General features: G+C 36.0%; 4 protein-coding genes across 4 annotated transcripts in view; 3 read left to right on the top strand and 1 right to left on the bottom strand.

Moving 5' to 3' along the window:
• The first annotated feature begins 8,318 nt into the window (after positions 1 to 8,318).
• prl2 (prolactin 2) lies at positions 8,319 to 11,006 on the top strand. Its single transcript, XM_088646605.1, has 5 exons — positions 8,319 to 8,422; positions 8,539 to 8,711; positions 9,261 to 9,368; positions 9,506 to 9,685; positions 10,516 to 11,006. The coding sequence occupies exons 1-5, from the start codon at positions 8,401 to 8,403 to the stop codon at positions 10,711 to 10,713; spliced, it is 681 nt and encodes a 226-aa protein (XP_088502731.1). The 5' UTR covers positions 8,319 to 8,400; the 3' UTR covers positions 10,714 to 11,006.
• Positions 11,007 to 12,735: 1,729 nt separating this feature from the next.
• Positions 12,736 to 23,319, bottom strand: dbx2 (developing brain homeobox 2). Its single transcript, XM_088644787.1, has 4 exons — positions 22,830 to 23,319; positions 18,922 to 19,017; positions 15,966 to 16,153; positions 12,736 to 14,693 (listed from the first exon to the last, which is right to left on the bottom strand). Exons 1-4 carry the CDS (start codon positions 23,137 to 23,139, stop codon positions 14,400 to 14,402), a joined length of 888 nt encoding a protein of 295 aa, XP_088500913.1. The 5' UTR covers positions 23,140 to 23,319; the 3' UTR covers positions 12,736 to 14,399.
• A 21,819-nt stretch (positions 23,320 to 45,138) lies between these two features.
• ano6 (anoctamin 6) lies at positions 45,139 to 97,034 on the top strand. The gene is made up of 20 exons (XM_088644786.1): positions 45,139 to 45,438; positions 63,431 to 63,501; positions 68,681 to 68,809; positions 71,712 to 71,777; positions 72,792 to 73,070; positions 74,004 to 74,117; positions 75,825 to 75,940; positions 76,181 to 76,315; positions 76,596 to 76,701; positions 77,138 to 77,198; positions 78,016 to 78,161; positions 80,074 to 80,151; positions 80,990 to 81,215; positions 82,014 to 82,183; positions 82,570 to 82,667; positions 86,068 to 86,198; positions 87,094 to 87,299; positions 87,996 to 88,213; positions 89,163 to 89,268; positions 92,422 to 97,034. The coding sequence occupies exons 1-20, from the start codon at positions 45,342 to 45,344 to the stop codon at positions 92,635 to 92,637; spliced, it is 2,769 nt and encodes a 922-aa protein (XP_088500912.1). The 5' UTR covers positions 45,139 to 45,341; the 3' UTR covers positions 92,638 to 97,034.
• Positions 97,035 to 108,756: 11,722 nt separating this feature from the next.
• The window catches only part of arid2 (AT-rich interaction domain 2), a 77,673-nt gene continuing 64,533 nt past the window's right edge, over positions 108,757 to 121,896 (top strand). The window contains exons 1-3 of the mRNA XM_088644785.1: positions 108,757 to 109,302; positions 109,427 to 109,520; positions 110,332 to 110,429. Coding sequence (XP_088500911.1) covers positions 109,211 to 109,302; positions 109,427 to 109,520; positions 110,332 to 110,429 — 284 coding nt within the window. The 5' untranslated portion in view covers positions 108,757 to 109,210. The remainder of the gene's footprint in view (positions 109,303 to 109,426; positions 109,521 to 110,331; positions 110,430 to 121,896) is intronic.

Raw genomic sequence — 121,896 nt, 5'->3', positions numbered from 1 at the left:
TTTAATAAGCCAGTTTATTGGCTTTAGCTACATAGTTGTGCATCATATTCCATTGCCACACAACACTCTGCCTGTAAAAAGTGTGAAAATTGCCTTATATTCTCAGTTGTTGAGAAAGAAAAGGCTTGGTAGTACAAGTTACAGTAGATATGTGCACAATAATAGCAAGTTAAAAAGAATATGTGTATCTTTTTGCACAGAAGATAAATATTTTGGAAGTATGGAAGACCTCAACAGAATATTAAGTCCTTGATGAATATGCAGCTGTATTATTTTACCTGTAAATTTATATGGCTATCTGAGAGCTTGGTAGCAGGCACTAGCAGTAGGTGTCACAGAGTGAAATGAATGGGTGTAAACCCACCAGGTGTCAAGGGCTGTATTAATGTAAAGTTGCAATAATAGGCCAGTTTCTCCCTAGTGTTGATGTAGTTTTGTGCCATGTTCTCTGAGTTTCCTACCCATGATCGAAAGTGTTCATAGCCCAGGCGTCAGGCAATTAAAAACAATGCAGAAATGACATGTGGGCTGGCAAATAGGTTTGACTCAGCCTGTGGTAGAGAGGGATGCCCAATGAACAGGGTGCAAATGAACTATGGACCATCTCATGACATTGTTGCTATTTCCTTCTTGCACGTTCTGAGCGATTAGCTCTGCCCAGACCCATTTCAAGGATACTTCCACACCACCACTGGGGAACAAGTCATGAACTCTTGCTAGGAGGGCTTCAAAAATCCCCAGTCAGCAGTGAAGACTTTCAGAAGAAGGAAGCATAGGAGAGCATATGAGGACACCATCATCTTTTTTTCCACACCCTTTAACCAATGTTGGACTCAAAGACAAACAGGGTAGAGGAGGGAACACCAGGGATACATCCTTCAGGATAAGGAGGAATAAGGAGGATGCCTGGAATTTCAAAGTTTTTTCACTGTGGGATAAGGAGGCTTGCCAGGTTACCAACTGGGGCTGGTTCCAGAGAACGGCAATCCCAGACTGTTCTTGTGAGACATTTGGTACTGGTAACTTGGATTTAGGATTGGACTGCTCTATGAATAAGTCATGTCATGTGTTTTTTTGTATTGGGTGAGTATTTATAGGAATACTGTATTATGGGGATACCTATATATTAAGTAAAAACTGATTACTGTAGATAAATGATATGTTATATATAACAAGTAATAGGTTTATTCTATGTTGAAAAGAGGAGAAAGCACACGGCCAAAACGTTGTGTTTTCTTTCTTTTCTTTTCAGCATGGAATAAACCTATTACTTGTTCCTTTGCAGCCCACGCATGCTGACACAGCTACCCACCTGGACTATTATATATGGCAACTCTCTTGTCTGGTCTATGGATGCACTTGTGGATCTGAGAGGTGATAAGAACCTGTGGTAGGAGAAAAGGGGTCCTAGCACCCTCTATAATTGATATGCGACATACTGTAGCTGTGAACAATGCAAAAGTAGCTCCTGAATTTAGGCATCATGCAAACCGTGACATCACCTTTTTGATGATATCCTAAAAAGTTCTATGTGCAATGATAACATTAAGGTTTCTGTTATATTCAATTATCATTAGCTGCAAAATATTATAAAGTTGTAAGACAATGATACAAGAAAGTTCTATGAACAGAAATTTAAAACCCAGGCAAATAATTCCATACACTTCTAGTAATTTCAGTTATTGGGAACTTTAAAGGACCAACAAAAGGGCTTAATAAGTTAAGAAAACAACTTAAAACGCAATTTACCATGTTTCTGATTTAATAGTCACAGAACAGAAATTTTAGTTTATCTCACAAAATAGATTCCAATGGTAAATGGCACATGATGCATAAAAGACTTAATAAAATTAATGAACTCCATGTGTCATTCATCTAAAGTTGTCTCAGGCAATACACTAACTCATTATGTGGTCATTCTTTTCATTTCATATTTTCAGTAACCCAGTTCAATAATGTGGTCATCATGCTCACATGTTTGAATTACAAATTTCTTCCAACAAGTACATAAGGCATTATGTCTTTTAACCTGTATTTACTGTACCTGGTTACATAATAAGTCTTTGCAATGTTGAGCTTCAAATAACATCTGCTTTACGCCCTCTGTAACTATTGTTGTTCTGCATTTACATCAGATACTATACCATATTTCAGGCTTCACTAAAAACTTAGCCCTCCACTCACAAGGCACATGTGATCACTCCAAGACAATTTATACATTAAAATGTTCAACAGGTTTAGAATTACTTTATCCTTTGGTGTGACTGAGATCTTAAAATTTGTGATACTAATAATGTGATCACTATAAAGACAATCAATTAACAAATGTTATCTTGTGATAGAAATGTTTTGTTTCTTATGCTGATTCACCTTATTGGGCCACAGTTTTAATAACCCTAATAATGCCTAAATATTAGATTAAAAAAAAAATTAACATTTGTTCTAAATGTTTTAAATGCTGTTTAGCTTTTTTCCATGACTTTCTTGTTTATTATCAAATGGAGTGAATAAAAAATAGGTTAAGAATACGTCTCAAGGTGGTACAATGCGCATGGAAATACTGTATCAGTCAAGCTGACGGAATCAGTGGATGGTTTTGAATGATTTCAGCTAGTCCCTCTGAGATTTAAACAGTTTCACTTTGGAGACTATATCTTGCACTTCATGACTCAGTTGCCCTGTTTCTCTCTCCTACCTAACGGCTCTTTGTTCATCAGAATTCTTCAGATTTGGTGTTTGTAGACCAATGACTCATGGGGCATTTGTTGTGTTGCCTCAGAATGGGGGTGGAAGTTATTCATCAGATTGCAAGAAGGATCCAGAGTCCTGTAGGATCTAACCTGCAGTTTTGTGACTGATGGTTCCCTGTGTCTCTATAGAAGAAAATGTAATACTAGTATAGAATAGTTCTGTATATGTTCTGAACTGTACTTCACAAGCAGCAAGATACAAGGGTCTCAACAAATGGTTAGCTGCATGTGTGACTGTCGTGGTTTCGCAGGGGGGGGGTTCATCCCACAACACCTGGGCGCGAACCCAGGTCTCTGGCGTAATGCAACAGGGAACCAGCCGAATGATCGAATGAGCTCAAGGGGAGACCTACCTCAGCCCAGGCGGCTAAAGGTCCCTGCTATGTGCAGAGAGAGCGATGACGTTACCGTGCCCAAACTAACTCTGCTTCTCCTCCCCTGCTGACTTCACCTCGGCGAAGGACACTCCCATCCGGGTCACAGCACCAATTTGACCATCACAGTTCTGCACGGACTCCTGCCCTCACCGCTCCACCCCCTGGTTCGTCCCGCAACACCTGGGGCGCGAACCTGGGTCTCCGGCATAACACAACAGGGAACCAGCGGCATGAGCTAAAGGAGACCTCCCTCAGGATGCTGAGGTCCCTGCTACGTGCAGGGAGGGCTATAAGGTCACCATGCCAAACCAACCAACTAGCTACTGGCTCCGCTACACCTGGAAAGATGATGCAAAATCCACTGCACATTTGGCTTCACTTACTTGATCCTGAGAGCAACACTAGTTAAGAATGCAATATCCGGTCTATTTCTTCATAATGTATGAAATTAATCAACCTTTGGTTCCCAAAGTGCTATTTGTTAACTGGTGCCTTTTTTTAAAGCTTTAGAGATTTCTTAAATACATACAGTACAATTGCTCAGCCACTTACTGTGTGTATTAGACATGCTGTATGGACTCCCATTCTAGTGGAATTTGTGAAGTCATTTAGATAATTTACCCTATCCAAAAAGAGATGTTTAATGACTGTCATTCAGTACCATAGTTTTTTACAGAAACCTTTCTTATTACATGGAACACCTTACAACCCTTCTCAATTATTCCTTTGTTTCATTTTTAAATATTTAGCATCAAAATAACTGAACTCTAAGCAGAGGCGTGACAAGGCAAAACCATTTCTTGGGCTGACATGTTGAAAATAACTCTCTTGACAGAGCAAATAGCAACCTGACAGAACCCCATAACACTGATACAGGGTTCTTCAAGACAAAAGCTTAAAATGCATGCACCTTTGGTTGATCAGGTTGGTTGAAATATAGGGAATGAAGCCTTCCAAGAACCACTGACCTAGGGTTTGATGAATTCCACACTGGACTGCAGAAAATCACTGCTCCGTCTGGTCCATAGCTGAGGAGAGGGCGCTTGGATTGGCGACGGCTGTGTTCGGCACTCAATGGGGGAATTGTGAGCATCAGTGGTTGGGAGCGTTTCTGTGTGGGCAGCAGGAAGGGAAAAAGTGGAAAAGAGAACATCAGAAGCAGTCTAGGGCTGAAGGTATGGTGCTTTGGATGCCTTGTGAAAAATCAAGCAGAAAGGGAAGAAAGAAGGAAGTAGAGCAAGTGTGGACTGCATAAAGAAAGAGAGAAGGGAGGGCAGGAAGTGAATCTATCGGAAGGAGGTTTGTCATGAGGTGGCAAAGATGTTATTGGGTGAGGGCTATAGTACACTTCATTTATTAATATGTAGAGTTTGATGTATCTGATGTACTGTATATGGAGAAGGTAAATGGTAATTGGGTGAATTGGGGGGCTGTTCGCCTCCCAATGGACAGAGACAGAATAACACTATTAGAACAGTCAGTTCACAGACTGTAATAACAGGTAATAACCTGTTGTTGGCCACAGTCACAAGACCAAATAAACAGAAAAAAACAACAACCGCAGGACTCCAACTCCTCTCAGCTATTTACAGTAAGACCGCTTCAGGCACCTCACCCTTGGAGTCCACCTTGTCAAATTCCCCACTTATCTTTATCTTGGGATTTTTGTCTCATATCCTCACCAGTGCAGGTATCCTGCCCAAAGCAATTGCAATCATGCACAAAAAAAGGAAACTCATGCATGCCGTATGAGTTGTAGACCCAATAAAGGCACCAGTTTTCACTAGAGGTTATAGCCCTTTCCCCCATATTCAAGTCACCAAATTGTTACGATATCATGTAATTTATATTGCACCTATGATGTGTAAGACATTTAGCAGCTATTCTTGGAATTATATTAGGGTCCTCAAACTTCTGAAAAGGGCCTGCCAAGAGTTAACATTTCTATTCCTGGATCTGTGTGGCATTACTTTCATTTTGATTAATTAAAAGCATATATATTAAAATCTAACAATATATAAAAATACAAAAATGAAGATACAGATCTTACTGCTAAGTGTGATCCTTGCCTTTGCTCCCCTTGCTAATTTCTCCCTATTTTTTCCAAGTTGACTTTATTTCCAAAAACAACATATCACGATAAAACATTCCCACAAAATTAGTAAACGTTCTAACCAGGTATGAACTTCATATGTAATAAAACTTTCCGAATGGGGGTGATTGTCCATTATCAATCTATCCAAGTGGATGATGGGGCCGGATTTGCACAATTAAAGAGTCCCTCCAAGCCCTACCACTTGCTTTTGTTCATCAGTCCCTGTACAGGGCCGACAGTCCTTTCCAACACTCCCTCAACATGGAGAAGCCCCATTTGGCAACGTCACACTTCATCCTCCTTCTGAGATCCACAAGTATCCTCTCCTCCAGATCCCTCACTCCCCGCTATGTGTTGTGCTGGATGAGAGTGTTCCTCGCACTCCACAGTCCTTGTTTTACTTTGGGACAACAATAGCCACAGTAGGAACTGTGTCCCCTTGTCCAATATGGCTGGTGCCAGCCCTAGCAGGATGCACTGGTAACTGAGCACCGCTCCCACTCTCAGGAGTTGTATAATGTTGTCCATTTTGTCCATTTGTCCACACCCCTTTGGCGAAGGGGCAGCTCCATAGCCAATACTTGCTTGCCATTGCACTGTTTTTGCTTGCACTTTATAAAAGTTAGACCACTGCTTCTCTGCAACCGTTGTAACATACTCGTATGATAATAGTACTGTATGTCTCCACTGATTTTAAAAACCTGGACCAGGCAATAAAAAAAAATCACTGCAACTCAAACTACCATGCTATGAATTGGATAAGTAATAGGTGAGGACAGATAGCTTGGAGTAGCAAATCATAACAAAAATATTAAAAAGAACATGGCAATATTAAATCCCCTGACTGATGTTACAGCACATCAAGTTCAACAGGAACTCGTACTCAGTGTTCTCTGTACTTTACAGAGAAAACCAAAACGTGCTAACAAAAATGTTTACTATAACAATAAAATGTAATAAAAATGTAAATACAAACATATTTGGTTTAATCCAAACAGGAATTAAGTTAAACGTGACTGCAATCCCAGATTCTGAAGAGTAGATTAACAAAACATCTGATTTTCACGTTTTCATACTACAGTATTGAAGGAGCTTTAAAATGTTATTTTATGACTTTCTGTATCTAATACCAGCTTATAAATTAATTGTTTTAAGCTGTGGATAATATGAGTTTTTTTAAGTTTAACAGGATAAAACCCCTTGAAATGCAGCATTTTATTTTCAAGTCGGTCCTTTTAGAATACTTCTACAATATTAAAAAAACAAACAAAATACAAGATGCGTATCACAGCTAAAGAAATAATAATTGCTTACACTTTTAGTATATAGCAAAGGAACAAGTAATAGGTTTATTCCATGCTGAAAAAAAGAAGAAAGAAAACACAACGTTTCGGCCGTGGAGCCTTCTTCAGGTGTGAACACACCTTTATTTGAAATTTAAATTTAAATTTAGCTACACCCATACTCTTTTTGAGGAACGCCCTGGGATTTTTAATGATCACAGAGAGTCAGGACCTTGGTTTATATCTCATCAAAGGACAGCGCCTTTTTTCAGTATAGTGTCCCCTTCACTATAATGGAGCATTAGGACCCACACAGACCACAGATTGAGCGCCCCCTACTGGCCCACTAACACCTCTTCCAGCAGCAACCTTTTCCCATGAGTCTCGCTTCTACTGTAGGTACTGACCAGACTCACACCTGCTTAGCTTCAGTGGGTTGTCAGTTGTAAGTTTCAGGGTGATATGGCTTCTGGTCATATCAAAGAAAGAAAAAAAAGTTATATAGAAAACATAAGCTGTACAGAGGCCAGGAAGGGTATCTGGAACAAATAAAATTTGAGAATCTGTGTGTTATTTCAATTATAATTGTGTATGTGCCTCCTCTGACTAGAAAGCCAGCAGCTATCACCTGTTAAAGCAAATTCACACATAAATACATGACAAGTTCCATACTTCTAGCTTGTAAAATGTTAATTATCTTCCTCTGTGAATATTACAATCTCCCCTCAAGATGCAGTGGCAGAGGAAATGTCACGAAGCGTTTTTCAGGACCCTATGCAGATTATAAAATTCGGAAGGGAATGCAACGAACACGGGCAAAGAAGACTTGGGTCGGGGCTGGTAGACGAACAGGGGGGCGTGTCAGCGGTGTACTGGTGCATGGGGGGGGCCTGGCCAAGGCAAACAAGTCCAGAGAGAGTCTGAAGGGAAATCCAGAATATGCAGAAGTCCAGAGCCGGGCAATACAATCCAAGACGGAGACGACAAAAGTTAAAAACCAGAGCGCAATCCGGCGAAGGGTCGGGGAGATAAAAAAAGGAGTAACGGGCCCAGGCGCTCCAAGCCCCGGACCCAGCTGGGTCAGGACACTGATAGGAAGCCTATGCCCTCGAGCTGTGGGCGTAGGGCGACTTGGTGGTAAACGGGCCTCCGGGCGTCTGTCTTCCAATGCAGAGCCAGGAATGGTGGGAGCGTCTGGCTTTTGTAGGGAAGGGCTGAAACAGGAGGCAGGTGCAAAAAATCAAGACGAACAAGGTAGAGCTGGAGCGTCCTTGAGGGGAGGGACTTACAATCGTGACAGGAAATGCATTAAATTCAATTCTTGAGTTAATTTAAAGTGGTTTTGCCATTCTAGTTAAACTTTTGATTTTAATATGTTTGTATTTAATGTATTTGAATAACATTTGGTATACTTTATAAACCTGGGGAAAATGTGCCCACTAAACCATTTTGAATTCATTTTAAATTTCACTAAATATTGTTTTCTTTTTGCTGTCACTTCATTCACAGCACTGAAATAAGAAGGTAGATAGATTAGAATATATAAAGAAGTGAAAACAGTTTCCTCAACTATAGACAGGACACCCAACAGCGGGTTTGTCAGCATCCTTGAGTTTCAGGTCCACTATTTCTGCTGATTCTATCTGATTACGCCTGATTTGTTGAAGGCTGCCTTGGGCTGTGAAAATTTGACGCAAATCATGATCAGATTCGAGGGGAAATAATATGACGAATAGAAGCACGCATACTTTGCCTGCCTTTTTTTCTTGCTTTCCAATTTAATGGATGTATTCATCACAGATGTCTAAAAGGCTTTCATTGCTCAGAACTTTCAGCATATAAATAGCTAAATAGCAGCCCAACAGACAGCAACATCTACCAACAAGATCTCAAGAATGTCCAGGAAAATGAGACAAGGTACTTTTAAGAACACTTTTAGTTATTTGAGCTAAATTAAATAAAATGTATTATATATGTACAGTATTTATGCATACATGCAAAGGAATTTAACTATTTTTTCTTCTCTTTTACAGTATTATTTTTGGTTCTGATGTGCTTGGAACTACAGTTAAAAGTATCCTCTGCACCTATTTGTGTCCATGGACATACAGGATGCCACTATCTTTCTGTGTCGGACCTTTTCGATAGAGTCATCCAGCATTCAAGCAGAATGCACAGTCTTTCCAGTGATCTCCATTCAGAATTTGTGAGTTCCGTGCAGTTGATATATTTATTAATTAGGTGTTTGACATGTTGTTCTTGTTGAGCTTTTTGCAGTTATAGTAATTTTTGGATTGTAGACATTTTACTGTACTACACTTTGAAATTTGCTATCAATGCACTGGACAGAAATGAAATAACTTATCTAGATTTACAGAATGTCTTATTTGATATTGTATTTTAATTTCCTCTCAACATAATGCTATCAGGGAATGCATTATTTGTCTTTACCACTCACAGTTTTGTTTTTCACCTGAGCAATTTAGGAATTCCCAAATGTCCAAATGTCATTTAACACAACTAGTTAAGCAAATCCAGTGAAAGTGAAATATTAAGATCACAAACATGATACTTGTCCTTAAATTACAATTGCTTCCTTTTTATTTGCCCTTAATAGTGCATCCTTTTGTCTTGTTCTGCTGTATCATGTTTTGGATGAACTGCTGTGTAGCTTTTTTTCTCTTCACACATTTACAATATATTTGCTCTTCTTCTCTTCTCTCTTCTTTCCTTTCTTACAATGCTCATGGTAAAGGAGAAATACTTTCTCCCAAGCAGAAACCAAGTTGGCAGAGAAAATCGCAAGTGCCACACATCTATGATTTTAACTCCTAATGGCAAAGAGAATGCACAGAGGCTGGCAGTAAGTTCATCCTCTCTTCTAATCCCCTTCTCTGAATTGATTTATTGTTCTGAATTTCAGATGTTTATTTCTTCCCCAAGTCAAGCACTACTGTAAATGTTTGCACAGCTTCCTCACTCACATGTGTTATTTACCAGAGGGAAGAATTGACTCAGGTGATCCTGAAGCTCCTGGTTGCCTGGATAGATCCTCTGTCACAGTTTCATCAGAGCGTAGCTCGCAATGAGGATTTCACAAACTTTAGTAGCAATAAGGCTTTGGAAATGAGCGACATGTTGCATGAATTAAAGAATGGGGTGGAGAAGGTGGCAGAAAAGGTAAGATACTTGCAAATTACTGTCTTTTGTTTAGTTTTAGTAAAAACTGAAGAGAACAAATAATGGTTTTAACTGCATTATACTTCAGTACTGTGAGCTCAATATTCAGTGGAAATGTTTCTGGAAGAAAGTACTGTACATGTATAGCTGCTATATCTCTACCAACTTTGCAGATTGGTTTGGTACACTTTTTATCCATTTTTCTTGGCAGATTTACTTAAGCTCTCCTAATATTGATTGGAGATCACTTGGACAGCAATTTTCAAGTTTTTCCATAGATTCTTGGCTGGATCTTGATTTGGCCAAACAAGAACATTTTCACTATTATATTCTAAAGGCATTCCAATAGTGAAGCAAAAATATAAAAAGTAAAAAAAAATCTATAAGGCATCTGATAATCTGACAATTAAATATAAAATGATAAATTAACCTGCAAAAGCTTCATACTCAATAGTTTTTCTGTCAAATTCAAAGGCCGTGTGGTCTGCTAAATATAGCCTATATCTTAGCTTGTATGATTATGTAATTTTAATATTCTAAAAATAGAGAATAGATAAAAAAATCCAGACTTGATATGAGTCATTTCTCAATTATAACATAATTGAGTACAAGAAAGAATTGTTAGTTTTTAGATATGCAAAGCTTTTCTTTGACCTTTTACAAACTTTTGGACTACCTCAACTACATTATTGGATCTTGTTTTAACTTGTTAATAGTTAAAGAATCCACCTAGAGTTCAGATAATATGCTTCTATGGTGGAGACTATTCTTTTGGAATAAAAATGTTGTAATTTCTCCAAGCTTATAATGCATTTTTTTTGTCCTTGCAGCTGCAGCTACTTGGAATAATCAGCAACTCAATAAGTGGGCTGTCCTCTGCTGATGCGCTCTTACCTTCCTCTGCCAGCAATGATGCAAGGCCAATGAGCGATTATGAAATACTCCACTGTTTCAGGAGGGACTCCAATAAAGTCCAGAACTACTTGAAAATTCTTAAGTGTAGGATTGTTCCTGAACATGGATGTTAAGTTAATTATGTTCCGGTGATTAAATAAAGCTGATACCTGATTCACCGCTGGCGGTTAAGGTCATGTTTGAATTGGGTAAAGAGACTTCCGTGGCATCTTCTTTAGTAATATGGGAATATTGTCTGCATCTTCACTGAATTTCCGTCTGTGGTTACATTCCTCATTTTCAGCTGTAGGACATTTTTTCATTATTTTGGTAACACTTTATTTTAGGTGTGACCTGAAGGTCATGCATTATTGCATTATTGAATAGAGCTTGTTGAGGTAAAACATAAACAAAAGGCTTTAGTAAATAAAATTCTATATAGTTCTACTGCTGTTTGTACAGTATTTATTTCAATTGAAGAAATGTGAAGCCTGTGTTCTGGAATGAGGTGGGTACAGAAAGAGGTGGAGAGGAGATACAGTATATTGTAAATGAGTATTTAGTGCCAAATAATGAATTACAGAGCAAATTTCACTTCATTCAAGTGCAGAATTAAGAACTTTGGTTTCACTATTGAAAGATTTGCGGTGATGGACTAGCCTCGTGTCCAGGGTGTATTCTGCCTTGCACGTGTTGCTTGGCATGATAAACTCTGATGACAGTCTCCTCTGTGACCCTATATTGGGTAACATGGTTATAAAATGGATGGATGGAAATTAAAATATGTAAGATCCAGGCATTTCAACCACTTCTCTAACTACCATAACAAAATGATGTAAATTAGATTAGCTTGAATTGCTCAGAATCCTTTAGCCTGGACAAATACTTTTCCATATCTTTCAAATAACCTAATAGCCAAATAGCCTGTCTATTAAGAAGACAATAGAAAAATTCCAATCTAATCCAATCTAACTAGATATTGTAAGTTATCATTGGTTATCTTGTCTCTGACAGCATATTCAAAAGAGGATAATTTAAATATTGCTATTCATTCATTAGGCTGATATTGAGGACACAAACTGCACATATAACTATCATTCTGGAAAAAAAAATAGAACAAAGATGAAAAAACATCCTTTTGTGTATAATTGAGTGTATTGGTCACAATGCTGTAGTATTTGAAGAAAATACTATAAATATAAATGCAAACATCTTTTGACTCAATGAAAAGCTTTGCACAAACTCAAACTTGAACTGTGTCAATGAGCTAATATTATTCAGGCCAGCTATAATGGTCACATTAATGGTTTCTTATCATTTTCCCTCTGTTCTCCTGAGTAAGTGATCAATACCCTAATTGTAGAAAATGTTGCAATGTTAGAAATATAAGAAAACAATAACCTGACAGCACATACAGTACAAGAAATTAGAATTTAAATATTGATATTCATTAATTAAGTTGACATTGAGGACACACAATGCACATAGCTACCATTATGGAAAAAAAATCACTTTGTACAAAATGGTCACAATGCTACAATATTTGAAAAATACTATAAATACATTCAACTTTTTGGGTCATTAATGAAAAGCTTTGCTTTGCACGTAAATTCAACTCTGTGATTAATTAGGCAAATCACACCAAAACACTATAAGAATGGTTTTCCAAAGTCCCATGTCCCCTAGGTTATTGGAACATAGCCAACATTCATTATGGGCTGCTACTATATATTACCAAAATGCTTGACTTTTATTGACCTGTAACAAGCATATTGTTTTAGCTTCTTCATTCATGCTTCATATCTTGTAGAAAAATGAACCTATTCCAACACTGCATGACATTGTGATAATGCTATGGATGTAAGAGGGATTTTTAGATGACTTTTTTATTACCTTTTGGAGACCAATTCACTAAATTCAACTTTCCTACACCTTAGCCTGTTACCTGTTGACATTTTGTCATATTCTTAAATTATTCAAATGTTCTTATTTTCACAGCATCGTTCTCATTTAAACTGTGCAATCTAAAATGTTGTATATTCCAAATGTGTCTATAATTAACAATATCTAAATATTTATAAATATGTTCAAATGGATTTAGATGTCTTTCAAAATTGTTCAAAATTGTGTTTAAATGGAAATAAACATATAAAGTATACATTTCAGATGTTTCTTTATTACTGTATTTCCATATGGTTACAGACACTAGTTCATACATTACAAAGAAAGCAAATGAGGCATCTGATCATGGGCACACCAAAACAGTTGAAAAGGGGCTGGCAATTACTGGATATATTCCTACACTTTTACATCATCAAACTGAATGTGTGATGGATTAATATCCCACGTGGAGTGAGGTAAGATTCAACAATCTGAAACAGATAGTTGTTTTTAGTATTTGCAATGCGTATGTCTGGTGTCTGCTCTCCAATTTATAATGTTTATTAGCTGTGATTCTATAATAATCTCAGAAGTATAAATCCTAGTTTTCCAAAATCAGTATTTGTCATATTTTTTATTTGTATTACAGGCCATAGAATATAGGTACATAAAAAAACAAGAGGGGGCCATTTGTCTCATCCAGCAGATCTAACCTTGCCAACTGAATGGCTGCCATTCTCTCATAAAAGCCTTACATACAGTATTAAGTAATGTTTAGAGTAAATTAAAACGTATAGAATGTATTTTACATGTTCTTTTACGTAAAACCTATTATTACAATAAAATAATGATGTGGAAGATTAAATTATGTTTCTTAAATTAAGTAAATTTACCATTTCCAAAATATTCTTAAATTTTAAATGAAAGATGTTACTGTTCTGTAAATCTGTCCAAAGAACAACAATCAGGTACATTCTTGAACTTGAAGGACTTTTCTACACTGAAATAGCCGAATCCTTTTAGTAATGAACAGAGACAACTACAAAAGAACATGGTTTAAGTAATTAAAATCCTCAAAGACACCAACCAAGTGAACCCAAAGGACAAAATTGACAGTGAAACGTAAACCACAGGACTCAAATGGAAATTGTGAGGAAGAACGTTTAAAACCTAGAACGGGAAGCCCTCCTTTAAGGGGTTTATGTTCTGTATCAAGCTACCAAGGAACATTACTTAAGCTGGTACCTTTGGATCCTTTAAAAATGCCTGGAGTAAGATTCAATATCAATTAGCTACAAGCAAATGAGCTCAATGGACTGAATGGCCTCCTCTTATTTGTAACCTTTCATATGTTCTTAAATACTAGCATGGAAATGCCTAAGTGCCAAGACTCTTTTATGGCCTTTGGACAAAAGCACATTAGAAATGAGGAGATCTAAAAAAATGTATTTCAAGTCACAGCAGCTGTACCAAAATATCAGAATCCACTTACATTTCACATACAAATGGAAGTATAACACCAACATTTTCTGGGAAAGTTTTTGTATTAATGTAAAAAGGTAATTTTCCTCCATCACCCCATTAATGGAAATTTTCCTTAACATTTTACATAGTTGAAACTTTTAATCCATACAAACTATAAACTTTCACTCTTCCCCAGAAGAGGTCAGTAAAGAGTTGGGAAAATGAAATCTTCAGATGGAACTAGCACACAATTTTGAAAATATATTTTAATCAGATATTATATTAATATTCCATTCACAGTATAAATATTTTATTAGGTGTCAGCTGCTGAAGTACTACAAATGTGCAAGTGGAAGCAAACTTAGGTATTGTTAGTTAGGTTAGTAACTGTAAGCTTTTTTATTTGATGAAGTGCTTTGTAAATGAATATGAGAAAGACCTTTTCATTTTTAAAAAGTAGGATTTGTTTTCCTCATTAAGTGGAACTGTGAATAAAATTGGCTTTATGTAATAGCTGTGTGTTAATGTTTGTGTGTTTACAAATTGGTACAGACTGAAATGCAGATGATCTGATTTTGTTGGAATGTGACATTTTCTTTTTTACTTTGTCCATTTCCTTGACCCTACTGCATACAGTTTCCACCTGCAGTTCCTCTCTGAAGAGGTCATTTCTTACTGATTGCTCTTCTCCAGTGGATTTTAGGCAAAACGTTTCTTTTTCTTTGGAGTTTCTCCACTTCATTCTCCGGTTTTGGAACCAGATCTTCACCTGAAACAAAATAAAACCAGACAAAATTAAAGGGGCTTTACTAGGTTATGGCCTATTAATTAAATATGTTAACATACTTAGAATTCACACACAGTATTCACACACAGTGTCTGTACTTAAGAGGTGCACATTCAATGTTGAGATTACTGTTCTACTCAAATCAGTCCATCTCCAATCCATCATCTTAATATCTATCATTTTGGCATTGTACATCTCTGCTTGTAAACAAAAAAAGTGTAGATATACAAAATCTAGAAAAAAACATTTAATGATTTGGATATGATGTGGCTAAAATAGTTGAGGTCTAGTACAAAGAAAAAGTTGAGCCATATAGTTCAAACTTGTTGGCTTGGGTCCAGGTTAGGTCATTTACTGACTGTAATCCTGATTCTTTCGGTTTGTTATTTTTTTCCAACAACGACCCCTGGAATTTCCTGGCCTCCTGTGAGACCATGGTGTTCTCTGTGAAAGATACATGACTTCTTCATTTGCTGCTAACATTCCTGTATGGCACTGTTGCTCCCCTGTCAAGCTGCTCACCAGTGGGCATACAGGAATAGAGTATTCACAATCCATGTTCTTTGCTGATATAGGAGTCAAAGATGCAATTGTAAAGTTCTAATAAATGGTATAGGCAGGTTTCTGTAGAAACCCACTACCAAATATAACAATAGCTACTGTACCTCCCACAAGCATGAAAAAATAATACCATAAACATTTTAATCTGCAATTGCTGTAGTATTCTAAAAAACAACACCTCTCTACACAGGAGGGAAAAAAATCAATTATTTGAACCCAGAATTTAATGGAAAAAGTTTAAAGAGGCCATTCCAGCAGTGCACATACTGTACATACAGGTATGTTAGGGATTCATAAAGTATTTTAACACTGTATGAGAATCCTGCTTCCAAACTTTGTATGGATGAAAAATATTTATTCCCACAGCTGGGGAACAACAATTACCTTTAGTAAGTCATCACTATTTACTGTGTTAATCAAATCTGCAAAATCATAACTCACAAGAAACTGTTAATTACATTAGGTTATGTAACTTTAATTAATGTATTAGAAACCTAACTATATTGCAGTTCTATTGCATAAATTAAAATGGTTAGGACTGGATACTGTGCCTCTAATTGAAAGACTGACAGATTGAGAGATCAGTCAGGAAGCTTAACATAAGTACGTGAACTCTGTTCCATCCTCTCAGTGCAGAAAATTCAGACTGGCAGAATGTAAATCACGATACGTTGATATGACTTTCAGATTTACCTGAGATTCTTTTAATCCAAGTTGACTTGCCAGTTTGTTTCTGTCTGTCTTGCTGATATATTTCTGTCTCTCAAATGTCATCTCCAGCTCCTTCCTCTGTTCCTCAGAGAAGACTGCTCTCCTCAGGATACCTCTGCGTGACTTCGTATTTGTTCCATGTGACCACAGTGTCATACTACTTGCTCCTTCTAGGGATTAATAAAATAAAATTAATTCATCTGGATGACTGAGATCAAAACATCAATAAACACGATGAGACACCTGCTTAATTTAGAAATTTGAAAACATGTAATGTTCCTCATGACGTAATCCTCTATGTTATCTTCCAAAATGAATTTTATTATTACTAGAACATAAAACATTTATTTTAACCCTTATATATTAATGGAAATATATGGTTTTAGGGTGGCAGAATGATCCATGTCCACACATTAGTTTTTTTGTCTCCATGAATAAGGCAATTTGTTAAAAAAATAAATACAAAGTAAATAAAAGGCTAAATTGAAAATATGCTTCAATACTATGCAAAAGCTCTTGTTTTTAGAGCTTTTTAGCTTCAACAATAGATAAGGTTATGAAACAGCTTGTTTTTCTAAATTTGGATTGTTCTCTACAGCAGGGTAAATAAATGGAGAACAATTTTATCCACTTAAAAACTGATGCATTGCTGGCGACAGGACTAGAGTCTTGTTTGTGTCCTCATAGCCTAATTCATCCTTTAGGGGAAATAGGAGAGATTTATGAAGTCTGAAATGCTGTATTTCAGCGTGCAAATGCCAATCTGGAACAAATGCCAAATCATACCTTGAAAATAAAGTACACTTTTACATAAATATTCTACAAAGATTTTATATTACTACTGTCTACTTCTGTGCTACAAAGCATTAAAAATATTATTGGATCAATAAAGAATAAAAAAACTATTGGGCCTTTCTTGACCAATTCCATGTTGTTACATTCACAGGTGCACACACACAACAAAAGTCAATAAAGCAATTTCCCAACCCCATTGATGAATGTCTTTTTAATCTGTACAACAAATCTGTGCTAGGCTGGCACACAGACCACCTCGAAGGAGCGCATAAGGAGGTTAGTCACGGTCCCTATTTTTCCATTTAAATTCAATGCATTCTAGTTTAATGGACGATTAATAGGTCACTTGCAAAATACCAGTGTATCTGCCCTGCTTAATAAACAACTAAAATAGCTCACTAAACATTCCCTTATTCAGCCTGATTCCAAATAAAATCAGCTCTTCCACTTAATCATTTTATTTTCAGGTAGACAGGGTTGTATGGGAAGATGAGCTACATTAAGTCCATAAAAGTCACTTTCATTCATTGCTTTATGTTGCAAGTCAAGGGATTTAAATGGTGCTCAGGAACCAGGCTGGCATGTGAAGGACAGGAGAAAAGAGTGACACACAGAGCACTGCTTTCTGACCATACAAAAGGGCAACTGATCCCTGCCCAAGCCTTTTCGGAACGCAATGGTCTTTAAAGTTCATCGCCACAGTGAAAAATTGTGGCAAGGTCGCGTGTGGATGAGTAAAGTGAAAGTGGTGATTGGTCATGGTGCTGTCGTGCTTTGTTCTTTGGCCCAGCCATGTAAAGTGCTCTGTGGGAAAGTGTCAGCCCACTAAAAGGTGTTTAGGAGCTCACAACTCATTAAACTGCCAGCATTTGCTGCCTCACTTGTCAAGAATTACTGGACTTAGCAACCTTCCTTGGAACTTCAGCATATCCCAAAAAATGTCAACTGGGCCGTCCAGCTTTCCAACAAATAAAAAGGAGCTGAGTGTTTTACAGAAAAGGAATACACTGTGTACTTGCACTGGCATTCAAAAGTTTGGGGACCCTTGGATAAGATTACTGAAATACAAACAAGAAAAGAAAAATATCAACAGAAACTACTGTATGATTAATTTGAAGCTTTCTGCTTTCTCAGAATATCACGCAGAGGATGTTTCTCTGGAATTTTACCATGATAAAGCCATCAAAATATCTTCCCCTGTCAGCAAACAGAACTGCATGTTCATTCTGTCACCTACAGTAACTTAAGTAGTTTATTACTATTTTTGTACTTTTGGTGCTTATTATGTCCTGGAGCTATGTGTAAGATAGAACATACTGTATATATATGTTTACTATTTTTTTAACTCTGCTGTCAAGCACATCCATTAATGCGATAGTTTTGTTTCAGGGAACTGGCAAGATCAGCACATCAGCTTTCAAATTTCTTACTCGTCTTCCTGATTGAATCATCCTATTCTTCCTTATCATGCTGTATCCTCTTCAGGACAGTTGAAGAGTGAAGAGTGGTTTGTTTTCAGTACAATACTGACCCTAAACTCTCAGGCTAAATCTGTTCTTATCTTCATCTACAGTTATAAAATGGGCTTGGGCAGCTAAAGAAGGAAACTTTCATGACAACAATTTGCTGCAAAATAGCACTGAAATGTATTTTTGAGATACAGATTTTGTATTCTTACCCATACACAAAATTACAATACCTTTATGAACACTTTGCAAAGTTAAAGTGAATCTCCTTTCAAGTGTCATTGCTGTGCATCACTACTAGAGACAATTAAAGGGAACTGTTAAATGAAAAGCTCTGTGTTGTCTTCTCTAATGGGCATTAACACTTCATGCTGTGTTCACTCACACCGTTCATAAAAACCTCATGAAAAGAGATAACAGATGATTATGAACATTTCAGCTTTGTAGTATTGTTAATTGTGCACCATTCTCCAAGAAAGTATAGGGGGGCTTCCCTGGTAATAGAAGCCCCCCACTTGATAAATCGCTGTGAATCTTATGAATAGTACTGCTGAGGTTTTATTTGAGAATTAGCTCTTTGGTATTGCATCTGTAATTAGTTTTTCAGACCACATTAAATCCTGCTGCTCTGGTTTACAGATGAACTCAAGCATTGCTGATGAAGCATAAAAACTTACTTGAAAAAGCAGTGGGGGAGGTAGAGGGGGGGAAGGACCCACCACAGCATGCCAGAAGAAACTGCGGACCTCTTGGTAAGAAACTTGTCACCAGAGCTGTGAAAAGAAACCGATAATGTGGGAGAGAAGAAGGCAGGTCTTGTTTATCTGTATTTGTCTTGGTCAAAGAGTCTCCAAAATGTTGCACATACAGTACTTTCTTTCAGAAAACCTATGCTGTGAAGACCAGATATGTAAAACAAGTACTGCAGGATACATGTAGCATTGTTTCTCTGAATATAGAGGAAATTTCCAACAAATTGCAAATAACATGCTATGAATTAACTTTTAGCTCAATTTAGAAGCACACAATGTTTGTTGAGAAATTCCAATTTGTGATGATTTCATTCTGCAAAAAATGAAAACACCAAAGAAAAATATTAACGACTGAAATTTTCTATCTGAAAAAGAAAGAAAATGCCTTTTGATGTTGAGTCCCATCATAATTAGCATTTTGTGAAATAATTTTTGTCATAGTTAAGGCAGAGCAAAAACATCAAATTAAATGAAAAACAGATCTCTGTTGAAAGTCTCATAGAAATCATAGATTGAATGGAGCTAAAGTCTTTGCAAGGTCATTTGTTTGTTGATTTGGCAGTTTGATTCTTTGGTTAGCTATTTATTAGTTTCTAGAAAACGTTGATGGGAATAGAAAATAAAATTAAAGAAAAGATTTGAAAAAGAAAGATGTTTGAAATATTCAGAAACAGAAATATCCCAGAAATATAACAAAAGTAGGGTTATTGTGATGACATGTAGCATAAGATGAATCTTTAATACTTAGTACTTCCAAACCTTTCTTAACTCATTTCTTAACAGATTTCAGAAAAACATTTTTAATCCGATTTGAACACGTTCTGTGTTAACATTTGTAAATAACGTTAACATAAAGTTTAAATGCTGTTGCTCTTCATATTTAGTATCACACTAATTATATCACGTTCAGACATTCCTCAGTAACTTTCCAACAATTAAAAAAATTATATTAATATAATATTATTGTAAGACTATACTTTGTCTAAATTCTGAAATCAAGCATTTGTGCAGCAAATCTGTCAATTTTAAAGCAAAAGTGTGCACTTTTAAAACACCCGTATTTCAAAACACCATTACAGTATGTCAATAAATATGTGCTTTTATAGAGTGCCCAAAATTAATATGTAAACATCTTAAATTGTTTCTCTTTGTAATTTTTAAATATTTTTCAAATTTGGTGCCAATTAACAAAGATATTATTTATAAGTGTTATTTAAGATATTAAATCTATTTGTAAAGGACATAAAGGACAGTTCTTTCAAATAAGAACTACGTTTAGCATTTACTGTAAGCAGTTAAATTCATCCATTTTGAAGTATATGAATCTTCAACATAAATATGAAATTGTTCATTATGTTAAATAATTCAGCATTTTTTTAAAAACAATTAGATTAATTATATAAAAAATCAGGTTTATTTATCTTTTTAAAAAATGTATTTGACTTCCAGGAATCTTACCTTGGTGTCAACTGAGGTAAAGAAACATCAACACTGATGTGTTAGTGAAAATATGTTAGTTCAGATGACCTACAGCTAATAGGAGCCCAGTGATCCATCAGGTTCCTAATTGTTGATTGTTCACCTTGAAGTTAACAGTTAACAGAATGAGTTGCTAAAAAGACACAGGTGGTTGTAAGATTATATCATAAATAAAGATGTAAGTATACATTCAAGGTAAAGGACTTGTTGCCTTGTCTTTGTTCTCTAAGAGCTATGCCTGCTGATCACACAATAGGTAAGCGTCACTGCAATTCTGTCTACTCTGCCTGTAACCTGTACCTTTCCTCTTTCAGCAGTCAATCCACTGCTCAGTGAGTAATTTCATATTTCCCCTTAAAACCCAATGCCCAATGCAAACCCAATCTTTCAAACGGCTGCCTGGTTATTTGTTTGCACAATTATTATTTTTTCACTAATTGAACTCGGCTAGCATTTTAGCAAATCTCTATAGAACATTATAACGATTGTGCCAAAGTTCTCCACACATTCACAGGTCTCCAGTGCTAATAATACAGCACCTTTAGAAAGCCTTTTCAGGTGACCTGGCCCTGGCACTATCTCTTATCAGTTTAATGAGAACATCTCCATAACATGTAGCCAGACTAGTAAGTGTCATAAAACATCCACATAACTGTGAACAAAAATTAAGGCAAGAGCTAAATTGGAAGTTACACGTATCTCATCTCTAATTCTGTCATCAAGAATGTTTTACAGTTTTCAATTGCAGTTTAAAATGTTATAATAGTCAAACATGAAGCCCTGTAATTCCTCCAGTAGCTAATTTAATACAAACTCTCTGCACCTTGCAGAATGAGTCCTTTATCCCTACGATAAGAGTTTTGTAGCCAGACAAAATCAGATTTGATTGATTGATTGGCTATATTCTATTTGCATCTGGATATAGTTAAAAAATATGCTATGGACTTATACATTTAAATCTTTGTAAAACCTGTATAATGGAAAATTATGATGGTGGTGTCTTCTTTGCACAGAATCTAAATAAAATATTTGAACCTTAACTAAAGTGATAATAGGTGTTTTAACTGCAAAGGTAAAGCTAAAAAGTATTGTTTTAAATTAAGTATTCAAGTCAAAAGAAAACGAAAACATTAAAAATGAGATTCTGGCTCCTCACAAATTCCACTAGGGATTTTAACATTAAAGTTATAGATTAAACAAAGCTCTTTTCTGGTCAGAACTTATTTTTTTCATTCCATTCTTTAATAGCTAAGCACATAACTTATACTCAACATAACAAGATTCTTCATATTGATGCACAGTATATAAATTTAATTTATATCTAAATTCCCCAACACAACATCTACTATTGGTTGGCATATTAAATGAATAAAATAATTAGAAATGTTTGTTGTGTATTTGTTATTTTCCAAATGTAAGACTTTCCTGTCAATAACCAACATGTAAAAAGTGTAGAAATTGTGAAATTTCTCTTCTAAATTGAGTTAGTGAAATTTAATCATCATTTAACCACAAACAAATGTTTGAACATTTTAAGTGTGGAGTTCAGAAACCCATATAAAATTATTCTTTAGGTTGGTGAGCAGTCTTACAACATGAAATATTTTATATGTATTGTGTGTATAATCTGTATGTATTTGTAAAAATCACTTTCTGGTGAATTAATTTACTAAGAGTTTATTTTCAAAAGTCTCCACTAAACTAAATATATCAAATGTGTAAATATTTGCAACTCTAAAACAAAAGCTTACAAAATCCGCTGTTGATATGCTGTTAAGAAATGTAAAATCGAAATTCAGTTGATTATTTAGACATTATTCTCTAAATCTCCACTACTTGATTTACTTGTACATCTTTCTGATCTGTACATTGTAGATTGTACATCTTTACTTGTAAATATTTTTGATATAATAAGGAATTAAGCAAAAATAAATGTCAAATATTTTTTAATTAGTAAGTCTGTACTGTGTATATAAACAATCTATATCCACAACATTTGTTAGCATTGTAACATTGTAATTACCTCAAATATCCTGTCATTACTGCATCATTGTAAATAGACTATTTACTGAAATGACCTAATTTAATATTTCAAATACAATATATTCGCTTAGGATTGCACAATTAGGATACAATATACTTAATTTCAAGCTAACATAAATTACTTCTTATAAAGTAAAGGATTTTGGACACATGGGAAGAAAACTGCCATTTAACTCACAGTATTGTTAGACTTAAAATGTCAGGATACAGGAAAACCCAGCTTACTACCTCAGTGCTGGGGCAAATAAGTAGTCTCCTTAGTTTTTACACTGCCATTATTTGCTGGAGTCAACAAAGAAGCTTACTTTTACCTGTTTGAGGCTGCAGGATACAATCTCTGTTTAGTGACTGGACGCAGCTCCTGTCTTCGGGGTTAACAAGTTGAGAAACCCATCTTGTACTATATGGACCTCCTGTTGGGCTGCTTTGTTCCACATTTGGACACAGTTTCACTGGTGTTGGACTTGCAGGCACCCTGGGGACTGTCTGAGAAGCCCCTGCTCTCAGCAAATTGTCAATAAGAAAACTCTTTCCTGAGTTTCCAAATCCTGATGTTTTAGGTGCATTAAGCAAGACAGGAGAGCCTGCCATTTCCCAGATCAGATTCTGGTTTGGGATCATGCCGACTGCTTCAGAGGGTGGTAGTAACCCAAAGTCTCCCTCCTTCCCTCTGGATCTGAGAAACTGAAACCTTAACCGTTGCTTAAGACCACCAGTTATCCTTCCAAGTGAAGCAAAGTTTTGATAAAATCCAAGCAAACAAAGATGTTTTTCCTTTGGGGTTTCAGAGTTTCTGGGTGTCCTGTGATTGGCTCTGAGGTCCTAATGTGATTCTCAATTCAGATAAGAAGAGTGCTATTCTGATGGGCGGAAGGTGTGTCCAACTCATTCATTATGTCAGCTTGACTATAAAATGATAGACATCAGAGACAATGAACTGCTGGCCAAAGTTTAACTTATGGACCAAACAGACTTCTCATGCAGAAGTTTTCCTTCCCTTACTAAAACTGTTCAAAGGTTATTTTTCTCTTTATGATATAACTTTTTGGAATGTTAAAACAAGTATGTTAAATTTTTTAGCAGTCAGTATATCTTAAAATTATCTAACCTCTTAACCTTATAAACTACATACCAAATTATAAACAACAATTTGACCTAAATATATATTTGTACAACAAAAAATAACATTTCTTCCGATGGCTGAATAAATAATTAAAAAATAATATCCAAAAATCAATTGAGTTTTGGTAAGTGCATCAGACATGTGTATATAAAACCTTGTATGATTTGTTTGTTATACACATAGTTTCAGATGACTTCATGTTGCCAGATATCTGCACAAACAAAGCACCTAGCAGTTTTCTGACATCTGTTTTAGGGTTCAGGAAGTGTCATTAATATACTTTTCACAACCTTAAAAAAACAAAGAATTCCAAAAGAAATATTAGTTTCCACTTAACTACTAACACGAGATTATTATTATTATTATTATTATTATTATTATTATTATTATTATTATTAAACCCCCTAATTTTCCCCGTAAGAATGTGCATTCTCTTACTCAATAAAACAGTAAGAAAATAACCAGGTAGAACGTTTTTAGTCTTTGAGGCCTTATTTAGCGACCTCTAGTGACAAATTGGTGGTTATTACAGTCTGTCCATGGGACAACCTGCGACAGAAAAGTTCATACACAAAATACATTTGATATTAACAAGCCTTTCTTACATTTATTTTCTTTATTCTGAAAGGAATGTATTCTGGTTTCTCTTTCTGCTCTCCCTTTTGTGAGGTTAAGGGTGCAGACTCTACCTGTGGTTTAAAAGGTTTTGTGTTTTGAGAAATTAATCGTACATTATTTTTCTTCATTTAAATTCAAAATAAGCTAAGCATTTGTCCTTATTCATAGAAAGGGCTGAAGAACAATTTCTCTTCGTAACAATGCGTTCTAAATATCTACCATAGTTATACTGTATCTTGCAAGCAGCCTGGGCAAATGAAAATGTTTCTTGAGCGTCTCATTTTCTGAAATTTGCCACTCAATGAACTGGAAAAGTGTGTCCTTCTGTTTTGGATGAATTGTACTGTATGTGGTACAGTTTTAATACTGCAATTTGTTTTTTTAATGCTGCCTTCTATTCCTTTACTGTCAGTTCTGTGCTTTATATTTTGAGACAAACCACTGCAGCTTTCCTTAGGAAATACTTAGAATCCTTACTTGTTTAAAATACAATTTAACATTTATCACGTGATGAATATTTTTGTTATGAGTTTTCATAAGTTCTCCTAAAAGAGAAGCTTTAAGCTAAATACGCAAGCAGACGTATTTTTTCCTAAGGGAACAAAGACAGACAGTATTAAATACCTTATTAAGCAATTGTGCATCCCATGTTTGCTGTCGGAAATACTGTCAACATGCATTACAGCTACTGTGAAGTTATTTCAAACTTCCCTGAAGGAGAAAAAAAGAAAGGGGTAGGATGCACATTAATTTTGCCAAATCTTTTTTTTTTATCTAATTATGGCAAAAAGAGATTTTACCTTTGTTTATGAATTACATAACAAGATGGTAGATGGAAAAATTAGAAGATATGCAAAAACAGAATCTGTATATATGCATATATATTATATCTTGTATACAGTATTTTGCATGTGCTTTCTGACATTTGGTATATTACAATATTCATATATTAACAATGCATAAAAATATATATTTTGAAGGGTTTCTTCCTATCAACATGTCCTTTATCCCACCTGGGTTGTTACACAGGGTTTGCTTGATCAGGTGGTTGTTTTGAACGAAGGTGGATCATACACTCTTAATATGCTAATGACTCCTCAACATGATGGCCCAGCCAAAACAAGTTCCAGAACACACTTCCTCTCTTTTTCCCTGAAGTATGAATTTTTGCTGCATGATTAAATCCAGTAAATAAGTGTACCTTTGATGTGTGCAAACAACACCTTTGCAGATGGAAAGGCTCATAAGTGCACTTTTCTTCAAAAGCAGATTGTCAAATATTTTTTCACATCATACTCAGGAAATGATGAAGATGTGCAAAAAATTACATTGCAGTCTTATTATTATGCTCAAAGAGGTTAGCATTGCATAATTAATAATTATGGGTGAAATTGTGTGCTAGGTTTCTCAAGGGTTTTCCAATACTTTGCTCTCTCTAATGAAACATTTATTTTAATATCAAAGAAATTCAAAATATGAAGGGATATTGAAGTTTCAATTAATACACAATTGTTTCAAGAATACAATGATATTGGATAAGCTTTGTGAATAGTAAGAAAGACATGGAACTCAATGTTACAAACTCATGGTACTAGAAGGCTTAACTATCTTGAAAGTGTAAAAATATATAGAAAATAATTATCTTTGAAAGTCGTATACAAGTTTTCATTGACAAATTAAGTTGTAAGAAAGATTTGGTATATTACAATATTCATATATTAACAATGCATAAAAATATATATTTTGAAGGGTTTCTTCCTATCAACATGTCCTTTATCCCACCTGGGTTGTTACACAGGGTTTGCTTGATCAGGTGGTTGAAAATAATCTCGTCAATGCAATACACTTACAATCAGATGATTGTAATTTGGGGGATTTTACATGCAGAAAAAAAAATACCGTACAACAAGGACTAGATGACTTGTGAAAGCACATTACCATCATCACTGCAACCAGCTTGTAGGCAACATCTCTGTTATCTGATAGCTAATTTATGTCTTAAGTTGTTGGCATTGCTTCTTTGTTAATGAATTGTCTGAGTATTGAAGAGTTTTCTCTATTCTTCTTTCTGGGTTTACATGTTTGTTGCAAAATACAAACAGAAAATTTTAGTTGGCATGTTAGCATATCTTCTAAGGCAGCGACTACTGATTGTAAAATTGGCAGCTCTGTATAAGCTGCAGTAGTAGTTCAACTATGATCTGCAAAATTATAATAATTGCTTACGTTTATATAGTGCTTTTCTGGACACTCCACTCCACTTTAGCCAGCAGCCATATCACCCTGCAACTCACTAAAGCTAAGCAGGTGTGAGCCTGGTCAGTACCTGGATGGGAGACCTCCTGGGAAAAACTGAGGTTGCTGCTGGAAGAGGTATTAGTGGGGCCAGCAGGGGGTGCTCACCCTGTGGTCCACGTGGGTCCTAATGCCCCAGTATAGTGATGGGGACACTATACTGTAAACAGGTGCCGTCCTTCGGATGAGACGTAAAACCGAGGTCCTGACTCTCTGTGGTCATTAAAAATCCCAGGGCGTTTCTCGAAAAGAGTAGGGGTGTAACCCCGGCGTCCTGGCCAAATTTCCCATTCTTATATTCCCATTGTTAATATTCCCCATCTGTGAATTGGCTTCATTACATTCTGCTCTCCTCCCCACTAATAGCTGATGTGTGGTGAGCGTTCTGGCGCACTATGGCTGCCGTCGCATCATCCAGGTGGTGGAGGGGAGACCCCATTACCTGTAAAGTGCTTTGAGTGGAGTGTCCAGAAAAGCGCTATATAAGTGTAAGCAATTATTATTATTATTATTATTAAAGCACTTTACAGGTAATGGGGACTCCCCTCCACCACCACCAATGTGCAGCACCATCTGGATGATGCGATGGCAGCCATAGTGCGCCAGAACGCTCACCACACACCAGCTCTCAGTGGGGAGGAGAACAAATAAAGCCAATTCACGGATAGGGAATATTAGGAGGTCACGATAGGTAAAGGCCAATGGGAAATTTGGGCAGGACGCCAGGATGACACCCCTACTCTTTTTGAGAAACACCCTGAGATTTTTAGAGACCACAGAGAGTCAGGACTTCAGTTTTATGTCTCATCTGAAGCACGGCACCTTTTTACAGTATAGTGTCCCCGTCGCTATACTGGGATATTAGGACCCACACAGACTGCAGGGTGAGCACCCCCTGCTGGCCCCAACTCTTCCAGTAGCAACCTTAGTTTTTCCCAGGACGTCTCCCATATAGGTACTAACCAGATTCACACCTGCTGAGGTTCAGCAGGTTATCAGTTGTGAGGTGCAGGCTGATATGGCTCCTGGCCAAAAGCCCATATGGCAAGCAAATAGTTTCAACAAAACGGCACCAGAATGAATGAACACATTGGCATTTCTTAGATATGTATTGAGCCCATTTCCTACCTATAACAGAATAAGAAATTCTGACTTTAAAATATACACAAATAGTTGCCAAAAGTCAATATTATAAACATGTTAAAAAAAAATCAAAAATTAACTTAGAGGAACTCAGTGTTTCATCCAGTCTAATATTTAATATCATACAGTCTTTAATTTTACAAATTGTAAAACTTATTATTGAATACTTAACTGAGAGAATCTTGAATCTTTTCACTGGGTTAAGAGTTCTACACTGAACAAAAGGGTATGTCTGCAGCTTCACAGTGTGTTTCATTCTGGCAGATTTAACAAGTAATGAAACAGACACTTAGCAGACCTGAGCTGTCATTCACAGGAAACCATACAGTACTTGAGTATTTTTTATTTCATGGAGAGAGATTCTACTACACAAATTTAACCAATTTAAGCTACTGAACTACAAGACCACATTTTACTGTGCAGCTTTGAATGACATGTTATGGTACAATTACCCTTCTGGGCTACAGACGTTTTTCAAGATGTTTAATGAGATTGCATAGACTAGGTTTGAGGCATACGTCCCCAGGTGAAATGTGTCTGGAATATCATCCTTTTCAGTCTGTTTGATTTAAAGATAGTGAAACAGATGTTCTTCAGTCATTATTATTCATACTTTAACTAAAGGCTGCAATGTGGAATTACAATTACTGTAGCTCTTCCTATGTAATTACTGATGTTCCTTATTGTTTCTTAAAACCAAGGTTTGAGCTTTCTTTCATGCTTTTTATTTTAATTGCCACAAGTCAGAAATCAGGAAAAAAGCAACAAATGTTGAACCATCCATTATCAGAAAGCTTATCATCCAGGTGCAGGTTGCAGAAATGCAGAATCTATCCTGGAAGCCAGAGTGCAAGGCTAGACAAGAATCACACGATTGCTCGTGCCCTTGGGATGGGATATCAGTCACAATTTAGAATAGCCAATCAAATTTAGCCAGAGAAAACTCACAGAAAACAGGGCAGACTCCACATTAAAGGCTCCCCAGCCTAGAATCAAGCCTTAGGACCCAAGTAATAACCGGCAGCATTGCACCAAGCCAGCCAATAAACTTTAATATGGATGTGAAAACTGAAGTAAATATTAAGGCAAGCAGCTGATGATTACAAATTGCTTCAAAAGTGGCATACATAGTTTGTGTCAAACTTCAGAAATGAACTGTCATTTAAGTGTTCTATACAAGAAAAACTGTATCTGAAAGCATACACATACAGTATATTAATATACTAATTTCAAAGTCACAAAAAGACATTAAAATGTTTCTTTTGTATTTTTTTGTACTTATTTTGTGATTTAGAAAAAAGTGATGAAATTAATGTGATGAAATAATTTTATGAATATGGCCCACTTTATCCTTAAAACGTACGTAAATGCAAGTGTTGAATTAAAAAAGCAACATCAATGCTTGTAGAAAAAATATGCAAATGTTCCACAGTATACAGTATGTTCCTAATGTCAGTTTAATGTCTTGTAAGATAAAATCAATATTTGTATGACATATAACACCTTTTTCTTTTTTAGGGTTCTTGATTATTATAAATACACAAAACACACAACAAATTATGTGGCATAAATTAGCAAACTGTCAGTGTCTGTGCTCCAGAGAGATGTAAGTGCTATGGCTAATGATGCAGTGATTAATAATGGAACGGCTGAGGAGGGAAAAAAAGACTGATTGAAATGCAACAACATTTGTTAACAGTAAACAACCATGTCCTAGACTGAAAAAATGGATCCCACATGCTGTGCATGGAAATTGCCCCAGACAGCGAGGGCTATTGTTTGACCGATAAAAAGGCAAAGGTTGCTTGTAATCAAATTTGAAGTTCCCTGGTCCTGGTAAAGAAACATTTCCCTGTTCACATGTGGGATTAGTTCCTGTGTTCTTTCCTTGTTATCACACAGTGTATTTTTAATGCCGTTTATTTCCAACAAATGGGCCCTGTGCAGTCTCCTGGACGGCTTTGTTTTGACGTGGTGGACATCTGTTCGCGAACAAAGCGAGCAGCAGAAAGTAAGAAGCAATCATTCATACTAAACAAGTCTTACTTCTCCCAGAATACATATGTAGTAGTTTAATTACAAAGCTAGCGAAACTAGCGAAATAATCATAAAAGTATATTTAGTTTTTTCGTGCAATTATTTAATTTTGCTGAAAGGTACCATACTTCTAATACAAATTGACAAATCAAAAGACATTTCATAATATTTACATATTTAAATTTGAACGCAGTTATTTGATATTTAAACTAGGAAACGTAACCGTAGTGAAATAATATTTTGAGTCTATATTTCTGAAGTAAATATGTAAAACTAATCCTTTTTTGAGAATTATATGATTAGTTTACTGTACATACAGCACTGGAAAAATAAGATTAACAAATCGTTATTTGCAGGTTAAGTTAAAGAACAGTGATAACAGCATTCAAATCAAACTACGCAACTTAGACATACATTATAGAGCTTTTACTCTGAGAAATATCCGAAAATTGTTCGGCTGATGGTATGTGTGGGATCACATTGGCTTATATTCGTTTTTTTTTAAGAAAAAAAAAGGAGATTCCCATTATAATACTATAACAATGGCGCTATTAAGATCCACCACTCTGTATATCAACTGAATAGACATTCCTTTTGCTAAAGATTTAAAACATACCAAGCTCTTATACACTCAATTGATATTCCACTACTTGCACTTAATATTGTGAATAGTCAGTCAGATTCCCTGAATTAAAGGACAATGAATCCCCCTACACGTATCTGGCAGTTAATGTGATGACTGCGCTGTAGTGCGGAAGTTTCCGATGTGTGGGTAGCGATTGTGTTTCTATAGAGTCCTAATGAGCTTCTATGATGAGAATGAATACCTTTGCCTATTCACACTTTGTTCCAGAGCCTGAACTTTATGCACACTGAGCTCCACACAAAAGCTAATGGAGCCTGGGAGTTACTTAAAGGACACCCTATTACCATGATAGTAAACAATGTGCAGGGTCTCAAAATAGAAAGCAAAACAAGACAAAAAGGCTTTAAAAAGACTTAAAGAAAAAAGAAATAAATATATAATGGCATTTTATACTGATGTCTCCCCATCTCCGTCTGTCGGTTTCTATTTATCTGTCTTTATAGTTTTGTTTTACAGATAGAATGCAGTGGGGAATTTAAAACTTTTCCCCTTACAAGCAAGGTGCAATCATACGCTATTACTAAATATCTATTAGCGCATATTACTCTGTTTTTCCCAATATTCAATAAACAAATTACTTCTTAAAATTTGAACAAATTCCATAAACCACAGAGCTGTAGTGGAACTTTGATTTGCTCTCCATCTCATGAGTGTAGACTTCCCAACATTTTTCAACAATTTGAGACAACAAGTCATTTTCTCAGGTTGGCTTTTGTTCTTAACATCAAACATGGGAGCAGAAATATATCACCAACTAGGACTTTCGGGGAATACTCATATTTCTGCTACTTAAATCTTCTATAGTACTTAAAACCCCACAGTAGTTATTGTATATAACTGGCTGCACATAATGTGTTTGGGTATACAGAACAGGTTATTCCCAAATTGAACAGCATCAGTCTTACTTCTAAGGTAATCTATGTAGTTTAATTCACAAGCACATTACTTAAAAATGACTGCCATTACCTGAAGTTAAGTTACATTCAGTACTCTCTGAATATTGGGACAGAAAAGTCTAAGTTGTTATCTGTGCTACACAGTCAAGCAGTTTAATTTGATTATCATGAGATTAATATGAAAAACAATATAATATGGACTGTAATGGAGTAATTACAATTATACAGTTGATCATGTTAGAATGAACATACACTGTACACTTTGCATTCAATCCAATGATTTCAAGTAACGGTAAGTATTCTCTTCAAGTAAATTTTCAAGAGTAAAAGTCAGTATGGCTACATGACGTCTGCAACCCATTCAGCTCACCAGGCTCTCTCTACAATCACTTGAGATTCTTGCCAAGCCTTTTCTGCAGCCACCTCCAGTTCTTGGGATATTCCGACTTCAGGTTTTGCTTTAGCTTGTAGATTGAATGGTAAATAAATTGTAAAAGTGACTTGGCCGATCTAAGATTTTTTTATTTTCTTCTCCTGATGAACTTCATTGCATTTGCCATATGTTTTGAGTCACTGTCATGCTGTGCAGTGAAATGCTAAGCAATAAGTATGGAAGCATTTTTTTCTTCATAAGCTGTCAAGATATCTATGTAAAATTAATAATTCAGCATTATTTTTATTATTATTGTTGATGATGAATTGGGGTTAACATACAGTGCCTTGCGAAAGTATTCGGCCCCCTTGAACTTTTCAACCTTTTGCCACATTTCAGGCTTCAAACATAAAGATATAAATTTTTTATTTTATGTGAAGAATCACCAACAAGTGGGACACAATTGTGAAGTGGAACGAAATCTATTGGATTTTTGAAACTTTTTTAACTAATAAAAAAATGAAAAGTGGGGCGTGCAAAATTATTCGGCCCCCTTGCGTTAATACTTTGTAGAGCCACCTTTTGCTGCGATTACAGCTGCAAGTCGCTTGGGGTATGTCTCTATCAGTTTTGCACATCGAGAGACTGAAATTCTTGCCCATTCTTCCTTGCAAAACAGCTCGAGCTCAGTGAGGTTGGATGGAGAGCGTTTGTGAACAGCAGTTTTCAGCTCTTTCCACAGATTCTCGATTGGATTCAGGTCTGGACTTTGACTTGGCCATTCAAACACCTGGATACGTTTATTTGTGAACCATTCCTTTGTAGATTTTGCTGTATGTTTGGGATCATTGTCTTGTTGGAAGATAAATCTCCGTCCCAGTTTCAGGTCTTTTGCAGACTCCAACAGGTTTTCATCCAGAATGGTCCTGTATTTGGCTGCATCCATCTTCCCCTCAATTTTAACCATCTTCCCTGTCCCTGCTGAAGAAAAGCAGGCCCAAACCATGATGCTGCCACCACCATGTTTGACAGTGGGGATGGTGTGTTGAGGGTGATGAGCTGTGTTGCTATTACGCCAAACATATCGTTTTGCATTGTGGCCAAAAAGTTCGATTTTGGTTTCATCTGACCAGAGCACCTTCTTCCACATGTTTGGGGTGTCTCCCAGGTGGCTTGTGGCAAACTTTAGACGAGACTTTTTATGGATATCTTTGAGAAATGGCTTTCTTCTTGCCACTCTTCCATAAAGGCCAGATTTGTGCAGTGTAAGACTGATTGTTGTCCTATGGACAGACTCTCCCACCTCAGCTGTAGTTCTCTGCAGTTCATCCAGAGTGATCATGGGCCTCTTGGCTGCATCTCTGATCAGTCTTCTCCTTGTCTGAGCTGAAAGTTTAGAGGGACGGCCAGGTCTTGGTAGATTTGCAGTGGTCTGATACTCCTTCCATTTCAAGATGATCGCTTGCACAGTGCTCCTTGGGATGTTTGAAGCTTGGGAAATCTTTTTGTATCCAAATCCGGCTTTAAACTTCTCCACAACAGTATTACGGACCTGCCTGGTGTGTTCCTTGGTCTTCATGATGCTCTCTGCGCTTTCAACAGAACCTTGAGACTATCACAGAGCAGGTGCATTTATACAGAGACTTGATTACACACAGGTGGATTCTATTTATCACCATCAGTCATATAGGACAACATTGGATCATTCAGAGATCCTCGCTGAACTTCTGGAGTGAGTTTGCTGCACTGAAAGTAAAGGGGCCGAATAATTTTGCACGCCCCACTTTTCATTTTTTTATTAGTTAAAAAAGTTTCAAAAATCCAATAGATTTCGTTCCACTTCACAATTGTGTCCCACTTGTTGGTGATTCTTCACATAAAATAAAAAATTTATATCTTTATGTTTGAAGCCTGAAATGTGGCAAAAGGTTGAAAAGTTCAAGGGGGCCGAATACTTTCGCAAGGCACTGTACATGCCCTGGCCAGGACAATACTGTACTATACCTCCACCATGCTTCACAGATGACATACTGTACTTTGGAGCATCTGCAGTTCTTACCTGCTGAAAACTGCAAACAAAATGTTGACCTTCATACCTTGAAGTTGTATCAAGAAATTATTATTACAGTTCATTGTGAGAATCCCAGTTTAGATCTCACTGTCCACATTCCTTTGGAAGGCACTGTATATACTGTGGAATATCTCCCCTTTTGGTTGGTTGCTCAGGGGACCTTGACACATAAAATACTACCAATCCAAAAGGTATTATTGGCTTTATTTTTAAGGTAGTTTTTAATGCAAATAAACTTCTTAAAGAAGTAAAAACATATCTTTAGAGACTATTCAACACGATTCTTTATATATTTTTTTCTTTTTGGGTATCATCTGGAATTTGAAACTTAAAGGAAGTGCTATAAAGTGTACTGTACATCAATCCAAAAGTGAAGTGATGTTTAAATCAGACATCCTGGGCTTGGAACACCTGAAAAATAAATTAATTAACTCACAAACTTACTTCTACTGCAGTTGCAGTTATGATGTTATACAGTATTTTACTGGCAGGCCTTTTGTTTGAAATTGGCAGCAAAGCTTGCCAAATACCAAATAACAAGGTTGTGTACTTAGAAATACCCAATGAATGCCGAAAATGATTTTCAAATGATTTAAAGTACATATTCGTGGTTGACAATAATTGCTGTGGAGACTTCAGTAGATGTGGTTGTAACGTTCCCTTGATGCACACTGCCCCCTAGTGATCATTTTAAGCACTCTTCAGCTTTTACTCTTAATGAAATCGGAATTTCCCTATTTTCCAACCAAAATCATCAATCACCAGTTATCGATGTAGCAGTTATGTTTGTACTGCATTTTAGCAGATAATAGCCAAAATTAAATCCTCTCACAGCTTGCCCCTGACTTATATTACATATGGTATTAATCTAGGTCAATAAACTACTAAGGATAAATTTTTCAGAGACTGCTGAAGCCAGGGCATATCAAGAAAAGTGAACTAATTCCACTGTAATCCCACCCAGATTACATACACTGGTGGTACTGGTCAAAGCATTCTAAATTATTACTCATACTGTTCCTTTTTAGTGAAGGAAAAATGTGTTTCCAACATTTTCATTAGCAACAATGTCTTACTTAAAAACAGTTATCCATTTATAGCAAGACATTACATGAAAATTGTAAATACATACATATAGATTTATAGCATTATGAGCTATAACAGACATCACTCTTAGTACAGAAAATAAAAACATTTTATTAGTCTTGCTGTTTCATAACTACTTTTGTTTTTCTAGATTATATTACACAATGGTTACGAGACAGATTTTCTCCCTAATAATGTTTGCAAGCATTGTGTTTCATTTAAAGGGTCTGCATTTTACCTGTAACTGATCAAATCATAGGTTATATTATATTAAATCAATACATTTGCAACTGAAAAAAAAGCTTGACAGATTTTTAATGAAGAAAATCTCACATACAAAGCCGCAATTGTGACATAGTTTTTGGGATACATACCTTATCAAAATTTGTGCATTGTGCATATAACTCATGGCAGTACCATGTTAAAATTACTATGCAAACAGTACTTAAATTAAAAGCAAAGCACTGCAGGACAGTACCATTCATACAAAATACAACAGTGGGGCTTTGCGTGCTTTACGATTTGTGAAAAGTTGGCGAGGTGGGCCTCCACTGCCAGTGTTTCTAAATGGCTTAGTCAATCTTGACACATAGTTAACTGCAAAACATTTTTTACTCTGGCCAGAGTGCTGAGTGAACGTTCTTCTTGCACGACAGTAACCAAAGGTGTGCAGAAGATACGTTTATGTTTGGGAACAATGTGACAATTTTCATGTGGTGAAGGCTGTTTAATAATTCTAATGGTGTTGAAGACGACTGCCCAAGATTGGCAACATGAATTGTTCTCAGGTGTTCAAGTTCATTCACTAACTCTTCTGATATGTCAACGCTTATTTCTCAACAAGCATTCTGGCCTTGCTGCACGTCTTCTTTATTCGTACATCGGTACTTCCTCAGCACACCAAACAATGCCTCCAGGTTCTCGGCAGCTTTGTAACGCATCGTCATGTTTCCAATGACACAATTCTGAACGGTAAAAATGTTTGAGGTGATCTTCTGGATTGCAATCTTCGACTTCCGCTGTCACATCTGGAAGTCTTTTCGGCCGTTTATGTCTTTTCTCAACCAATGTTAATAATGAGTCCACGTCACAGCTCTTAGCAACAATCTTGCTTTCAGCCAAGATAAAATCCCATTTGTCTCTTAATTGTTTCAGGTCTTCAATGAGGCCATAGACATTCTCAACCTCACCATCAAGTGTGGTGTCTCTGGCTTGCAGGACTGGGCTTCTGAAGTTTATCAGTGTGAGGACTTTAAACCAAATGAAAGCCATTAGAATGGACTCAAACGGATTCAGTTAGGTCTGAATGCCTTCCAGATCCAAACAAGTCTCGGCTGTTACAACTCCTGGACAAGTTAAAGAACTTTCTTTATCCCTGTAAGGTGTGCCACAAATGGCTTCACACTGTCTACCCAAGTAGACCAATGTTTACCTGACAAGCTGTGCAGAGAACAGCCTATGCTTTCTGCAAAATTATCAGTCTTTGAGGGCTGCTGCTACACACATTCTTCAGTATATGCACAACTCCAAAGAACATTATCATCGCCATCGACAGCATTCAGCAGCATGAATGCCACAAAGGTTCAGGCTGTGACAGGCAGAATGCGAGAACTTTCTAAGGAGTTGTCTTTTAGAATAAGAGCCTGCACACCCTTGTAGGAGTCGCTCATATTGTCATTTCCATTGTCAAAACCTTGCCCACAACAGTTTGACAGTGGTATATATACTGTGCTTCTGAAGGGTATCAGGAATCAGCTCTGCAGTTGCCTCTGCAGTTGTTACAGTCTACAACCTCCAGGAATCTTTCTTGCAGTTCATATTTGTCAGGTTCAGCATTTAAGTGTACATAGTGCTGTTTGAAGACGGTTTGCTCAATGTGCGCAGAATCAGGAGTTGCATCAACAATGATGGCGTAGTACTTGGCTTCCTCCAGTTCCTGTAGGATAGCACTAGTCACCTTACAGGCGCAACATTAGACAAAATGAATTTATACATCGGAGGACATGTAGTGAACTTGAACATGCGATGCAAGATTTTCAAGAGTCCTTCACTTTGTTTAAATGTTCTGCAAGAACTGGGTCATAATGAGCAATCAACTCAAAAATACCCAGGAAATTACCATTCCCTGAATCCCCAATGAGATGATCTTTCCCTCTAAATGCCAATCCTCTTTCCCCAAAGAACAGTGTAACGTCTAGAATTCCACGGTTTCCACTGCTCTGCTCTGCATCTGGAGCTGGTTCACCGTGGAGTCACACTGCAGACTTTTCTCCAACTGACGCCATTGAATGTGTAATAATTTCTGTGGCTGATGCTGTTTTTATATTCCGGAATTTTATCATGCAACTTCTTCCACTTCTGATGGCTGCTATAACCTTGCCTGGAAGACAAAGACAAGCAACTTGCTGTAGAGAGTCTGCTAAACAGTCGGCATGGAAAGCAAATCTGTAAGAGCATTGTTGATGATCATGTTCCGCCCCATAATTCAGAGTGTCCAAACATCAGTGGTTCAAGTCTGGCTATACAGTCTGCTAGCTGTGGACAGGATTCTCCAGACAGTGGTGCACAGTTAGTCTGTAGTTTTGAGACAACACAGTCTTCCAGGTACGGTACATTTGCAACAGCTTTTATCGATGCTTTTGTTTGGATGGTGCGGTGCACCACTCAGTAATTGTATCCCAAAACTGAGTCAGTTGGATCAAAAGATGCAACTAAACTTTATAGAATCTTACAGATTTGCAAGAGCTTTTATCTATGCTTTTGATTGTTTCACATTCATACTGTTTGGTTGAGGAAACATATCAAAAGCCGATGCACGCACGCCTTCAGATATTGATTGCGGAAGTGTTCAGTTGACACCGCAGCTAGGGTTAGGGTTAACATTCACACTCTACTTAGACAATTTTTAAGCTCAGCACTGGATTGTGGATCCCAACTCAGCTTTAAGACGACTGATTTTGTGCTCCTATCTGAAAATTGTATTTTTCTGTTTGAACCTTTTCGTTGCCTGGATGCCGTTGTGCACCGCTTGGTAATTGTATCCCAAAACTGAGACCCCCATGACCAGATGAACACATGAAATGCTGCAGTGCTTGTCAGTGAGAGCCCTCATCTGGTTGATGTTTATTCTTGTAACGAACAGTTCTTTCCAGACCCTATGCGGACGACACAGTCCGACGGAGTGGGGAAACACTAGGGAAACGTCATGCAGGAAAACGGGGCTGAAGACAGGGGGGCGTGTCCAAGGTGCGCTGGTGCACGGGGGAGGTGTGGCCGAGGCGAACAATCCAAGAGTAATCCTTAGGGAAAATCCAAAACACACGAGTAAGTCCAAAACCAGGAGATCCATCAGAACAAGAATTAAAAACCACGAAGGCTGGGTCGGAACCGGCGGACGGGGAACAGGAACGGGAACCGAGGTTAAAACCTTAACGGGACCAGGCGCTTCCTGGTCCCGGACTCGCACGATATGGAAATCAGATGCAGAGCCCGGAAGAGCGTCAGCGCCTGGCTTATAAGGTGGGCAGGGAATAGGGCGCAGGTGCATGGAATGAAGTCTTTAGTGAAAGGGCTGGAGCACCCTTAAGGAGGGGGGACTATAGTCGTGACAATTCTGCTGTGAACACAATTGGACTCAAGGTGGGAAAAAAAGTGGGAATAAATGGCAGATGACTCTGGGAGGGGAAATTTTAAATGAAAGTATGTACTTTCCTTATTTGCACATCTGTGCTGGAACGAGGGGATGTTTGTTCTGCTATAGTGCATTAACAACTGGCAAATGTAAATGTTGGAGTTAAAGTAAAATAGATAATTAGAGCATCCAAATAAAAAACAAGTGAGATGTACATTAACTTGTCTGCAGAACAAGAAAATATTTTTTTAAATCCGTGCGACCTTACTCCATCTACTCCAGGCTTTAATGAGCGAATTCTACTGCTCACTTTCAGTCACTGACACTCATATACTCTTGCAGCTGGCAGGAGGTTGCCTTTTTAAATTTCTCTTTCTTCCAGTGTCTTGTGTCATAATTAACAGTGCAGATCGTTTTTCGTTTTTCTACTGTCAATTATAACTTCCTCTATCTTCAAAGTCAATAAGACTGTTTTAAAACAGCTTTTTGTCTGGCACGATTCACATGTTGACACTCATGCAATAATCTGGATATGCATACTCTTCAGAATAATCAGACAACATTAGCAGTGTATGTGTCACAGCAAATATTCTATTTTTGTCACATTTGTCACATATTATCAAATATATTTTCACCTGAAAAATGTATGAACGTTTATTATGGGTTCTGAAATATTACAGAATATAAGACATGCACATACCTGCCTAATGTGACTTTTATTGGTCCTGCTTAGATTTTGCAATTTTAAGTATTATACAATATAGCATTAAAAGATATTGGTATGAAATAAAAAGTGTTAAATACAAACATGTAAGGCAGTGAAACCATCTTACAGGATGCCATTTAAAGCATTGTATTCTATATCAAAAGTTTAGCACCATTATTCTAACACCAAAAAGGGAGGCTTAGTAGCTCTTGCCATATGCTGTAAATAAAGGTAAATATACCTATATTTTCTAACCAGAGAACACAAGTGGAAAATATATGGAAGTGCTTTTTAAACCAAGGACAGGAGGCACTTCATCACCTGATGCATTGTGGGAGTCTGTATTCTTTCAAGAAACAGTTGAATGAAAGCCTTGTTTCAATTAACTACTAACTACCAAATCTATCTACCAAATTGGTAATATTTGCTGGCTTTTTTCAATGATGTCAACTGGCCAAGGTCCTGAGGCTACAAAGGCTTCAAAGCATCCTCAAACCACCACTACCACCATCATGCTTGACAGCTGGTATGAGGTTCTTATTGTAAAATGCTGTGTTTGGTCTTCCCCAGAGATAACAGCAGGTATGTGTCACGACCACCAGTCATCTCGCAAAAGAGCTAACCAGTACCAGCAGCGGGTTAATGATAATAACAAGCGCTGCCGCACGGTAGAGTGTTTGCTGATGGATAAACACCTGCATGATCTCCGCTGGCTGGTGGTCGTGACACATACCTGCTGTTATCTCTGCAGCATTATTTAAACTATCCTAACCCGCTTCCCGCTGCTCGGTATTGAGTTAACTCCCTGAGAGCTCTACCTGGCGATTCCTAAACTTTGTCTCACTCTGGATTTTGGACTACCCCTTTTTCCTTTTGACTTCGTACCTCACCTCTCGGATTCGGATTGTTTGCCACCTGTGTCTGACCTAGATATCAACCTTCCTTCCTCTCATTGACCACGATCTCGCCTCTCGATTCGGATTGTTTGTTGCCGTAACTACCGGCTACTCCTGCGGCTGCACAGGATCCATACCTCCTCATTAGTGATTCCTAACAGTATGTAGCATGAAAAGCTCCAGTTTCTGACTCTTTTATCCATTGAACATTCCTCCAAGAGTAAATCAATGTGAGCAATGTTCTATTCCATACAGTGAAAATAGGATTTTGAAGTGCTATCAATATTTCTTGCACCAGTTCTTAGTATGTTCATATACTGTAGTGGTAATGGTTTTAATAAGTTAAACACCTCACATACTATGTCACTTTCTCACAGCTATGGCATACTGGAAAAACTATTTGTAAATTCAAGACAAAGAATAAGACTGGATATGAAAAGTCCCTTGTAATTTTCAAATTAGTTTTGTACTTGGAAACAGAGTTATAACACAGTCAAAGGATAGGTTGCTATCTAACATGAATGAAATCCTGCTAACAGCATATGGATGCTGTTATTAGGATAGAACACATATAATATAATATTAGGATACACGTATATAATATTAGGATAGAACACATATAATGATAAATGAAGACCAATGAGATTCAGCAGAAACATTTCCAAACAATCGTTGAAAAGCCATGTTCTTTACTTCAGTTCAAAGCTTCTCAAAATATGCCTTGATTCAAACATTGATACTTAAATTGTCTAACAAATTAAACTGTCTTACTGTACTAGATCCTGTGCAATATTATTTACAGAATACAAGCATGCCTATCCTGTTTTCATAAAAACAAGGACAGAAATTATTAGATTTTTTAATCATAATACTAAATAGCTGCTATCAATGAAATGAAAATGCAGTTATATTATCCATTATATACATTTTAAGGCCCATAAAGTATTAGGCCACACCCCATTTCATGCACAAAACTGACTGAATAATTTCCTGCTGACTAAATGGTATCCTGGGAAACGCCTATCATTTTGAACTCATTCAAATATTTCCATTTTCCATGATATACAAAAATACTGTACTGAACTGATTACTGGACTGTGTAACCTATCCAATTTTGTGTGTGTTATTTTGCTATCTATTTTACCCTTATCTTTAACAGAAACTTTTTGTATGTAAGTATGAATGTTTTCACCAGATAATTGCATTCAGTTATCTACCCCACTCAAAATAATTAAAGTAATTGATGCCTATCCACCTGTAAAAGGTTACAAAATATTTTCTAAAGCTCTTGGGCTCCACTGATCCCAGTCAGGGACATAGTCTTGAAATGGAGAAGATTTGGGAAAGTAGCAAATCTTTGCAGAGTGGCCATCCTGCCATGATCACTTTAAGAGTGCAACAAAAAATTGTCCAGGAAGTCACAAAGAACCCAAGAACAACATCCAGGGATCCAGGGATCTGAATGACTCTCTCGCCTTGTCTAAGGTCAGTGTTCATGACTACACCCTTTAGAAAAGCACTGGGTACAATGGGATTAATAGGAAAGTAGCAAGGCGGAAATCATTGCTCACTAAGAACATTGATGCTCGTCTCAGGTTTGCCAAAAAGCACATGGATGACCCTCCATGGAATAAAAACATTACTATTAAATTAGTTGTGAGAACAGCATCAACCTTAGTTTTTCCCCAGGAGATCTTCCACCCAGGTACTGACCAGCCTCACACCTGCTTAGCTTCAGTGGATTGTCCATTGTGAGTGGCAGGGTGATATGGCTGCAGGTGGTCTCGACCATTGCTGGTTTATCTTAAGTGCTTCCAATATCTGCTGCACCTGTGCTTCTTCTATGCTAATCTTTAATTAAAACTGGCCAGCAGCCATATCACTCTGCAAATCACAACTGGCAACCTGCTGAAGCTAAGCAGGTGTGAGCCTGGTCAGTACCTGGATGTGAGACCTCCTGGGAAAAACTAAGGTTGCTGCTGGAAGAGGTGTTAGTGGGGCCAGCAGGGGTCGCCGCAGTCCTGTGGTCTGTGTGGGTCCTAATGCCCCAGTATAGCTACGGGGACACTATACTGTAAACAGGCGCCGTCCTTTGGATGAGACTTAAAACCGAGGTCCTGACTCTCTGTGGTCATTAAAAATCCCAGGGCGTTTCTCGAAAAGAGTAGGGGTGTAACCCCGGCGTCCTGGCCAAATTTCCCATTGGCCCTTACCAATCATGGCCTCCTAATAATCCCCATCTATGAATTGGCTTCATTACTCTGCTCTCCTCCCCACTGATTGCTGATGTGTGGTGAGTGCTCTGGCCGTCGCATCATCCAGGTGGGGCTGCACATTGGTGGTGGTGGAGGGGAGACCCCATTACCTGTAAAGCGCTTTGAGTGGAGTGTCCAGAAAAGCGCTATATGTAAGCAATTATTATTGATACTGAACTTTGTCTTTGTTCAGACTTAGAAATGTTAAGATTTATTTATTGATGAATGCCCAAGTGAAATATTTGTTTAGGATGTCATCATCTAAAGATTTGCCATCTTTGTTTTATGGCATTTACTTCATCCCTCACTGTGTGTTACTTTGCTGTTCTTTTTATCCGTTTCTTCAATGAGTAGCTTACTGAGTTTTAATAAATTTTCACAAGTAATGTCCAAGCAATTACACAACTCACGTTAGAGACAAAGTCACAGTGACATAATTGACTTAAATAGATCACTGCGCATACTTGCAACTTGGAAATATTATACACTATGCCATCTACATTATGTACAGTATATCCATTTTTGTCAATGACTTGCCTATGATTCTCCTGAACTTCCCTGTATAGGTCTCGAATGGTTATAAAATATAGAATACTGTTAAAAGATTATGGATAGGACCAATGTGATAATGCATCTACCATCTCTGTGTGAAGCATTTTATGTTTATGCTAGATATATTATTATTATTTATCTTTATTGCTTATAGTGCTTTTTAGTCACCATCTGAAGGCACTTCACAATAAAGCAAAGGTGGAATGAAAAATGAAAAATGACAAATGAGTTTCCTATACAAAATGCAGATCAGAAAAAAAATCTAAATTCCTGAACAAAATAATCTGACCGTTGCCAACATCATAAATTGTCAAACTTAAGATGTCTCTTTAGATAAGATAAAAAGAGCCATTCAATCAAAGTTATAATTTTGGTATTTTCAGAGCTCAGATATAAATAAAAGTTTCATCCATTTTTAACATTTTCTAAACAGCATGATGGTAAACAGTTCAATGAATAATGTCAGGATGTGATCAGCACAGGAATAAAAACTATGACCATACCTACAAAGAATCTGACCAAATGGTAAGATATACTGTAGAACCTGAACCCAGAAGACTGGAACAATACCAGAATGCTATGGAATGCTTTTTCACGGATGAACAATGCCACATTTGTACACATTGTATAAATCTACCACTGTCACTATTCCAGTAATCCCAATAGCCCTCTCTAATCTATTCAGAAAGAAGTTTATCTTTCCTTACTACCTATAACACTTGAATTATATAAATGACTAAATGTCTAATGTCTTTCCTGCCAATAGAAATAAACATGGTTAATTCTAGTACCTGCCTAATGTTACTTTCAATGTCTGAAATAACTGGTTATATAAAACTAAAAGAGACATTCATAATGAAGGTTCTCTTATACATTTAGTTTATCCTGAACAGACTTTAATTATAAGACATTAATTCATCAGTTTCTTTTTTTTCCAATTGGAGCTTGCATTCTTTTACATTTCACTCTTAATTCAATTAAGTGTATGAATTAATTTTCAATTAAATGTAATGTAAGGTGTTTAAAAGGCATTATTGCTTGGTGGTGTTTTATGCATGGTTTACATGGTATACATTAAGTTAGACAATTTAACATTGTGTTATCACTGTTTTTATGTTATATTGTGGTAGTACCAACATTTTGAAGCTTTCCCTGTGATTACCAATCTGCACAGCTACAGTATTTCTATAGTATTTTGCAACTGTGTTTTATAGTGTTGTCACAATGTTATTCTTTTGCCTTCGGTATGGTGAAGCTCATATATTCTGAAATTTTAAAGGGACCTATAATACTATTAATCTCACATCACTTGTCACATGTCATTGATACAAGTGACAATCATAAACTCCTCTAGCTGTGTTCTCAACAAAACAATGAACGCTTTCATTTTCTTCTGGGGACTTTTTGTGGAGTCTGTAGGGGTCTCTGAAGTAGAAAAACAAATATATTATTGATGGAAAATATATATCTAATTTATCTGTATTCAACACTACAGTGTTGGTTCAGGCGCATTGTGTAATATGTCGGCTGCTTTAACATATCTTAAGCAGCTCCAACAATTACAGCTACACATCAAAGGACAAGACTTGGGACAGGACTTAGCAGGTCAACTCATGTTACATATCAAAGGACAGGACTTGAGACAGGACCAACCGGTTAACTACATATCAAAGGGCAAGACGAATAACCATGAAGTGGTGAAACAAAACATCTTCCTGAGATCATACTGTATATAAGAGCTGGGAAACCCTTGCAGTGTTGTCTGTTCTGCGGGGCAGACCCAACGCGCGTTGATGTCATTATTGAGCTCAATAAACAACTGAATCCACGAAAGACTGTGTCCTGCTCCTTGGATGAAGGATTTCCTACAACAGTTTCCAGTCCTTATTCTGGGTGTCCACCACACCAAGCTCTCAGTTACACGATTGAAACCCAAATTAAACTACTAATAGGATTAATTTAAACTCTTTGATTGATCTTAGTTCTTAAAGATGTTGCAGATTAACAATTGCATTTCCTATGTAATATAAAATTCGACATTTTTGAGTGGGGAAAAAATTTTCCTGTATGTGTATCTCATACAGTAAAAGAGTTCAAAACACTGTATTTCAAAGCGATAGGGAGCCCTTTTCAAAATTCCAAACCGTTTTATTAAAGATGACATATTCACAATTAGTTAAAAATAGTTAAAAATCAAAATGCAAATAAAAGTGGTAAGTGGATTGTCGTGCTGTTTAGACCTATATTATAAACAAAACTGCACAGCAAAATCTCCAGGGCGGCAACACTTACATTCTGGGAGGAGACTTATCATTTTACACAGTTCCTGCTCATTTGTGTGACTCGCAAATAAGCTTTGGAATAAGAAAACATAGCAAACAGACATTCTGAATTTGTATTAATGACAAGGCAAATATCCAAATCATAAAACTTCTTGACGAACTCGTTTCAGTTAACCGTTGTTTGGATTTTCTTTTACAACTGGATTAACAAAGATGAATACGGATAATGCAACCGAAATATTTGAGATGGACTCGGATTCGGAGATTGAGCAAGAGCCGGAGGTTAACATTGAGATGATAGACGAACCGGGTAAGTTCTGCAGTCAGTCCACTTGTTGATTTTTAGGGTTTGTTTATTGTATTCTTACCCCGAAGCAATCTGTCGAAATAAGAATGGGTGTAACAGGAGTGGTTGCAAGAACGCAAAAACTAGTTCCATTAGAAGGGATAAAGTGGTCAGCTACAGGTTATACAAAAAGTTTCAGTTAATTTTTTTAGACTTACTAGTCAATGAACTGCCATATTATAGAGTAGGTACAGTAGCTGCGTTAACGTGCGAGTTGAACTTGAATAATTCTGCACTGAAAAGTAGAAGAAATATACAAAAAACAATGTTTTGATTGTCGATAATTTCCCCCACACACACCTGAAGAAGACTTTTTACCTTTAACGTTATTTTTTAATTGTAGCATTAATCTCTACTTGTTCCTTACCACATAATTGTTATGCTTATATGTTAAATTACTGTTGACGATTCAAAGTAAAAAAATAAACGCCACCATGTTTTGAAATAGTCTCCGAAAAAGCCTAGTTTTTTTAACTGGAGAAGCATGTTGTACATGAATGTGCCGATGGAACTTAAAGACAGACCACGCCAATCGCTTTATGGCGTTTATAAAATAGGGCGTTTCTGCTAGTCCTTTGAATAAAAACATATATTTTACCATAAAAGCTGGTAAGCAGCTTTTACGTTGCTTAAAATATTCCATCTCCTACGGTGTTATCGCCTTTATAAACGCTGTGTGAAGAGTTTTGGGCGGGCGTTACATTGTATAACCATTTTGGTTTTTTAAAATGACGTTTCGGCCCATCGTGTCTCGGGAGACACTTAGTCACAAATTCCTTACGCACATCTGTACTTCTCCACATTTTTTAAAATTTATTCGAACTAAGTGTACCCTGTCTCTTAAGGGAAGTTCTGACTCAACTTTCTTAAGGCAAGCTGAAACTAATGTTTACGCGTAAATAAAAAAAGTTAAATCTACTACTATGGGAAATCCAATCCAATCCAAATTAAGGACTTTTTCAATATTCAAGAACAAAGTCAAAATCGTATTAGAGTTCCAATAAAAAAAAAATCGGTGTGGTGTCCGTAGGTAACATTTACATTATGTTACGTACTGTAAAACATTGGAAATCGTGATAGAAGCACAGCAGTCCAAGAAAGCTAAAGCCTGCAACTAACCGTAGTAAACAAAACTGCCTACTGTACTGTATGTGACATACTGTAAGCATGATAAAACCCTAGAAAAATTTTCCATGTTAAAGTAAAATCTCTCATACAGTTTAGCGTTTTGAGTTTGATAACTTGATTTTTCTTTGAGAAACATCTGGTAGGACTGTAAACGTCATTATACTGTATATGGATACCTTTATAAATGTATTTTAGTTAGACTACAGTACCAGGATCACTTTTATGTGATCAGTCTTTTTGGAGCAATGCTTAACAAAATATCTAGTGAGATTTAGGGCATTGGGAATTATTCTGAAGACTCCTAACCCAGGGGTATTCAGTAACTGCTACAGCCTGTGTGCAAGTCATGCATGACACTCAGTGACCTGGCCATCTCTTTACTAATGTGAATTGAGATGGTAAAGAGGTTGAATTGTTAAACATATAGTGTTTTGTAAAGGATGAAAATGTGCTGTACAATGCATTCCAACACAGAATCCAGCAAATTTTATTTTAAATTTTATTTTATGTCATAAATCATGACATAGGAGCATAGCGTCCTTAAATTGCGAAAGTTCAGTTTTTCTGGTGATATGGTTGCAGGAATGCATTATATTGACAGGATAAAAATATGATTCCTTACATATCTATTAGGTGTTTAGTTTACATACAAATATGTCATGGAGAGTTTAATTCAATCAGTTTTGGAGATTCTCAAATAGGAAGGCACAATGCAGTTGCAAAAACCTAGAAATGTACTGAATCTCACACTTCCAGTCAGTCAGCTTCCAGAGAACATTAAGCACATACTTTTGTTTACTGTATTGTCCTTGGTGCAGATGGTTTCACAACACAGCAAGTGGGAGGTGGAATTGGAAAATGACATGTTGTTACATGAGTTGCCCTTTGTTTTGCAACACACAATGACCACAGGAGTTAAAGTGGCTGCCGGTTCAACCAGACCATCTTGTAGCGTACTAGATACTGTAGGTTGACCAGTGTGTTTTTCAGTGTTTATTTGGATTGTCTTGGGTTATTAACATTTGTAAAATAGTACAGTAAAGGTCAGATGCAGCCTGGGGACAAAGACTGGTTTAGAAGAGATGCATATCTCCATATTCTAAAAAAGGGTAAAGTTTGTTTCTTTTAAAATCATGGTGTGGCATAAAGAGCCTGTATTAAAGTGATTATTTGAATATGTTTGAATAAGCTTTCTATGCACTTTCATTTTAGTAAACATCATGATTTGTATTTTATGTGAATTAGAACAATGTTTACAAAGAGTTTATCAGTAGTACTGAACCAAGAAATACTGAGAAAGAAATGTTTCAAAGAAGAGAGCTTCAGGCCTGAAGGATACTGTGGTTTATGTTCCAAATGATGTCTAAAATGGGCAGCATGGTAGTGTGGTGGTTAGGATTGCTGCTTTTTAGCTTGGTGCCCTGGGTTCAATTCCTGCTACCTGCATGGAGTTTATATGTTGATCACATGTTCACATGGGTTTCCTCCAGGTTCTCTAGTTTCTTCCTACTGTCCAAAGACATACCGGTAAATTAATTAGTTTCTGGGAAAATTAACCCCGGTGTGAGTATATGTGTATGCCCTGCGATGGACTGGTGTCCCATCCACGGTGTATTTTTCCTTGCTCCTGTTGCTGCCCAGAATAGGCTTCAGCTTCCCCATTACTCTGTATTGGATAAAGTGGTTAGAAAATGGATAGATAGATGATCTCTAAAATACTTAATTGAATACACCACCAGTTTTATTTGATTGATGATGATGATTAAATTGTTCCAGGCCTTTAGAAATTGATAACTCAAAGATCACGTATAAAACTAGGTGCACTGAAGCTCTCCAGGACCAGGGCTGAAAACCTCTGTTTTAATTAAAGAAAGGTACTTGGTTATACAACAGACTGTGCATGACACATTATGTCAAATTTCAATGAAAACTGGTAACGGAGTAAGGCATTTGAGTCTGGCATGTAACCTCTTGTAGCATCTGCACAGTATTTATGACAAGTTGAAAAAATCTAAATGCCTTGTCACCTACACATTGATAATCAGACTATAATGACTATGCATAGAATGGTGTGTTGCAAATCGTTTCAGAGACCACAATAGGAGTATTAAAACAGATCTTAGATATTTCAGAGATAGAGTGTGTTCATACATTCACATGCACATGGCTGGGGGTATGCAAGTCTGGACCTTGAATCCTTGTTTGTTTCAGATTTTCTTCCATCTCGGACCTTAAAGACATTATTAAACCAATAACGTGGACAAGAAGACAAATCAGCTGTGTTTTCTAGGTGCTGACAGAAGTGCCTATAACACCTGTAGTAGCCCAGCATTTTTTCTCAGGCCTGGTTTGTGTATGTGATGGTGGTTTTGAAGCAACCACTTTTTGCTATTGGGTTGCTTATTTCAGTTTACTATTTGAAACACATTTAATTTTTTAAACTATTGAATAGATTAATGGGATTGGTAATTGGTATCAACTGTCCAGTTTTTGATTTTCCGAGCTTCCCCTTACTTAGATAGTTGAAATGCTCCACTGATTAACAGGGATCTCTCAGGACGTGGTTGGAAACCACTGATCTAGGGCAGAGCTAGTCATTTACATAAAGGTTCATGGCCTCAGATGTCCTTCACACTGCACAATGTCCAGTCTTCCCATAGCCAGCTTTGTCTCATGAACAAGTCATAGGCTACTCTAAAACTGAGCAGGGATCTGGAAATCATTTGGTTTAACTTCTCACAAGCATTATACACCAATGTGATAGCATGATAGCCTCTATAAAAGTTGTCTTGTAGTCACAGATAGGTGAAGTAGCCATACAATAGCCTAATGTTATTATTTTTTTGTCGTCTCTATGGAAATGTTAATAGAGCACAGGACATAAAATATAAAGACTTTTGTACACTGTTTTAGGAATACACCATCCATTGGTTTACAGGTTTATTTAGTTTTTGTTTTGCTGTTTTTCTTATACCTCTGCAATGAAGCACTTAGTCATTCCACCTAGTCTTTTTTGAGTCAGGAGGGAACTTTGATGAAGTTCGAGTAGTGAGTACTTATTTATTTAGGATTTTTCTCTAAATGTTAGATTGATTTTGCATATTTTACTGTATGGTTGAAGTAGGCCTATGCTTTATGGTGTATGGCAAAATTGTTGTACTTCAGTGAAATCCCCATAAAAAATATTAGTAAGCTCCTGTCACCTCACACACTCATACATAGTCCCTATATATTGTGGTTTAGGTTTGATTCAAGTTTAGAAGAAGTAGTGCTTTTGAATGCAATAATGTACTGTTCTACCTAAAAAAAAGATATAAGGTTTCCTTAATCTCCACTTAATTTACATTGTCTAAACCCTGTAACTCAGGATCTTTCAGTAAGTGCTAGATGTGATTTAAAGATGTGGGGAGCATTGCAAAGGCTTGATTGGGAAATCAAGTGGAATGCCATTGCATCACTATCTGAAAATCTCTGCTCTGAGCTTGTTTTATATTATAAACCCCTGCTAAAGAGAGGAAGTATTTTCAAATTAATTACATGGTAATTTGGGACAATAGCCATATATTGTAAATACTTTCACCTTTCTGAAAAAGGACCACATGATAACATCCACAGAACCCATCGCCTTCTTTTATTACACCTGTTTCTTATGAAAGCTTTAGAGCTAATTCATGAAATTAAAATCAAGGAAACTTAGTGATTAGAAGTTAGTGAAACGAGATTGTCTATTTACTTAAAGTGCACTAAGCATGGGTGGTAGATAAACTGATTGCAACAGCACAGAGACCAGGATCACAGATTGTGATTTAGAAATAATGGCACTTTTTAAAATACTCACTTCAATATTTATATAATAATATATATATATAATGTTCATTCAATATTTAATATATGTTTTCACAAGCATTTCACAAGATATTATCAATATTTAAGAAACATATTTTGAAAACACTTTACATCCAAACAAAGTCTTGCCCCAGACTTATGAAAATAACTTACATTTGAAAACCAACCAAATTTGTGCTTTTGAGAAAACAAATTTTATGTCTCTTTTCAAGGGCATATTAAGTATCAAAAAAGCCATATACATGTTTTACACAAAACACTGCTTTGGAAAATTAGCTTTAGTACCTATCTAGTATGATAGTCCCAAAATACAGTCTTTGTTCCCTACACAGTGGCTTGCTGTGTGTACCTAGAACAAAATATTAATTTTTTGGAGACTCTACTATTACTTTATTTAAAACTTGCATAACCTGGCATTTTTTTATATTGATATGTTTTATGTTATCTTTTTTTGTGTGTGTATTTAATACAGTACGTGCTTTGTTGTAGTTGTTTTGTGTTTTCATAGGTATTTCATGCAGTACAGTATCATATAAAATACTTGACATATTTTGATGCACAGCAACCTGAGCAACTTTCTAAAGCCTGGCTTGACATTACACAAATTCACTGATTGTAAGTCTGAACTGTCATTATGGTTACTACAGTACAATTATTTAAACTCAGCTACAGGCAAAACTGCTGTGTAGGGCTTCCTGTTGAGGTGAGAAACACCCGAAGCAAAAATTGTCAACTGTAGACCATGCAGTTACTAAGTGAGGTTCTAGAAAGATTCAAGTGTGAAGTTAGGGGTTATAGGTCAAAACACCTTCACTCACAGTAGCTGAAAAGATTATATGAAAAGTTTTGATTTCATTAAGTCAGAAAGGTTTATGAAAACCTGGATTCGCTGCTTTAGAGGGAATGTTGGGAATGTTTGTATAATTTATTAATAATATTCTATTTTATTTCATTTCGGACTCTAAATCTGTGCTGAACTGCACATTTTAATGCATTCTGTGGGGATGTTTTGCCATTTAAAATGGAACAAATGTACAAGTAATTTTGTAAGTATTTTTATAACAAATTAAAAAACTGAACAAAAATAAAACAATGCAATTCAACATTAATGTGTTGCATTTTAAAATTCTAAAGTAATGTGGGACAGGAAAATTACTTAAAGGGAGTTTATGATCGAGGAAAATGGGAGACTAACAATGACATATTTTTTGGAACAATTTTTACTAGATGCCAAGTATTTAATTATGGAGCCAAAATTATATTCTCCAAAATTTTGAATTGCCAAATGCTTTTTGTTATACCCTCCTGCTTTGCAATAGCCAATGATGTGTTTTTCACATTTCACATCTCAGCACACAGCTACAAACACCACTCTGGAGGAATGAGGAAGGGTAGGCAGACTCCTCTGACCCACTCACATTTGAGCCACCAGCTACACAGCCCTGTGGAGGAGGTTTATGCACAATCAGTACCTCACCTTCAAGGGCTCTGGGTACTATACAGGGGTCGCTGTGTGTTTACGTGAGTCCTGTCAGCTAAACTTTACGTCCAGATGTGCTCAGTCAATTGTGCATGCCACTTGGGGAGTCCCAGTTCAGCTAGTGACATGACCCAGACTCAGCCTGCACTCTGGTGAGCGCCTCAAGAGGCCCCTTATTCTACAGTTTCTAAGGGAACATATAATAAATTCAGTGTTTTTCAATATGTCTATAGTGTTTTCCTATATGACTATATTTCTAATAAGAGGAAATCTATACAGTTACTGTACATGTAACAGTTAGGTGTAAGAATGACTGCTAATATTTAACTCATGACATATAGTCATTTGTATTACTGTAACAAAACTGTAGTAATATGTTTTTATAAGGATTTGCCTGATGACTTCACTCACATTGGAAAATAAGATGCTATACAGTTCCTGTGCAATGAAACAACTGATCACAATTCAAACCATAACATCCATACTGCAGTCCCTCCAATTTCCTGTCTGGCCTGAGATAATATTTCATGGCATAAATACATGAACTGTTTTCTTTTAAATTGATTTGTTATAAAATTTCTAGTCATGTGATTAGTCATGTGACAGCATGGTGCCTTGCAGCGCTAGGGCCCTAGGTTTAATTTCTGGGGTACAGTCTATGTGGAGTTTGCATGTTCTGCCTGTGTTCACATGGGTTTCCTTTGGGTGCTCAAGTATCCTCCCACAATCCAAAGACATACTAGTAGGTTAATTGTCTTGTTGAAAATTGGCTGTGGTGTGTGTATATATTGTGTATGTGTATACTGTAAATTTGTGTAGGCCTTGCGATGCGCCTGAATTAGATCAGCAGTTACTGAAAGTGATGTGATGGTGATGATGATACTTAGTCATAATTTAGTATGTTGTAGCCAGTAAATGTATGAAATCAACTGCTACATTTTTCAGTTCTGCACAGTTCTGTGTGCTCGGACATTCTTTGTATAAAGGCAAAGCCTCAGTTACACTCCTGCGAAAGGTATTTCACTCAGTTTGCTCCAGTAAATGTCCTCCTGTTTAATGTTTCTAGGTGTTCATTGTAAATAAGAAATTGTACACGTATTGGTTAAATTTTATTTATAAATCCCACACCTCATCTGTGTGATTAAACCACCACATTTTGAGCAGAATCTTCCAGTGAAGCTTTTACAAGTTTCCATAGAAGATTACACATAACAGGAGCAACATAGTAAATGTAGTTCAAATACCCTACAAATGAATAACTATACATTGTTTGCATATACAGTACAGGCGATAATATGCACACAAGTGATCACTTGCAAATGTTTTTTTGTGCTTTCCCTGATGACACATTTCCTGATTTGACATAGATGTCTGATTAAAAAGCTCAGTAATGTATTTTTTATAAGGCCACAATTTAAAAAGGGAAAAGGTACTGAATGTTTGTGTTTTCACTAGATCAAAACAATTTTTTATTAATTTTAACATGCATAATGCATTTCTGTGTGTTAGGCACTTTTACATCAAATGTATTTTATAAGATTATCCACTTTTTAAAATCGTAAATTGTAACATTTTAAAATAAAAAAAACATTAAATATAAGCATTATATAAGGCTAGAGTATCAGAGTATTTTATACTTTATAGTATCATGATCATGATATACCTTTTACTATACAACAGGAAAGGACAAAGGTATTTATGTTTTAACCATAACGCTATACAAATAATACTAGTGAAATAAATGGGTTAGTTGTTCAATAATAGCTGTTTTAGTTATACAGCTATTATAGGAGGTAAAAGTCACTTGGCTTGGGTTGCATGACGGTGCTTTGTGCAGGCTGTTCATAGAGTTTCAGCTGTGCAGGATGGCAAGTGTTAGTGACTACATTAGTCACTGACAGGATGACGCTGAAGATTCACTTATTTTTAGTAACCGTTTCACTTCCTGAGTTTAGTTGAGTTACAGTATGTGGCACTCACTGAAGGTTTTTTTTTATAAAACCGGCATCTTAGAAGTGAACAACAGTATATGTCATCGATTAAAGTTTTAAGTGTCTTAATTTGAGCACTTGGCCTCTCATTCTCTTTTAAATCAATTAAGCTTGAAGAGTTTTCTACAGATGCCATAATTAGGACTGCCTTTTCTTGTTTTTCAAAAAGGATGGATCACTTATAATGCATACAGTACATTTGCCACGTGGGAACCTGTTTTATTTCTAACATTGCTTCTTTCACATGAGAAAGGCTGAAGGCAGGAAAAAAGGTATTTAGTGTCCTATGGGTAATAATAACTTGGATCTATAAAAAGATTTATAAAGTCCCCTTAGATATTTAAAAATTCCCATTAATTACTGAAGATGGGTTTTAGTTTAAAATATGATGGGCTCTGTTGAAACAAAAATATGGATCGAATTCTGAACTGAAGCAAAACTGGTATGTAGTTTTAGCAATGATGACTGTTTTTATGCTAAAATCTTGTTTTCTGAAACTTTTATTCAGAAACTTTTAGTGGATTTAATTATTGCATTTAAAGTAGGTATGTACATCATTTGGGAGTGGTAGTGCGAGGCAATGAGATTGAGTATTTACTAAACTGAATTTAAGTAGGTTAATTTTGAATGTTTTATAAATCTATGTATTGTCTAATAGCAAGACTCCAACTGGTTAGGATTCTGTAAAATAATTTTAGCTCAGCACGATGATTTTTTTCTAACAACACAAGTAGCAAAGATAGCTAAAAATATGGCTTTTTGAATTCTAAATTCTCCTGTTTTTTACCTTTTCAAAACCATGATTTTAGTTTATTTGGGGTTTCATATAGCCAATACCTGAAGGTTTTGCATGCCTCTGTTCTGATCTCCCAACAGATGAGTGACACCAACTTGTTGGCCATAGCTTCACGGGTGACTTGCTGACTATACAGAGATATAGTTTTTTGTATATTGCGTATACTGTATATATTTAAATGTACAGTAGTGATTCATCAATAAAAAGGTAATAATTCCAAAAATTATCAGCATCAGTAGATGCTGTCTTCCACAGCATGGCGAACAACGTATTCATCTGCAGGTCACCACATGTGGAATCATATTTTTCATATGATCAGTACTTTATTCAGATTATATTATTTAAAAACAAATTAAGGCAAAACTTTAAATTCCAGATTTACCTCCTGAAGTTGTCGTTCTTGTGGTTGCATATACTACATTTCACAGCTTTGTGTATAGCTGTACCTACAGTATGCATAGTGAATATGGGGTAAGTAAAATAATATAGAATAGTCATTAAAATAAATCAGGGTTATCTGATGTTTAGAAACAGCATTAATTGCCCATGGAACAGAGAGCAAAATGTTTTATTCAAAATCTCACAATGGTATTGAATCATGGAAAACGAACAGCAATTGTTTTGCTACACTGAGGCATTGTTTGGATGTCTCCTGGGTGGCTCTTCTGGCTCAAGCCTCAGTCTGGAGCTGCTCCAGCCTGGAGATCACAACTTTCAGTCCTGGCTGTGCCACTTCTCTGACTGAGACAGGAAGTTGTTTTTTTTATTTTATATATTTCCCTGGTATGTTTCTCAGAGCTGCTGCAGTAAATGTAAACAGTATGTTAACAGTAAGCTCTATAAATAGAATTGTGTACAGTACAATTTGTTTCAAAGTACAATATGTTATTGAAATGACTTCATTTTTTTGTTTGTTGTTAATTTAGAAATGTTTGTTTCATTTTCTGCTTGGAGTGTGAGTGTGGGGAATGGTGTATTCATGGCTGTATTCACAGATACTCTATTATCAGTCATTTAGAGGGCAGATGCTGATATAGTTAAGGGTCCAAGCGACAGAGCCGTGCTGGAACTGTGTTTTAATTGCTTGTATTTTTTTTTATTTCACAAAATGTCTTAAAATCTTTGAATTTGTGCGCTTTGACAAAAAGTCATGAAACTTCACAGGATTTTAGAGTCCTGGGGAAAATGTCTGAGTGACACTGATGCTGATTCTCTTCCAAGGCGTGTGACCTTATTGTATTTTTCACAATGCTTAGGGGAATATGTGAATTCTGAAATCAAGGTTTTAAAAAGCACAGTTCAGTGCCTGTTGTCTTTATTCTCACACAGTAATCTCTGGAAAGATAGGACTGACTTCTTCTGTGACAGCTGTTTTACATGCACTGAAAGGTGATCTTAACTTTAAGGCAAGCAGTTACCCTCAAGGTCAGGTTCCACCACTGGTCTTAGTTTGAAAGAAACTAAGCATAGTCATACAATTTGTTTTATATAATTACTTTTATGTCAAGATGTCTCAAAGCACTTTACAGTGGAGGTAACAAACAGCATATAGGTAAAAAGAACATAAAAACAACAATTAAAATTTAGGAAACACTAGTACTGTGGAAATGGATCAGTGTTTGGTGCCTTGTCATGGGGACACTCAGCAAGCCAGAATTGAAAGAGCTGAGTAGCTGAGGTAGTGTTTTATAGTGTGACAAGTCTTTGAAGTAGGAGTGGAGGAATAAAGGTTTAGACAGAAAGTTGACATTCAGCCAATTAAAAAAATGTTTCACATGTTAAATATTAAACATATTCAACATCACGTTATTCCCTGCAGAACAAACCACACCAGTTTTTTGTGTCTAGTTAGATTGGTGATAATTACCAAGCTGCCACATCTATGAGGTCTTTAGGGAAAAAATAAAAAAAGTTAGAACGAGGACTTATGCAGTCCTGCTGGAATGTTGTCACATCAGGATGAGCCCACAGGTGAACTCCAGGGATGTGATTGATGTACAGTCAAGCTGCCAGCAATCACTACAAGTGGACCTGTGTATCAACTAGACACTCATGCCCCGACCATCACATATGGACCATCCCTTAGGTTGTCTGTTGTGCACATTGTGCACAATAAGAACATAATTCTGCACATGTGCACCACACTTGTTGATGTCCATCAGAGTAATTATTAGAAAACCTTGATTTATTACTAAAAAAGACTTGGCTTCACTGCCGACACATCTACTTGAGGTTCCTCCATCATGCTTATGGCATGGTGACACTGACAACAGGGCATATTGGCTCTTTAAAATGTGTTTTTCACCAAGCTTGCCATTCAGCGGGGTTAAATAACCTTATTACTTGTCCCCAGTCACCTCCACTTATGATTTAGTGCTTACACAGTGGACAAATGCACTTGAATTTATTATGGTTAGCCAGACAGGTAAGTTCAGTCCCTTTTTCAGGCCATAAAGGCCCATGGGGAATGGGGGGGCAAGGGCCACCATTGTTCTCAACCATCCAACACCGTTCAGTGCCATCTGAAAGAAATTAGAGCAAGTTACATCGCTTGCCCCTACCTGGGATTGAACCCGGGACCTTCCAGTCAGGACCTAGACACCCTTGCCATCTGAGCTACCACGGTTCCGTAGTTTGCCAGGAATGATCAATCAAAATGATGCCAAAACGTTTATTCAATATCAGTAATCTTTATACCTTATGTTTCTAAAAACAGAAGTGCAGAATAACAAAATTCTTATGATGCTCAGTATATATATATTAAAATAGAGAAGGAAAGCCAGCACTCCTTAAAACATACTTTATTTAAAATAAACAGTGAAGCAAGATAAAACATTGCAGTGACGATGTCCTCATCATTGTTATTACAAACTAGACATTTACTGTAAACTCCATTAAGTAGTCTACATTAAAACCTCAGAAGCAAGTACAAAAGCTACCACTAACTCACTTTGAAAGTTAAGGTTAAGGGTCAGGGAAAACAGTTGTGCAGCACGTGCATTACTGTATGTATAACAACCGCCTTTTTCTTCAATTAATATTTTATTACATGGGTGCTTATACCATTTATAATCTGATCAAATGTAAAATATTTCAGTTAAGATGTACATGTAAATTTGTACATGTTATTTGGTTTTGTACATTTAAACTATTGTTACACCCAGTACTGTATATTTGTAGATGTTTCAAATGGTGCTTAAATAGTATAGTGGAAATGTATAGATGGACAATGCTGGTGGCTATAGCCCGGGGTTTACTTCAGGCTTGTCCTATTCCTTTAAGAGAAGGACAAGGGAAATGCAACATCTGGGTTTAATTTGCACAGAGACTCTCAGCCAGTGCCAGAGGGTCACTAAGAAACTTTGTTTCCAAAACATTGGCATTAGATGAATCTGACTTAATATAAGGTTCCCATTCTAATATTCTTGTATATATTGTGTATACTGTATGCAGTGTTTCATGATGGGAAATAGATTTGTAGTGTACAAAATAATGATTGTTAATAACATTGTTATTAAAAAAACAACAACCTACTACATATTACAACTTAAAAACGTACGTTTTAATGTATACTGTACCTACACATTGAATTTCTCCCTAGTTTCATGTTCTTGTGATATGCTAACTGATGTCTTGGAAACAACCAAATTAGTCATCCAGAATTAGTGAGACATATTTTCCTCCCTCTGGAGATCAGCATGGCTTCCAAACTTTTGACATAGATTTTGAAAACAAGTAGATATTTCCAGATTCCTTTTTGAGATGTATTATGCGTGTGGCCAAGATGTACTGTACTTCTTTATTTTGTATCTAAAATATTTGTTATAAAATCTAAACCTTTGAGCATATTTAGATTTGGAGGCAAGTGCAACTGGTTTCCTGCTGTTAATTGATACAATGAAATCATTTCACAGAAGTATGAAGAGTTTCTTCTAGTGGGGCGCGCCCCATAGGGGGCATATAAGGATACAAAAGGGAGAGAGAGAAGTTTTTATATTCACCTAATTCAAAATACCATTGAATTTTTCCAACTATAAGGCAACATTGTTACAGTGATTTGTGAATAGAAACATAAGACTCTCCTTCTAATCAAGCTTGGTTTGATATTTTGTGTTTTAGTCACTGACTTGTATTTGCTACTAACCAGCAAATTCTTCTAAATAACATTTTAGTTAGCAAAATCTTGCAGATGAAGTCTGATCCAATCACAGTAATTTAATAATAAAAACTTTTAAACCTTTCATGAAGACTGCATTTATTTTGGTTGCCATTTTTGGGATTTGAGCAAACAAGTGGCTATTTGCCATGTAATAATAAGCCATGCTGTTAGCTACACTGCAGCAGAGCTTAAGCAGGCATTGAATCTCACTAAAACAACAAATAATGTCCACTCTAGCAGTCATATTAAGAATTAAAAAAAAACATTTTCTATCAGCGTCATATCGTAATGACTATCCACACTAAAGCTTATGAACGTGGTTTCATACAGGTTAGTAAACAATTTGACACTACATGGAAAGTAACAATTTAGTTATTATATCAGACTTTCACAGACTCTCTGCAGTCTTAATTGTCTGATTTTTTTTGTCATTTCAACTGTGAAGTTGAGTCCTTGCCAGAGAACACCCAAGAGGAACTTTTGGGACTAAAATTAGACACACTTCCCGAGATATCTTCCATCGGTTAACTTTCAACCGATGGAGAAGTTTGGGTTGAAATACTTTCCTGTCTACCAAAAAACAGGCAAGTGAGCTTTGCACATCCTAGTCCCATTTTCATCCACTTCTCTGAGTGAGGCATGATTTTCTACACTTTTGATGATCACAAATAAGCACCGCAAGAGAACCGATGTTGGAAGTAACTTGTTTTGTGCTCTTTCTTCCAGAGCCGAGAATTTAAAAATTTTTGGCAATTGTGCAGCGTCAGAGCTCACTCTGATAATGTTTGAAGTGAATTTTTAAATTAAGTAATCTGAAGTTCAAATGTGAATTTGGATCATATTACTTCAATCTGCTGCACCATCTTTAAGTAAAGATTATATTTGATGTAAGATTAAATGCACAAAAAGCAAAGGATTTTTTTTTATAAAACATTTAAAAAATTATTAGCTTTTACACCAAGGAGGGGGCCTGGAGTTTTGTTATTAACTGAAATTGGGACATTGTGTTTTAAAGGTTGAGAACCACTGCCACTGCCGTAAAGGAAGAGAACTTTTGGGCCTTTATGGGTTTGGTAATTGTCTGAGATGTGCATGTCAGACACATAGAGGTGGCTGTTAAAATCTGAAGCTCCATTGAATAAGCTATGTCAGTAAATCTGTGATGGAGTTGTTTGGCATTTCTTTTCTTATTAGTTTAATAATAATTACCTCTTCCTTTCCCGCAGATAATACTAAAAACTGGGCTCTACTATAAAAATCTATTGCAGTGTTACAATATATATGAATGCTACAGTAATGAATTAAGCTGTGCTACAGGCCATCCATTCTGGAAATCATGTGTTTCTCTGGAAACTTAATTAATGACATTCACATGAAGCACAGAAATTCAGTTATAAAAATAAGACCTTAAAAGTTCATTTGAAAGTGAGATGTTTCTGTAGCATTGAAATCCACTGATCGTGTTGCAGACATTTAATACTATAGTAAAAATGTCCTTTATTTAGTGACCGCCTTCTTTTTTAAACTTATTTATTAAATGACTGTTATATAAATGTCAGTATTAACCATATGCCTCTTAATACTGAACTGACTTAACTGACTTAGCAATGTGACTTAGGAATTCTAAAGAATTATGTCAAGCATTGTGTCTTACTGAATATTTCAAGAATGTCATAGTGTGAAAAGCAGAACACTTAAACTTTGATGTTAAGTAATACTAAATTCCAATACTGTGTCATCAGTTAACATAATTACATGTGTACGTATGTTTGTGCATATCTATATATGGTGTTTATATACTGTAGCAGATCCTCCACTCTGGGTAGTGTAGTCTGGAGGACTCTGTGGCTAAGGATCTGCGCCTGTGGCTGGAAGGTTGCTGGTTCGTATCCTGCAGCCAGCAGAGGAATCCTACTCCGTTGGGCCCCTGAGCAAGGCTCTTAACCCCTGCTCCAGGGGCGCCATATAAATGGCTGTGCTTCTCTACCTGTCTGTGTGTCTCATGGAGAGCAAGTTGGGGTATGCAAAAAGACAAATTCCTAATACAAGAAATTGTATATGGCCAATAAAGTGATTTTATCTTATCTTAAATACAGACTGTATAACCATATTTTGACTGTATATTCTGTATAACCCTAATAGACCAGAATGAGGTGATTGTCTGAACAACAGTGTGGTCCTTAACCTTAGCCATTCCTCTTTCCCTGTATGGCATATTTTATCTTTATCTTTTGGTGGATCCTGTTTGGCCAGGGACTCTCCCACTGCCACTGCACTGTCAGCACTGCACTATTTTCCCTTAAGATATAACCTGATCAACTTCTAGTCTTGCACTGATAATTATAATTAGTATAATAATGCATTGACTTGAGGCTATTTAAAATAAATATTTAGTTCAACTAAATCAAACTACAGTAATCACAAACATCAGTAATCAAAATAACATGAAATCCTGCTCTGTGTCCAGTCTGCACTTCTCTCTCTCTAGTTAGGTGATAAGAATGCCCCACTCTAATGAAAAGGGCAATAAAACTGTCAGTGAGCCCAGCCTGTCATTCCCCTCACTGCCGACAAGGAACAGGAAGTGTTCATTACAATAAAAAAATAATAGAATACAAACACAAGACCACGTTGGGATGCGGATTCTGTGGGTAATTGGGCAGACAATGGCTAACTCACTAGCTATATGTGTCCTGACCCTAGGCTGTTGCGATGCTAATTTGAAAGTTGCTCTTAAAAACCTTTGGCTCGGTTTCATCCTGGTCTGCTTCCATCCAACACCCTGTTGGTCAGACAGAATTGTAAATAAGCTAATTGACGAAAGTTAAATTTACAGATGTCAAGATCCTACTGTATTTAGTATATATTAAAAATTGAGGAAACTGCTTTCCATTTTAATTTACAGGATTGACTGTGAATATAATGCAACAAGAAATTTTAGCCAATAATTCACTGGCTGCCTTCATTCCATCAGATATAAATATTTACTTGGATAGGTTGTATTGTTATTATAAGGACCACTTTCTTAAAAGGTCCCAGTAACCCCTAGATTTTGTGCTAATTGAGTTCTTAATCAATACTCTTATCTGTAGTTAAATGTTAAAAACTTATTTTAGCTCTTAAGAATTTCATTGGGATTAGTAAATATGTTTGACCCCGAAGCAATATCTTAAGATTCATACTGTCCTCTTTCCGGTTGATGCAGATAACTTTTTTAGTAGGTGTTTTTGTTGCATTGTCATTCGTACTTGTTTCTCTATACCATTAATTGTGCAACTATTAGAAATCGTTTAGAGAAAAACAAGGAAACAACTAATTTAAGGAAGCTGTAAATTTGTTTACCAAAATTCTTCAGATTACCGTATCTGTTGCGGGGTATTTGTGAGGCAAGACTGATCATTAAACACAATTAATTCATTCCCTATTTAAAAGCATGATCAACATGTCCTCTGCATTCATTCACACTGCACATGTCAGATTCTCAGGTAAAGCTGAATATGTTTCTTGCTCAACTTGCTGGTTTTAAATCCCTAACAGTATGTGATTTCACCTGTAATAGCCGTCTGTATCCAGACGGATACAGTAAAAATAGTAAAAATAGTTTCAATTGACAAGACCTCCCACACCTGTTTCCTGAAAGTCTCCTTTAGTATTCTTAATAGCTGAAGTTGATTTCGCAATAACATAGCCTGAACCTCTTCCACATTTTCAGTTATGCACATTAACAGGCACCAAACATGGCTTTCTTCTCATTATTAATTGTAATAATCATATTTTTTATTAATCATTTTTATTCAAAGTCTCTTGTACAGCATGATACTGTTTTGATAAACAGCTAAGGTGTGTTGGGAAATAGCATGTTTTGAAGAATTAATTATAGCCTTTTAATTTTAATGAAAAACAAAAACTCTGTTGTCGTAACTTCATACTAAACATAGTTTGAAGAGCTTGAAATATATAGGTGAATGTATATTTAATTATTATTTGTAGTCAGCTTGAATGGCTTTAATAACATTAGTATCATGGATCCCTGTCTTTGTGTGTCACTAACTGGCTTTTCACTTGTGATTATAAACTTTACGGCCTTCCTCAAAAACATATAAATTATGTCTTTTAGGTACTTTTCTGACAACATTACATGTTCTGTAACTGTTTCAGTGGTCTGTAGTATCCCTCCTTTTTATAACATGTAGGGGAGAGAATTATCTGATGTAAATGGACATTTTTGTTGAAGGAATATGTATATACTCTACAGTACGGTCTGTTGGTATTTTGTTTGACATAATTTACAATATGGCTAGCTGTTAAATTAAAACTTTTCAAATGACTATCACAGTTAAAAGAGAGGTATTCAACAGTAAATGAAAGTGTTAAAAAAGAAGAAGTTTGTTTGGAAAATTTCTTCTTGCCACTACCTAAAAATAGTTTTATAATTTTATATCTTAGAATGAATTTTGATGTTTTAGTTATTATGGTAATTAGCAATATAAGTACAAATAGTAACTTGAATGTCACAAGATTCATTGTACTATGATTAAATCATATATATTTTTCAGAGTATGCCCAGGAATTTATACAAAACTGTGGAGCAGTACTGGAGGGCGAAGACATGGCCAAAGCTGAATTTGTGAGTAAAAAACATAAGCATTCAAAGCTGCATTTTGGAAGCATGTATATAATTAGTTGATATGTTTGAAAATTCAATAAATACATAAAATTGCATTATTGGGTTTGGCAGTATTTGATTTTCACTGCAAAATTACCTTAACAATGTTCTTCCCTGTCAATTAATTCCATTTTGCAGTATACAACAAAAATGTACAAGGATGAGTTTGTTTGTCTGAAGCCAAAAAGATTAAAACTATAAAGCACTCTGGTGAAGCTACAAGTGTTGTCAAACAGAACAGGAGTATTAAAAAGAATGTACTCTGACTTCTCAAAACCTCTTTTCATCAAACAAGTTAATGCTTTCAGTTATTTGCCAGGTTATTGTGGTCATTTATCTAAGTCCAGCATTTGTTCCACATAAAGAAAAAGAAATGAGTGACCTAAGGTAGACCTAAAAGCCCACTGTTGCTTTTGATTACGGTGCTTATTCTCCACACAAATTATTTCATAAACAAAATGCTGCCCTTAGAAACAAACCCTTTCTCTTAACTGTGTCTTAATATAAAACCTCTTAGATTTGTTCTCATTTTCTGGAACAACAAATTGCAAAAATCCATAAACAAATTCTGGAATCAAAATTGTATTAAAAGACTAACCCTGCAAAATAAGGAACAGTAACAGACTAGTGTGTCTGCTGTTCCATATTTTTTGTCTTTATTGATGTTATTTCTGATTGCTAAATACCAATGGAACCGCCATTAATTGAGGATTTGTTTAGGCCCCATTGTACTGTTGTTGGTTAAAAAATGTTTTCTTTTCACTGTCTGACAATTCTCAGCACTCTCTAGGAGTGAAAACAGAGCAGGTACAGTTCTCAGATTTCAGTTTTGTACTCCATGTGTTGTAGAAGCATAACAATCTTTTAGTCTAAAGTACTGACCATCCAGCACTCATATTTTAAAGTCCTTTTTTGATAATCTAGTGTTAATCTAGTGTTAGTCTTGACATTCTGTCACTAGATTATCAAATCATTGTCACGTTTACATCCTCATATGCTACTAAAAATGTGACAGTGATCTGCATATACAAATAGTCTAACCTCTTCCTCCTTGGCATTAAATCTAAATTCTAAAATGTCAGTTTTGTTTCAGAATCAATAACAATATGTTAAATTAGAAAGATAGAGACAAAGAGAGACTTGTGCTGTTTCAGTAATATTCAGACTGAGAAACCTATTAAACATCAGTAAGCCTGATAAGAATCATGGGTGTAATAAATATAAAATATATAACAGATGCAAAACATGTTTTCATTAACAGAGTTCTGTCTCAAGTGGGTGGTTCCGTGCCATTAAATCATTGGTGAACCGAAATGAGTACACAGACTCAAACGTATTAACAGCAAAACCAGACCCGTCACATTTACTACCATGATCCTCACTTAAAGTCCGAAGTCAAGCTGCCTAGCAGCAGGTTCTTCACAGTCCCTAAGAGGCTAGAGGTGGCTCCCTGGTAGGTGACTGAGAGATTGTTTAGGTAACTGGAACAATCTCTCGCTGGTCAATCAAGCTCCTTGAGCATCATTTAGTCAAGCTACGTGAGGAGGCACCCAACCAACTTTATTACTACACCTATGTGAAGCGTTTTGATTCTACTCTGTACAACAGATTATTTTCCTAAGCCAGCTAGCATGTGAAAGGCCATGCTACATATAAGAACACATAGTGACATTCAGTAATGGCCATTTGTCTGCTGCAGATGTAATGGAATCTGCAAGATGTAAATAATAAAAGCAGTCCTAGCAGCTTAGGCTCAATATTGTATGTACTAAACTACAGAGCAGGCCTAAAAGTGAAAAAATCCCTTTTTCACACAGGGCCATGTAGGTTTGGAATTTGTTTTCCCCTTAATAATAAAAACCTTCATTTAAAAACTGCATTTTGTGTTTACTTGTGTTATCTTTGTCTAATATTTCAATTTGTTTGATGATCTGAAACATTTCAGTGTGACAAAAATGCAAAAAAACAAGAAATCAGGGCAAACACTTTTTCACACCACTGTATATCAGCATAATTTAAGTTCTTTAAAGTTCTTCACCTTTTCTGGTAAAAAAATTCTCTTTGGCAGGTTACTGTATAACTGTATTGATACAAGATAAGGAATTTCAAAAATCACTTCTGCTTCTCTGATTTTTCACTGAGCTAAAGATATATCGTTTGTTTTAAGAACAATCTAGATCAATTGGCTAGTTAACCAGTTCTAGATCCAAGTGCATATATTACCTGGGATTCAATTGGCTTTTAACCTGATGATGATCATTTTATGTGAGACCATATCAAAGTTTTTCTGTGCTTTAGTCTTATCAACTTATCTTTTTAGTATTAACTCTCCTAATATCTAACAATACATGTACTGAATACTATGTATTATTTTTCAGTGGTGAAAAGCAAGTATTCTTACTGATGCTTCTCCAACACATAAAATAATGTGTTAAAAGATCTTTAATAGCATTTGAAGAACACATTTTGACAGCTTATATAGTGTCCTGAAAGGTGATATTATCTCAAGCTTTAACAAAGAAAGTTCCCTCCCTGCCTTTTTTTCTTTCATGACTTGCTATACCCAGTGTTTGCTTCCATGCACAAGAAAACTACTGAGAATGATTATAATAAATAAATACATACTGTAAATGATCATTGATGCATAAACCTGCTATAACAACACAGCTCTTTGAAAAGCCATGTTAGTCAAATAACCAATGTTATCCTTGTATTATAGTCTTGTTTTTTTTTCTTCTAAATTGAGCAACATTAGCTTAGGTTTTGCAAGAGTAAATTGTATTTATACCATATTCAGGTTGCTTGAGTAAAAGATTAGCATTTCTTTTAACCAAAAGTATTGCAGTAACCCAGTACTTATCACAGGATTGTAAAATTCACCTCCACCTAACTAAAATATAGCATTGCAAAGGGTTTTGTAGGTAAAGGTTTCCATGTTACTTTTGGTGTTTGATTAGCCTTTCACAGTAAAGAAATTAGATTATGCATCAAATACTGCATTATGAAAATGAGGTACATAAGATACATTAATATACTTTCCATTTCAAGATTAATAAAGAATGATTAACTTTCTGGATGTTTGTATTTGTACATTGAGTGAAAATAACATCATTTCCATTGTTTCACTTTATCAGGAGCATCAGAGGTGCTCACTTTTTTATCTTTCCTTGATAAAGCCCTAAGCAGCATTTAATAACTCTGTTATGAAGGGGCTATTTAAGGAGACACCTTTTCTCCTGTACCAAAAAGACAGAGAAAGAATGAAGAATTAAGTCCTAAAGAATGCATAAAAAGGTTAATGGTTTTCTGTGGTGCAGTACACCATTGCTGTATTTGGATGAAGTATAGTAGAAAAATGTGTGGATAGGTGTCAAATGTGACTTTTTATCAGGGCTGCCTGGTAAAAACTTTGATTGTCAGTTTGTCTTTGCATTATTAATACTGTGGAAATCCGCACTCCGAGATGGTAGGTCAGAGACTTTCACACATGAAAAACATTCTAAACTGAAAATGGAAATGAATGACTTAGGGTATTTCCTGGCTTCATTAAAAGTTTGAAATGCAAATAAAGTAAAAGATACTTCAAAGATAATAAAATAAAAAACAACTCTAAACTTAGTATCTATACACTAAAATTTAAAATGGGTAATACTGAGACGGAAAAGGCTACTTATGAAAAAGGTGTTTGTTGACACATCATTTACATCTTCTAGACAATGTGAGGAAGCAATTAGAAATGTAAAACAATGTTAGGATATATATATAAAAACATTACTTAAAACAAGAGATGTTTAAATTGTATAATGCACCAGTAAGGCCTCATTTAGAATATTGTGTACAGTTGTGGAAGCATGGAACAAGCTGCCCAGCCATGTTGTTGAAGTTGATACACTGGCTTGATTCAAGAAATAACTGGATGTTGTTTTGTAGATCAAAACTAACTAATAATGGGCTACATGCTCCCTCACATTTGTAACCTTTCTCATGTCTTCACTGCTAGCAGGTCTACCAACAGGCAATTAACTATAAACACTCTCAAAACTCAAAACTCAAAACTCTTTTCTGCAGAGCCCAACATGTCAACATTCAGACATGGTGACTGAACACATTCAGTTAATTTTAGTGACTTATTTCCTACAGGTGAGTGCCATACAAGTTGTTGAGGATGACCCCGTGATAGCCTCTAGTGGTGGTCTTATTGTCATTGCACCTTCCAGTCCTCTTCCACAGGACACTGCTTCATTATGCAAATATGAATTAATATCCGTGTTTGGGCATTTCTAAAGATATCTTCATGCAGTTTGCCAAACCAGTGTGCATAGTTTTCATCTGCAGAAAGGCATTTTGAAAGAGAAGTTTTTTTTTATCAGTATCTTAATTTATATTTAATGAAAATGACATATTTGCTGCTATGGTCTTTTTCTGTCTTGCATTTTAGAAATTTGTGCCTGTAAAGGTATCTGTGACCCACAGTATAAGTACCTGGCACTACAAAATCACAACCATAGTAGTTCAACACCACATTAAAGTTTTTCCATCCAGATAAGTTTACAAGCCCAATGTGAAAGAATGGTTTCTTAATTGAATAAGAGCCCTTTTAGAAAATAATGCATTAATTAATGAGCAGCAGTTGACAGCAATTGTCTCACCTCTGTTTCAATTTAAAATTTGAAGGACAAACTCTCCAGTGTGGTGTCCATGTACAAGATCCCTTTGTTGAGCATATTGTGTTTGTGTATTTCCAAGATCATGTTGTTGAAAAAATAATGAAAAAATCTGAAATTGGGACATTTCAGGTCATGTGAGCAAAGCAGTTAAGTGCTGTGCAGTTTGCTTTCATTGCAAGAGGTGTGGTATTATAGGCCAGTTGCAGGTGAACCGAAGAAGGGGTGGAACTTCATGTTTAGATCTTCCCTTTTTATTTTCCTAATGCAGGTGACTCCCTTATTTCAGATCCTGTTCTCACAGAGCTTGCAGTATCTGGGTTGTTTCTGCTTGACCAGAGTGCAGTCCATTCTTAATTTGCTGCCAATCCTGAGCTGCTGCTCACAACTTAACAAACATGTATGTTATTATGAAAGAAGAACGTGAGTCTGAACACGATACAGATTTACCAGATATTGCTTGGACTTGCCCACAGGTGGAGTTTAACAACAAGCCGAACTCACTGTTCTTTAATGATGGAACACGAAGAATTGATTTTGTGTTGGTCTATGAAGATGAGGACAAGAAGGAATATGATAAACGGCACATGTATCAGAGACGAAAGGTAAGCAGGCTTAAAGCTCTGATATGACTAAATTAAAATATAGTTATTAAAGCACCGCTTCTCTTAATAGAAAATCATAATGTTCTTACTCTATCAACATTATTAAGATGTGAAACCACTTAATACTTTTGGGCACACTATAAAAAAACTGTGTTCTCTATTAAAGTAGACTTTTTCAGTGCACCTGGCTTGAAAATACATTTCAGAACATTTCTTTTGCCGGAAATTTCTTCAGGAATGTGCAATATTTTACAAATCTGTTTATGTTAAATGCACTTTAGACAAGGCGAGATTTAAGCTATTTTGTACAAAAAATATTTTTTAAACTGTGTTCATTGTGTCAGTTAGTTGTGTTATCAACTAACTACAGGATTGTTTACTTTAGTCTTGAGATCATTTTGTATAATTTGTTTAGTCTTGTAGTTCCTGTTTCAGCTGTGTACCTTTGCATTTCATGTGACTTAGTTTAAAAATCAGAGAGGCTGGAGATGTGAAAGTACTCATCCAGTCAGATTATACCTGCACACAGTTACATGTTTTCTTTCTTACATTATAAATTCTTCATCTGATTAGCAGCTTGTCTAGACTTGCTTAAAAATTTCACCTTTAACTATTTAAAATGGCTTTTTATTCAATGTGTAATACCATAACTGGGAAATAACCTTTTTAAGTATGTTCTGTGTTTTTCTGAATAACCCATGTAGTAGATAAAGTAATTGAAGAATCAGGAGGAACAGAACAAGAGACTGAAGAGTAGTGTGTTTTATGCTTGTCCTATAAAATTATTCCAGTTGTAGTGATGAGTTTTGCCTAGATATTCAGATCTATATGGATCACGAAGTGATGAGTTAAACACCATAATCAAAGTTGTAGCTGTCATTTTTTATAGTGAAGGAATTGTATATGCTTCTATATACAGTATAGATGCTTTTTACCTGTTTTCCATTGGGTTTATGCATGCCACAAAGAGCAAACTACAGCAGGGTTTGCAGACAAAACATAATTGAGGAACCTAGTTTTTACTATTGTTCAACTCAATCAACTTTAAAAACCTGGAACTAAAGTGAAATATTTCAATATATGTGAAATGGTACAATATTTAATTCTCCAGTGCATGAATGTTGTGCATTTTATTTTAAACAGTAAGGCAAAAAGATTAAAAACCTGAATATTCAAATATAGAAAGTGTTACAAAATTACAGAAAGCTTTACTGTTGGTATATTTCTGTTTGAAGTAGAATTGTTTTGAGCTGCTGATCAATATTGAGGGATAATGTCTCTTCATTACAAGAAACAGAGGTCCTGAGTGCAGTACTGAGTAGTAGAAATGTTGAAGGGTTGTGGCTTCCATGAAATTGCAATAAGAACTGTTTCTTGGCCACTCCCAGCATGGCTGCTTTTGGCTGGGAAGCAAGCAGTTTTCACCAGCTAAGTTCCACTCCCTCCAGATCTTAGCAGCACAATTCAGCTGTATTATTATGCACAGTATCACTGTGGTTTGTCTGCTTGTTGTTTCTGGCAACCACCAGCCTCATGGGTTTGGAGTTAAGGGTCAGCTACTGCTGTATTGAACTCTTACTCCATACTGCACAACATAAATTATACCTAGTTCTTTGTTTTCAAGGTTATGGTATGAACCAAGTAATTATACTCAATTATAATGTGGTAATTGATTGTTTCACTTGTGAAACTAGGTTAAACATTTCATATGCATACTGTACATAAACATGTATATTAAAGATTCAACCTCAACATTTTTTTTAATTGATCAGTCAGCCCATTTGGACAAGATATCCAGCCATTATCAGAATGCTACTTATAATGGTGAAGGGAATTCGGAGCCTATCCTGGTAGCACATAGCACAAGACAAAACCGAGAGAACTTAGCCTCATTCTGAATGGGACTTTGTACAGGGAAATGGAGAAAGAGGCACTTTAAAATCAAAACTAGCCAGCATGACATTGAGATGCGGAAGGAAACCAGGACACCCAGCAAAAACCCATGTGAATGTTGGGGGCGTTTGCAAACCCCACTCAGACACCAAGGCCAGAATTGATCCCAGGACCATGGACCTGAGAGGCAGTGGCACTAACCATTGCACCACTGTGCCACTTGTCAATATGTATATGCATGTTCTACATTACACACTTTGTTTGATGGTATCTCCTAGTTTCTTCCCCTTACTGTATCGTATGCAGCTGTGTAAATCAAAGAAAACCAGCTTAAACCTGCTGTTGCATCTGGCAGTAATTTATCATGCAATGGCAGCAAAAATAAACAAATGGCAAGAATAAGACGGTTTTGCATAAGATTTGTTTTACTGTTGATTCTAAATTAAATGTGTGCACCCGTGACTTAAAGTTGAGTTCATAATATATAAAATGTATTTATATTTTTTAGTATGTTAGCTTCTTTGTAATATTTTACAGCCATCATTGATAGTCATCAATTAATGTTTAGTCCTTTGTGTACTTTAAAGCAAATGCTTTCAGTTCAAAGGGTGTGTTGCTTTCAGACTGTTAGGATGTACTCTTTTCGTATCAATTTCTTCAACATTTCATTGAAGGAAAAGCCTGAGAGCATAGAATGGGTCTTTACAATGTTTGTTCCTTCATGTACATCAGATATGCATTATCAATTAAATGTAACAAACAAATTATAATAGTATCATTTGTCAGTCTGATTTTTTTCAGAATGTAGTATTTAATTTTAAGATTTAGATTTATTAGAACCAGAGAGTATTTTTGAAGCATTTTATGATACTTGTTTATCTTGGATAAGAAAGGTATCAAAAATCAATAGAAATGAAAAATTGAGTTTTACTGGATGAATTTACAGCATATCTTAATTAACTGTAGTAAAATTGTAGTTGATTTGTTGCTTTTATTTCAATTTCAACAGCGAAGGAGGGAGTATTTTGAAGCAAGCTTGATGAAGATGGGATTAGAACTTGAAGCAACACACTCTGTAAGTCTTTTATAAACTTTTTCATATCTCCCTACCCTGATCTTTTGAAAGTAAAACATAGCATGTTTAAAAATGTATGTTTTTGGGGGGTGTATGAAGTTCATTTAGTCTTATTAGCTTTACCAAATGAGCTAGATGGGACGAATGGCCACTTGATGGCCACATCTTGTTCTACATCCTAATCTTACTGGAATTCAAAGTCTTAGCCTACATAAACTCCCATTTATCAAACTCCTGTGACCAATTACTTTTTCAGTTTACCTGTGACTAGTTAAAAATTACTGTTTTTCTATATGGTTCCAGTCCAAAGCCAACATGGTTTTTGAAGAAGCCCATTAATCAGGACTAAACCTGGTAAAATAATAATCGAAAACATTTTCATTTCTTAATTGATACCTCTTACAGCTAAACTATAACAAAATACTTTATAAAAATTCTCCAGTTCTCCTTTTTTTTTAAACCATGCTCCTTTGTTATTCATATGAGTGATGTACTGTTGTTACCAAATAACTGCACTGAAAATGACCGACAGTCATAAGAACATGTTTGCATTAGAGGAATATTGTTAAATTCAAAGGACATCAAAAATGTAATCCATTGAAAAAATTAGCTAGTCACGGGTGTTCAATAAGTGGGAACATATGTAGGATAATGCATTTTGAAATGGCAGTATATGCTGTGTAATTTTGCTTTAATTTACTTTTAAATAGTAAATATTTAATTGCTCTGGCTTGAAGAATGATATTGGTCTGAGTCACTTATTACTTCTCATTTCTTACTAATTCAGTTGCAGTATCCAGCACCAGGTGTGGCACCGTGTAGAGCTGGGTTGGAAGGAAGAACAAAATTCTTATAGGTGTTCCTATGTTCTTATGACCTGCACAGACTTTAAATGGGTGCTTTTCCTCTATTTTTGTTGTGCCTAATTCGGTTTTCAATACCTGCACTGATTCCAGGAATCCATTTACTGAAATATGGTTCATCACTTTGGTGTTACTTTTTCCTTTCTCCAAGGTTTTGGATGAAAAGGTTATTTTTGTGAAAGTCCACGCCCCCTGGGAGGTCCTGTGCACATATGCAGAGGTGCTACACATCAAACTGCCCATTCAGCCCAATGATATGAAGTCTAAGGATTCGCCCTTCAATTGCTTTACGAAATACTTTTATCCCAGCAAGGAGCTGATCGCACCAGAAACTGAGTACTTTACTGCCCCTTTTGAGAAGGACAGGTTAGAGTACTTCTGCATTAAGGATCAGGACACATTCTTTACCCCAGCCATGAGAAGTAGAATTGTAAGTACAGTAAACACTTTTCTGATCACATTGCTCGTCTGTGAAATAGAAAGGGTATAACATGGCTTATGGTAGCTTATTCAGCCAAGTGTTGTTTTTTGTTCATGAAGTGCCCCTGAATTTCATTGACTAGATGCAGGTTATAATTTGGTTTGTCCATGCTTTTATAAGTGACTTCTCTCACTTAGGAAAATCTACAAGCTTGTGCCTAGCATTTTCCATTCACATTTTACATTTTATTACTATACTATCATACTATCACTTGTGAAAGCAAGTGTTTTTCTTTGTTTACATTTTAGCTGTTGGAGATGGCCTCAGCTGTATCAATAATTTTACAATTGCATATTAGAGTGTATTTGCAATGTACACATACACACTTATTTAGTTTTATTTAGTTTGGGGTTTTTTAAGAAAAATATGTTCTTAGAGTTCTTACTTTTAAAACAGCTTACAGGATAATTTCAAAGCTTTTTTTGCTAGGCTGAAGAATTAAGTCACTTTTATCTAATGACAATTTCTAATTACACTTTTGTACCCACACACTTGGTCCTTGTCCTGAAATGTAAATGTCCCTATTTTAATTCTTTCTGGATATCTTATCTTTCTGGATAATAAGGAAATTGAGAATGATACAGGGATTCTCTCTCTGCCCAACAATATCTTAATGACCTATTAATAATAGCAACTCTGTGTTCTCAAGTATACCATCAGAAATTGATGTTTCATTGCATGGCAATTTGTAACATTTATATTTTCTACGTAATTGTTATACACAAGGTATTTAATTTATTTGCCAATGATGCATCCCCTATCATATTATTGTCTTCTCTGTCAAACAGTCTGATGGATAAATAATACCTGATGCTGGAAATGGATCAAATTCATCCTTAGAAGGAACTGGAAATCTTTAATGCCACCTGTGTTTTTTCCTAGGTATATTATATCCTCAGCCGTGCCCTTTATGAGGTGAGGGGCAAAATCAAGAAATTTGGCATCACTAAACTGCTGGGTAGTGTTGTGTACAAGGCTGCCTATCCACTGCATGATGTAAGTTTACCACTTTGACTTAAATTCTGCATTGCAGCCATGATATGGAAACATATCCTAAGGTAGTTTTCTCTGATTCATTTCGTCTCTGAATTTACGGAATCATATATCGCATATACAAAATAATATATATAATCAGGGTTGTCTGTTTAAAAGGAAGGCAGATTTACTGACTGAAGTTGAAGCTGTCTCTTCATGAGAATAAATTGGTTTATTACATAATGATAAAATGAAATAATTTACCTTTTTTTTCCTTTAATGTTCTCAAATATATTATCAAATAATGCTATATATATATACACAATTAATGCATATATTAAGTTTCTATTACATTTAAATGTATTATTAAACATATTTCTGATGTACTCTGAATGTTCATTGTACTAACCTTATTAAAACTGATCTAAAAAGGTTTAAAAAAAGCTATCAAAGAATAACAGCCCATTGCAATGGATTAGAAATTCTTACTAGGCTAATCTATTCGTTGCTGCAATTTAACCATCACCATTATCCTCTAACCTAATTGTAAGCATACACTCAAAATGAACAGCCTGTCATTTCTATTTTTAATGATTCGGTACGGTATATTTTGTGTCATTTCTGTAAAAGCATAAAATACATAGTTAAGTTTTGATTTGTTACTAATTCTAAGAGCAGATTGAAGAGAAGTTCACCATAGTATATGTACCCCTTTAATAGGTGTTTTATCTCACTTAATAACAACACATTTGAATGATAAGTAATTGTATTGTCAGAATAACAAGGCAAACATCTTCAAACTTCTATTTATCTTGCATTCTTGCAAAAGTATGATTGGCCGAGTTTCTCTTGAAAATCTTAAAATACACTTGTGAATTAAAAAAATCTAGTTTTCTTAGTGCTATATAAGTGTAAGGATTTATTTATGTATTTAGTCACATGGCTCAAGTCATGTTCATAACAGTTTAAAAAGGCATACAAAATATTTTTTCTATGTTTTATCCTCCAGCGTTCCTAAAAAATAAAAAGTCTTGTAATTTCTAGTCCAATAAAAATTAAAACAAGTAGTAACATTTTCTCTTTTAAATATCTTGATCTACTGCTTAAAACCATTAATTTCTTATGTATATAAACCAATTGTGTGGATGACTTCATTGGTTCAGAGCCCATTCACTGGTGACTAGTGGGATGCAGACTGGTGTTGCACAGATAGGAAGAAGCTAGTAGATGAAGGAGTTGGTTTATTATTTTTGTTGCTTGCTATTTGAACCTTTCTAGTTCCACGTTTGTACTTATTTCATGTCCAATGTGCTCCTGATAACTGTTTCTGAACAACTGTAAAGACCAAGGAGGAATTTGTCCCTAAGTATTTTTTTTACTCCTAAGGAGCAATGTGGTCCAAACCAGAAACAGTTTTACATAAACCAGATATCCAATCTGAAGTAGTAACAATTTAAATTAAAGATCCACAGCAGGGTGTTATAAATTTAGGGTTTTTGTGATTTTGTTTTCACATATAAGTTTTCAACTGGGATTAATTTATCCATGTAGCACTGACTCATTTTTATCTTTCACACAGTTTTTGAACTACTAACTACCTATTCTCTATCTCTCAATATGACTCAATGTATATACTAACTGGTATTACAGTATATCTCTTATATCTCTGGTATTACAGCCCCTCTTCTAAGGTTTTGAGTTTGATTGCTTTCTTTGTATCCTTTACAGTGCAGATTCAATGTGAAATCAGAAGACAAAAATTGTCCCAATGAAAGGTACCTCTTGTATAACGAATGGGCACACCCTAAGAGTTTCTATAAAATGCAGCCTTTGGATCTAATAAGGTAATACGTATCCAATAACTGATTTCATTTTTTGTCAACACTGTACAAAATAATATTGTCTACTGTTTTATAACCATTAAAATTGCTAATGTCTCGTACTAAATGTAAGAGTTCAAGGAAGAACTCTAACTCTGTAAGAGTTGTTGAATTTAATGTTTTGCATTATCTGCATACCATGAAATAAAAGGTTTAGAATAGTTCTACGACAGTATTGCAAATACAAGTTATGTTTGTTCACAGAAAGTATTACGGAGAGAAGGTCGGCATCTATTTTGCCTGGCTTGGCTTCTACACAAAAATGCTGGCCTTTGCTGCAGTAGTGGGACTGGGCTGTTTTATTTATGGATACCAAACCAAAGAAGTGAGCACCTGGAGGTATGGAAAGAAAGCTGTTCAGCACTTTTATGTTCTTCCTGGATATTTTTAGTCAGTTTTCAACATGCATTGCGGATTTTCTTATTCCTCACTCGATCTCTGGAGGTCCCTACAAAAGTTTATAGTTTTCTACCCCTGTAGCTATACCTCAGACCCCTGTGCTCTGTTACACATCCTATGTACAGAAAATGTCTCTGTTCTGCTTGCCATTAAGCATGTGAACACTAAAAGCTGTAAGCAATGATTTGCATTAAATGGTTATTGCATTTCATTTTCAAAGCCAGGAGGTGTGTGATCCCCAGATAGGAGGCAATATTGTAATGTGTCCACAGTGTGACAGAGAGTGTGCATACTGGAGGCTGAACAGCACGTGCGAGTCCTCTAAGGTAGGTGTTAAATAAATCCTTGTTGATTCTAATTAGGTATATTTATTGTATGTAATTTGCTTCTTGTTAAATTTCCAAAATGTTTACAAAGGGTATACTGTTTTTTTGTACAAATTTGTCAAATAAAAAGATATAAGTCAAACATTATTTTATTCTAGAAAAAATAAAATAACACCAATCTGAAACCCAACTGTGAGATATGGATTATGTTCCTAATGAATATAGTCCTATTTTCATTGTCTTGGAGCTAATGGTATAATATTGTAGTTACGACATCTGCCACTTGTATTGAAAATACAAGGTTTTAGAACCGGTTATTAATGTGGAACAATGAAAGTCAGGTGGTCAAATCTATACAAAGGATGAACCTTTAAGTTTATATATGTATAACTGAATAGTCTATAAATGCAAAATAAATGTAAATTCTTTTTTTCAGAAACTCTGCATATTTGATAACTTTGGGACATTAGTGTTTGCAATATTCATGGCAGTTTGGGGTGAGTTTCATTATTAACTAAAGTACTTGGTGGTTGTTGGTTTTTGTTTTCATTTCTGTACTATTTTAAAGATTTTCAGCGATTAGTTTTGTTAAGAAATGAAAATTCATAAAAGCAAACCATGTTGCGAGAATCATATTGTGATAGGGCTAGTCCACAGTTAGAACACTGTTAAAGGAATATATAGGTAGTTGAGGGACACCAAATATATTGAAAACAAGGGCTTTGACATAGAAATGGCTCATGTTATTTAAACAGATAATTTCCCAGCATGCTTAGGTTCATTAAAAAAATGTTGGACAGGCCTGGTTGTAGGAGCTTTAGTAAACAAGACAGCTCAATGTGTTGATGTTTCACAAGTAACAGTGTTTAAGGTGATATCAGCAGACACTTTGAGGCAAGGACCTCTTCAAAGGGCAAAAGTGGGAGGAAGCACATTCTGGAGGATTATGAAATTCACTCATTAATTTGAAGTGCAAGGCGAAACGGGTGAGCAACACATGTAAACTGACTGCCAAGAGGCGTCAGTCAATCATAGAAGGTCAGATCAGATCAGTTTCTGGTGACAATTAATGATAGTCAGTGACAGTGACAATTAATGCAGTCTGCCAGTCAATCTGCCACAAGGTGTCTGTGAATTTCCTGCTAGGTGTTATGGTGATATTAATTAGATCACTTCTTGCTATCTGAATTCTTCCTGTTTAAGAGAAGGATAAATGCCAAGATAAGGAGTTTGGGGTTAGAAAGAGTTTACTTATGTTTTTGAAGTGCAAGTGTTTTCTCACTTTGAAAATAATATACACTTTTTTTTATCCAGTTACACTTTTCCTGGAGTTCTGGAAGCGATACCAGGCAGAACTGGAGTATGAATGGGACACAACGGAGTTCCTGGAGCAGGAAGAGCACCCTCGGCCTGAGTATGAAGCAAAGTGTGTTCATGAAAGACTCAATCCCATCACGAAGGTGAGGAGAGATTGTCTGACTTGCCTTGAGTTTATGATCGTCAGTAGCCATATCACCCTGCAACTCACAACTGGCAACCCACTGAAGCTAAGCAGGTGTGAGCCTGGTCAGTACCTGGATGGGAGACCTCCTGGGAAAAACGAAGGTTGCTGCTGGAAGAGGTGTTAGTGGGGCCAGCAGGGGGCGCTCACCCTGTGGTCCATGTGGGTCCTAATGCCCCAGTATAGTGACGGGGACACTATACTGTAAACAGGCGCCGTCCTTCGGATGAGACGTAAAACCGAGGTCCTGACTCTCTGTGGTCATTAAAAATCCCAGGGCGCTTCTCGAAAAGTGTAGGGGTGTAACCCCGGTGTCCTGGCCAAATTTCCCCCCTGGCCTTTACCAATCATGGCCTCCTAATAATCCCCCTCTATGAATTGGCTACATTACTCTGCTCTCCTCCCCACTGATAGCTGATGTGTGGTGAGCGTTCTGGCGCACTATGGCTGCCGTCGCATCATCCAGGTGGATGCTGCACATTGGTGGTGGTGGAGGGGAGTCCCCATTACCTGTAAAGCGCTTTGAGTGGAGTGTCCAGAAAAGCGCTATATAAGTGTAAGCAATTATTATTATTATTATTATTATCGTAAATACAGAGCCAATGGCAGACATGCCTCTGCATATCCCTGTGCAGAAACACTTTGTAATATACTGTACGTGGGTGTTATCTGTGCTCACCGCGACCACAAGGGTTCTGACAGAAAATGGCCATAAGTTATTAGTCCTCTCAGATATTAATGAAGTTGTTTCAAAATATATTTTTAACATTCCCACCTTTTAAAGTCTCAAATTCTGCTTTCTTAATTTTAAAAATATTAATTTAGTATATTTCATATTTATTCTTATTTTTTAGAATGTTGTGGAAATGTATGACATTTTTGAAACTCGCATCCATGTTTAATATCTCACTCATGAAATTAATCTTAATGTTTTCAGGTTGCTTCCCTTTAAAATGCAATTAGCTTTAGATCCCAGTTCAAAAAAATGAAATAATTAAGCAACATAATTTAAAATGTCATACTGTATATGTGATTATTGTATACCACATACATTTCTGTTCTGATGAAAAGAATATTGTCAGAACATCTTAGTCAAAAGCTGATGAAAATAAATGAACAATCATGTTTGTATATGTATATTTCTGGGTAAACTGAAATACTGTTTTTTAAATAGGATCTGGGTTTAGTATTTCTAGTGCTTTAAGAGGTGTTTACGGAGAATGTTAACACCCAGAGCCTGTGATGATAAGAGCAAAGTTGCTTGCATTCTTTTATAATTAGAAGAGCTTTGTTTTTTTTTTTTAATTGGGAACCCAAATCTGCAAAAGGCAAGGTTGAGTGTGACAAAAATAAACTCTAAATATGTGTATTGCTAGTTATCAGTGATACAAAAGCAGAAATAAATTAACTTATACAGCTTGTTATTGCTCTGTGGCTAAGCCTATTGTGTACCAATCAAACAGTCACTTCAAAGAAGAAAGGTAAATATCTCCACATCTCTTAAACTGCACAACATTCTCTATCTACTTTTATTATTTTTTTCATTAACATTTAAAATTCCATTTAGGCAAAAGCTGATGAGGAATGCAGTTGAATATATGCTAAAGTAAATCTGAAAAGAATTGATTTTATTCAACTGAATTTATGAAATTATTGGAATTATTCTGATTTAAAAAAATGATTAATTATTGGTTCTTCCAGGGTTTTACTGTGAACTCTCTAAGATGATGTTGTAAAATGAACAGTATGGCATAAGAACAATTGATTCTTATGATTTCTGAAGGGAAATAGAATCCCAGAGAATAATATACAGTATAAAAAGACACATGTTTTTTGGGGATTTTGTTAATGTGGATTGAACTTTCATTTAGGTAAAAGAGATGGTCCCTTATACAACTTGTGGGAAGTGCATGAGATTGACATGTGGTATTGGGACGGTCTTTTTCTGGGTAAAGTATTCATGGTTTACATTCATACATTAATACATTATAAATAAAAAATGTACAAATATACATTATATAGTAATAACAAGTGTATCCCTTATTTGTTTAATTATTTATAATCTTATTTTCTTATTAAAAAATTATTTGTTTCTGTTACTAATTAGCTCCTAGTGATCAGATAAGCTACTGTAGGTGGGTCAATGGCCTACTCTCATTTCCATTTTTATGTAACATGGGTAGGTTACCTTGCAAAATCTGTATGCGTGCATTAGAGTTGTATCGAAAATTTTCATCCACTATTTATTTCTGGGGTATATCAGATTATATCAAATTACAGGATCATGTTTGGTTTATTAAAAGTATATTTACTGTAATGTTTTACAATTGTGTTTTGATTGAGCATTGTCTTAGGTTAATACACAACCAAAAAATGGTGTTTAAGACGGGTAAAACTTACTTTTGCGCTCTCCGCAGTTGTGTAGTCCATAGGAAGACAGAGAGTGAGATACATAACTTCTTAAGATAAAATCTATATACTTAGTAGAGACAATGAAATCTACAGAAGTAATTTTGTAAAGGTTAAAGAATAAACCAGCCTGGTGACTATATTTCAGTGTTAAAATCTACACAAATAAAACCAATCACTGAAGCAGGAGCAAATGTTCTTTTGAAATTAAGGTGTATAAATATACTGTGTAAACATATCACTAATTGCATTGCTCATAATGTCATCAATTTGAATTTTGAAGTAAAATGGCTGTGTAGTTGAAAAGGCTCACATACACACTCATATATTATAAACTTCTAGATCTAACTCCCTGCTTTTTTCTGTTGTATTTTTTAGATCTTATTGATTATTGCCTCAGTAGTTGGAATTATAGTGTATCGTCTTGCGGTGTTCTTCTCTTTCTCTGCAAACTTGAGGAGAGAAATAAAAGAACTGGAGCCCTTCAAGGAGTATGTTACTCCCCAGATGGCCACTTCAGTAACAGCCTCTATCATTAGCTTTATCATCATCATGATCCTCAACATTGTCTATGAGAGAGTGGCAATCTTGATCACTGATTTTGGTAAGACGAAATCTAAAATCTAAAACCTGATCTTACTGAAACAATGTTTTGCAAATTACAAAATTGCATTGAGTCCTATTGAGTTGGCTGTTGACATTCAACTCTGAATGTACACTCCCTCAGACTTAGAAATGTATTAAATTGATTGAAATGTTAATTATTCATTGAATAAATTCAATTGTGTAAGACGTTAAGCAAAAAAAAAAAGATTTTCTTGGGTTGGTGTAATCCAAACTTAAAATTATGTTTTACTCTTTAAAGCAAACCTTTTAATTTAAAAATCATTTCAGAATGCTTTACTTTATAGCAGGAATCTCAAACTTAACTCCTGGAGGGCCCAGAGGGCCTATGGTTTTTGTTATATTTAAGTCATTTACATAGCTGGTCTAATTCTACATAATTGTGATACAATACACTACTTCTAACTGGCACTGATGTTTTTCATAAGTGCACGTCTTGTGTAATCAACTGTAAAAAGATCATAAAAATATCGTATGGGTCTAATTTGGAAAATGAGTTAATTATTCAATTGACCACTAAGGTTGGGGGGAAAAAATAAGAAAACAAGGCCCCCAGGAAATTAATTTGAGACCCCTGTTTTATAAGAAAGCAAAGTTAACCATATTAGAAACAGTTTCTGTATGAATGGATATGAAATGCATAATTTAGATACAGTAGTATTTAAGGTGTGTTAGTAATTTAGATGTGGTATTTTTTAATAAATATGAAACCAAACACAACTTTGGTTCTTATTTGAGAACTAGATGCATCACTTTTTTTTAATTGTGCTATTTCTAGAACTGCCCAGGACGAAGACCGAATACGAGAATAGTTTAACCATGAAGATGTTTCTTTTCCAATTTGTCAACTACTACTCCTCCTGCTTCTATATTGCCTTTTTCAAAGGCAAGTTTGTTGGTCATCCTGGGGATCCAGTGTATTGGCTCGGGAAGTACAGGAATGAGGAGGTGAGCTCAGAGATGTAAAAGCTAGACAATGAGGACATCCTGCTTATGGAAAGTCTACGTTCTAAGCATGAGTTTCAGACCCCCTTAGTTTGTGATGTAATACATATACTGCCCTCCAGAGAAGAAAAATAGGCAGATTTGAAGATCCAAAGCAAACTCTTCATTAAAGCAAACACTATAAGTTGTCAAATTTTACCTTTTAATACAAGATCATTTGCAGACTTGAAATCTGTAAGCATCTTCAGTTCTGCATGGAATTATATTGAAACAGTAAATATTAAAGAGCAGGTTAAAAATGTAATGCAGCACAGTTATTGTTAAGGATTTCAGACAGCACATGCATGTAGTATGTTCATTTAGAATCTGCCTTCTGTGTCTGAATGCAGTGCGATCCTGGTGGCTGTCTCCTTGAGCTGACGACTCAGCTGACAATCATAATGGGTGGCAAAGCCATTTGGAACAATGTGCAAGAAGTGCTGATTCCGTAAGTATAGCTATATGCCCCAGTACCTTCAACTAGAGCAGGGCACTGTAAGAATTTGTGCATTTATACCCGTCTCTCCGTCAAACCAAGTTTGGGGATTTGGTTTAATAGATGGTGTTTACAGGCAGCTGTATTTGATTGTCCACAGTTCAGATTATGCTGTCATACGTGACAGAGTCATTTGCTAAGATCATTCCATGGTATAGTTCTTCACTTTTGTTAGCAAAAAAACCCTTTTGTCATCCCTCACGTCAGTGTTTGTAGTATATTAAAAAGTAGATCCTTTGAAGGATGTAAAAAAATCTCTTTGCAGGTAATGCAAATTTAGATTATTCCTGCAATCTTGCAGATTGTTTCTTGCATAAATGTCTGCAAGGAATTAATACAGGCAGTTCCTTAACAAGCAGTAATGTTTTAACATGAATATTGCATGTCATGGACGTTTTGGAATAATGTTACTGCACATACAGTGGGTATTGAAAGTATTGACCCCCCATTGTATATTACTACATGTTGTTGTGTTACCACTGGAGAACTCAATAAACTTACAAAATTTTTTATTCATAGTCATACACCATCCTTTACAACACCAATGTGTTTAAAAGTTTAGCGCTAAAAAAAAGTGAAAAACTTCATTGAAAAGTATTCACCTACTTAGCATGATCAAATAAACTCTACTTCAACCAGTTGCCTTCAGAATTTGCAGTTTGTTGATTGGAATCCACCTGTGTGCAATTAAAATGGTTAACCATTCAGATTGAACACACCTGTTTTTGTCAATTTTAATTATATCTGTCTGTGTGAGTTTCTTCTGTTGGAAATTGCATACAAATCAATTAAAAGACCAAGGAGCACCACAGTGCACTGTTAAATTAATTATCAGGAATTGGAGGACAATAAAACTACTCTGAATCTTCAATGACCAGGTGGTTTTCCACAACTCAGTAGCCAGGCAAGAAGATCATTAGTGAGAGAAGCATCAAACATCAAAGACCTACAGTGCCTCGTAACTGTGAGAGTCACTGATAGCTGAGGTATTCCACAAATCTGGGTAGTATGGTAGAGTGGTAAGGGAGGAAACCATATTTGAAAAAAACTCACATGAAGTCTCGTCTTGAATATGGAAAAAGGCATGTGGGAGGCTCTGAAATGATGTGGGGTAGAAAAAAAAAACTTTGTAGTTTGAGTAAAAAATTGAGTAATTTGGCCTTAATGCCAAGTGTTATGTCATTTGAAGAAGAGCACTGCTCATTACTCACAAAATGCCATTGAAACATGGTGATGGCAACATAGTATTGTGTGGTTGCTTTTTGTAAGCAGGGACTAGTAGGCATGTCAAATTAGAGGGCAGAATGGATAGAGAAAAATATATTCAGATCCTGGAGCAAAACCTGGAACAATCTTCAAAAGATCTGATACTGGAGATGGATATTTCAACAGGACAAGGACCCCAAACACAAAGCCAAAGCAAACCTTGGGTGGCTTAAAAACAAGGTGAAAGTCCTTAAGTGGCCCAGTCAAACTCCAGACATAAATCCTATAGAAAATCTGAGACGGGAACTAAAGATTGCTAAACACCACTGCTCCCCCATTAACCTGCAAGAGCTGGAACAGTTTTGTGAAGAAGAGTGGGTAAAAATTAAACCCACAAGATGTGAAAAACTAGTTGCAGTATGCCATAAAAGATTTTAAGCTGTATGTTCTGCAAAATGGTGAGCAACTAAATATTAAATACTTCAGGTCTCAAAGGGATAAATACTTGTCCATGGTGGATTTTTTAAGTTTCTATTTTTCATAACATTTACTTTTACAATTAAAATGATTATGCCCCATCAAAATGTTAACTATGTTTTGTTAATTGTACAAAATGTGCAAATGAGTTGCAATTTGAGGCTGTAACACAGCAAAATGTGACAGAGGTCCAAGGAGTCCAAAATCCAACTTTCTATACACACTGTATATATCCCAGGTGTGGTATTGGTATGGTGGAAAAAAAAGATAAGCTCACACATGAGTAAAATGAGGGACTATTAAACTGGTGTGATCCGTGATTTAAATGGGTTTCTTCCTGTTTTTACCCATGTAAAATTGGATTTTTCAATGTTCCAATGTATGAATTAGCATATTCCGCAGAAGATAACATTAATGTGAAGTTTCCATATAACAATCCCTCTGCTCTGTTGGACTAGCAGTGAATTAGGTGTCATAAGATGAACCTGCTCGCTGGGTGAAAGGCAACTGAGACCCAGGGGAACTACTAGTACACTGAAGAGCTGGGCAGCCAGTGCGCAATCAGGAAAGTAGAGCAGAGCACAGCAGCGTGCAGGCAAAATGGTGCTGCAGCAGGCTTAGGACTTGGGAAGTAAAGTTCATGTTTATGGCCAAGCAGACAGGGATCAAAAGCCAGTGAATCCAAGACAAAGCACAGTTTAGAGCACAAAGGGGGATCTAGAGGTATGGTAAGACTGAAGCATGGTAGATTTTGATCTTGGCATGAGATGTTTTTCCATTACCCTGTATGGTGAAGACCAAACTCACTAAATTCCTGACAATTATATATGCTCAAACACAGTCCTTATTTATTTTATATCAATTTATTTAATGATTTGATGTTATTTCCACCTTTTATTTTATTAAGTAGAGTAGAAGTTCAGTTATTTCACTTATACCATTTCTGCTTTCTACAAAGCATGACATATAAATAGTAAGTATAGCTATATAAACCCTTTGATTACTTAAGGAAAAGGCTTTGAATCCAAAGGGTTTCATGGAATTACATTGTAATACCCATAAATGTATTGGGGTGTTCACAAATGATTTCTGTTTTTTCTTTTAGTTTTTAATATATTGCAATTAACTACATATACAATTCATATGTAAAAGGAGAAAATAAATTATAATGACAACAATAATAGTAATTGCATATTTCCAATAAAATGGGTTGTACTCACAGCTCTTAAGAAGCACCTTGTAGAATGTATCTTTTGTGACTCAGTGAGTAGGCAAATCCAGTCATGTATTCACAACAAATAACATAACATCACTTTATTAGCCCTATACAATTTCTTGCATTAGGAATTTCTTTTCACAATACCCCAGCCTGCTCTCCATGAGAGGTGGACACACAGACAGGGAGAGAGAAGCTTGGGGTCAGAGCACAGGGGCAGCCATTGTACAGCACCCCTGGAGCAGCTGGGGTTAAGAGCCTTACTCAGGGGCCCAATGGAGTAGGATTCCTCTGCCAGCTGCAGGATTTGAACCAGCAACCTTCCAGCCAGAGGTGCAGATCCTTAGCCACAGAGCCACCACTCTAACCAGGACGGGATTTGTTCAGTTAAGATTCTTATGTTGCATCTAATTAGAAAAGTGGCTTATAGTATGTATCGCCTTTACGTTTAAGATGGTTGAAGAATCTGATATCCCGTTACTGCATGAGTGTAGGATCAGAAAAAGTCATCCCACGGTGGGAACAAGACTACCAGCTGCAGCCCATGGGAAAGCTGGGCTTATTTTATGAATACCTGGAGATGGGTAAGCACCATTTTGTACTGCTTAATTCATAGAGTTCTTGCGCCGTTTTATTTCCCATGGGGTAAGCAGAACAGGATTTGAGAAGTGCACTGCTATAGTTACATAATTATTTGTTTCTTCATTTGATAAAAAGTTATAGTTTGGGATATTATTCATTTACTAGCCAAGAATATCTGACTTGTGGAGCTGTAACAAAAGACTTCATCCATAGAGAGGAGGAGGCTAGCATGGACCGGAATCTTGGCATTTTCTTGTTAGGCATAACACTTAATGATAAATGAGATATCAGCAAATTAGAAAATCTCTGCATTTGCAAAAAATTGTTGGTTTTACATAAATGAGAAAGGAGAAAATGAATAGATGTGAGTTTAAACTGTTGGGAAAACATAAAACCCAATACCCCTCTCTTTCTTTTTTTACAGTTAAAAGTTAAAATAAAATAAGTTTTGTGGGATCCCAGGAATGTCTTTTATAGGCCAGGGCAGAGGATATCTTTAGACAGCCTTAAATCTCTTACCAGTACATGTGAATTCCTATAAACCTTCTCTGATCCTTAACCAAGGTTCCCTAACAAAGAAATCAAAAAAAGACTGCCGTTCCTGTCCACAGGATGTCTGAACTTGTGACTGCTTTGAATATAGTAAAGGGCAGCACCACAAGCCCGGTCATATTGCATAAGTCTTGTGTTAAGAAACAGCAAGTGATTTTTAACTCCATATTCAAGCTACTGTGTCACAAAATGCATGACAACAGTATATCTAAAGTATAATACATCAGACCTGATGTATTATAAGACATTTTTATTAATAAATGGATCCACAGTACATTATATATATATATGCAATACATTTTGGGTGGTAAGACCATTTCAATAACTGTGTTTTCTTTCATTTAGTGATCCAGTTTGGCTTTGTCACCTTGTTTGTGGCCTCCTTCCCTCTGGCACCTCTCTTGGCTCTCCTCAATAACATCTTTGAGATCCGAGTGGATGCCTGGAAAATTACTACTCAGTTTCAGCGCGGGGTGCCAGAGAAAACACAAGACATTGGTGCCTGGCAGCCCATCCTTCAGGGCATTGCCATTCTTGCTGTGGCAACAAATGTAAGCAGACGTTTATATGTTCCGTTAGAGTGTACTCTGTCAGCATGAGAATAGTTTTCAGTTCCTTACAAAAGGAGGATCTAAATAGTTACACACATACTGTAAACACTCAACAACCAGTTCCGTGTTATGAAAATGAAAAAAAGTATATCCCAAACAGTCAATTTAAAGTTTGTATTTACTTGGTACTTGTTGTACATACTTTTATGTGTGTTTTGTACTTGCCACTGTTTTCACTGCTTAATGTTCCCATAACCTACTAGCATTCCCAGAAAAATAGTGTTGCAAATGGCTTCTACTATCTGACTGCTAAGGATCTATTTGGGGAATTAAATTTGCATACTGGTAAGCTCTGAAGCACATTGGTGGAGGATGGTCACAAGTCCTACGCAAATGTGTGAGCTACTCTGAAAATCTTTTCTGCCTCGCTTTTTTGTCATATCTTGGAGGTTTGTTTTCAGAAGGAGCTGTTTTGGATAATTATTAGAATAGTATAATAATAACTTCAACATATCAGATAACCATTAAAAACCATAAAGGTTGCAAATGAGAAGAAGCAATTAAGCCCTTTCTAGAATGTTTGGGTTTTAGTTACATAAATTAGAGCTAAACTGTGTTATACTTAATGAATCCAAATTTAGAAAAACATTCATTTCATTATTGTTTTTTGATTTCCATTGCTTTGTCTTCCCACAGGCCATGATCATTGCTTTTACATCTGACATGATTCCAAGATTAGTTTACTACTGGTCTTTCTCTGTGTATCCATATGGGGATCATGCTGAATATACCATGAGAGGCTATATCAACAGTACTCTGTCCATCTTTAGAATTAATGACTTTTCAAATGCCAGCAAGCCTGTGCCAGAAAAAAATCCATACTGGTTTGATACTGAAAATATCACCACTTGTAGGTTAGTATCTGATATTTAAAGGGATTTGAGCTTTGTAAACTGTTCATCATACAGCAGTGCTATAGCCCAAATTACAAAATGCTTAAAATGTTTGAGATAATATGCTCTACAAATTGACACTCCTATACTCCAAAACAACTCCATTGTTTTGTTGTGCAAATCTTTGATATGAAGAATATACTGTATTTACCTCTACATATAGGCGTTCTAGAATCACACAAGTGACATCTTGGTTATTTTTGAATACCATTTAACAGGTCTATATAATACTTCTAAAAAACAAATTCTATTTTTTTCTACTGCTTCCTAAAAACAAATGCACAGTTCATAATTGTTCTCAGTCTATTGTTTCCTGAGGACAGTCTATGAAGCTCATGAAGTGTATTTGAAATATATGGAACTAAGCTATCGCAGGTAATTTTGTAAAGGTCACATAGCTCTTAGGATCTGCTGTACCAGTTGTTTCTCCCCATTTCCTATATAAATCAAATTTCAAGTTGTTGCTTTAATGACAATTTACCAAGAAAACAGCTTCATGAAACCTCAGTCTCATTTTCTATGGCATGCATGTCAAGACAGCAGTACCCTATTTGTTTACTCAGTCAACCTTGTGCAACATACAGTAAATGTATATATGTGACTTCACAATTTAATAGAATACTTTGAATTTCACACAGTCTTCCATAAACCCCCAAGACTATAACGCTTTACCAAAGAAACTGACTTTGTCCTGAATGTTAAACACTACATGACAAAATGTTGAGCACTGCATTAATCATTGTAAATAAAGTAATGAGCAATTGACACTTTATTAAGCATGTTCTTTACAAACCTGCAGCATAAGATACTGGGAGATTTCAATAAAGGGGTTGCTTACAAAAAGAGGTTTACAAACAATATCACAACTTTTACAATACCACCTATTAACTGGTCAAGTTTATCTTTGTAGATACCGGGACCTCAGATATCCACCTGGACACCCCAGACAATACGAACACAGCATTTACTACTGGCATGTCATTGCTGCCAAACTGGCTTTCATTGTAGTTGTGGAGGTGAGTTATTTTTTGTTTGTTGTTTAATTTTAGTCAATTTGTACATATTGCTGCTTTTTTGCATAATCTTTCCAGACATGTACTGGATAGGCAGATAAACTTCAGGGGTAAAAGACTGTATTTTGTATATTGTGTTTTTGATTTTTATTTTATAATGTGCCAACCAAAAATATTTGAAAAAATTGCTATTTTTTCTGCATACTACTTATGCAATTTGAGATGAAAAGATTAATATGAGTAACAAATTATTTTAAGTTAATTTATCCCAATGCTTAGGTTCTCCTAAAATGGGAAATGGAAAACAAAAAATATATTATTCTTAAACATTTAAAGCATAGAGCAAAAGTAGCAATTTTGACTTCTTTGTTCCAGTTCTTATGGAGGGCATTGTACAGTACCTCCCATTATAAGGGAATAAGCAGTCATTGTATCTTAACTAGATACCAGGTTTGCAAAACATTGCCGTCTGGAACGTAGGATGTGTTAAGTTAATTGTGTTGAACAATGCAGTTGTAATCATTTGAAAGCAATATTATTGGGATGCATCATCATTCAAAAACTGGTGAAAATAACTGCATTATCATGTAAACATAATCAACTGCAGGACTTACAGTGCCTTGCAAAAGTATTCACCCCACGTGTTATTGTGTTACAGCAAGGAACCATGATGTATTTAACCGAGAATTGATGTCGCTAATCAACACAAAGTATTCTATAATGTCAAAGTGAAAATCCAGAAATTTTACTAAATTAAAAATAAGAAACGGAAAATTTAATTTATAAGTAACTCCCTCCCCAGAGTTTATACTTGGTAGCAATTACAGCTGTGAGTCTCTTTGGGTTAGTCTCTATCAGCGTTGCGCATCTTGACACTGGAATTTTTCTTGGCAAAATTGCTCAAGCTCCATCAAGTTGGATGGAGACCGTTTGTGAACAGCAATTTTTAAGTTATTCCTCAGATGCTCAATTGGATTGAGGTCTGGGCTTTGACTGGGCCACTCCAGGACATTAACCTTTTTGGTTTTAAGTCACTCCAGTGTGGCTTTTGCTGTATGTTTCAGGTCATTGTCTTGTTGGAAGATGAATCATCTTCCAAGTCCCAGTGCTCTTGCAGATTCCAGCATGTTTTCCTCCAGGATTTTCTAGTCCCTGCTGCAGACAAGCATCCCCAAACCATGATGCTGCCAACACCATTCTTTACTGTAGGGATGGTGTTCTCAGTGTGATGTTAGTTTTGCACCAAACATATAGTTCAATTTTGGTCTCATCAGACCATAGAATCTTCCTCCAAATTGAGTCTCTCGCATCCCTTTGGGCAAACTCCAGCCGAGATGTGATATATGTGATTTTTCAACAAAGGCTTTCTTCTTGCCACCCTTCTGTACAAGCCAGATTTATGAAGTGTGCGTGCTATTGTTGTCTCATGCACAGTTTCTCCCATCTCTGTCATGGAGGACTGTAACTACTTTAGAGTTGCCTTAGGCCTTTTTGTGGCCTCCCTTACTACGGCTCTTCTTGCCTGCACACTCAGTTTTGGAGGATAGCCAGTTCTGGGCAGATTCAAATTTGTTAAATATTTTCTTACCTTCACTGTGATGGACTTCACTGTGCTTCGAGGAATATTAAATACCTTGGAAATTTTCTTTTATCCTTGCCCTGACTAGTATTTTTCAAGAACCTTGTCTGGGATCTGCTTGGGATGTTCCTCGGTCATCATGGTGTAGTGTTTCCTTGGAAATGCACTAAGTAAGTGGGGAAGCTCCCAGACACAGGTGTATTTATTCTGAAATCATGTGAAACACCTCAGCTGCACACATGTGGACTCCAGTCAAGTAATTATGTGACTTCAGAGGTATGACTTAATAAGTATTACTTCAGAGGTAATTTAGGTGTGTCAAAGCAAGGGGGTGAATACTTATGGATTCAATTATTTTCTGTTTTTTATTTTGAATTAATTTAGTAAAATGTCTGGATTTTGTTTTTCCACGTTGACATTATAGAGTACTTTGTGTTTTTGAGTGGCAAAACGTCTCGGTTAAATACAGCATGGTTCCATGCTGTAACAATAAAATGTGAAAAATTCCAAGGGGGACTTTTGCAAGGCACTGTAAATGTGAGTCAAACACGCTAAAGGATTAGTGTTGCACATTGAGTGATTGAGAGGTGCTTGTTTTGTAATTCAAACTTGTTTACAGAATTAAACTAGGAAACTGCAAAAAACAAGCTTGAAAGAAAATCTGTATTTAACTGTACTCTTCTTTTTTTATTGATTGAAGAAATTGACTCATTTCTTTGATGAGTCATATCATTACTTGATATTTCATTACTGTCTTTTAAAGATTGTAATGTGGTCCCGAACTTCCAAAGGTCTATGTTGGCACTACATGGCTTACACTAATATAAAGATTCCATAGCCACATAATCCATGATGTCTCATTGAACACTGTAGTTGTACAGTATGTGTTCAATTGTTATATCTTACAATAGGTGTGATTAGCCTGTTGTTTGCTATTTCATAATTGTGTGATATGGGTAGGGTTTTCATAAAATAATGTATAGCCTGGACTGCACATTTAAACATTATTTTGAGACCTTAAATCGTCATTGGTCTAAGCAACAAGGTTTGTTGGTTACTGTATATCATGAAAGGTAGAGTGCTTCGTGGATTTCTTGACAAATGCTCTTGAATAGGAAAATATTTTGTTATCAATTCTATGAATGCCAAAAGAAGCACCCTATAGCCAAATTTTGACAGTACAATGTTAATCCTTGAAAAAACACCCTATGAACAAAATGACCAGACTTTACAAGGTTTTTTAATAGAAAATATGCATATATTCTATTTAACATACATTATGTCTCTTAATGAACATTTTTTCTGTCCACATCATGCTCATAATAAAATCACACCTCTGTCTATTACATGACACAATTGTTTTCCATTACGTCTTCCTTGAACTATTCTGCCTGGAAGTATCAGTTTAAGGCTGTATTTGAGGCTATCTCAACATTTTGAAGCTAGCCAAATACATTATAGGTAAAAGGGGTATTGAAAAATGCACAGGTTCTGATCATTGGTGAAATTCATAGCAGCACTGAAAAATCAGGGTCATGTTTCTCTAAAACTTACTTATCTTGTGTTTTTATTTCCAGCACGTTGTGTACTTCACAAAGTTTATCCTGTCCTATGGTATTCCTGATGTGCCTTTAGAAGTAAAAGAGCAGATCAAACGGGAGAAGTATTTAACCCAGAAACTACTTCATGAAGCCAACCTCAAATTGGTGACCAAACGTTTGAAACCTGTGGCTGATAACATTCTAAGAAATACGGATGGTGAGTTTAGGCCACCGTTTGTTCCCAGTCAGTGAACAGGAACTGAGATGAACCACTGTTGTCTGGAGGACTTTGTCAAGAAGAGAAACACATTGAGACTCTTGATTGTTATTTTTTAAATGTTGATATTATTGTAACGCATCAATGAATATTATGTTTTTGGGAAAGCCTTACAATCTCAACAACAGAGAACTCACAATGAGAATTGCTCAAAGCACTGTAAAATTGTGGTTATATCTTGTATCTTGTGGAGGACAAGTCTTTTTTTTTATATTATAGCGGCAAGTGCTAGTTGGCACATTAAACAAATATTAGGCAGCCTCTTCAGGGGTTACACTGTCCAATGCCACACAAGTAACCTAGTCCTTGATTATCAGACCTACAGCTTTCTGGTTTTCTTTCTTTACTGTATGCTGGTTCAGAGACAACATACCAGATCCAGCACAGGCCAGACCTCTATGTAATTCATGATGCTGATAAAGAAAAAAGCATGTGAAATGCATAAAAAAACAGTCACTGGCAAAACTGACTCAAGGGGTACAGTAAGTATTCTTGAGGTACAGTTTAGTCACACTACTGTATATCCTCAGTGTGAAAACTAGTAGAGAAGAAGTCGAAAGGGAAGTGGCAGATGTCTGCTCAGAGAGTACTGAAGTCTTTAGAAATAACCTTAGCTCATTGTGCAGAAAAAAAAAGTTTCAATTAAATAATAATTAAGGCTCTGTGTGTTAGCTTATGTGTAGAGGGCATGAAAATATAAAACCTGCCCTATTTTGAAGGGGTACATAAAAATGTAAATGTTATGTGGAATGCGTTTGTCAGCCTACCTTATATTTTGTATCTATGATCATATACATATCATACAGCAAATGTAAAGTAAATTGACAATTAGTTCAGAAATTAATGGGTAGAGGGTCCACATTTGGAAAGTAAAAATGTTGTGCTGGCTGTTCCTTAGCAGCTCACACACTCACAGAGCTCACCTTTCTAAAGTCAGGAAGCATGCATAGTAAAATCACATACTTGGATTGGATATGCCTGGTTTAATCCTTGTTTTCGTAAACTGTAGCATACTTTCCTCTTGAAATTAATATGGGCAGCATGGATGAGAAAACAAAATCCCTCAAACTCCTTCAGTATAAATAAAAGAAAACCGCTCAGTTGCCACTGTTGCACTTTCAGATCACCTAGTCTTTAAATTATTACCATCATGCCTTTTTTGGGAATCGACCACTATCCCCACCACTAAAGACATCCTGTGCTCTCTGTGCTTTGACTTTAATCTTTCACCCTAAGAAGCTGTGAATATAATTGTTTTTTGGGTGTTTTCCTGTAATGTCACACCTAGCAGAACGAAAAAGCGATAGTCATGTCTTGAAACTTTTTCTTGTTATAATAGAGTGTAAAAGTCTTACAGCGTAACAATACAATATTTTTGTTTGTTTAGTTAGGTTTTATTAATATCTGCGTCCAGGTGTATGTCTTAAAATGTGAAAAAAATAAGTATGGTACAGCAGTTCTATGCCTAGTATATACTGCAGGGAAAAATGGAGAAATGGAGGAAAAATTGTGAGGTGAGAACTTTTAGTCTTGACCCTCAGATATCAGTGGTAAGACAAAGTTTCATCTGATATTTTACTTTATTAAACCTTTATAAGATTATGTACATTTTACTGGGGGTGTTTTTCTGACCTGTTGGCATTAGCCATGTGTGTGTTCTAGCATAATTTGTCAAGCCATAAGGAATTCTGACACTGTGTCTTGTCAGATGTTCTCTGTACTAAAAACGTTTTTATTTAAAAATAATTTCTGGTATTGGATATTAGCTATGCAATATATGAATCTGAATGTATCTCTGCATATTTGAGTTGTCATATTCAACTTGCTCTTCAGTGTTCCTGTCGTTCATGTTTTATTTCCTTACTAAATATATAACTGGTTTTATTCAGAATTATTAAACAAGAGTTGGAGCATCCAGTTTGGGAAGTTTTGGGAGTGCAGCTGGATAGTACCACAATATATTGTTTCATATTTGTTTATTTCAACATGTATTTACAGCATTTGCACAATATAGATTTAGTCAGAAATGAAGCTTGTGGTTTTCAGCTTTTTTTTATGAATGCTTTTACCCTTTTATATTAGTCTGTAATTATGATGTACCTGCAATTACAGTTACTGCTTATGTATCTTTAGTTTTAAATTGTTGTTACTAAATAAGGTCATATTGCATAACTGATACCTCATCAATTAGTTATTTTTCTTACACAGAATTTTACTAGATGATTACGTCTGCAGTTTGACACATATAGAATACAAGAAACTTATAGTGCCAATTAAAGAATTTACAAATAGCATTGCATTATATTTAAAAAGAAGTCTTTATTATATATATGCTTAAATACAGTAAATAAATAACAAAAATGCACAAGCAAAGGAGCCCTAATTAGTTACAGTAGGTAATTCCATAAACACTGCACACTAACATGATAGCCTCACGTGCCTTGAAGCCTTCAATGATAATGGTAAACGTATAAGATACTGACTTTGTGACTTGCATTTACATCCCCCGTGTGATGTTAATGGACCTAGAATTTAAAAACATGGATAACAGAGGTGTGTATACTGTTTAAGGAATGCTTCTTGCATTTGAGATGTTGTGTTTTTTAGTATTTATAACTCAAGAGTGAACCAGTTTATGTACGTCATGGTGCCAACTATTCAAAATTATAAGCAGAGCTTATCATTACACACACACATTTTACTTATTATTTTGACAGACGTTTTAAAGTAACAGATTGTTCATCCATGTCTATCAAATCCATTCTCAATAAATGCAGATTCTGTTTGTGTAGAAAACTTTAATTAGCCCCCTGCCTTGACAACTCACATGAATCCTAATGCTTTCTTTTGCTGAAAGGTCTTGCCATTTTTAAGCTTTTAGGCATGTTGTCATACTTACACCTGCATCAACACCAGTCCATGCAATCAAAGCACCATTTTCAGGATGAAAATCGATATGACCTGTGTGTACTGTAGTTAATCAGTACTTACCCATGGATTTTTAGGAGCAGAAATGATGGTATTCCACCCAAAACATTTCCTGGCTCTGTGCTTGTTTGATGGTTCGCTCTTGGCTCCAAATCTGTTTTGTTTTTAACCACGTCTAGTGGATCGCCCTTGTGTTTTGCTTGGATTCCTGTGTACTGAAACTGCCTGTCGGTTTTGGACTAACCTTGTATTTGGAAATTTGCCTGACTCACATTTTGTTTTTGGATTTCCCTGTTTGTGCTTGAACTGCAAACCCCAGCTCTGATCCCTGCTTGCTTTCGGTTTTGATTTTGTCTTGTGCTTTGGGTTGTCCTGCTTCACTCTTGCTAGCTGCTTGTTGGAGCTTGATCACCTAAGAGCCCCCTAGAGTCGTCAACTTCCACTTTCAAGACCACTGACCAGATCATTATGATTCCATGCAGCCTTTTTTGAGGCAGTATGTATTTAAAGAGTACATTATCAAAAAGAGAGAGAGGCTTGATTAACATCTGAGTACTAGGTATATTTTGTTTCACTAAAAATTACTTTCCTAGTAATTGAAATTGAAATATGTTGCATACCTCCACTACGTAACTAAGATGTAGGTTGTCAATAACCAAGTTTGTGGTGCTACTAGTGTTTACTAAAGTGTTAGGCTTTTCACACTTTTGATTAGTTGAAATTTAATAGCCACAAAATGATGACAAATTGTTTCTCTTAACTGAAACAGGCATGCAGTGGTTTTGTGTATCAGGATCATATGTATGTCTTTATCCTGTTTGTGCTTTGCATTTCTGTACCATTGAAATGGTTTCAGTTTTTAATGACCAGTTTCGTTACTGCTTAAGTGAAGAACCAGACTAAGGTTGAAAGCAATTATTTACATCTTACTGAATAGCTGAGCTATGCAAAAAAGAAAACCAGGCAAAGGAAAGGATATGTAAAGAAAAAATACAGAAAATAAAGACAATTGATTCCATGTAAATAAAACTTTGGGGATTTCAGTTCTTTATATAAAATGGCTAAATTCATCAATTGTATTGAACTAAGGATGTATGAATTTTCAAGTTTTTTTTAAATGTAGAAACTGACAGAGCTTGCACAGTTGTAGTGAAAATGCTGCATTTATCATGTTTAACTTGTAGTAGTTTCAGCTTGTAAAATCTGTGGGCCATATTGGTTTATAAAATATTGCCTGTATATATTAAAGTTTATTTGATTATAATTGTTTTTTTTCCAACATATAAAGCTCACTATTTCTATACAGTATGCACTTCTATTGTGGAACAAATGTTTTTCAGCAACCTGTGGTTTATTAATACATGTCTTTTGTATTCTTATACAACATATAAATGCATACTATTTATATTTGTCTTTTTGTTTAAATAAAGAAAGGGAAAATGTATTTTGTCTGTTTTATTACGAAAATGGAAAATATTAAATTCCAGAAAAATTAATGGGTCTTTTAAACAGTTTTAAAATTCTCATACATCATTTTTCAATGGAGTCTAATAATCCCAATTTACAAATTTAATTTATAGAGCACATTTATAGAGACCTTTGGAGCTTTTAGATTGACGGCTGTTTTTGCAGTAATAAAACAATGCAGAAAAAAGATATTGTGTATACAGTGTGCATGTACAGTACATTCTTTAAATAAATACATAATAGCAAAATGAATAAAATACTAGAGTGTCTTGTAATTGTTTTCACCCCCCTTACAAAAATGCTACATTTAATTGAATTGCAAATTGATAATACTTGCAAAATATTTTTTGTATATGCATAAAGTGAGTATTTTAATCCAACTATGTAGAAAATGGAAATCTGATAACTTTTTCCTAATTGGTGAAGTTAACACACCAAAGAAAAATCAAAAGCTAAATTACTTTGAAAATCTGTGCAATTAGTTGAGTTGATTCTGTGTGAAATAATAGTGGTTCACATAATTTCAGAATAAATACATCTGTTTCTGTAAAGTTTCTCAGTCCTATTCAACCAAGAGCTTTCAAACTAGCTCAGGGACAAATTAGAAGTAAGGCACAGATGATGAGAAAAGTATAAAAAAGTCAAAGGGACCGGATATCTTTTTGAGCATTGTGAAGTTGATCATTAAGAAGTGGGCACCGTAAGTATTGTTATTGTATTATTTAAAGCACATTTCTCTCTTGCTTCCCATTTCCCTTAATATCAAGATATTACAAGAAAAACTCATTAATAACTCCATAAAAATGTCCTCAATGTTTCTTATATATTGTTGTATGTTGTGCCACCTCTTCTGTTGTAAGGAATATGAGAATTAAAATACATTGGAAAATTTAATTTAAAATCACTGCAGGAGAAGTGGCACTCAAGGTCGATCTTCACCCAAGAGTGGTGGCAGGAGAAATGCAAAAATACTGAAAGGGCTAATGTTTTTTTTTGGAATGACAAACGCATTCTTCACAAACACAAAAAAGATTACAGATTTAAAGTCTGCTAAACTAACTTAACTTTCAATATATTGTTTTCTACATAAGACGTTTGGTGAAGGGCAGCTTTTATTTGTGGTTTGTATTTTTTGTTTGTAGATTTTTGTATTTTGGAGTACAGATGTTTATATTTTAAAAGGGAAACAAGGTCTTGTGTGAGTAGCTGTTAGGCGAGGAGCGGTTTCTTGGATAGCTTGAATGACAGTGGAGAAACAATGCGTGAAAAAAGAACTGTGCTGCTCTGGTTAGGTTTTGCTTTTAGATTACTATTGCCTTCTCTATTTGAGAGAAGAAATAAAATCCATTTATTGTAGCTTGATATCACATCCGAAGTGCCAGGAGAACACAGAAATCCCTACTAATTGCTGAAATTGTGAAAGAGTATCACAACATATTTTAAAATAAGTAGGTTTTGAAACATGAATTACTTAATCAGTAATACAGTTGGCCTTAAGTTATCACTGCTCCTCAAATCAGTCACTTGGCCTGTGCTGTGTGTTTCTTTTTCTGTTCATCCTGTGAGATTTCCTGTTGTTTGTGCTACATAGAGTAGTTCTCTTACCTTTGATGCATAAATAGCATCTGAAAAGACTTCAGAGCTGTTCACAGGAAAGGAGGGTTTAGTATACCCTAAAATCCAGTAGTGGTTCACAAACTCGCAGAGTTTAGTCAAAATAATAATACAAGAATCACACAAAAAAATACATGGTAGAATTTAACATGCAGATCTGAAAATGAAGATCCTTATATCCTTATAATCTCCTGAAACAGGGTTAGCAGGGCTCAATGTTCATTTCACAAAATGAAACTAAATCAAGCAAAAAGATAAAACCTTTCACTACCTTCACAAGTGAAATCTTTTCATTTGTAAAAAGGGATATTTTTAAAATTAAAGAACTTAAGATCATTATTGTCACTTTTTGTAAACACATGACCAGTATAATATATATGATTCTGTGATTCTAAGGCAATGGGATAGACCAGTGTATAGGTTTTCCTGGAGTAAAATATGAAATTCACTGTGCATCCTGACATCATCTGTAAGTTTCTGTTGGGGAGGATGCAGACCAGGATTGAATGATAAGCAGTGAATGCCAGGACAAGACAGGATTGAGAGCGTTTGTAAAATGATTAGATGTTGCCATAGAAAACAATGATTTTAGAGAAGACAGAAAGCCTTGTCCCATATAAAGTACTGGAGTAGTTGTATTTTGAAAAAACTTTTGTGCTACAAATTATAGAACAAAGTAGGTTGTACTGTTGCATTTTAAAGCAACCCTTTTAATGCTTTCATAAAACGCATAAGATTTTACTAAATTTAAGTAAAACATAACTTTTTCTTGTCTGAAAATTGTGGTTAGTACTTTGTAATTCCTGACATGATATTACTTCTCATTAATGCTGGGAGAAAAAAAACACAATAGAATAACATGGATATATTTATTGTCAATGAAGCTTGGAAAATTTATCTTGTACATAACTGTCAGACTCAGACCAAATTTGTAATTAAAGCTTATATCTCAAAGAAACCCTCCATGAAATTGTGTCATCACAAATTCAAATGAAATCTAGCAATTAAATACTTGCAAATCACGTGAATCAATTTAAGCTGTAGCCCCTTTGCAGAGTCAGAACTAAATTAAATAGATCTGTCTTTCCTTTCTATCCCCCAAGAACCAGCTCTCAATTTATCTTTCCATATTTAGAGCTTGCCCCCAGTAAAGATAGACAACTGAGAGCATCCAAAGTAGACCTGCAGTACATGCAATCTAATTTTAATGTATTTTAGTTAATCTACTTGTAGATCAGTAAATATTCCTATTCAATAACAAAGTGAACAATCTGATTTTTAATTTTGTTTAAATGATTTTGAACTTTTTATACTCAGGAAAAAAATACAGTAGATCAATAAGTAGATTGATGATCTGTGTAGATCTTAACAAGTTGGTTATGATAGTCCATCCATCCGTTTTCTGACTGCTTCATCCAGTTCAGGGTTGCAGGGGTGCCAGAGCCTGTCCCAGCAAGCACCAGGCACAAGGCAAGATACACTCTGGAAGGGACACACAGACACAAACGCACACACAATCAAATCAAGGCCAATTTTCTCAGAAGCCAATTAACCTGCCAGTGTGTCTTTGGATTGTGGTAGGAAACCTGCGAGTACCCAGAGAAGACCCGCGTAAACACTGAGAGAACATACAAACTCCACACAGATAGGACCCAGGGTCAGAAATTGAAACAAGGGCCCCAGCACTGTAAGGCAGAAATGCTAAACACCATGCCTCCATGCTGTGATGATAATTATAACTATGTAATAATTATGTGCAGTATATGCACTATACAACCTAGTGTCAACAATGTAGTATAAAGATTATGACTATAAGCTCTTTAGAATACAAGCCGCTTGTTATCTAGTTGTTTTTGTTCTCTAAGGGCGGGATTTTTTTAATGTAAGAAAAATGTTTCTTGCATTGTGAACATCACACTTTGCTAGTAATTCTAAATTGTGAATCCCTACTATTTTCATGAAATGAAACTTTTACAGAACAAAGTTCTTCTTTCCAGGATTACACTTGTTATTTCATGGTTTTATAAACATTACTTCTATTACTCTTTAGTTTGGGCTTCACCATGCAGTATTGTTCTTCTGTTTGAATATCCAGAATTGACCATAAAACTATCAATAGCTTAATAAATACTGAGTCACTGTCTGAAATTTTTTATGATGCCCAGAGTCATCACAACCACATGCACAACAAGAAAATCAATATTTTTCAGTGTTATGTAAATTGCTCAGACATTGGACATCTTTCTTTATTTGATACAGTAGTGATAAACATAAAATGTAACTGAATTCAAATTCAACTGTAAACAAATTAAATTTCCTAAAATGTGCATGTACTAACATAGCAAGAAAACAAGAAAATAAAATAACAAATTGGATTACATAACACTGAAAATGAAGACTATATTTAGCTGGATTTTGCCTTGCTGATGTTTAATTCATAACCATTCTGCTTATAAATGAAGTAGCCTAGACCATTTGAAAAGCAATAGCAACTCCTTTAGAAAGTTGCTTATAAAATAAGAGTTTAAAAAAACAGTCTGAGAAATGAGCAGTAATTAATTCAGAAAACCTGTATAATAATGTCAAAATTTGTTGGTATTCAATTAACTTAAGAAAGCCTGGTTTACGTGATTTGAAGCTGCCATTTCAGAGTTAAACAACAAATGTATTTTTGTAAATAACTCATGTACTGTTCTAAAAGTGTTTTCTCCTTTTTTGTTATGTTCTTCTGTTAAAGCTATCAATAGCCCCAAAACCAAGATGTGGTTTACAATATATGTTGAATGTCTTCTCTTTCTCTAGATTCATATACCTGTATTTATACTGCTAACCAAAATGTGTATCTGTTCCATGTAATTGCAGATGTTATACCTACATTACTATACAGTAAATAAACTTGATACATGTTCTGTATTTAAATTGGTTTAGCCCTAACAGGGTTTCTATTTCCACCAATATTAAGGAAAACAGGAACAGCTTTTTACTAAAACACAAATTTTTGCCACTAGATGGCAACAATTGCAATTCCAAATATTGTAATTCTGCTTGTGGAGCACAACCTGGCTTATTCATTTGTATAGTCATAACCTCATGGCCTCAGGACCAGTTGACACAGTAACAATGAAACAACAGTAACATTTAAGAATCTGTGTAAAATGTTGAGTTTTCTATATACCGTATATTGTGATGAAACTTGTAGTTTATGGGTTTTCTCAGGAGGTTTTAGGTAAACAGAACCTGGAAGTGCTCCTTAGCTCTAAGCACCAAGTGAATATCTCAGAGAAAATAAGGAGATTAAGACACAACAGATGCTTGGACAGGGGTGAACATTGATGAAGTTCACCCAAGCAATACTCTTACTCCTACAATGTCCACACAACTTTAACTCCTAATATAGACCTCATAGAGCAGCCAACGAAAATAACGTGACGGGTACCTACTAAAAAACATCCACTTCACAAGACAAAGCCTTTATTTTCTCAAAGAAGCACTTATCGCAGTATCTTATTTGTTAGCATGACTGCTTCCCCCAGTGTCCAGACCTTGATGCACAACAACTGCAGTTCAGTACTTAAACATTACAAAACCCAAACCCTTATTTTCTATTTCACAGGATTCTTCAATGATTTTTAGGAAATAACTAAAATTATAAGGCTACTAAAAATGAAGTACTAGTTTATGAAATAATTTAATACATTTACGACATTTACAACCATCTGTTGTCACATTTGAGTGGCAAATGTCCCTGCACTCCTGTAAGGTATCAGCTGGTCCCAACAAGCAAACACAATCGACACCCTCATTCTCATCTGGCCCTCTCACATTTTGGGTTCAACACGGGGTCTGACATTGACGTGCAGTGAAGGTTAACGATCCAGTCCATAATGTCTCTTATATTAGACACACCCCTAGGAGATGCACCGAGTTGCTCGGTTGCAGGGTTCTGGCTGAGCCACTCCAGCACTCCTTTGCTGCTCAGGTGCAACAGTGTGGGGCAGATCTTCCAGACCCCAGGCTACTTGCAGAGCTCCTGAAGGAGCAAGGATTCAGAGTTCAGTTCCTGTTCACCATGGAGCAGGGGACTCTGTCAATACCATGGCATGGAACCAATGATATCCATGCAAGTATCTATCAAAGCTGGGGGAAAATTCCTCATGGACAGAGATTTAAGGAGCTGAAAGAAGAACATCCAGGAAAATCCGAACTTTTTGACAAGCCATATTGTCAGTCAGCTAATCCCTGAATGCTGACAAGAAGCAGAATTTGAAACAAAATCTCCTCAGTGACCTAACCTGTCTTCTTTTCATCCTTATTTTGCTCACTTGCCCTTGCAATCATTACCAAGAGGCAGACCTCTGCAGCACGCCTCTGGTGAATCAGGAGAATGTAGGGTAAGTCAATCTGAAATCGGGGGTAGGAGAGGCTCGTTGACGGCCTGTTGAACATCACACTAAGTTTATCTTACCTACAATACCTGCTGGACAAATTAATGAGTTTCAGACCATCATCTGTCTAGGACTGGTTGTTACTAAGGAACTTCTGTCATTTCCGTCTGGCTTCAGGCAATAGAACTTCTGAGATGTCCTCTACTGCTCAGTGTAATTCATCTAAATGCTTGTTGAGGTGCTCCACCTGACGTATGTCAGTGTTGGCATGCTCAGACCCTTCAAGTCCATTGCTGATAACTGTTTATTTACCATAGAAAACATGTCTCCCCAAGGTTATTCTCCCATCACCTGAGATAGAGCCCTTATTTCTGCAGAGAAGCACCTCTCACACTATAGTGTACCCAGACAACCTTGTCTAGTATTCATCTCCAAAGGCCCAAGCCGGAGTGCAGAAGTATTACAATATTTACACTTTTTCTGCATTGTAAAATCATTACATTTATATTTAACATGGCACCCCAAAGATGTTCATGAAATAACAAGAATTGTAAAGCTACTGGGCTAGGAACAAATGTTAAATTTAAATTTTATTTTGAGTGACTTCTTGAAAACATTATTTTTACATTTAGCAAATACGATGTTGTACTTTAAATCTTTCACAATCCACTTCTATTGTTTTTCGTATTCATGTGGTTTTTTAACATAGAATCTATGCAATTTAAACTATAGAAATCAATTTGCTTTCCACTAGTGGAGCTAAATAGCTCTGAGATCAAGAAATGCCACAGTGAAACAAATGTTCCACTCCCACTAAATTCAGGCAGAAACCGGGGGCACAGGGCAGTTTGTCACCTTGTATCTGACATAGTTACGAAATCAAGACACTGGTCTACAAAATGTTTGCAAGCATTTGGGATAATATGTACTTGAAAGCTCTCCAGTGAGCTGTTGTCTGCTCTTCACTAGGGAGGCAAAATCTGGTGCTCTAACCTGAGTGGGATTTTTAAAAATACTAGAACAATTCCGAAAGTTTTTAAAATAATTTTAGAAATCTGTTACTATATAAATAGAATACATTGATTCGCCTGTCCTGCTTTAAACGATTTAATATTTTACACATCTCACTGTATTCACACTGAGGCCATGTTTTAATTGTCGGAATGCAGGCAGTACTTAGACCAATTACTACTTGACCAGTTAATTATCTACTTAGCGAGCAGATACACAAGTTGTAATTCTTGATCTAACTTCGCTCTTGTACTGTAGGTGCAACAATAGAATATGTGTGAATAACAGACAATTAGTTAAGCAGTTCTAATAATAGAACATTTTAATATGACTGGAATATTATTGGCCAACTATTCTATTATTATAAGTTAAATAATAAATACTATGAAGCTATCTGTCTAGCTGCTGCACACTATACCACTGGTATAATTGTTTGAAGATTTACTTTAAAAAAACATCTCTATGTTGAGAAAACAATTTTACTTTTTTATAGTTTCGTGTATATGAAATAGTAGAATATTTCTGGTATAGTCTTCATTGAGAACAGTCACAGCAGTGCTGTATACTCTCCTAATCTGTATCGCTTTCATAAATAAACTGAACTGCATCTACCCCGTAGAGAGAGCTATAAACTAATTTGTTGGCGACAAACCTGGCCTGCAGCTGCAACAGTCAGGTGGGTACAGCTTATTTTTTTATAGTTCTGAGGCTGAAGGTATCCTTCAGCATTCAATGACCTGAAAATTAACTAATCAAAAATGTTGACCTAACCCCTGTAATGCAAATATATCATGATTTTTAGAGAACTGTGAATCCAGCATTCTAACACTATTTTTTACATTACCAATTTACAATGACTTCCTAAAAATCTGGTTATTGTTACTTCATTAGCTTCCTGATTTTTCTTTTTTAGTTTATTGAACAATTGCAATGCTCTTAAGATGTACCATAGTTAGCTAAAAAGCTAATTTACATTTGTTATCCCTGGGCAGGACACAACTAACAAAATACAAGGCACATATAAAAACAAAAAAACATTTAATGATATATGGTATAATAAATAGAAAACATATATTACAAATTGTAAAATGCACAAGAATAATTGCATGTTAAATTAATATATTAATATAAGTTGCAAAAGGATCACTTTAGAAAGCAATAACTTGTTTCCAGATTAACATGGACATGAATCCAGGTAATTTGCCTGATTTGCCTGATTGCCTGTTCAAGTGAATGTCAGGAGTTATGCTCTCAGTTGTAAAAAGAAATCTGTTGAAGAAACTTCACTTCAGAGAACATCTATATATCAATTCTGATTTATGTTAATTCAAAATGTGGAGATTCCACTTTAGTCACTTAGTTTAAGATATACAACAGATATGAAGCACTGGAAAGTAACAAAGGTAGACAAATGCAACATAATCCAAGTTTTATTTCATTTTATTTTCATATAGTGAAATTTTGGTGTGTTGTAGTTTTTCATTTCAAACTGATTAAATGCATGACATAGTATTTGTAAAATTAATTTCAGTTACAAGTATCAATTATTTATCAGTCATTTGAGAAAATGTTGTATTTTGTACTCTTAAAAAAAACTTATGCATGAAACAAATGAAAGTGAAAGGCTAGAGGTACATTTAGTTACGATGACAAATTAACAGTTACACTTATAAAATATATATATTTTCCCTTAAGAGCCAGTTAATTTACACATGTTTTCAAGTCCACTATTTTATACTTCTTTGTCAAACGTAATATGTGATGAAGCCAAGAATATTAAGGTTTTAGGGTAAGGGAAACATATGCCTTTTCCTCCCACAGGGTGGAGCACTGGGTCACCCGTTGTTTCAAATTTTCCTCAATTCAGTTTCAACATTCTGAGATAAACATGTACAGACCCAGACGATATATTTTAAACAATAAAATAATTATCTGTTGTTTCTTCGGAATATATTTATATATAATGCGAATAAATTAATTTAAAATTAAACATCTGCTTTTAAAAATGTATAATGGTCAGATCAAAATGTTATTTTGTGTAATTAAGATAATGTAATTGTGCACTAGAGTAAATTAAAACTAAAGCAGCTAAGAAATCGTTTAAATATTTCCGTGAAATCTCTAACCAACCGCCTGTGAAGAAACATACTCAAATACTGCCGACTACTTACGTTTCGGGGCTTCACTAAACCGGAAGCACGTGTTCAGAACAATACAACAAGATGAACTAGAAATTATCCCCATTACCTCGGTTAAATATGCAAAATTTGAGTCGGTAACAACAAAGTACTATTCACTGGTAACATTTTAGCACATGCGAGTTTCGTGTGCGTCCTCAAAAAAGCTAAAAGGAAGCAGTCTAAGAATACGCTACAGCACACCACGTGCTCCTGTTAAATTAGTTTCTAAGCTTTCGGTTATAACCATTTACAAACCGACAAGACTATAACGTGGACCTATTTTCTATACAGAGGTGCGTGTGTATACTTCTCCTGACATCTCCCAACAAAATGGGGTCTGTCAGACGCCGGGTTCCGCCATTTTGTGAAAGTGCCGGAGCGATAGGGGTACGTGTAATGGTTGAATACGGTGACCCCCTCTCGCAGATATGCGTCTGGCAGTTATGAAAAGGGATCGTGAGCAATTTTCGATTTTCCCAGCACAGACAGATCCTCCCCCAGCGTCCTCATGAAGTTAACGCAAGCATACTAAATACCTCCGTTACTGTCCTGTTGGTTTTTTTTTTCTGAAACAGCTTTCCAAGACTCGCTGAAATCCGGCTTCATGAGACCGTGGTTATTTTAAGGGATGTGCTTTACCGACATTACAAAAAAAAATAAGACAACGTAGCCTTGTCAATAGCAAAATACGAGGAAAGACGAAATATCACAAAGGGTGCTTGTGGTACACTTTAACCTGCCGTCGCTTGAACATGTACACTGCGTCTCTGTCCCCACGGCTGTAAGAAATGAAAACCCAACAGTACCAAGTCCAGCTCTGCTGCAGGCCGGCTGCGCAGGAGCAGCCTAGTCTGATCGCCCCCTTCCGTCACGAAGCTTGGTTGTTCTGTGAGGCAGTGCTGTGGTTAAGGGCCGTTCACGGCGGCAAGAAGGGCTATCAGGGAGATCCCTTGCCGAAAAGCACCACTTCGCAGATGTAAACACTGAATATGGGAAACTACAGATTCGCCGTTTTAATCAAACGTATAGCTTCAGTGCTGTCAGTGCTGAGTTCATGGGAAATTTCCTATTATGTGCAGAATACGAATACTGATACTCTGTGTAGAACAACAACAATTCTGAATCCTACAGCAGCATAATAAACATTGCACACTTGCAATGACATCTGACAGATGACAATAATGATATAGATGATGATGATAGAGTGCTGCTCTGCTTAAGTCATTGATTCACACAGTTCACACAAGATCTTCTCTGTGCTGCCTTTTTATGGCAGTTATTTTTAGTTTTTGTCGAAATTTACGTGAGATTTAAAATGAACACTTTATTCTAAAATGAACTTAAGATAGCTTAGTAGTGGATAGTGGAGTTTAATATACGACTTTAATACCCTTTAAGTAATTCGCATTGATCACTTCAGAGTGTACATGATTTAACATCTGGACAATTGCGCTCCAGCTCCAGGGTGAAATTGTTATAACTGAGGTACAGTGACGTAAGACACCTTTCAAACTACTACTACTACTACTACTACTACTACTACTACTACTACTACTGTATTGCTCTGTCGAGGAATTTCGCGGGGGTGACATTAGGAACAGGAGCACTTTGGTATGCCAATATTAGGCTTATTAATGTGATCTGTCTTCAGCAATAAACAACAAACGCATTAGAAAATGACTGCACTTTTGTAACAGTTTCGGAATATCCTGACCTTTTATTAATCACTGAAATAGTATGAATAAACTAATAATTCATAGAGCATTTATAAACTAGACAATCACCTAATATAACTATTATTAGTAGTATAATTCAATAATAGTGAATAATAGTGTTGCATATAGGCCATTAGTGTGAAACTTCGATCTCAATTGTATGAAACAATTAAAATTTAACTAGACTTATTATTAAATAATAAAGTGCTTTTTTTTGTAAAACATGATTCTCCTCATGCTTCTTTTAACAAGTCCCCTGTGTCTTGATAAACATCTAGTAGTACAATTACCAAGAATAATTTATTTCAATTTTTCTGTTTAAGTGAATAGTTATTACAAGTTCGTTAGATGGTTACGCTACTTACAAATGATCATTATTGTTCTCAATTGAATAATCTATTTTCATGCACTGCATTTAATATTAATATGAACATTAACCAAGGACTCCTAATTTGCACTGGTTACAAGGTGTATTAGTATGTCACTGTTCAACTTCTATGCAGATAACCAGAAAATGAAAGCTGAGCAAAAACGAACAGATTTCAGTGAAATGTGTTATGTGGAGTCCGCAGAGTACTCAATATGTTATTTTTGGCTGATGCTGACTTAAGAATGTCGATTCAAGGTTTTTATATAACTACCTGTAGCAAGTTTCATGGAGGAGAGAAAAAAAAAAGAAAGGCGTCCCATCCCCCACCAACATTTAACACGGCCTTCTGTTTTAACGGGTTTAGGAAGTTTCCGATGAGCCCTAAGCAGAAAACACTGTCTATTGTTCTGGTAACCGCTCAGGGTAGTGCAGTGCCGAGCTGGCTGCTAGAGGGCGCTGCGCGACGCTCGGAGCTCTCGGCCTCAGGATCTTTTTGTCTGAGAACTGGATCCCGCTGCCGCTTATACAGTGTGTGTGAGATTGCATGGAGCCGCGTCTGTAACACACTGTCAAACCACTCCAAAACGAACACAATAGCAACCAAAACAATTCATTTACTATACAGAACAATGTCAATTTTAGTTTGCCGTCAGAATCGGTCGTAATTCGGATTGCTTGGTGGAAGTTATAGTAGGCTAAATCGGGTCTTGTTTTCTCTGTGTGCATACACATTATTATCACTCTTCTCGCTCTTATTTCTTTAACTTTTTAAAACACTCAGCTTTCTCGTCAATGACTGAGCGCCGGCGGAGTATGGGATCCTTGGTATCTTAGGAAGCGAATGAGTGGGGTTTTAACTGTTTTTTAATATTTTTAAAATGGCAAATTCGACGGGGAAAAATCAACCTGATCAGCGAAGGAAAGGACTGGCTTTCCTGGACGAGCTGCGGCAGTTTCACCAAAGCAGAGGGTGAGAAGGGGGCGGCTTTTAAACCTAAAAATATAACTTTAAAAACACGTTTAACGACAAATAAACATAGCCGGGGGCTCGCGGAAAGGCAATCCTGTATTAATTTCACGCTTTTCCCTTGTAGCTCACCGTTTAAGAAGATCCCAATCGTGGGTGGGAAAGAGCTGGATCTTAATGCTCTGTACACCCGAGTCACTACTTTAGGTGGATTTGCTAAGGTGAGTGGAAGTTTATATTCGCATTTCCCACTCTCAGCTCACGATATAACTGCCCGGGTCCGCTAGGAAACTCGTGGAGAAGCGGCTGGGCTCCTGCAAGGTGTTTGGCTGGCTCTGAATCGGCGGTGGTAAAGACGGGTTTGACGATGGCCTTGCGCTGGTCCTGTGAGTGTAGTGCTGTGTTGTGTGTCTGTGCGAGAGTGCTGGGTTTGCATTGAGAGTCAGTCTCTCAGCTGCTCCGCTTGCTCGGAGTCTGAGTGCAGTTTTAGTGCAACTCAAAATTAGCGGGCATGTTTAACATCGATAATCGGCACAGAGCATGGGCTAGGAAATGCTCCTCGCCGCGGGGAACGGCTCTCCTGCCTCGATTTTAAGCAGAAAAATCACAAAGAAGCCAGCCATGAGCCATAGCCATCTTAGGCTTCATGGCTGAAAACAAAATGTAGGCCTCAGACAGGCCTATATTTATTGAATACCCATAGAAATGTAAAAACGTCCCAAAATCATGACAGACCGTTATTGGAGGTATCGATCGCATCAGAGCGGTCTCGAAGTGTCACCGAGACTCTGGACCGCTTTTTAGTTGACATTTCAGAGTAACGGGGGGAGGGGGAGGTCCATTGTTTCATATGGGAAAATAATACAAAATTGTAAACAAAATACATTGGATAGCTTGCTGACAATTAATATTGTAACACTGCGGTGTTTGGATACTCAAAAGTTTTGTTATTGACGTTATTGTGGGGCTTTTAGATACTCAAAGCGTGCTTGTTGAAGTGAATTTAATTAAAACACTGACTTTTTATTGTAGGTTTCTGACAAGAATCAGTGGTCTGAACTTGTCGAGGACTTTAATTTTCCAAGGAGTTGCTCCAACGCTGCTTTTGTTTTAAAACAGTATTACCTTCGGTAAGTTCTTCTTTCTTGAAATATTCTGTGAAATGTAGCCTTATTTAAAACAGATGCATGCGGTGTATGTTTACAGGATTTGATTCCTGTTGGAGGGAATGACCAAGAGATAACCCGAGACTTTTGTGACCCTGTTTGTTTTAAGTTGACTGCCTTGGGAAGCCACGTGTGTATACAATATCCCATTTGAAGAAATTCCACTTTTGAGAGATTTGGGATATCTGCTAGGCATAACATCTACAGATGCAACGTTGCTTAGCACTTGGGGCTCCTGTCATTTTCAGATTGCTTACATCTTGAACAAGTGCACTTATGTCTTGAACTCCTTAGAAGGTTTCACAAATATAGTCATGCATGAGTTCTGTGGGTTCTGCAGCAGGAAAATTCTTCTTTAAATCTTGCTCACTTTTAGATCTATTTTTTATTTTGCAAATCCCCATTTTGAAGGACACAAGTTTTTTTTAACCAATTTTCACAGCTTTAACCGTTTATTTTGACAAACTAGGGCTTGATGGTGCTTTTATAGGACATGTGTCATAAAATATAAAAGAAAACAATATAGAAACATTTTAACTCTTTATTTCGGGGGTGCACAGAAGACAAAACTTTGCTGGGTGAGAAGGCTACATTATAAGAGCTCAAGTGAATGTATCAGGAGTTGACTTACCCTACTGTGAAACAAGTGAAAGGTAGTTTTCATTTTCAATGAGTTTATTCTTTTTAGTATAAGATGCGTAAGCTCCTTGATTATCTTATATTTCTGAAGCAGATATGTAAAAATATCAATGTAGGTCTTGTGTATGGCGGTAGTGTTGAGGTTTATGCCTTTTTTTCAGCTGCACTGTTTTGCTGTCAATTTCAGAGGTATTGGCTTTTACTTGGTGTAGGTCTTAAGGGGGACAATATATGTTTTGGGTTTTCTGCTATAGTCAAAGAAGCAAGCACTATAATATCTATAAATGCAAGAATCTTAACCTTGACTTGTTGTGAAAAGGAGACTTGTGCCTTCATGAAACTAGCTTCTGTACAACATATGCAATACGAACTTGATAGTATGCAGACGAGCCCTATTGATTGGAGTTGTCCTTAAAACCCTGTTTCATTCCATCACTCACAGCCAGCTCCGGAGCTTTAGAGTGTGCTGCATATGTTGGCTCTGACAGATTTTCCCTCCAAAATGTCTTGCCTGCATTTTTCACCCAGCTTGTTCTGGGTTTAGTTGAGTTGCAGTGGCACAGAATGACCATGTGTTCATGCGTTTGCACAGTGCTTGTAGTAAATACCAGTGCATAAGATTAACAGCCAGAACATTAGAAGTGGTGTTATGACTTATCCATGCACAGCTATCAAACAGCACTCGGTTGTGCCCACTGTTAATTTGTTGAAACACAGAGATGGCACATGTAAGTGGTTCTTCTGAATGTGAAATAAGATGCCTAAAAATGAAAAAAAGCAGGAAAGTACCAAACATGGGGATGAGTCTCTGCGAGCAGTGAATTGCAGTAGTTTGTCTTTAAACCTTTGTGCTCCTTGATTTTTAGTAATTGTATTCAATCAAGAAGATGAAGTTTTTGATTTAAATTGCAGCATTTCAAACTGTTGTCACTGACAAGGCTGCTCAAGGATAATGACTTTCTCCTTGTGGAAACCTCTCTACCCTTCAGGTACATTTTTGTGTGCCCTTAGTGACCAAACTCAAAGAGTGGGGTTCACCAGTATGATGGCTAACCTCAGTTGACTTGTGCAGTAGAGACTGTCAGTCTCAGCGTAATGTGTTGGGGTTATCTTGTTTCTCACTGCACTCTGTAACCTGCCATTAGCAAGCTGTATGTATGTAGCTTTTTATTTTATTAATCCAATTTCCAACAACAGGTCTTCTCCCATTTTGCACTTTTCTTGTAATTCTGGAAATAATGGCATAGATTAAAATAGATTTGCCACCATTTTTTGTGATTTTATACAGATTATCGGTTGCCTCAGAGGTCTGGTTTACACTTTTTAAAACTACTTAGATTTTCAGTTAGATTATTTTGTGTACGAATATATGATTTTTAGTTTTTAGTTATTTTAGTTATTAAAAATAAATCCCATTTCCAGAAATCCATTTTATGTTTGTTGGATACATTGTTGTGTGTCCAGCCGCAACACATCAAAGACATCCATTTCTAATTAGATTAATTTAGTGATGTTTGAGAAAAGTCTGTCTTGGTTTGAGCTCCTTGTTGAGAAACCAAGAGACTATGCAGTTATTTACTACACTGTTCATGTTAGATATGAAGGACTATAAGAGATCAAATGTTCAGACCATTCCTGGTCTCTAGTCCATGCCAGGGTACTGTGAGATTAATAATGAGGTTAATAACAGTACACTACACACTGTTTTGATTATATTTATACATGAACGGCAAAGACCCCCTTGCCTAAAATTCATTGGTGTTGTTTATGTGCCCCTTCAATTCCTGTGGTAAACATTGGTGCTCTTGCAATTTTTCATCTAACCTAAACTGGAGAAGTTAAACTGTGGGAGATCACAGCTACAACATCACTGCCTGGTTTAACTTCATTGCTGTCTTCAGCACAAGCCAGAACATCTTGGGAGCTGTTTGCATTTGCAGTTACATCCATCATTAGACACTCTGAATTGCTGAAAGAAATGAAGAGCACAGTTTAAAATAAATTTGAAAAGCATCAAGTGTTTGAACAGGCCCTGTGTTCATACTGGTAAAATGTGCATTTAATGTGTATCAATATATGAAGATGTGAAGCTAAGATGATAGGATGTCTTTCAGAAAAATAATCAAAATAATGTGACTTATTTTAATGAACCTACCATGTATGGTTTATTTTCCATTCAAATCTGGCTAAAAATGTGATATTGGCTGAAATATTATAACTTTAATCTGTTTTTTGGAATGTATTTTACTCTTCCCCCTCCTCCTGGCCTGGTTACTATTTAATGCAGACTTTTTTGTGCTTTAGTAAGTTGCTTTAGTTGCTTTCATCCTCTATCACTTTAACTGGTATCAGTACAACAGGACATACTGGGAAGTCCTTTCTACCCTTTTTAAAATAATTCTAATTTTCTGAAGTCTTTTGGAGGCAATTATACCCGTGTGCTGCAAGCTTGATATCCAAGGAAGTTTGTGTTCAATTCAAGCATGTTACACTCTGATTCTCATTTGCAGTTCATTCTTGTGGAAAATTGAGTAATGATAAAATGCTTTTTCAAAGCTAGAATGTTTTTAAAGGTGTCCAATGACAGTAAATTTTGCCACTGATGTTAAATCAAATGTGTTAACCCACCATTACCAAAACTGCAGTATTGATACAATAGGAGTTTGGACCACTGACCTTACTAGAAAGAAGACTGGCAATACGTGATGGTTTGTGATCAGATCTTATGTTTGCCTACTTTGTACATTCTTAATCCTGCACCCAAGAGCCAAATTATCATAATCCTGCTACAGCTCAAATTGCATAGCAAAGGTTGTCCAATAATGGTTTGGTTTTAAATGGTTGATGTACTCATTTTGCATTTTAAAAAAGTTTAGGCAACACCGGCCTTGTATTTTATGTTGTTACTTTAAAAGATGTACCTTTAATTTCTCCTTTTTATACGTTTTCAGTATGATTGAACATATGTGAGTGTGTACAAAGTCAAACTATTTCCAACTGTGATAAAACAATTAAGATTTTAATCTGGCTGTGCTCTCCTGCCTCCTGGATTTGAATAGTTTTGCATGAGGCTGTCAGGCAGGTGCAGTATTTAAGGGTGGCATTCCGACTCTTTGTTTGCAGCACTTTGTTACTTGTGGCTTCTACTGTTACTGAAGCATTTCAGGCTGAACGAGTGCCCGAGGAAGGAGCCGTTTCAAAGCTGTTTTTTTTTTACAATGAAACGTATCCTGCATGTTGCAGGTGTGTGTTAAGATTGTAAACAACAAAAACACTCAGAAATGTTTCAGGCTGAAATTCTTAAGAGAGTCGCAGTTGAAGGCAGCTTAGACCTGTCTGACGTTCATTTTATTGGTTCTGAATAGGAATAAAAATGCACCAGAGTTTCCTTGAGTTTGCTGATGTGGTCATGCCAGTGATTTTAAATTCCCTGAATATGGGAAGCCTCATATATTTCTGAATAAACGATTTTGTGAAAGAGGAATGTACCTAAGTAAAGAGTCTACTGCTAAGCCTCGGAGCCCGATTAAGTGCTTTATCTTTAAAGATCACTTTTTATTGTAAAGGATCCCCATGAGTCATACCTCGGGCAACAGGCAAGAAAGTAGGAGTCCAGGTGCTTTATCGAACATTTCCAATTTAGTTACCAAAAGTACTAAATGACAAGGAAAGCAATTTTGTTGTAGAGTGCAGAATGGCTCATGATTAATCAAAACTCTTGCTACTGTGAGAATGTTGGAGTGTTTGAATTTTTTACAGATGAATATGCTGAGTGTGCCTTGTAGAGGTTATATTGTTAATGCAACTAATGTATCTTAGTTTGTTGTCATATAAGCATTAAAGACTATTTGCACTTCACAAAACAAGACAATTTAGCAGTTGTAGCAAATATTGCCATGATTCATATAAAACTTCAGTGAAGTGACAGCAATTGAATCGAAATCCACAAAACAAAAAAAGCTGGCACTCGTTTTTTTTAAAGGACATTTTTTTAACGTAGCGCTGTACAAAGTGTTTGCATCTGTAAATCAGACAAATTATTGCTGAAAGTGTCAATATTCATGCAAAACCCCCAGTCTATCAATGTGATTATTGAATACGATTAGGCAGGAACTGCTGGCAGCACTTTTGCCCTTTAAACAGTATCTCCCACCAGCACCGCAGGCTAGTCTCAGGGCTGGTCCCACAGATTATGATGGTGCATCCAGCATTGGTGTAGCAGAAACTCATTTACCCGTGTCCAGTTTTCCAAAAACATTTAATAAAAACACACTTCCAAAAGCAGAGCAAATCTTACTGTATGCAGAGTCATTTTGTTGTTCTTTTGTCACCACAGACCGTCCTCTGTTATATAAGCTAGCAGGAGATGAGTTAAGACTAGGCTACTTTCGAAGTGTTTTTGCGCGTTTCCCTTTTCAAACCTTTTAGGCAGTAATTTTAGAATCGCCATGAAACGTGCATTATAAATCAAAGTACTTGTGGTCATGCACATGGCCAGCCTGTCCTACTTAATGTTTGTGGAGGTGGTTTATTTATGTTTTACACAAGGTCTTTCAAGATAAAAGCTTTTTGTGCTTGTGGTTCTATGAATTACTTGCTCATACTGTATACAGTCATGAGCCTTTTGCAACACCTTTTGAAAATAAAAGTTTGTGCAAACCTAATGAAAAAAAAATTCAATGATCCTCTTGCAGAAGATCAGTTTTGTTTTTATAACTGCTGTTAAAAGTTTGAGTTGAATATTACGTGTAAGCACGTTTTGCCTTATTAAGTGCAAATAGCAGTGTTGACTTAATTGTCACATTTCTTATTTTGTCGTTTATTTTTTGTTCCATTTTTCTAGTCTTGTACTACATTTAAACTGCTGTGAGCATCTTTTGTAGTTTATATGTGCAAATAGTCTTTCTATGATATAAAGCTGTAAAGACTTCCCAGCACAGGTATATATCGTTAAAATCTGTGAGAGACAAATGCTTGCACAGCACAAATTTATGTATCTATTACCGTTTGTGGCAATGTGCTTGTGATAATGGTCAGTATAATCCATTTCTTTTAGAATGCAAAATATTTCACATAAGTAATTTAGAGGGATATTTTAGGTGGTTGTACCTTAATATTATGAAGTTTTGCACATTTTGTTTTTGCACAGATATGTTCTGCATGTTCAAGAAATGTCCAGTAACCTTCTGCTGATTTACAGAAATGATCGATATAAAGTGCAGATACTTTGACTTGTAGGACCATGTATTTTGAACAAGATTTAGCAAGGTTGTGAAGTCTTGCCAAAACTTTCACAATATTTGTTATTGTAAATCTGTCCTTTGCTACTGCAGATGATTACATAGTGAGTGCCTCTTCTGTACCCACAGTCAAGAACAAAGAGGATGTCGTTTTGCTTGTGATATTTGCAGCAAATCAGACACAGACTGTGTTTCCATTGGACTCCTAGTTTTACTTTCAGGGAGTGTGAAGAGTAACTTCCCTATTTGCTGAATGACAAGCCTTTGAATTTAGAATCTGTGAAAGTCCTATGCACTAGTCTATAGTATTCTTTATAAATGTAAAAAAAAACCTGTGATGCTGAGATACCAGGTTAAGAACAGACACTTTTTAATAAATGTATGATAGTTTTTAATAAATGCATGATAATCAATAGGAGTGACAATGTTTTGGATGTAGGTTAACTACAAGATATTATAAACAATGTGATATAGCCTGCCTTTGGTAGCTCATTAGTTCAGGTGGCCTGACGACCAGGCATGCAGTGTGGCAAAAGATCTTCTGGTATGTGTTGCAGATTTTTCATACGAACAGTGAAGAACTTGACTTTGTTGAGAAGATTATGTATAGAAAACTTCCCAAAACCTATTTTAAAATTGAATCCACAGCTGGAGACTTTGTCCTTTATATAGATACCTGCATCATTTTTCTTCATAAACTTGACCCGTTTTATGGTGGCACAGTGCAATTAATTATAGCCCTTACCACACACGTTAAGCCTTCTCAGCTTTGCTTTATACTTGTGTTGCTGGTGGCTGAGGTGATCGGGAAGTACACAGACTATTATTATTGGATTGTAGGGGACTTGTGTGAGAACTATATGGACAGTGTTCTGTTAGCTTCCAGCTTCTGCTTAAGTTCAACACTATGGCATGTTTAGCTGATTGTTCGTCTTTTTATAATGTGAAATCTGCACTGGACTTAGACGTTTTCAGGAAGCCCAGGATTCTTGCCTCATCACACAATTCTGAAAAACATTTGAAAAAATCTGTAGATTAACTTCAGTTTTAAGTTAACTTTGACATTCTCTGCTCAGTGCAGCATGATTTTACATCACAACGGAAATCACAGATTGCATTTCCCAGTGTTATTTCTCCCATAATCACCCCCAAAATAAAGGGATTCTGTTAAGAAGGCAGCCTTCTGTTGAACCGGATCCTAAATGTACAAATCCTTTAAAGGCTGCAGACTTCAAACAGTTTGCTTGATTGTAATGGGCATCCCTGGTGATTCTTAATAAAAAGTAGCCTTTGTAGTTCTTGTGTGTTAATGTTGGCTTGACAAGGAAGAGATGGTGACTTTGAGGCAATACCTTAGTTTCACCTATCCAGACTGCTTGCGTCTGCTATGCCACTTTAATGTGCTGAGCCGTGCTGAAGTTCCCACTCAGGAACATGGCCTGATTATTGGAATCCAGTTTCTGCACTTGGCATCTCTTGTGCCAGTGGACCTTCTAACGCAGATGCGTAGGCTGGTCGGTAAGTGCGCTGCATATAGCTGGGATAGTAGGTCAGAGGTCACCGGGGAAATCCGTCAATGGGCTGCTGTCGTCTTGGTTTTGCAGAAAGCTGTGGTGAAGGTGGGATTCTTCTGGTTACACACAGAGCAAGAAAGAAAAATAACCAAGTCCTCCCTACACGAGCCAGCCAGCAAAGCCTTACTCATAGTCTTTTACAGTGTCCATTTATATGAAGTAGAGATAATAAACCACATGTTCAGTTTTAGTATGCAGATGTTTTTGTTTCATTTATTTTGTCCATAGCCTAGAAAAATACACTTCTTACAGTGTCTTTAGATGGATTATTTAAGTGAAATTAAAGTGTAATTAAAATTCAAATACGTTTTTTTAATTCATGAAACTAGGCCTGTTCCTTGTGAGGAGAACTATTGGTATTTAAATTACAGATGTGAAAATTCTTTGGATTTTTATGGCCTGTTTCCACTTGTGGTTGGGCTTTAATGTTTTTAGATTAATCTTTTAAAATGAGCTATAGAAATATTGATTGACATGGCATGTTTTCAGGTAAATCTGTAATACCAATTATTTTTTTTTAGAAATCAACCAATTAGCTGCATTTTAATGGCATTCCAAATATTATTTGGGCCCTTCCGATAGTAGTTTATGAAATGTCCAGCTGGACTTTTTTTACCACACTGTATCATACCACACCTGAATCATATTATACTATTATAATATGAAACTTATAAGTTTATTTGTTGATAGAGCAAGTATCTTTCATTTAGACAGACCGGGATCCTGGGTAAGTGGTCTACAAACAGCTTATGTATTGAAAAGTGACTAATTCAGTGTACCTTGATATAAAGCACTGGTATTGTGGTTTCTTAAAGTAATGGTTTTACATATGCTGTCCAAGTTAAGTGGCATCTTTAATTGCTGCATATGTGTTTGAGTGCCCTGTGATGTGCCCTTCTTCCATGATGTTCCAATTTGCACCCTGTTGCTGTTGTTAGACTCTGGACCACAGCATGACCCACTAAGGATATGCTGTGGACCCTGAAAATTGGTAGATGGATGTCCCCATGTGTTGTCAGTCCTTTAATTTTTCTTTTCATTTCTGTTATATTAGCAACTTTCAAACACCTGAAAATTTTAACCTCTGACAAAAAAAGATGTAATCTGTCCAATGATATTGTTCTGTAATTTGCCCAATGATATTAGTTAAGCACTCATAAAGTAAAATATGTTCCTTTTTTCTCTGTGGAACTTACTGCCACTTTAAAATGTATACAGGCCTTTTCAGTTTTAATGCTACTGTCTTGTTTACATAACTGGTTTTGGCTGAAATATTAATCCTGGAAAGAAACAATGACAAAAACTTCATCACTACACCATTATTTGGAAGGTAAATGTTCACACTCTATCAATCTGATAACAGTAATAGTGGCTCGAGGCGACGAGCAGCATTACCACCTTGTAGCTTCATATGATCAGATTTCAGAAGGTAAGCGAGGCCAGCTCTGGTTTATTAACCACGCAGATGCTGTAATTGGTACTGGTGGACCAGTAGGTGGCACTTTTCCCTATGGATCAGAATTTCCAAACCAATGTCCCAGTATGGTGATGGAGTCGCTTTGCTGGAAGATGTGCCATAAGCGGAAGAGATGTTTTACTGAGATCGTAACTACTTGGTCACTAAAGCTTTTTTCCCCCGAAGTGTAGGGGCGATAACCAGGTCTTCTTGCTAAATACCTCTTCGTGCTTCTATAGTCCAAAAACTTCACAAAAGTTCTACATTTTTCCACCTGGTCTGCTGTAAAGTGGGCAAAGGAAGGTTAAGGTGGGCGCTGTACTGCAGTGATGGATGAAGATTGTCCCCTTCTAAATGAAAAGGACTATTTTGGGATGCTTTAGAAAAAAAAATATATTCAAGGAATTATTTCCAAGGTTTCTTCCTGATCATAAATGATTACACAAATTGAAATGAAAAGAATTTCTCTCTTTATGCCTTTGAATGGAGAGGGTTATAAGGAGACTCGCTACAAGTATTCATAATCCAAAAAAGATACCGTATGACCCAGTCTTAATAGTACAGTCAAAGTCAACCCTAAAAAGTATTTTAGGACCCAAGGGTAAAAGTATCTTAGGACTCAAGTGGACATTGTGCAGTTAGGGATGAAAGCAGAGTAATTTGCACAACATATTGTGAGTGTCTGAAAGAAGCTACCTAGCCATACAGCTGAACCAGATGTCATGGGATCCTTCAAGAAAAGTTTGAGATCTTAAGGTTAATAAGCTACACTTACAGTGCTAGCAATGAAACTAACGATAAACTTGTAAAGATAGTTTAAAGCATATACATTTACTGTTTTTCCAGACTTTTAACATTTTACCAACACAGGGATATATTGTAGACTTCAGTATGTGAAAATGCTCATACCTCCCTCATTTCCTCTATTATTAGTCCACAGGAGACAATAAACATGTTTCTTTAAAAGTTTCACAATGATCACTTCTACTTTTCTGATGTTATGAAGACAGTTAAAAGCTGCATTAAATTGTACCATTTTTAGACCCTCAAAAATCTTCTGAGCCATATGAGATGTCTTAAAAACCAGACAGAATCCTAAAGTAATCAATTTCTTTGATTTTATCAATTGATAGTGCAGTGTAAGTAACATCTTAGTAAAAACATTGAGAGGGAAAATCACATGGGTAGCAAGTTGAGATAAAATGTCTTTACAGCACTTAAAGGATTTTTATTACATTCCCCAGGCAGTAGAGCAGTTTGTTTAGCTCTGTGAAAGGAACATATACAGTCACCTTGTTGAATGTTTTAGTTATAGTCACCAACTGCTTTGGCTGCTGAGAGAGATGACTCATGGAGTGAGAAAAATGAGCATATAATTTGCAAGACTGTTATGGTGATACAATATGTTTTTAAATATTGCAGCAAATCGTACTAGAAAATAAGCAAAAATTGAGAAAATTAACTCAAGTCAGAACTGACTTGCTCTCTTTGTTTTGGGTGTTTTTACTGGCAATAAAGTATATAGTGTTTTTTTTTCCCTTATTTAGATATAGCTAACAAATTTCATATAAACAAGTCTTGACACTATTCATTGTGGGTCAAGGTATATTACTCTCACAGCCATCATAGGGTTTAATGTCTTCAGAGAAACTGATTTTCTGAGATTGAAAAAATGTTCTAGTACAGGGTCTTCCATAAAGTCCAAGTGTATAGTCTAGTATACTTAGTTGTTTTCAGAAATATAAGGATTTTAAATTACAGTAAATGCAGAACCTTTTAACAACTGACCTTAAGTTACCTCATCACCAATATTTGTACTTATTGGACACAATAGTTAAGTGTTTATGAAAAAGCATACTGTAGACACTTTTTAATGATACCCCCAAGAAACAATTAATTTTGGGAAAAATGTAGAAGCATGATATGAATTATAAGCCCTTTTGAAAGGCCTTAACACTGTGTGCTATGGAGCACAGCCTATGGAGAACTGAAAATCTTGCCCTCTCAAAAATTACATTTATAAGCAGTTAACTACTTCTTGTCACCTGGAGACTTTTTGTCCTCTTCCCCATTTTCCTAATTAGTGTCATTAAGCTGTTTTTCCCTTCCTTAACATTGCTTAAGGCAATATATTATCCATGTTTCTTTTTGGTGGTTCAGAGGTAATTACTACAAAGCAGAACAAAGGAAATTTCACATTGTCCAATGAATGGTCTGAAAAGTAGAGTACGTAGTTCTGAAAGTAGTGTTTTGATTACATTGATTACAAATTTAATTCTTACATTTTGTAAAAAAAAGAATTGTTGATGTGCTTTATTTGGTTTGGTAGTAGCATAACATACCAGTTAATCTATGGATATATTTAATATGCATACATCTTTCAGAATTGGATTCCTTTGTTATTAATTAGATTAGGTTTATCATAAGGTGGGATATTTGTTGTATAAATGCAAACTAACACAAGGATTTCAATTGAAGCAACAGCGAGCAAAAAATCTAATTTCAGTTCAGCCCTGTCAGAG

This window comes from Lepisosteus platostomus, chromosome 9 (genome assembly GCF_059453375.1).
Source record: "Lepisosteus platostomus isolate fLepPlt1 chromosome 9, fLepPlt1.hap1, whole genome shotgun sequence".
Lineage (NCBI taxonomy): Eukaryota > Metazoa > Chordata > Actinopteri > Semionotiformes > Lepisosteidae > Lepisosteus > Lepisosteus platostomus.
Note: the sequence above shows the minus strand (reverse complement) of the source record. Positions and strands in the feature narration are given on the sequence as shown.

Coding starts and splice junctions, on each gene's coding strand:
- dbx2 (XM_088644787.1), bottom strand. CDS start 23,139: ATGATCCCAAACCAGAATCTGATCTGGGAAATGGCAGGCTCTCCTGTC. Junction 19,018..22,829: donor TATCCTGCAGCCTCAAACAG/GTAAAAGTAAGC, acceptor TTCTTTTCACAG/CTCTGGTGACAAGTTTCTTA. Junction 16,154..18,921: donor CTCCCCCACTGCTTTTTCAA/GTAAGTTTTTAT, acceptor ATTAATCCCTAG/AAGGAGCAAGTAGTATGACA.
- prl2 (XM_088646605.1), top strand. CDS start 8,401: ATGTCCAGGAAAATGAGACAAG. Junction 8,423..8,538: donor GTCCAGGAAAATGAGACAAG/GTACTTTTAAGA, acceptor TCTCTTTTACAG/TATTATTTTTGGTTCTGATG. Junction 8,712..9,260: donor GTGATCTCCATTCAGAATTT/GTGAGTTCCGTG, acceptor CTCATGGTAAAG/GAGAAATACTTTCTCCCAAG.
- ano6 (XM_088644786.1), top strand. CDS start 45,342: ATGAATACGGATAATGCAACCGAAATATTTGAGATGGACTCGGATTCG. Junction 81,216..82,013: donor AATCTTGATCACTGATTTTG/GTAAGACGAAAT, acceptor TGCTATTTCTAG/AACTGCCCAGGACGAAGACC. Junction 86,199..87,093: donor TTATGAATACCTGGAGATGG/GTAAGCACCATT, acceptor TCTTTCATTTAG/TGATCCAGTTTGGCTTTGTC.